The 144,179-nt window shown below is 39.1% G+C and overlaps 2 protein-coding genes and 1 pseudogene across 3 annotated transcripts in view; all 3 read right to left on the reverse strand.

Annotated features, from left to right (window-relative positions):
* Positions 1-930: 930 nt before the first annotated feature.
* On the reverse strand, positions 931-81,149 carry USP3 (ubiquitin specific peptidase 3). 2 transcript variants are annotated; one of them, XM_063090460.1, is made up of 15 exons: positions 80,934-81,149; positions 56,961-57,021; positions 52,745-52,876; positions 34,420-34,503; positions 31,171-31,255; positions 29,854-29,936; positions 28,402-28,515; positions 25,697-25,810; positions 19,043-19,189; positions 11,899-12,005; positions 11,656-11,736; positions 4,159-4,277; positions 3,755-3,868; positions 3,527-3,594; positions 931-1,703 (listed from the first exon to the last, which is right to left on the reverse strand). In XM_063090460.1, the coding sequence occupies exons 1-15, from the start codon at positions 81,022-81,024 to the stop codon at positions 1,538-1,540; spliced, it is 1,566 nt and encodes a 521-aa protein (XP_062946530.1). In that variant the 5' UTR covers positions 81,025-81,149; the 3' UTR covers positions 931-1,537. The 2 variants fall into 2 exon arrangements, with proteins under 2 accessions (XP_062946530.1, XP_062946531.1); XM_063090461.1 differs by lacking the exons at positions 56,961-57,021; positions 80,934-81,149 and adding an exon at positions 55,543-55,607.
* On the reverse strand, positions 7,011-7,275 carry LOC134371649 (protein S100-A10-like; annotated as a pseudogene).
* A 62,845-nt stretch (positions 81,150-143,994) lies between the features above and the next one.
* The window catches only part of LOC134372588 (bcl-2-interacting killer-like), a 492-nt gene continuing 307 nt past the window's right edge, over positions 143,995-144,179 (reverse strand). The window contains exon 1 of the mRNA XM_063090044.1: positions 143,995-144,179. This exon is cut by the window's right edge and continues 307 nt beyond it. Within this exon, the coding sequence (XP_062946114.1) occupies positions 143,995-144,179 (185 nt within the window).

The raw sequence follows: 144,179 nt of genomic DNA on the forward strand, positions 1-144,179 counted from the left end.
CTTCAAATATCTGACCTGGGGGAAAAGCCTTTCAGACTTTTATGTTCACACACTTAAAAGTCTACCTTTTTTTTTTTTTTTTAAATAGAAAAAAGATTATCAAAGAATCTGGTTGGCTGGCTAAACATGAAATACATTGTGTCCCTTGTAAAGAATTGAGAAGAGAGGAAAATGATAATTGGGACAAGAGATGAAATGAAAACAGTGTATGGCCCTATGAATGGCTTCAGGCCTATTTTGGAGTTTCTGTTCTCTCAATAATTTGCAAGTGATGCCACCACCACCCCAAAATCAAAGGACTGGCTAAGAACACTAGTAGAGATCACAACTGTCGTCTTTAAATGGGATTTTGGTTCCAAATTTCAATTTGAGTTAAACTTAAATACTGCATATACCTATTTTTCATAAATAATTTTAGAACATATGACTAATTTCAAGAATAAAACTTCTACTTATTCAAAGTGAGAATATTTTCAACTTGAGCTGCTATCAGGATAGGCCAATAACAGTTGTTAAAACCCAAAACAGCAAAAACTCTACTTTCCTTCCATGGAAGCAGACCTCACAGTGATGCCTGTAGTGTCGGTGGATACAGAACCAACCCTGATAGTCAGAATAAACTCTGGAGGTTTGCATCTCCTCAGACGGGTAACCAAGAAGCAAGTCTAAAGTGCACATGCTGTTCTTCCCAGTGCTCCAACTAAAGAGGGAATTAGATGCTGATTCAAAAAGGCAAGCATAACCCATGGTTTTATCTCTCTAGGTAACACCTTTACCATGTAGCTCAGTCACAGAATTTTTAAAACACTAAATGTATTTGGTCTGTACTCATCCTATCTCCCCCATGAAAACATAAAAAATACCCCAAAAGGCAAAAAAACAACAAATGGAGTAATTCTTGAATCTGCAGTGCAGGTACAACTGAACCAACAAATTTATTTAGTTAGAGCTGCTGAACAGCCTTGAGAGACACCAAGAGCAGCAATTTACCTGGTCTACTTAGTGATGCCTTCTCAGTTATCTTTTACAGGCAAAAAGAATGATTACGAAGCAGTCACTGAAATCCTGTGGGCCACAAATTATGTGCACACACGATCCTTGATTTAAGAGTCAACCTGATCTCCATTACAGCTGTGAAAAGGCAGCAGGCAGTTATGTCGCTCTTCACAATCAGGAACACATCTTGCTTTCAGCATGTGAGAGTAACAAAAGCATTGATGTAAATGTGCCTCAAAGTGAGAACTGAAAACATTAATATAAAAAAGTCAAATAGAACTAAGTTCTTGAAACTACATATAAAAATTGAATTATTACAACTAAAGCAGCAAATCAAAATGTCTGCTGAGGTTTTCTGGTAGAACAACAACAACAAAAAATTAGTTGGTGCCCATGTTCAATAAGTCACTACCATTGACAAAACTAAACCCAAAATAGGAAATTGAAAAGTGCATAATGAAATTAAATCTTGGATCAAGTATTTATGGAAAATTGGAAATGTCTGTCCAGGCAGTTGATTAATAATGATTTAGAAGAGGTATTAAAGTTTATCTGATCCAGCTTTGGCCTGGCGTTCCACATAAAAAAGGATGTAGGCCTTTGCCTTCACAACGGTCTCTTCATCAGTCAGTGTTACAGTACTGTCATTGAAATGGAACCAGCGACCTTCGTGAGTTGCATATGCCGTGTAATGTCCAGAACCGACCCTGTAAAGAAAAGACAAAAGATCAAAGAAAAAGAAAAGACTGCAGAAACCACAAAAGGATCTGTGCAGCCATATATTTGTTAGATGCAGAATAAATACTAGAGACTTTTAAGATGGTTGATTGAGCTCATGTGTTTGCCTTCCTCCAAACCCCTCAAAAGGACAAGGAATGTATTGACACTGGAAGACAAGAAAGAATACAAACACATAAAGCAGATGGCACTGGATTAATGGAGAAAAGAAACAGAGCTGAGGAACTCTCAACAAGCACAGGTCAAGGCCTACAGAAATGTGGAAAACTGAGTTACCAGATTTCCCATCAGAATCTGGGGGAAAAAAACTGAGCTTAAGAAAGTAATCTGCTTTCAGGGGAAGCCCCTTCCCTGATCCTTTGGTCATCAGGCTTTTCTCAGTGTGACCCACCCACTCACACGTGGAACTCTACAGTCAGCCCTCCCAGTCAGGAGAAAGACTTGCAGACAGAACGGAGACCTTCATAATGGCTAGAAAAATCTTTATTTACCAATAATAATCAATCTCATCATTTATTATGACTCTGAATAAACAACCAAAAATCAAATTCTTAAGGGGAAAGAAATAGCATGAAAGAGAAATGCCAGGAAGAACAAGTAATTAACCACTGAGGAACTGAATTCAGAATACCAAAGAGAATAAAAAATTTTAATTAGTACCAGGAGTTTCAAGAGGATACTGCAACCATAAAATAAAAGGAGGCTATCATGAAAAAGCATCCTCAGAAAAATGTGACTGCCACAATAGAAAATTTTATAGAGGTGCTAATCCTCAATTTGGATAAAAATGAAACCCAAATTGGTGATTTGGAAAAATAGGCCATGGTGGTCTTTGGAAACAAAGAAATAGAAATCGTTAAAGGGCTGGCTGGTTAGCTCAGTTGGTTAGAGCACAGCCTTATAACACTAAGATCACGAGTTCAGATCCCTGGACCAGCAAGCCAGGAAAAAAACAAACAAAAAAACGAAAGAATCATTAAGATATGTGGAAGATAGACCCAGGAAATTCACTATACATTTAATAGGCGTTCAAGAAGAGAAAATAGGGTGGAACACAGTAACAACATTTCCATGAGCTGAAGATTCCAAACTAAAAGTGTCCCTACCAACTATCAAACAGGAATACATCTGATGATATTTAAATCCAGAGACGGAGGATCCTATAAATTTCCAAAGAGAAAAAAACAGGTTGCCTATAAAAAAGTGAGGAATCAGACTTGTACTCAACTTGTCACTATAAAGTCAGTGGAGCAATGTCTACAAAGTTAAGAAGAAAAAGGATTTTCAACATGGATATTGTTTTGCCCAAGTTCAAAGGTAAAATAGCCATTCTCAACCAGTCCAGAAATCAGAGGGTATATATACAAACTTTCAGGGGAAGAAGAAAAAAAAAGAAAAATGAATCTTTAAAGTAGATGATATGGAGTAAAGTTATCCCAAATAATTTTTCATTTTTCCTCCTTTTAAATTTCAACTGGCAAAGAAAATTTCAGCAACTTTGGAGTAAAGATAACTCAGGATTCTGTGGACAAATAAATTGCATTCTCAATCTGGGCTCAAATGAACCATTCTCCATTTTGCTTTTATGTGCCTCCTTTTAATGTTTCACATTTTTCTCAGGAATACTCTTCCATAACAAAATTGAAGGAAAGTTCTGTTCACCTACATTAACATATCTGAAGCCATTTTTTTGGAGGTTTGGGGAGAATTATCAAGAGTGTGCAAAAGTGCAGGTCTCCACTGCATTGGCCACCAGGTATTCCCGACCACAAGAAGCCGCTGACATACTCACCCAGAACCATGGTGCACCACCACAGCAGCGAGGTCATACAGGCAGTTCTCTGGGCCACTGTTCTCAGGCTATAGAACAAGGGAGAAGGCATCCCCAGGACTGAGTTAGGAGCAGTAGTCAATGACATTGTCATCTCCTACCTCAATGACCTCTATGCTCTGTGTGTGAAGACTTACTTTTATAGAAGAGCCATCTTTTCAATATGCTAAAAAAGTAATCACACCTTACCTCTAGTAAGTAGCATTTCATGTCTAGGCCTCTCAGTGGAAATTCTACATATGTATCAACTTTGTTTCTTAAATATGCTGTCCAATGAAATCTTTTCAAATGTAAGCACAGCACCTGGATGACAGAGATAAGGACAAAGATTGTGAACAATTTACCTTTCAAAGTTTGATACTAATGTGTCTCAAATAATATTTTAGGTATCTTATCAGTTTTCCTTTTGACCCTTGATATTGCTTTCTCCCACACTTACCTTACGCATTCTCAAAGGGTTTAGCTTTTACTGAAAACCCTAGGGACCAATACAGAACAGGTGTTCACTAGCCTAAAGTTATAAAAATAATTTGTCTTACCAGTCAAACATTTTCCCCTTGAAATTGCATCATAACTTAAAATTTAGTACTTACCTTGGGTAGTTTTTGAATCCAAAACTTTTTTGTGGATTTTTGTTTCTTTTTGCATTTATGGCACATATATAACTCTGTCTCATCAAGTTCTTCTAAGTCAGTAAAACTGCGAAGACAATCTAAAACCAAATTAATTTTGTCAGTGTTAAAACAAGATGCCATTTATAAAGGCCGTAGAAAAAAGACTGAACTTTGAAACTGAATGACCTAAGGTTTTATTCTCAGCTTTATTAGCTATATGACCTTAGAAAAGTCAACTTTCTCAGTTGCAAACTAGAGACAAAAAAAGAATTCCTACTTTGAAGAACTGTTGTGAGATAGAGAAATAACATGTGTAAAACATCTGGCATCATACCTGACATCTGGTGATCAATTAATGACAGGTGATGTTATTGTTGGTTTTACTATTAATGAAAGAATTAGGATAATTGTGGATAATTCTGATAAAAATGGTTTCCTGCTGAAATCAAAATTTCAATAGCAATTTTCTCTCAATATGTTACATTACAAAGGACAAAGCCCCACGCTCATACAAAAGAGTCAAATTTAGATCATTTTCACAATCATAACTTATTTAAAAATAAACAGATTACAGAAGACTATGTTATCAATCTTATCTTCTGTTAAACCTCCAATGAATCCTTTGTCCAGACTCTCGACTCTCTACTCTTAGTCCCCTAGATAAACCACAGCTACATTTTTTTCTTTTAGAGATTAATTGCAATCTGGGGGTTGGTAAACTACAGCCCTAAACCAAATCCAGCTAGCCACCTGGTTTTCTAAATAAAGTTTTGTTGGAACACAGCCATACCTATTTGTTTACATATTGTCTGGCTGCTTTTTATACTACAATAACAGAATGGAGTGGTTGGGGCTGAGACCTTATGTGCTGCAAAGCCTAAAATATTTATAGAAAAAGTTTGCCAACTCCTGAAGCAATCACTCACATATTCATAAATCTATATAAAATGTTATTGTTCTGTAGAAAAGATATGAATGCCTATGTTCCCACTACTCAGGGCAAAAAAATGGCTTCTTTCCAGTACTTGTGTAGCCAGAGCTTCAGTGAATGACATCTCCTAGAGCTGTGTAGTGGACAGCCTGTGCAGCCACATGCAGGAGCCCTGTTAGACACTTCCTGTACGCCTCTTCCAATCACAGTTACCCTTCCATCCCCCAGAAGTAGCCATTATCCTGACTTTTTTGTTAATCATTTCTTTGCTTGTCTTTATAGACCATATAGATACATGTATGTATCTTTAAACAATACATGAGTTTGAAAAGTTGGGTAGCAAGCAGAAACCTAGCTATGTAAGGAAAAGAAACATTGTCTCTGTACTCAGTGTTTCCAGGTCATAGTTAGCCAGGGTTTCCATTAGAGTATCAGAAAGAGCCCCTTCAGTGGAAGTTAGGGGGGACAAGACCAAGCAGGGCTTACAGGTGGGCCAGATACTGGACAGGCGAGCATGGGTCACTGAGGCCATGCGTTCTTCAATATGCCTTTGTTCCCTGATCCCAAAACCTGGAAAGTGCATCCTACCCCTGCCTCCTCTCAACTAAACTCACTTCTTTCTTTGAGCCTTTCCCAACCTCCGGCAGATAGTGACCCTTTTTTCTTCAATTTTATCCTAATAGAGTCCATGAATACATTGCCAACTTGGTATTTTATGTCAAAGATGGTTCCTAGGAAAGGGTATGTTGTTTTATTGTTTTCCTGTAACAAGCCTCAAACGCTAAAACCAAACTTGCAAATATAGTGATCCTGTCTTTAGGGGCTTCCCAAGTTCCATGTCTCTACCTATAAAGAGCACTGACTACACCCAAGACTAGCTGGTAATATGAATCCCTTTAGACTGATCACTATGGTTGCTTGTACGCTCTGAAGCTGAAATCATGGGAGCTTTCATCAGCAAGTGTTTGTTGCATCACGTAAAAAGTTGTGGTCGTGGCAGGGGTATGAGGAGGAAGGAGGAAAGAAAAACAGAATTTTCCACATTTAAAGTCAGTGTCTGAACACTCAAACCAGGAAGAGAGAACTTCAACATAATAAAGGCCATATATGAAGAACCCACAGTGAACATCACACTGAATGGTGAAAGACAAAGCTTTGCCCCTAAAATGAGGAACAAGACAAAGATGCCTGCTTTTGTCATTTCTATTAGAAGTTTTATCCAGAGCGATTAGTCAAGAAAAAGAAATAAAGGGCATTCAAAATGGAAAGGATAAAGTAAAAGTATCTGTTCACAGAAGACATGATCTTATACATAGAAAATCCTAAAGATTAAAAAAAAATAAATGATTTGTACCTGAAAACTACAAAACGTTGAGGAAAGAAATTTAAAAAAACAAATGGAAAGACATCCTGTGTTCATGGACAGGAAGACTAAATATTGTTGAGATGTCAGTTTTTCCCAATCTGATCTGTAGAGTCAGTGCAATCCCAACTAATATCAAAGCAAATTACTTTGTGGATACTGATAAAATGATTCTAAATTTATATGGAAAGGCAAAAGACCCAGAATAGCCAATTCAATATTGAAGAAGAACAATAAAATTGGAGGACTGATACTCCCCAACTTTAAGACTTCTTATAAAGCTCCAACTTGCTATTTATTTATTTATTTAGGAAGTTAAAAAAGAACTTTATTGAGGGCAGGAGGATGCAAACAATATAAGAATCAAAAGCTTACCTGGCATTTATTTACCTTTTCTTTCTTTGCTTCTCAAATGGGAGATGGACTGTATTTGTATGTTTTCTAAGGGTCTTGAACTGCTCATGAAATCCTTATGCAGGGGGAGCTGTAGGACACATTCCTTCAGCAGCCCTTTGGGAAAACTCTCATCAATTCTGCCTACTTTTTTCCCTTTTGCTTTATGTGTACTACAAAATAGTCATTGCACGCAATGGTGAGGCCTGCAATTAGCGAAAAGAAGCTCTGGAAGCTCACTTTGTCCTCTTTGCACTGGTACAGGGCCTTCATTATTTTGTCCACAGCCAGAGGAACTCCTTTTCCATGAGTACTCTCAGCTCCTCCTCTGTTAAGTAGCCTTTATCCCTGGCAAATTGGTGAAACATAAACATCATGGTTCCATGGTGTGTTACATTTGAGAGGACATTTTGGTGAAGTCTTGGCCAGAGGCACGGTGAGGACATGAGGTGAGCTGGATGCCAGGCCATCAGGAAAGTGAGTGTGGCAGGCTGTGCGCCTTAGTATATGAGGTAGGTGGGAGGCTCCAACTGTTTTTATAAGACAACTTTTAAATCACAATTTTTAAATGTAAAACTCTTTTTTTTTTTTTTTTTTTTTGACCAGTAAGGGGATTGGAACCCTCAGCTTGGTGTTGTCTGCACCACACTCAGCCAGTGAGCACACCAGCCATCCCTACATAGGATCTGAACCTGCGGCCTCGACGCTATCAGTACCACACTCTCCTGAGTGAGCTATGGGGCCGGCCCTAAATATAAAATTCTTTATGATATCTGGATGGTGGGCTTATAAGGGATGTTTATGTTACTCTTTGTGTTTTAATTTTCCATGAATTCTGCAATGAGCATATTTAAATCTTGAAACATTGAGTTAATTTCAGAAAAGATATACAGTAGGGATGAAACTGATGTTTTCCCAAACTGATTTTCATTTACACTAACATCGTTTCTTACTTTCCCCACTGATTTTTTTTCTTTGCCATACAATAAATTCCTATACATACATTTTTGCACCAGCATCTGTTTTTTTAGTACTTCTGGGATGTTTTGCACCCCATCTCTATCCTGCTTCCTTATCTTCATTTAAAAAACTTCTTTAGCTTGAGAATTTCTTACAGAGGAACTTTTGAACAAATTAGAATAAATTTCGGGAGTAATTTGGGAGAAAACTGACATCTCTACCATATTGGATCTTCCTATCCAAGAATATGACACAGCTCTGTTTAGGCTTTTATCTGTCCTTTTATGAAGTTTTATTATTTTCTTCATTTAGGTCTTGAATATTTTTTATTAAATATATCCTAAAGAACTTTGAGGTTTTTGTTGTTACTGTGAATAGGATCTTCTATATGTATAGAAAAGCAATATTTTTTTTGCCTATTTATTTTCTATTTGGCCAACTCACTAAACTTTAACTCCACGTTTAGAACTTATTTATCAAAGTAATACCTGTGTTTAATTTTTTTAAAAAAATTCACTCCCACTACTTCACTTGACTTGCCTTAAAAAAAATCATAAATTTTATTAAAAATTGAGGAGTTTTAGAAAACCAGGTCTCTTGCCCAGCCCTGCTCTCGAGAGACAACAACTGTTTAAAAATTCTTTTTGTAATTTTCCAACTGATTCTCTTGAAAGTTTCTAGGTATGTAATCAATTCATGTGCAAATGTTGATAATTTGGTCTTTCCTTTTCCATGATTTATTCTTATTTCTTTTCCGTGTCTATGTCTTGTTCCTCCAGAAGAGGGTTGAGTGATATTGTCAGTAGCAGGACGTGTGCCTTTTTCCTGATTTTAATGGAAAATTGTTAGTGTTTCACCATCAATTATGATGATCATTGACAGCTTTTGATGATCCTCATCCCGTTAACAACATTTCTACTCCTAGCTTAATAAAAGTTTTTTTCTTCTTTTAATCAGTAATGGATTTGGAATTTTATCAGAACATATTTGGGCATTTTGATTTGTTTTCTAATAAATTATTTCTTCTGATATTAAATCAGTCTTGCATTACTGGAATTATAATTATTGAAATTATATTTTCTAATATTAAATCAGTCTTGCACTACTTGATGTCTTTGTGTTACTGTTTTAGTGCACTCCTGGATTCTATTTGCTAGTATTTTACTTAGGACTCTTTGATCTATAATATAAAGGAGATCAAGCTATATTTCTCTCCTTTTTGATGTACTTTTCCTTTTTTTGGAACTGCAGTTATTTTAGCCTTTTGTAAAATATGCATACTTTTAGTTAAATAACTGCAAATCCCAGGGGTCTTTCTCACCATCACCTCTCCTTTTTAAATGAAAACTAAGATAACAATTACAGGTCCAAAAAGCACGCACGTAGTTCTTGCAAAGTGGACTCAAAGCATGTAGAAGACTTATCAGGTAATCACACATCTCCATCTCCAGTTAATAAAGAAACGCGTATTAGTCAACTAAATTTCATTACACTCTGGATGCCCTAGAAAAGAAGTGGCCTTAACTGATAAGAGTGGTAAACAAAAAGAGAATGAGGAATTACCAGGCTCTATCATCTACTTGTTTAAGCCAGCAGTAAGCTCTATAACAATATAAAAATCAAGTCTGAGAATTCAAAGGAAAGCCAGCTGAGAATATCGAAACATGTTTTCAGCCCAAATCTAAGCTCCTTGGGATGGTCTGGGCTCCCTGAGGCTAATACCAATCACATCAGATTTCAATGAGTCTTTGCCAAGAAAAACACTATCTGGGGTGTGAGGCAAATGCCATGTGCCATTGTTCTTGTTTATGGTACCAATCAACCACCTAAGCTATGTCACACACACTCCTGGACGGTCTCGAAAGGAAACTGTTTGGTATTAAAGTCCTCGGGAATAGGTAATTTATGGAAGGCAATAAGAACCATGTATATAACCAACTCAGAATTGAGGGACACAATGCACAAGAAAGGAAGGGAAGAAGCCTGAACAAACTAGTGTCTCTGGGTCTTCTAACCAAAAATCATCTGGATTTACTGGGTTTTATTAAACATCAGAAAGTATTGTTCAGATACATATCCACCATATATTTAAACTGAGGACCAGTTATTTTTTACTATGTCAGTATTACTGTTCTTATTGAAGAATTTACAAATGAAGTCATAATCCAATCTCGATTACATAGTTTGAGGCTATCTAATTCCTTTAATAATTTAATTCTCACTGATTTACCTTTAAATGATCAGATGATGTTTGTTTTAGGATTAAGTTACATGAATTCACATGCCCTAGATATAAAGAGAAAATGATCTGACATATGATTCAAGTATACTGATATTTTTTTAACCTCAAATAGACCAAAAACAGTTTTGGAGAAATGTACTGTAGCCATGTATTTTGGAACAAAGTGGAGTGGATGGGGCTTCCTTAAATTTCTTCTGTACTCCTGTTAAAAGAAGACCATCAACACTGGTTGGGTGGTTAGGTGGGGAACAAACTAAAAGCATCTATAAAATGTTTCCACATACAGAGTTGCTCTCAGTCCAGTATTTATGAGCCATCCCCTAAGGGATTTCCAGAAACTACCTGAGCAACAGTGCCCTAAGCAAGACCTCTGCTGCTGCCTTTTTTTTTTTTGACCGGTAAGGGGATGGCAACCCTCAGCATGGTGTGGTCTGCACCACACTCAGCCAGTGAGCACACCAGCCATCCCTATATATGATCCGAGCCCGCGGCCTAGGCGCTACCAGCGTCGCAATCTCCCAAGTGAGCCACGGGGCCAGCCCTCTGCTGCTGCTTTTAACAAGCCAAAGCCTCACAATGCCTAGAACACCAGTAACACAGGGAAGCCTGTCCATTCCCCAACAGAAATTACATTTCTACTAGGATAATTTGATTCTAGGGCAGTGTTATCTAATACAATAGATACTAGCCACATGTGGTTACTGAGCACTTAGAATGTGGCTAGTGTGACTAAGCAACTGAATTTAAATTTTATTTTAATTTAAATTTTAATAGCCACATGTGACTTGTGGTTATCACAGTGGACAGTGTACTGTTTTTTTAAAAAAAGATGTGTGTGTGTATATATTTACTTTTAATAATTATTTTTTGTTAGCACATAATGACTTTTAGTGAACATACAATTCAGGGTGGAAATTATTAGCTTCAGTATAAAGTCACTTAATGATAGCGTACAGACCAAGTCCTCTTTCTATCCTAGCAAGAACAATTAGTCATTTTAATGGTGATCTGTCTGTACACTTACAGTCAAGGATAAAATCTGAAATAAGGTCTTTTGCCTTGATCAAAGTAGGTAATACTCATCAAGGAAAAATTTTGTTCAAAATCTTCCAAAGTAAATCTGTACTTTAATAGTCTTACAATTAAAAGCAGAGACTTAGGCTTAGACAATAGTTTTATCATTAATAGATTTCTCAAACTATTAGTCATACAAAAGAATAAATAATACCATAATTTATAAAACTTTGCTGAGAATTCCTTCTCCCTATAGATATTAGTGGGATACCCATAGAATAAATTGTTCCATTTGATCAGAAAAATTTTTGTTATAAACCTTCAATTTTAAAGCCAGTATTAAAAATAAGAGAAAGGTGAAAAATATCTTATGCATCGCCTAATATCTTGTGGCAGACATTTCTTAAGTGGAACTTGGGAGAGGAGGAAAAGACATTCAGGTTTGACTTTTGTTAAGTTACACTAAAAATTTATTAATGATATCAACCACATAGCACATATATAGATGGAGTATAAATCCATTCAGCTATTAAAAGAAATAAAGAGAATTTTAGAACATTAAAATATCTTTACCTCTTAATGAACAAACTGGTCCATTTTCTTGATTCTTAGAGCGCTTACCTCTGAACTGACTTGGAATATCTAATGAAAGGTCTGAAAAGGAGATAGGAAAACAGAGTTGTTAAAGAGTTTATACTCAAACAATTTCAAAAACTGACGTATTTCTAAAGATTTCTCTCTTTACTGTCTTATTTTTCAAAGGAAACATTACATTATTTTAATAAAATATATATCCACATGCCAAATATGTCTTACCTAGGAATGGATCAAATTTTCTAGATTCTGTCCCACATATGAGGCAGTTAACCTCATTTTGGAGAATACCTCCAAATATAGCCGTGACAACAGTAGATGCTCCATTTCTAAAGAAAATCACATTAAAAAAAAAAAAAAAGCAGTTAAAAACTGTCTCTGACATCTAAAAAACTAACATACATATCTGTTAAATCCCCTATATATGTGACTCTCTTTGGAGGAATATGTTTATCATTTATATCTACTTAAATTAAAAAATAACACAAAAACAAAGCTATATAGACGTATACTAAATAAAAGGTTTAAGCCTCTGGCCTCCCCCAAATCTCTTCCAATCCCACTACTTTCTCCAGAATTAACACTGGCCATCTGCTATTATAACTGATAAATCACATATATGACTAAACACAGGGCAAGATGGCCCCTTCCACTCCTCTCCTGATATATCCCTCAATTAAGAGAGGACTGCCTTGTATTTGAATCTTTGGTAAGGCATCTCATACTACAGGGGATTCGTGCAATTACTTGACTTTGAACAACGTCCTCAATCTGAGATAGGGGCCGGCCCATGGCTCACTCGGGAGAGTGCGGTGCTGATAACACCAAGGCCCCGGGTTCGGATCCCATATAGGGATGGCCGGTTAGCTCACTGGCTGAGCGTGGGGCTGACAACACCAAGTCAATCTGAGATAGTTTTAGATTTTCAGATAGTCATCTTTCAGATTTGGGGAAAAGGAGGGGCAAAAAATTTCATGCAGATTTAGTAATTACTGCTGGAGCTATGTCTTAACAATTGAAACTACTGGATGTTACTGTCAACAGGTTTTTTAAAAAAAGCTAGCTTAAAAACAATACCATAAATAATTTCCTGTGGAGATCAAGAATATACCACTTTAAGAACAGGAAAAAGACAACTTTCCTAATGTTGCCTAACCTCGCTGTGTTCTGCTCCATCAGATGGAGTAACAGAAGGAGTATCTACCTCAGAGGACTGGTGTGAAGGTGAAATGAGTTATATGTGTAAAGTGCTTTCAGAAGAGTGCTCACCAAAAATAAAGCACTTGAAGTGTTTGCCACTATTTTATTAGCATGAAGTCAGATTACACCTGCTTCTTGCTTTTATTTTCTTAGTATATACCTCGTTCTTTTTGAGAGCAACACATTGTTTTCACAGTGTGGATGTACAGTGGATACAAGAACAACCAAGAAAGAGTACCAGTGAGTGTGAGCAGCAGGTACTTGTGTAGCACGCACTTCATGCAGGCTCCATTCTATGTACTTTCCATTTACTGAATCAACTATTTCTCACGACAGCTCTTTAAGGTAGATACTGCTATCTCCACTTTGCAGACAAGAAAGCTGAGGCCCAGATGTTAAGTAACTTGGCTCAAGGTCACACAGCTGGTCTGGCCTGAGCATCTGTTCTTAACACTATGTTCCCCTCTTAATTTAACCAATATAATATTAATGGATATTCAGTGGTTCCAATTGTTTACTATCATTAATAGCAGTATAATGAACACTTGTGTATTAGCCTTTGTACACTTATGCGGTTACTTGAGCCAGTAAATGTTCTTTTTTGCTAATAGTTATTTGAGGTAGTTTCTGTTACTTGCCATTAATTAGTCCTAATACACTGAACTGTACTTTGAGCCACTCCAAATTAAACCTACTGCAATGATGAAGCAGACAAAACCTACCCAAGCAATTCTTTTATTTGAAAAGTTTGATTCCTTTTCTAGGAAAGGCCTTCCCTTACTGGCAAAATAAATAGACTTTATTATTTTTAAACTGATGTTCGAAGACATACTGGCTTTAGTAAGGGTTTTTTTGCTGTTTTTTTTTAAAAAAAAGAAGATACACTAGGAACTATAGGACATTATGGCCATTTCAGGTTTTAGGTGTTATAAACAAAGGACATGCCATAAAAATATCTATTGAAAATGAAGGGACTATGACTTATCCTTTCATGTGATGTTCACATCCAAGGATGCTTTTAATTAACATGGAAACTACTTCATTAAACAGCAGTACATTGAAACTCAGTGTGGTTCTTCCTTTATAATCGTTTCCTCTGAGAAATGGATACTACTCAAGTTTTGACCATCTGACGTATATGGCATTAAGTTTAGGTGTACCATGACTTAAAACAAGATTCACAAATTTCAAAATCACTATTTCATTTATTATAATTGCACAGCAATGTTTTCTTTAAGAAGTTTTATTGTCTCAGGGTGTATATTTAAATCCTTAATCCATTTTGAGTTGATTTTAGTATACGGTGAGAGGTATGGATCTAGTTTCATTCTCCTGCATATCGATATCCAGTTATCCCAGCACCACTTGCTGAAGAGGCAGTCCCTTCCCCAGTGAATAGGCTTGGTGCCTTTGTCAAAGATCAGATGGCAGTAAGTGTGTGGGTTGATTTCTGGATTCTCTATTCTATTCCATTGGTCAGTGTGTCTGTTTTTATGCCAGTACCATACTGTTTTGGTTATTATAGCTTTGTAGTATAGCTTAAAGTCAGGTAGTGTTATGCCTCCAGCTTTATTTTTTTTGCTGAGCATTGCTTTGGCTATTCGTGGTCTTTTATTGTTCCATATAAATGTCTGAATAGTTTTTTCCATTTCTGAGAAAAATGTCTTTGAATTTTCATGGGGATTGCATTGAATTTGTATATCACTTTGGGTAGTATGGACATTTTCACTATGTTGATTCTTCCAATCCAAGAGCATGGAATATCTTTCCATCTTCTTGTATCCTCTCTAATTTCTCTCAGCAGTGGTTTGTAGTTCTCAATATAGAGATTTTTCACCTCCTTGGTTAACTCAATTCCTAAGTATTTTATTTTTTTGGTGGCTATTGTAAATGGGCAGGCTTTCTTGATTTCTCCTTCTGCATGTTCACTATTGGAGAAAAGAAATGCTACTGATTTTTGTGTGTTGATTTTGTATCCTGCTACTGTGCTGAAATCATTTATCAATTCCAACAGTTTTTTTGTAGAGGTTTTAGGCTGTTCGATATATAGGATCATGTCATCTGCAAACAGGGACAGTTTGACTTCATCTTTTCCAATCTGGATGCCCTTTATTTCCTTCTCTTCTCTGATTGCTCTGGCTAGTACTTCCAACACTATGTTGAATAGGAGTGGTGAGAGTGGGCATCCTTGTCTAGTGCCTGTTCTTAAAGGAAAAGCTTTCAGCTTTTCCCCATTCAGGATGATATTGGCAGTGGGTTTGGCATATATGGCTTTAATTATGTTGAGATACTTTCCCTCTATACCTAACTTATAGAGGGTCTTTGTCATGAATGAGTGCTGAACTTTATCAAATGCTTTTTCAGCATCTATAGAGATGATCATATGGTCCTTGTGTTTGAGTTTATTAATATGGTGTATCACATTTATTGATTTGCGTATGTTGAACCAACCTTGCATCCCTGGGGTGAATCCCACTTGATCGTGATGAATAATTTTTCGTATGTGTTGCTGTATTCTGTTTGCTAGTATTTTAGTGAGGATTTTTGCATCTATATTCATCAAGGATATCGGCCTGTAGTTTTCTTTTTTGGTTATATCTTTACCTGGTTTTGGTATCAGGATGATGTTTGCTTCATAGAATGAGTTTGGGAGATTTGCATCCGTTTCAATCTTTTGGAATAGTTTGTAAAGAATCGGTGTCATTTCCTCTTTGAATGTTTGGTAAAATTCTGCTGTGAATCCATCTGGTCCTGGGCTTTTCTTTGTTGGGAGCCTTCTGATAACAGCTTCAATCTCCTTTATTGTTATTGGTCTGTTCAAATTTTCTACGTCTTCACGGTTCAGTTTTGGGAGCTTGTGTGTGTCCAGAAATTTATCCATTTCCTCCAGATTTTCAAATTTGTTGGCGTATAGTTGTTTATAGTAGTCTCGAATGATTCCTTGTATTTCAGATGAATCAGTTGTAATATCGCCTTTTTCATTTCTAATTTTTGTTATTTGAGTCTTCTCTCTTCTTTTTTTTGTTAGCCATGCTAATGGTTTGTCAATTTTATTTATCTTTTCAAAAAACCAACTTTTTGATTCGTTGATCTTTTGAATTGTTTTTTGGTTTTCAATTTCATTCAGTTCTGCTCTGATCTTAATGATTTCTTTCCGTCTGCTAACTTTAGGATTGGATTGTTCTTGTTTTTCTAGTTCTTTAAGGTGAAGTGTTAGGTTGTTCACTTGCCAGCTTTCCATTCTTCTGAAGTGAGCATTTAATGCAATAAATTTTCCCCTCAATACTGCTTTTGCAGTATCCCACAGGTTTTGGTATGATGTATCATTGTTTTCATTAGTTTCAATAAACTTTTTGATTTCCTGCTTGATTTCTTCTTGGACCCATATGTCATTAAGTAGAATGCTGTTTAATTTCCATGTGTTTGTATAGTTTCCAGAGTTTTGTTTGTTATTAATTTCTAGTTTTAATATAGGAGAAACACTTCAGGAAATAGGACTGGGCACAGACTTCATGAATACGACCCCAAAAGCACGGGCAACCAAAGGAAAAATAAACAAATGGGATTATATCAAACTAAAAAGCTTCTGCACAGCAAAAGAAACAATTAAAAGAGTTAAAAGACAACCAACAGAGTGGGAGAAAATATTTGCAAAATATACATCTGACAAAGGATTAATATCCAGAATATATAAGGAACTCAAACAACTTTACAAGAAGAAAACAAGCAACCCAATTAAAAAATGGGCAAAAGAGCTAAGTAGGCATTTCTCTAAGGAAGATATCCAAATGGCCAACAGACATATGAAAAAATGCTCAACATCACTCAGCATCCGGGAAATGCAAATCAAAACCACATTGAGATACCATCTAACCCCAGTTAGGATGGCTAAAATCCAAAAGACTCTGAACGATAAATGCTGGCGAGGCTGCGGAGAAAAAGGATCTCTCATACATTGTTGGTGGGACTGCAAGATGGTGCAGCCTCTATGGAAAATGGTATGGAGGTTCCTTAAACAATTGCAAATAGATCTACCATACGACCCAGCCATCCCACTGTTGGGAATATACCCAGAGGAATGGAAATCATCAAGTCGAAGGTATACCTGTTCCCCAATGTTCATCGCAGCACTCTTTACAATAGCCAAGAGTTGGAACCAGCCCAAATGCCCATCATCAGATGAGTGGATACGGAAAATGTGGTACATCTACACAATGGAATACTACTCAGCTATAAAAACGAATGAAATACTGCCATTTGCAACAACATGGATGGACCTTGAGAGAATTATATTAAGTGAAACAAGTCAGGCACAGAAAGAGAAATACCACATGTTCTCACTTATTGGTGGGAGCTAAAAATTAATATATAAATTCACACACACACATACACACACACACACACACACACACACACACACAAACGGGGGGGGGAAGAAGATATAACAACCACAATTATTTGAAGTTGATACAACAAACAAACAGAAAGGACATTGTTGGGGGGGAGGGGGGGAGGGAGAAGAAGGGAGGGAGGTTTTGGTGATGGGGAGCATTAATCAGCTACAATGTATATCGACAAAATAAAATTAAAAAAAAAAATACAAAAAAAAAAATAATAATAATAATTGCACAGCAAGAGTGTTTAAATATTGGCTACCTGGACAGGCTCTTCTGCTGCTAGGATCCTTTACATTGGCACTAATGATGCTCTATATAGTCAAAGAACACATCTGCCATTTATTTCTGCCACCCTACCACACCACCCCCATCTCCAGTAGAGGTGGGTGTGTTTGTACTAATAAACACCGATATTGCAAGGAAGACTGTTTTCTAGTTTTAGCAGATATCCTTAGATCCTTCAATGCAATGATGGCAATAAAAGGAAATCTGAATTTTTAATATTTGATAATAAATTTTTTCTTTCTGTTCCTAACTCTCTAATGGAACTTGCAATTACTACTTTTCAAAATGTCATGAAAGGGTATGGATTAATTCTGGAAACTAATTAGGTACTAAAAGGACATTCTATGAATATTATACAATGTAATTCCACAGGAGTGCCCTGGGCATCCTGTAAAATAATAAAGACACATCCCCTCTCACTTTACACAGACTATCCTAGATAAAGCCTAGTTAAATATCATTTGTGTATGCATATACCATGATAAAGTACAAAACAATTTTTCATTCAATACTATTTTTAATTTGGTGATAGCAGGAAGAACAATTCTACCAGGTCACAGGCCCTTCCCTTTCCATATTGGATTCTAATGGGAATCACAGCTACCAGGACCTGGAGGACAGCCATTTCAAGAAGTATGGCAATTTACATTGCCCTTCTCTGACACTGCCAGACTAGATACGAGGCTGCTTTGTCATTAAAAAGACCAAGTTTTACTAAACTAGATTTATGGACTGCCAGGAAATACTGCAGCAACCCCTATATATTACTTACTCTTTTCTTTAGTTTATCTTCTTGTGAATCCCTTTCCTGTATAGATTAATACTGACAAAAACTTTTCAAAGAATTTGAAAAGGTGACTACAACTGACAGAAACCCAGGCAGAAATAACAGTAAATCATCCCTTCCTCAAGCAAAATAAACATTCTGATATCAACGTATATTTTGGGCTATTAGTACATGGGAAAGCAATCCAAAAGGCTTGTTTTGTTCCTATTCAGAGGCAAGAAAAAATTCTGAGAACTTAAAAATGCATCAATTCCATTAAAGAACAGAGAGACTTTAGGAAAATTCAAGTCCAAAATGGAGCTTTAGGAAACTTCACATTCAAAATGTTTTAAGCTTTTGTTTTTAGTGAACAAATATAATTATTTTGGTATATAAAAATTAAGTGTCTTACCATTATTTAATACATTTGGAGGAAAATCTTTTAAATTGAACAAATATTTTCACTATTTTTTCAAGTTTAAAAAAATCTATATCAAATAATAACAGTCAGAACTACACCAAGAAGCAAATACAAGATGCCTCTGGTCTTGATGCAAGAAGCACATGCTAGTCCTCTTGTTCACAAAGTTCAAGTGCACGAAAGTCTCAGCAAACATCCAGGAAACCCTTCCACCTTCCATTATAAACCTAACACACAGTAACACCAAGAGAAGTGTCTGAGGTCCTCATAAAAAAACAAAAAGAAATGAAATCTTACATGCAACATTTGTTACTTGCAGACAAAGTAGAATTCTCCTGCAGAATTGCTGAGCGGGAAACACCATTGAAACCACCCTGGAGTTCCAAGTGTAGGTGGTCCAGAAGGTAGCGCATGAATTCGTGGGCATCCTGCTGCTGATAGCCCCTTGAAGCAAAAAGAAACACTCATCACTGGGGATGCTCTTCCCATTCAGCCATACAAGCAGAGGACAAAGCATTGGGAAGGACTGCAGCCCTGTGGTCATGAGCACAGCCAGGCTTCCTTACCCCTGATCCTCACTAAGCACCACATGTGATACATAAAATTCCTCTTCAAGAAAGAATCCTACTACTTAAAAGTAAGTTTGAAAACCATGAAATCTTAGAGCTAATTGGACTTACAGTGATCTCCTAACTGACCTCCTCAGTTTAGAGATGAGAAAACTGAGGGGCAAAATAGGAGGCGTGTGACTTGCCTAAAGTCCTACAACAAAAGAGTAACAGCTGGGACTAAAACCCACATCTCTTGGATGGACTCTGAATCAATCCCACGTTGCTTCCCTAGAAGATGCTCAAACGTTAAAATTTCACATCTTACCTTCACCAGAAAACTAGGTGTAAACTACCACTATTGTATAAGCAATAAGGAATTTAACTCCTTAGATTGAAAGATACTAATTTTTAAAAACTGGCTGAAAGGAAGAAAAACTTTACCTAAAGAGTTAAAGATGTCTAACATTCTATACTTGCATCCTAATCTCTGATTCAAAAGACATTTTTTAAATAAATATTTTTTACAAATGCACTGACTCATATATAATTATGCTTTATCCTAAAACTTGAATTTATATAACATATTCTTAGGTTACTTCTTATACTATATTCAGGCAGGAAACTATATGGAATTCTTATAATAATAAAGATCAATAAATGAACAGGAATGAAGGTGTACAGAAAATGAAACTGGTACAGTTGGAAGGTCTGGGGAGACTTATTTAGATAAAATAAAGCAAGCAATGATAATATGTAATGTACTTTCATAAAACGATAACAAAAAAGATTTCTATCTACATTTTGCCGGCAGGGAAGGTTCTCTTCAATCTTCTAAATTATTAGGTTTTTCTAGTATGGTCTTATTTTTTTACTTTTATTTATTTTTTATTTATTTTTTGTCCTTTTTTGTGACCGCGCTCAGCCAGTGAGCGAACCAGCCATCCCTATATAGGATCCGAACCCGCGGCGGGAGCCCTGCTGCGCTCCCGCGCCGCACTCTCCCGAGTGAGCCATGGGGTCGGCCCTAGTATGGTCTTAAGAGTCAAAACTTCCACCCTTCTTCCAGGCAGTGGTTCCAGAAACAAAATCTCGTTCAACCAGATTTTATTTGTATTTTCTGCCAAATGTATTTTCTGCCTTTTCCTGAAATTTTTCCTGGAAATTTTAAATTATGAAAACAATCTCCCTAATCAATGGAACTTAAAGTCAGAAGTCACCTTAGCATTTCACCATAGCTTTTTCTAAACTATTCAGCAACCAAACATCAATATATGTTCAAGTATTTCTTCTAAGGCTCATGTGAATATAAATGGAAAAATTCAGTCAGAAGCATTCAAAGTTGGTACCATATACATCTAAGGAGGCGCTCTAAATTTATTCAACAGAACATCCATGTTTTTTCGTGACTCAAAGCTAAGATCAGTTATTTTAGGTTATAACATCTCAAATTCTATCACATACAAAAAAGGTTCATGTTCTCTCCAAAATAATCTAATATCTAAGTCATAATTTTTCTAAAATGTATCACGAAAACCAGTACCTTGAAGTTTATACCAATTTACATTTTCATGAGGTGAACACACACCCATCTCTTCTAAAGAAAACAATCTGACTACTGTACATTAATGAATGTTTCCAACCACATCATGATTCTTTTCTTGTTATCAAAATATATTATTTTCCAGTGTTTCCTATACCAGTACAAACACATTTTCTTTAACCTATGTGAGATCACTGAACACTCAGCTGTTCAACAAAGGTAGGGTATGGGTTTGTTTCAACTTGTGAAATTTACCAGAAAACAGTCTCTGCTTCTTCTAAGACTGGGAATTTTTCTAATTCTGACTAAACAGACATTTACAATTCCATTTTTAAACATTTAGATATATCATTTCATTGACTTATCTGAAAGCCTGAATATTATTTGGTATGTTAAATTCGACAAATTTCAGTTATCTTTTCAATTTTTTCCCAATTATACAATCTGGGCTTCAGAATTTCCTTAGTCAACTTAGGTTTCTCTTGTGTTGTAATCATATCTCACATTCTGGTGTAGTGTTTATGTTTTGCATACATATTCCAGCAATGTCACCAAAACAGTTGTTTGTGAATTAGTCAGAAAATCGATTTATGAAGAACCAACAGGTGTTCTTGTGACAGGCCAGAAGAAAGAAAAGACGACAGAGGGAAACAAAGGTGGCTCCAATTTTAACACTGTTACTTAATCTTCACTTTTATGTGTGACCTCAGATAAAGATTAACCCCTTCTTAATGTCCACAGAAAGAGCAACAAAAAAATCCGTGTCAAAAAGATGTCGTAAGCAATCATCGTTGTAGAGCACACTGCAAAAACAGAAAGCCTAAAAGGGCCTTTCTAAATGGGGGGCTGAGAAAGAAGAACACTGCTGAAGCACAATGTGTAGGGAACATGGGGGCAACTCTGTCTTCACAATTTTTGGCACAATGAAGAAAAACAAAATTTACCCAAATCTTAAAGACAAAGAAATGGTCCAATAAAAAAAGGATCAAAGAAAATGTTACCTTGCACCTGGTTGAGTGTGAAAAGCAGACATTCCAAATAATGAAACAAACATTACAGAATACAGACACACATAAGTACTTTGTGATGCCACAACATGCATAGTTGTGATGTATACCTATGCATTATTCTCAATTCTCTGCATTTTGGCACTGCCAGTACGTAATCTATAAAATGGCAAAGACCAAGTTTTATCATTTACAATAAACTTCCTCTAAAATACCTAGGACACATTAGAATTTTAGGTTCCGTTCATATTTAAAATATCTTTAACATGCACAAAAGAATTTGTTAATGTTTTGGCCAAAATATCTGCAAAACCAAAGTAAATTAAATTTAGCTATTCTGGTCCAATATTTGGCACCAATCAAAGCTAAGTTTCCTCAAGACAAAAATGCCAAAAAGAGAAAATAACAAAAATGAATGTGTTTACAAACACACACAAAAAGATATTCAATAGCAAAATTCCTAGCTAGAAAAACCAAATTGCTTAAATATAAAATATCTATTTGTTATCTACAAAGATCTTTTATATTATCTATAATGTCAAGAAGAATAACAAGTATAAAAATAATGTTTCAGTACTTTATTTATCCATCGTGTTAAAACATTAATTATAATAAAAACTGATTTTGAAAAAACTAAATAAGCTGTTTTGGGAAGTCAAACCAGGCTGTACATGAAAGTAGAAAGAGCATATAAGTGTTATGAAAAGCAAGGGAACACCATGAACTGAAATGAATTATCAAGAGACTTTCCTGGAGAGTGTTAGCATTGAGCTGGATCCTAAAGAAAAAGGGACCACACAGCAAATATTGTAGGCAGAAGCACATGACATACAAAGGGACGGAGGCAAAAAGACAAAATCATGTTAAGAAAAGTAAGGAGTAGTAAAGTCTAGCAGAAAAGACCAACAAATTATAAAAGCACACCCTTTGATCCAGCAATTCCTCTTTTAGATACTCATATATGTATGTATAAGGCTATTCATTGCAGCACAGTTTAGAACAACAAAAGAGGAGAAATAATCTATATACTAGTTGGTAGGAGATATTACATAAATTATTATATAACTCTAAAATGGACATCTCAAAGTAGGGGGAAAAAAGCCCAAAATGTTACCATTTATGTTAAAAATTATATATAAACACACACAAACACTTGCTTGTATATGTACACAGAATATCACTGAAAGGATATCCAAATATCTAGTAACTATGGTTGCTTCCAGAAAACAGAATGACTGGCTAGGGAACAGAGTAAAAGAAAAAACATTCACTGCATATTCTGTTTTTAACCTTCTGAATTTTGAATCATGTCTATTTTGCCTATTTAAAAAACTTTAAAATATTTTTATAAAAAGAAATGATAGGAACAGCTGGGCATAATAAGAAGTCATAAGTGTGGTAAGTAGATATGTATGTTGGAAAATGTCAAAACTTCAGGAAAATTTTCCCTACTAGATAACTGGCTTTTGGTTTGAGTGGAGAAAGAAAGAACAGTCTTGATGATTCTACTTCCAAAGCTGTTAACTACATTTAGAGTATATTTTTTTCTGCATTCATTTAATAAATGAAAGTTGTTCTTACTTCTGCATGCATGTTTGTATTGCAGAGTCCTCATATTTCATTCCAAGGGATCAAGTTCCCTAGACATGGTCATATGTTAATAAACGAAAATGAGCTTTCTAAACTAAAACTAAAAATTTTACTATGGGATTATAAATAAATATAATAGAAACATAATGCAAGATTCATTGTGCTTCCACATAAGCATATAGGAATCCTACCCTGCATGCTTAATAGAAATAGGAGCTATAAGAAGAAAGCCCTACCTCCATCCCTCACACCTGGGCGTTGTACAGTGACCCTGCACCAAAGCTTTATCCAAGATTTAATCTCAAGATCTCAATCTAACCAAGAGAAAAATTATTCTTTGATGACATAAAAATGGGGAACAATCTCAATTATTGCAGAACTAAGAGAAAGCCTAACTAAGAATACAAAAACATTCTATTCTCTTCAGTGATTAAGGAAATGTAAAAATTCTGTGTACTAGAAATCACCCCAGAAATTCCATGCTAAATTCTTCAACCTGATTACCTTTTCTAAAAGTTCTTTCCTTTCATCAGTAGGTATATTAGAATGTATAAATTAAGTGGCTAAAAACTAAATCATGCTCCCAATTGGGCTACAGAAACTAGAAAGGGCAGAGATGTGGGAAGATTTGAAGGAAAAATAGAATTCTACTGTTTAAAATACGATAAAAGTTTCTAAACTTTTATGGAATTCTGGTCACCACAGAGACCAAGAACAATATAAAATTAGTTAGTGGGCCTCACTCAAGGCATGGACAAATTATTGTTAACTCATCTATTATTAATCAACTCCACAAAAACCTGGGTTTGGTCCTAACACCTACTAGATGTATAAGATTGAACAAGTACTTCTCCCCACTCTCAAGTTTTGTCTTCTCTAAATTGGGCTAATGTTTCCTACCTTGGCTGGAATTTCGTAGTTGCCTGTTTTTTAGTGAATATCAGATATAAAATACCTTGTGCTTAGCACATAGTAGGCATTCAATAAATGGAAACTACTATTATATAATAATCAAACACAAAGATTAAATCCCTATAGAGTCTAACTAGGTGATTGTGTTAAAAATTTTTTTTATATTAAGTCCAAACCTGACTAATGGTAACTTAATAGTCATTTCCAACTTTCCTACTCAAGAAATTCTAAAATTCTTACAAAATTGGTCTTTCCCAAGAGGAGATTTATTTATTTATTTTTTGTCGTTTTTTCGTGACCGGCACTCAGCCAGTGAGTACACCGGTCATTCCTATATAGGATCCGAACCCGCGGCGGGAGCGTCGCCGCACTCCCAGTGCAGCACTCTACCGAGTGCGCCACGGGCTCGGCCCCAAGAGGAGATTTAAATGGTATGATAAATTTCCTCCAAAACAAAGACTAGGGTTAACAGGAGATACTCATGTCAGATCCTCAAGGCTAGACTTTCCATCAAGGTAACAAATTATAGTCCTTTGAAGCTGTTACCTTTTAAATGTTTCTCTATGCTAACAATATATCTATTATGCAATAGGGCAAGATATATTGCTAAATTTTACTACTGTGTGCTGTTTTTTTAAAAAAGGAGAGGGATGTACATTAGTTGCCAAAATCATGACTAGTAAGAACCGTGACTTGCTTCAGAAGGATAAAATCAGCAGAAGGTGGCAAAGGCTGTTTTCAAACACTTGTAGTGGCCCAAATCTGCTATTATCTGAATCCCTACAGGGATGATTAGCCTAGGAGAAGAGACAGGACTCCTCTAACAGACTGGTGTTTCCTTCTCAAGCCAGGCTAGAGAGAGAAAGCTCAGGTAACAGTGCCTCTAAGCCCACAAAAGGATGTGGCATGGCTACAGTGCTCTAGAGCTTCAGAATTCAGACCAGAACAGTGACTATCATACCATGGATTTTTCAAGTTGGAATAACAAGACAGTGTATGATGGTAATTATTCTTCATATGATTTTGAAAAGAATCAAGGACATTTTGCTCAGTATGTTTTCCTAACATCACTTTCCTAACAGTAAGTTATTTATAAGGGCATTCTTTTTATAACAACAAAATACCCTTCCCTTTATTTAAGACATTTCTAATGTCTATCATTTAAAAACATATTTGTTTAGTCAGATGTATTCAACTTCTGCTCTTCTAAAAAACAAACAAAACCAGACCAGTCTTTACTATCTAGAATATTTAGAATACCATCACTCACCACTTCATCAAAAACTATTTAAGAAACAGTGTAAAGACTAATATCAATTTTTAAAAATATTCTTCCTTAAATAATACTTACCTAAAATTTGGCATAATCTTCCAAACAACATAAAATAAGGACTCTGGGCTAAATGCAGTCTGGCTGCCTTGCCATAAAGCACACAGTGTCTTTCTAAACTCTTCTACCAAAGACCTGGAAAAGAGAAAGGGACAATACCCTTAGCATTAGTAAGAGGCTACTATTTCAATGTATAATGTTCAATTACCTAAAATGCACAGTAAATAAAAAACAAAAACTTAAAAAGGGCTTGGTCTTTTCTGAAGTCTGACAGCTAAATAAGAGCATCTCAAAAACCTGTATAAACAGCAATAATTACTGACAAAACGTTTTTTAACCATATGGTTAACTCTGAGTGTGCCAAAGTACTGCCATATCTGTACACTCTGAATCAAAAACATACACAAAAACAATAAAGCAATAGGTAAGTTACAAGCCAAATTATTTAAGAGTGTACATTTTAAAAACTTAAAACAAGCAATAGGATCTCTTTCTCCATCTCCTACATTTTTCCTTCTTGCCCCTCACTAGAAGCACTTCCCAGACTTCAGTCTGTGGCCGTCTTTTCTCATCTCTGCCTCTGAGAGTTCACATGCCCACAAAACTTCAATGCTCTATACCAATGACTCTCAAATCCAAATCTAAAAGTCAGATTTTCTTATGACCATTTTTATTCAGATTTCTCCAATTTCCAACATGAATTTTCTGATGGAGGTCCTCTTGTCACTTCAGACTCAATGTGTACTAAACTGTTCAAGTACCTTCTACTCTCTGTACTCTCCCTACTGTCCTGTGATGTCCACTCTCTTCTTCCTCATAAGAATAGAACTTCCATATTTTGCTGGGCATATGAAATCCCAGAATAAAAAACTGAGTGTCTCCAACCTCTGGGAAATTTCTTAAAGAGTATATTCCTCATTAATCCCTTCCTTCTTACCATTAGCTGGAACAAGGGTGTGGAGCTCCAACACTATCTTGGACTACATGGATGAGAGCCCCACCCTGAGGTTGGTGGAACAGAAAGTGCGAAGGAGGCTGATGACTGTGAAACAGACCTAGACAGATACCTGAGACTTTTACATGAGAAAATAAACCATGGGTATTTATGTCACTGTTAACTTTGGTTTTCTATCCATGTAGCTAAACTGATAAACCTCCTCAACTTCAATATCTATATCTGTCAGTATAATCACTGTACCACTGTACTCTTGGATACTTAATTGATATCTCAGAGCATCTTAATATCTTCTTTCTCAATCCCTGTTATCTAGAAGGTCCCTGGGATACAAATCATATTTTTGACTTCCTAGTAGCTGAACTCTCTTCCTGCGTTTGGGGAATTACCTACCTTATTAAGAGTTTTGGTGAGAATCAGAGCCTACTTCTCACTACAGAAGTGAAAAGGCCAGAAACTTGCTTTCTCAGCCTCCCTTGCAGTCAGAGCACAGGTACCTAGTCTGGGTTCTGCCCATCTGAAGCAGGAGTTAGTGACACAAGGAAGCAGGGACAGTACCAAATCCTCTCTGGTTGCAGGGGTGGCAAAGTGCATCATCCAGAGCCCAAGGGCAGCAGTAACAGCAGCTTTCACCAGCACCCCCATCCAACAGTGCTGGCAACAGAAACTCTGGTGTCACACTGCTCAGTGGATGCAGCAGGGTACATACAGGACAGTTCCATGGGGTGACTGTGACTGTGGGGCTGGCTGCCTAGACTCCAGACCTGATTTTCCACCCATCATGTAATGATTAGCTCATCAACAGCCTCTCAAGGAATTCCTTTTCTGCCTAAATCAGCCAGAGGCAATTTCTGCAGTCTACAACTAAACCCTAAACATACTAATTCTTCCCTTAACTTTCGAGCACATGTATTTTTTTTCTCTTCATTTCACTGCTATCCCCTATGACCTGACTACTGTAAAGTGTGACACCTCCTTGAATGCAGGCACCTTCCACTCCTCCTAAATGCTGCTACCAAAGGAAATTCCCTTCAAATACCTCTTGTAGTGATGTCATTCCATCCCTGCTCCTATGGTTGGCTTTAAAGTCCACTAAGGCAGGATAGTGTCAGGTTATATAAGATTGCCTTTCAGAATAAGTGGGGATGGGGGGTGTGGGAGTGAGAATGGGCAGACAGGGAACACACCGAATATGTACAGACTGTAAGTCACAGCCCTATTTGAATAAAGTTTTAAAAATGTGCCCTTTACAATCATAATAATATGATAGATTTTCTGAATCATAACTCAGGGCTGCACTGAATTTGAATACAGGGTTGGTCCTTAATAATCACTTGCCCATTTTTTTCCCTCTCCATATAAGCTAAAAATGGACTGTATTGCCCTACAATTAATTTGTTGACTACAAATTAATTTTATTATCCAAGACAGGATAATAAACATCATCAGACAAATCAATACACATAGAATATTGATATTCATGCTAGTCTACACCTAGAACTTTGTTTTATATAGAGAGGTCAATTCTAGAATGCCCAAATCTGCAAAGACTTAGTAAGGAGAGGCTAAATTTATCCTGCCTGTTATAGTAAATAGAAATAAAAGAATTCCAACCATTATTAAGATTGCCAGATAGATACTTAAACACAATTTTTAGAAGAGTTTTTAAAAACGTATGTGCCTACTAGCTCACATAATACAATGGAAATCACTGGTATGAGTTATTTGTTTTGTAGCTCAAAGCCAGAAAAGACATTTTATTATAACTCACACATTGTTATCCCCTTGGCTCCTGGTGTGGTATGTTCTCCTTCCTGCTGTTTTCCCATTCCTTAACTCCACGGCGGGCAGTTCTTTGAAATAACAGCAAAACTGCTCAATGTTACTATTTTAAAAGGAAGGGAGAAAATTATTTTTTTTTTAAAAAGTAAAGAATAGAACTGTAAAGAAAGTTCTATGAAACCTATACATGGTTTTGAAGGTGTGGTCTTTCAACTCTTTCATTTAAATTGTACTCAATGCAGGGCTGGCCGGTTAGCCCAGTTGGTTAGAGTGCAGTGTTGGTAACACCAAGGTCAAGGGTTTGAATCCCTGTACGAGTAGCCACACACACAAACACAAAAAAACCAAACAAATGCAATCTCTTGCATTGACTTTCTTCAATATGGTTCTTCATTCCAAGAAAACAGGATAGACAGATGACTGTAGAAATGAACAAAGAACTTGAAACAAAATCTCTGTTCAAAAAAATCCAATTTTCCCTTCATCTATAGGTTGTCACCATTTCTTTCTTTTAAGGGGGCTCATTTCCAGGTAATCAATAATTTCCTCAAATAAAAACAAACCATGAAGCCAACCACATTATTCAGATATATGATACAAAAGCATAAGGAAAATTCAGTAGTAACTAGAATTTGTTGTTTCAGCAAGAACAGAGAAGCTCAGCGGCAGTCCCTTTAAGGAGAGATCAAATATGGCTTCTGCTCCTTTTTAGCAGTGTGACCCTGGGAAGATAATTTATTCTGGCCTTTGATGCCTCATTAAAACCTAAAAGTACACAACTTTCAAAATAATTTATTTTATATAACTTAGGTCAGCCTTATTAGCAATTTTACTTTTACCACTTGTTTTACATTTTGAAGACCTTCTAAACATCTGGTCTTATGACTATGCCTAAGACTCAACAAATGACTGAAATAAGCTCTCTGAACAAGGTTCCCCATACCCCTGGAGTCTGCAAACTTTGGCCCACAGGCCATATCTAGCCCTCGACCAGGTAGCTTTTACATTTTTTAAGTGACATTTACTTTTTTAAAGCTTTTACATTTTTTATTTTTAAAGGGTTATTAAAAAAAAAAAGAGGGGGTGTGAATATGTGAGAGAGACTGTAATAGCCTAAAAGACTAGAGATTTTGTCTTTCACAGAAAAAGTTTGCTGGCTCCTGCTCTAGCTTATTCAAGAACTAAGTAATAACAGCAAACAGCTGTTTACTGTCAAGCACTGCTCTAAGTACTAAAGACAAATTATTTAATCTTCCCAAATACTCTATGAGGTAGGGACTATTATCCCCAATTTTACTGATGGGGAAACTAATGCACAGGGAACTGAGGTAACTTGCCCCAAGCCCTATGACTAGAGTAAGTGGCAGAAACAAAATCTGTAGCCAGAGTCTTTGCTCCTAACCTTTAATGTCAGATACTTGAGCTCTGACTATAACGTTACCTGAGTGACTGAAGGATGGCATTCATGAAACACGTGTTCCCCAAATTCCGAAGGCCTGTGGCACAAATGGCAGTGGTGCTTCCCTGTAAAATGGGGCAAGAAGAGGCCATCAGTGACACCAAGGGAAAGTCAACTGTTTTGAACAGCAAAGCTAAGCAAAGGCCTCTATTTGAAACTCTAGCACCAAGCCAATTTGGAATTGGTCCTTTTCTGTCCAATGAATATCTCAAGCAAACTCTTTCTAGTCTCTAAGTGGATATTTTTAGAAAGCTGTTTCTGATCCTGGCATTGTTCTACATAGGACTATCTTACTGGAACATTATGAGCAAATCAGCATTAATAAGTACCATGGTACCCAGTGCAAAAAAAAAAAAGAGCAGGAAAATCCTTAAAAGAAATAAAGTTTAAGACTTAAGCCTTTATAAGATTCTATCAAAACTAATACAAATTGAAAAAAAAAAAATGTATATATTTATAGGCTTCAAGTATTTTTGTCCCCAAACTTTTAACTCTAATCTATGCATAAATGACCAATACATGTTTTCCTAGCAATGGGATATGAATCTTAAAAAACTACCTGAACTAAATAGACTTAAAGTCTAAGGCTTGGCTTTCTGATTAGCTCTACAAATGCACCATGATGTAAGAGGTGAATCTACCAATCCAATCCAAAGCATCTCTGCCCATAATTCAGATGGCCAGGAAAGCACTTTATCTATTTCTTCCACAAAATCATAATACTTTAATTGTGTGCCCAGACATAGCTAGCATAACAGAAGAAGGGTAGATGCAGGGCAAAAATACTGGTTCATTTAAAAACATGTAGTGATATTTAAATTCTATTAATCTACTAATAGCTAATACACCAAATAACAGATGGTTTCCAGAACGAGGAAGCATATTCTTTTTATGGTGAAATAACATTAATGAAGTCCTAAGAAATAAAACTTTACCAAAACATCAGACCCATAGATTTTGCACTAGGGATCTCTAACAGAAGGAAGCAAGGATTTTTGGGATCCCATAGAAATGGAATAATAACGTGCATGAGTGGGCATTAAGAGCAAACTGCTTTTGTCTTTGCAGAAAAGCACAGCAGTAATGCTGATGGAATGAAGGCACTGACAGATGGATTCACTGGGGTCACATCAAGAATCGATAGTACGAGTGGCCAACGTTTTGTAAAATACTCCAAGTCCAAGGCACATGTTTATATAAGTTTATAACAGGGAACATTAAATGTTAGAGTTGTTAAAAAAAAAAACAGTGATTAGAACTCAAGTAACACTTATAGTTGAATAAGTTTTAGTTACTTACATTTACTTTTAATAACTTGCTATTTAGTGATGAATTTTCCAAAAGTTTTCTTTTCCTATGCCTGTCAGCAGTGAAAGCTGAGCTACTGAAACACAGATAATCAAAAAGACATTAATATAAACATGCTACACAGCAGGTTAAAGAATAAACTCAAACTGCCCTTAGCATCTGGGGTCAGGCCCACTGTGACCCACAAGTATTTGAAGTGAACTGAGGAGTTCCACTGCATAGGAAATCTGCACTGCTCCTCCAGCAGGGATGGGGCTGGAAGTAGCTCCCAGCAAAGCTGGCCAGGGAGATGAGTCTGTGAGATACTCCCTCCCCACCACCACTCTATCTGCCCAGTTTCAAAAACAAGAAGATCCATTCCTTACAATAAAAGGAAAAACCTGGTCTGACACAATTATTCTGAAATTTAACAGTAAGTCTCAAATCATATGCTATTTCTTAATTTTGATAAAGGTATCATGTTTTGCTCATTTGTCTTAATAGATTATGATATAATCTGAGTTTGAGGAATCGTAAATAAATTATAGGAATATAGGCACATACAAAGTCATTTGATTCAGCTGTGTTACAAGGCATATTCTAAAACACATCCTAATTAGCACAGAAATTCTGAATTAAACTTGCCTTGTTCAAATTTTTTGACTTTCATCAAGAGATTTTGCTTAAAGTTTATCAGAAAGTTACTCTCAACTTTAAAAGGTCGCTTTAAAATTAGGAGAACTAATCTAAAGGAAGTAAAAATTATGGTTAAACAATAGAGACTTTTAAGTCCACCAATTTTTTCCCACCTTCTAAAAGTATTAAGCCAATCCAAAGTAAATACATAATTATTTTTCTTTCCAAAATTTCCACATGAACTATAATGTCTTTGGAATATCAGATCTAGTGACGGTCAGTTGCTTCAAACCTCAAAATATTCTTCAGAACTGTGTGTCTCTCTCTCAGAGTACTGGTGACTACAAGATGAAGAGACCATTCCCATGTACGGGAATACTTCCAAAAGTTCATGGAAAACAAATGAAAAGATAATATGAATCTTTCCACGAACTTTTTGAAGTATCCTTGTATTAGGGTGTTAAATTATTCCTTCACAAATTGTGAGTGAAGAAGTTAAATCACAAGTACAGTATATGTACTACTTAGTGACAATGCCCAATACTTAATTTCCAGTTTTAACCTGTATAAATAAAGCATTTAGCTTTTTAAAAGAGAAGTTATTACATTTTACCCTCAGTGATTCACAAAATGGCAGAATCCTCTAGATCCACACTAATATGATAGTCACTCATTACACGTGACTATTAAATTTAAATAAATTAAAGTTTAAAATTGTTTCTCAGTTGCATTAGCCACTCTTCAAGTACTTGATAGCCACATATGGCTAGTGGCTACCATATTAGACAGTGTAGATTATAGAAAACTTTCATCACTGCAGAAAGCTCTATTGGCCAATGCTGCTCTAGAAGATATGCAGAACAGTCCAAAGTTAAATAAAACACAAATGTGAGCCTACTTTTCACATTCCTCTATACATTAAACCCCATGTTTGCAAAACATAAAAATGAACTTAAGTAATGTTTTTCAACATAGTAAATGGACTGCAAGGTAGATTTTTCAGTGGAGCCAGGCAGAAGTGTAGCAATGCAGTCTGACATCTTTCACCTGATGAAGTGATCAACGGATAGAAAAGATTTCAAAACTGTATAAACATAAGCAGGTTCTCAAATGCCCTCTTTTCTCTTTTACTTCATTCTGATTAATTTATTTCAGATTGAGATCGTAGTCTTTTCTTAGAGAAAACTATAAGTGGCAGAAAAAAATAGTCTGGAAGCTACCCATTTCTATAACAAAGAATCAAGTTAAGTAAGATCGTTACAATAACATCACCATGCCAAAGAGTGATATTACATAAATTACTGCAGGAATCGCCTACTTTACAGTTCATTGTGAGCAATTTCAGACAAATTAAATATTCTGGATCTGTGTATCTGTACCTGTGTCTTTAATCCTAGAAAGGGCTCATGCTACTCAGTTCAAATTAAAAGGGAAAAAGCACTTTGCGAAAGAAAAGATCCAAAAGATGACAAGCCAAAAAGTACTTAGACTCAAGGTATTTTAATTATTTTAGATTTTTAAAAAATCATTATTCAGGGCTTGCTGGTTAGCTCAGTTGGTTAGAGCACAGTGTTATAACACCAAGGTCAAGGATTCAGATCCCCTTACCGGCCAGCTGCCAAAAAAAAAAAAAAAGATCATTATTCTTCCCTTATCAGCTTTATAATCTATTCAGTCAACGAGACTCTGAATAAAGACTCTGGTTAACAAGTACTATACAGTGTCGCACTTGAAGAAGTTAGGTTATTTCCTCTGTGTGTACAATTATGAAATATTCTATTGGCTTTAAGTTTGCTAAGGGACCCTTGCTTTTGGCTTGTTTCCACAATACCATCTATACATCAGCTGCCAAAATAAATTAGATGGAACCTGATGATTTGGGGTGATTTACACAGATTTCACTTGAGTCAGCAGTCATTCCAGGGCCATGCTTCTATCCACTGTGGCTTCAAAGGCATTGCTAATTGGGTTTCTGTTTATCCCTTCAATTTCGAATGAGTTTTATCTGAATAAGCTATTTGGCTATAGCAAGAAAAGTCTATTCAGATAAATACTTAAATTTTTTCATGAAGATAAAGCATTCACAGCTCCTTGTAATTTCAAGTGATATATACTGCCTCTAACAAAAAAAGAAAAGAAACTAGGATACTTGCTATCATACAGATGCAAAGTGGACAATATAATTACACATAATTTCCCTTTAAAATAATGCATAAATCTTAGTACTTCTAAGCAGACCTCATAATACAGTTGACAGGGATTTTCTAATACCAAAGGTAATCTATGATGACTTAATATCATTTTCTGCCCTTTCCTTGCACCTCCAACATATTCCTTGCAAATTAATTAACTTATAAATTGGTGGGTAAAAACTAAATAAGAGGCTATTGGGCCCTTGAATATGCTTTAAGACAAATATTAAATGAAATAAATACAAAACTATGACCATTAACTATGAGCAAAGTTTCAGATATTCAAACCCAAGGTTTATTTAATCAACATTTCAATCACATTAAAAACATGATATAATTATGAAACTCACAGACAAAAATCCCACTCAGAAATTCTAAAAGACCCCTCAAATCCCATTCTATCCTCTTCTCTTTCCCAACACCTATTACTTACTTTTCCAAGTTCTGCAAGTGTTCTCTGACTTTCTGTACCAGTCCCAGCTTGGTGTCATTAACCACAAAATCATCACAGCGATAACTGCAAGGAAAATATTAATCAATGTGTGTAAAGAGCTTGAGGAAACCACAGTAATGAAATCACTAAAAGCCCTGGCTGCTGCCAAGATGATCACATGGCTCTGCAGGCAGTTACTGTTGGTGGTAAGTTTAAAGAGGACTTGGAATCCACACTGGAATGTTTTTTAAGAGTCTTTTAAAAAAGCCACGTAGGCAATGAACACTAGCTTCTTTTCACGTTTTTATTCAAAAGTTCTTCAATTCCTCCTTTGAAAATGAAATAAGCTGCTACATGTGTTACATTCTTTCTAGAGATGCATAATATATGGAAAATGAAATAAAAAGCACCAATTCTTTTCATGTGGCATTAAGCCTAAAGCTTTAAGGTGACACTTCCAATCCAAATTAATAGGGAATTTGGGGGAGGAGAGATTTAAGTGAAAAGCAGGGAAAAGGTAATTATCCTGTAGGGATATTTGAATAGAAAAACTAATTTAAAGCTATACATCTTAATCATAATTTAATTAAAATAAATTGAATTCAGATGAGTTTGGTAGAATGACTTGTTCATTCTGAAGCACTAGAAAACAAAAGCATAAAACAGTGGCTACATCTTTCAGAAAACTGATAAGGGCTTTGAAGTAAAATGTTTAAGGCTTTTTAAAAAATTAATAATCTGTGCATTTCAGCAAGTCAATAGGCAAGTTAATATAAGGAATCACAAATAATAAACTTCAACTTGTGCATTAGCGTTTAATTTTTTCCTGGGATAAAGGCCAATTTTAACAAAAACAACTTACAAGCTGGCACTAAGATATTCTTCTGAATATGTAGCTTTGTATAAAACCATTTGTTATAACTACCAAAGAATAATAAAAAAAAACCCAAAAACTGCCATTTTGAGCAAGCAAAACTTTGAACTATGAGTTAGTAAACTGTGCAATTAGTAAAAATTAGGTCATCTCTAGCAAAATCCAAAAACATCTCATATATCTGAAGCCAATCTATGCAAAAAATTAGAAAGGGGTGGGAAAAAGTAATAATTATAAAAAGATTATACATGAAAGCATAGCTTGTGTCTTTTATTCAGAGTGAAAATTTTAAGTGAATGCTTTCAAAAACTTTAGAATGTTATATATGTAACACACACCCCATTAAGTGTCCCCCAGACTGTCAATCAAGATTTCTCTGACGTATTCTCTAAGTTCCCAGGGTCAATTCCTAACATTTCCACAAATAGCAAAAGCAACCTTTTACATCCTGGATTGCTTTCTATGATAAAAGTACCACTGGCAGGAGAATAAATTCTTCACTGGTTTTATGACAAATACATAAAGAGATTAAATCAGTGAAAAGGTTTAATTCTTTGCTCCCTCTCAGCATAAATGTTAAGAGGGTAACATCTACTTTGTATATTTGAGCTTAAGGCAGTTAGTATCTCCATGAACCTTAAGCAGTCACTGAAGAATGAAATTGCATTGTTATTTTACTTTTAATTCCTACTTGCATTTTCATTTTGTTTGCATAAATTTATGTATGTCATTTGGATAAAATAGTACTCAGTGTTCAAAACAAAAACAACTCCAAATGCTCGTGTTCATCTTGGAAGTGAAGTCTAAGAGCAAATCCAGATCACTTTATGTATTTCCGGGATGCGATAATACCTCATTGAAAAGTGAGTCGCTAACTGCCACAAAAAAGTCATTGCTTTGTTTAGAGAAACAAATTGTTTTCAAATTCAGTTAAATAAATGATTTTTCATTCTTTTTTGTGTGACATGGACTCAGCCTAAGATATAAAATTACATTACATTTGCTAAAGTAACATTTTCATATATTTAAATATAAACTTATTTATGGCATTGCTCTGTTCTTAACTAATCTGGCTCAATTGGGTCTAGTTGCTTCATTTCTCTAAACTTGCATAACTGAAGTGAATAAGTTGCTCTAGAGTTGCATTAATGTGGCTAGTGCAACTGAGAAAGTATATTTTAATTTTTAAAAATTTTAATTAATGTAAATTTTAAATAACTGAAACAGTATAACATCTTTTTCCACTAAATACTTTATAGTTTGATAGAACTATATCTTGCTTTTTATTACATTGTGTAAGATGTATGGCAGGGCACATGTCGGGTGCAAGTGTGATTTCTAGCATTACACAGAAGCAAATCACCAATCTAGTTTGTGTCAACAGAATGATTCAGTTTAAATGATTTTTCTGTGCAACAATTATAGCATTGTAATACGTTTATTTGAATATTTTATGCAGACAGCATGAGTTACAGTGATACCTATGTAAATCGTAATTGGCATTTAAGTTAAAATACTTTTTAAAATTACAATATAATTATGTTAGTTTACTAGCTTAAAAATTAATGGAAAAATTTTAACTTTCAAATGAAAGCATACTACTGAGAAAGAATCAAGAGGAAATAAAGAAAAAGACTAAGAAGATAATGTCACAAATTTTACAAAAAATGGCAATTGCAATTTGCTGCAGTGGAGCAAAATTAAAAAGCTGTTTGTATTTAAAAAGTTTTAAGATTAAAGTAGACAATAGTAAGAGACATTTTCAGCAAATGCATTTTAACTTAATAATAAGTTGCCTCTCAGTTGAAAAATAATTGATGAAATTAGTCACAACCAATGAAATCAGAATTAAACGTATAACAAAAACAATTTTTTTAAATGATTTTTAAGGGATTTGAGCTTGTAACTTCAATCAGTTATAAAATGGCTTGGATTCTTGCTCAGTAAAGAAAACTATTTTTAAATGAAGAGATGAAATATTAAATTATTATTTCAGTTAAGGAAATTGTGTTTTAAAATTATGAGGAAAAGATTTAAAAGGATTTTTTACAAAAAGCGAAAAATCTTCAATTGAGCCACTAAGCAATAGTCAATGAATAAAAGACCTTTCTAACAATATTAAAGATCAAGTCAACATTTGAAAAATTGCAAGTACTTTTATTTTTAGCTTTAGATGAGTTTTACAAGATAAGAGAAACTGCCCAATTAATACTTTGGGTATGTTTTGTCTAAAATGACTTCCAAATTTACAAAGAAATGTCTTCATCAATTTGCAACCCTAAAAAAAAATTGATCTTATGTTGTAGATATTTTTGAATCTTTTAGATCTGTCACTTTCAGCTAAACATGAAAGTTAGTTTCTATCAAGACAATGTTTGGTTAAAGATCTAGACTTATTGGAATTATTGCCCTTATTACTTTGTTCCACTGTGTGATACATATTGCAAGTATTTATGTTTTGAGGCAGACTGTATCATGAAGGCAGTTATTAAAATTTTTCAGTATATATATCCAAATGCTATGAATCATCATTACCAGTTTATGAAACTGTTGGAAAAAAAATAGAAGACAAATAAATTTAATGACCACATGTTCTTTGCAGATGCTTGAATTGTGGAAGAGTTCTACAAAAATTTACTGCACCATTAACTCTAATTCAAGTTTTATTGAAACATGAGAAACACTGACCAATATTCAACAAAGAGTAAACCAGGAAGAGATTTTTAAAAATCTCAGTGTGATTTACGTTTTTTCACAGATACCACAATTCATAGGAATTAGCTAAATCTGAAGATCCAAGGAGAGAAAAAGCTTATTTGTGACCTAGCTAGACAGGTACAAAAACGTTAAAACCGAACTTTTCATAATACAAATCAATAATGATTTCATATATTTTTCAACATGAATAAATATGCAGATTTTTAATTGTAATAAACAGCATTATGTAAGTTGGCTGCAAAATCTATGAGAAAATTGTGAAGAACACTTTGTTATACGAATAAACTTAGAGTCAATTTTCAGTTTATATAACACCCTTTTGAATTTCATGTTGATAATATTGTTTTCACAAGAATTAGTGGATTTACTTTACTTAGACAGATGTTTTGAAACTGATATGCTTTTGCTTCTAAGTCAAATCAATTGTTCTATAAAGTCAGTTTTATCAATACAAATATTACAAATATTAGAGAAAAACAATTTTTTTTTTTTGGTTTTGGCTGCTGGCTAGTGAGGAGATCCGAACCTTTGATCTTAGTGTTACCAGCACCACACTCTAACCAAGTGAGCTAACTGGCCAGCCCTTAAAGAAAAATAATTTTTTGGTATTCCATTTATTGGAAAACTTTTAATAATGTTTGGAATAGTGTGAATCTACTTTTTTAACTACAATTTTTATAAATCTAAATATAGATCAAATATTTCTCTTGAAAATTTAGCATCTGAATTGGGATGTGTTGTAAATGTAAAAATACATACTGAATTTCAAAGGTTTAACATGAAAAAAAGAATGCAAACTATCTCTAATAATTCTTACACCAGTTACATGTTGACATAATATTTTGGATATACTGGTTTAAAATATACATTTAAAATTAATTTCACCTGTTTCTTTTTTCTTTTTTAATGTGGTTACTAGAAAATTAAAAGTTACATATATGACTTGCATATTTCTCTATTACACAGTATTGCTAATCTAGGGTATCTAAGACACTACCTCTCTAAAATTCTATACTACTACCCCATATCATAAAGTGGTAACGAACAGAACTCAGAGTACAAGAACTCAATTTTATTTTGGCTAGATTTGTTTTCACTGGCTTAAAAAAAATTTTTTTTGAGTTTTTATAACTGTCCTTATTTCTCAAGAGCCAATTGTAGGTGCTTTTACAGTGACTAAAAAGGACACTTACTTTTCAGGATGTAAATTTTATACAGTCCAAATTTACCACACTATACAAGTGTTATTTCATTTATTATTATTATTTAAGGAAAGCACCTGCTTCCACAGGTCAAAACTTCTAAGAGTGTCTGGCATGTGGTAGAGGATCAAGAAATGTTAGTTTCATTCCTTTGTGTAAACACAAGATTCACAGCATACTCCTCCCTAGCTGATAACATTCTTCCATTTTGATTTCTTCTTCCTTCCTGGCCCAGAGGTAAAAAAAAAAAAAAAAAAAAGGAAGTGGCAACAGTGGGAAATAAATAAAAATTTAAATGTTGCCTGGTTGCTTTGTCTTTAGATGAGAAGCTGATTTCAAACTGGAAACTATCCCACTAATACTAGTGTAATAAAGTCCCCAGGCAAACAGAAGGACTTAAACAAATCCTAAAAATCTCTTCCTGCTTTACTACAACTGTATTGAAGCTATTTGATCAGAATTATGCTTCCCTCTAACACCTGAAAAGAAATTTAGCCCATTCTTCTTAATTTCCTCTTTGAGAAGATTATACCAGAATAAGAAGTACAAAAAAAGTACATAACTTATAGGTTGTGTTTCAAAAGCTTGTAGATGGGTCCTCTGAAACATGGAATGCATTTCCCATTTTGAAACAAATATTATAATATGTGGTTAAATGCCCTAAGTGAAAATATACACATTTCCCAAAATGTAGTTGAAACAGTATTATGAAAAGCTCTATTCCTTTCTTCTTTTTTTTTTTTTAAGGCAAGTTAAATGAAGCAGTGAGAGAAGGAACAAAGAAATCTGTAACTGGTTGTGATCAATTAGTTGTAAACACCACTGCACTCAGACCTGCCTTTCCTCTTTATATACTACTGGCACTGAGAAACTGTGACAGGAGAAACCTAGCACGATTCAGTTAACTTGATCAGTCTTCGCTAGGAAAGGAGGTCCAGGTTTCAGCATCTCTTCATAAACGTAAGACTTCACGTATTTTACAAACAGAAGTCTGGAACTGCCTACATTATATGACCAACTTTTAGGCTATTAATTTTATACTAAGGCACATTTCTGTTTAGTGATTTTAGGTGACTCTTCAAGTATAGACGAGCTCTACTTCTAAGAGACTACTTGTCAGATAAGGAAAAAGATTCATTTTTGTATTTAGCGGAAGAAAGAACTACTAAAAAAAATAAGTAAATTGAACATTAAAAACAAAAAATATTATTTAGAAATCTGGAAACATATTAGAGATGTTAGATAAGAAAACAGGACACAAAAAGGAAAAGTAAAAAGAGGATTGATGTCTTTGTTTACTTCTAACATCTGAATCAAGCAACAATATCATCTTGGCTATGTAAACATTAGTCTCAAACCCAAATTCCTTGAGCCAAATATGATCTTAAAGTAGTTTTACATTTCTTTAAGCCAGTAGTTAATAAACTCCTAATTAAATGTACACTATGGTATTATATGCAATCTGCTGATAACAGAATATATACAACTGATTTTACAACTGTGCACTTAAAGAACATACACTAAGTAGCAGGTAAATTTTCATAAGAAATATGTTATTTATTCTATTATATAATTAAGGAAGTAAAAAATTGATAAAATCACAGCTTAAGTTATTCCAAATTCTGCTCACTCTAATAAAAAGAAAAAATGAAACTCCAATTTTTAAATTACATTTACTTCTTATGTGTACATTTCTAGATTTGATTTATTTCTAATTTCTAACATCTAACCATGCTAACCTTGCTACTCTTCTTTCTATAATCTCTCCCAAAGTCATCTTTTTTCTCCTTTATTTCAAACAACATTCTATTCTACACTTTGGTTATTTCCTTTGATGTGATATCTTCCTCTCCTCTCCTTTATACAGTGACTTTCCAAGCCACAGCTATCTGTAGCAAAATTAAGCTATAGTACTTGATGGTCACCATAACGTCAGCCTTGCCTAGATTTTCTTCCTTTATATCCTTCCCTTCCAATCTTTCCTCTTACTTCACTGTTATTGGCTCTAATTTCAGATTTAAGCTTTCATCCCATATACCCCCAACACCCTTAACTCGATATCTTCCATTTCACACCATTCACTTGTTTAATGGCTAAATAATATTCCCATTTGGTGATTTCCACCTTTACTTTCTTTCCCCATTCTCCATAAATGAAAACATGCAGCATGGCTCAATAATTTTCTTGTCCTAAAAAAAATTTTTTTTTTTTTTCGTGACCGGCGCTCAGCCAGGGAGTGCACCGGTCATTCCTATATAGGATCCGAACCCGCGGTGGGAGCGTCACCGCGCTGCTAGCGCAGCACGCTACCGAGTGCGCCACGGGCTCAGCCCTTGTCCTAAAATTTAATGTGGGTTTACTTCCTTAAAAAAATTCTAACTTTAGAAACACTTATTTCCTTCCTAATTTTGCCTGTACTACTTCTAAAAGATAAAACATTACTCTTATAAGAAGTCTTCATACTATTTTCATCAGGTTAAAAATAAACCACAAAACTGAGTATCCACCACCCCATATACATATATATGTATATGTATTTATAATAATAAATTATAATACAAGTAAATCTAAATTATGTGTATATTATAAAAAAAGAGAAATTTCAAAAGCATGAACTAGAGATGAAATAAACTATTTTAAAATATCTTGCTATTCATGATATCCTCATAGCTATTTCATATCTTCATACTATCATTAAACTAATTTCTCAAAATATAATATACACATAGGGTAAAGGTTTGACATTAATGATAGAGGATATAAATTCATACTTTACACAGTCTTACTGATAATTTTTAAATACTTTGTCCAACTTATCAGATCTGATTAATCTGTGTTTTTATTAGAAGGCAATATTTTTACCTTGTAATATGTTTGATGAGCTCAGAAGTAAGAATGTGTGTCCGTTTGCTTTTTTCTTGTTCATCAGTGTTTGATCTTTATCATCTTGCAGAGTTTTGGGTTTTTTTTTTTTAAACAAAAGTACAAAGCATGGAGATTAAACAACATGCTCTTGAATAACCAATGGGTCAAAGAACAAATTAAAAAGAAAATTAAAAAATTTATTGAAACAAATAAAAACAGAAACACAGCATACCAAAACCTATGGGATACAGCCAAAGCAATACTAAGAGGGAAGTTTACAGCAATAAATGCCTACATCAAAAAAATAGAAAGATTTCAAATACATAACAATGCATCTTAAGAAACTAAAAAAGCAAGAACAATCCAAACCCAAAATTAGCAGAAAGAAATAAGTAATACCATGTGCAACATGGAAGAGCCTGTAGAAAATTATCCTAAGTGAAACAACCCAGGTACAGAAAGAGAAATACCGCATGTCCTCACTCATAACTGGGAGCTGAATCCATAAGTAAACAAATGAACAATAAAGAGAGACAGAGAGAAAGAAAGAAAGAAAGAAACTATCACAGTATATGTTGAACTTTAAGAAAACTAGAACTGGAAAAGGGGAGGGGAGGAGAGAGGGAGAGGAATGGAGGGTAATGAATAATTGGTCAATGGACACAAAGAATGATTGCATGTTGTAATGATGAATAAGCTAACTATACTGATCTAACCACCACACATTCTACACAATTATTGAAAATCAACGTTGTACCCCACATGTATGTATAATGAAAAAAAAAAAAGGAAATAAGTAATAAAGATCAGAGTAGAAATAAATGAAAATGAGACCAAAAAACAATACAAAAGAGACAAAACTAAATGTTGATTTTTAAAAAAGATTGACGAGCCATTAGATAGACTAACCAAGAAAAAAAGAGAAAAGACTCAAATAAAATCGTAAATGAAAAAGGAAACATCACAACTGTTACTATGGAAATACAAAGGATCATTACAGATTATTATGAGCAACTACATGCCAACAAACTGGAAAACCTAGAGGAAATGGACAAATTCCTGGACATATACAATCTACCAAGACTGAACCAAGAAGAAATTAAAAACTTGAATGGATCAATTATGAGTAACAAGATTGTATCAGTAATAAAAAGTCTCCCATTAAAGAAGAGCCCAGGAAAAGATAGCTTAACTGCCAAACTCTACCACATTTAAGAAAGGATTAATACCAACTCTCAAACTCTTTCAAAGAACTGAAGAGGAAGGAACTCTTTCAAACTCATTCTATGAGGTCGGTATTACTCTGATACCAGAACCTGACAAGGACACAACAAAAAAAGAAAACCATAGGCCAATATCACTGATGAAAATTGAGACAAAAATCCTCAAACTACATATAAGCAAATCAAATCCAGCAGCATATTAAAAAGATCATTCACCATGATCAAGTGGGATTTATCCCAGGGACGCAAGGTTGGTTCAACACACATTAATCAATAAACGTGATTTATCACATGAACAGAATGAAGGACAAAAACCATATAATCATCTCAATTGACGCAGAAAAAGTATTTGATAAAATCCAACATCTCTTCATGATAAAAGCCTTCAACAAATTAGGCATAGAAGGAACATACCTCAATACAATTATGTCCATATATGACAAACTAACAGCTGATATACTAAATGAGGAAAAGCTGAAAACTCTTCCTCTAAGAACTGGAACAAGAAAAGGATGCCCACTCTCACCACTCTTATTCAACACAGTACGGAACTCCCCCAGCCAGAACAATTAGGCAAGAGAAAGAAAGAAAGTGTATCCAAATTGGAAAAGAGGAAGTTAAATTGTCCCTGTTGGCAAATGATATATACAGAAACACCTGAAAGCTCCACCATAAAACTCTTTAACAGATAAATAAATTCAGTAAAGCTTCAGGGTTACAAAATCAATATATAAAACTCAGTAGCATTTCTATACAACAATAACAAGCAACTTTAAAAAGAAATCAAGAAAGCAATCCCATTTACAATAGCTACCAAAAAAATAAAATACCTAGGAATTAATTTAACCAAAGAGGTAAAAGATCTCTACTATAAACGCTGATGGAAGAAACTGAAGAGGACACAAAGATAAGGAAAGACATTCCATGTTCATAGGTTGGAAGAATTAATATTGCAAAAATGACCATACTACCAAAAGCAATCTGCAGATTTGGTGCAATCTCTATCAAAATACCAATGGCATTCTTCACAGAAGTAGAAAAAATAGGACTTGCAGTCAAAATGGCAGAATAGATGGTCCCCAGTTTCACTCTCTCCCACAAATCAACCAATTTACAACTATAAAAAAGCAACGACAGCCAAGCTGGGGCTGCTAGAGCTCAGGGGAAGAGGAGGAGAGATGTGCAGAGTGCACAAAGGTGGGAGAAGCCACAATGAGAGAAGGAAAAAACCCCTTTGACTGTTTTGAACCCTGGCCATTTCCAGGCTGGAGCTGCTGAGTGCATGGAGCAGGAGCTGGCAAAAAGCCGCAGCTGTGCCCTTCGAATGAAGTTGCTTGGAGGCGGCAGGGGAGAAGACGGCCTTGGTGGCCCCCAGACCAGCAATACCACTAGCAGGGTTCCTGTGGACCCACACAGGAGTGAGGAGCCAGAACAACTGAGAAAAAAAAGGAGACACTCAGAGGCTGGTGAATCATCACAAGGGACTGGAGCACAGCCCATCACATGGGAAGTGTTTGGAGCACGGGTGGTGGGGGAGACCAGCCCACCGGGAGAACACTGGGGCACAGCAAGGACAGCTGATCTGCACCCCAATCAGTGTAGGACCACTCAGAGGAAACTTCAGGAATATAAAATTGCACAGGGTGTGCTTTGATGAAAAGACTCAGGCCCAGACCAGTGTTTCTACACAACCCAGGTGCACTAGATTTCACTAGGACCGGAAGTACCTATAAAGTCAACCATTAAAACCTGAGCTGCACAAAAAGCCTTCCCCAGGGAATCAGCAGCAAAGCAGCAATTTAGCTCAACCACAGAGCTCAAGTACTGGTCCTCACAGGAAGTTCCCCCATTTTAGAAGTAAGCAAAGGATAGCAAATTAGTTCCAGCACAGAGTCTGAGTGGTGGGAATAGCAAATAATGCAACACAGAACTGAAAGAGAAAACAAAGTATCCACAACCGGAGACAAAGTTTGATATTAACTGGTAATGGTCTCATTTCACCAAAGAACACCTGTAACACCTAGAAGGACCAGAAGTCCCCTGGGCTACCAAACCAGAAAAGGAGTAGGGCCAGGGGCCTCAGCCACGCCCCCCAACACCCACAACCAGTCCCAAAGGTGGGGGCCCAAGGGCCTTGGCCACGCCCCACCCCTGCCAACCCAGTGATGACCACTGAGCCACCACAGGAAGCATCCCAGGCTCTTCCGAACTGGGGCAGTGGTGGGCCTCAGGCCTCAGTCACATCCTCCCAACACAATCAACCAGCCCAGTGACGACCACTGAGCTGCCACAGGAAGCATCCGAGGCTCTCCTGAGCCGGGGCAGTGGGGCACCTCAGGCCTCGGCCACACACCCCCCTTGCCCCCACTGCCCTGTCAGCCAGTGACGACCACCAAGCTGCAGCAAGAAAGGCCCCAGGTTCCCAAGCTGGGAAGGTGGGAGGCGAGGGCTTTTGTCACACCCCCCTGACATCTGCACCCAGCCTGGCAACGACCAAGCCACTGCTAGAAGCCCCCCAGGTTTCCCCTGTGGGAATGTGGTGGGTGCCACGGGCCTCAATCCCACCCCTCCTCCTTCCTCCTTCTTCCATCATATTTCCTTCCCCTTTCCTCTCTCCCCCTCTTTCCCAACTGCTCTGCAACAACATCACAGAATGTAAAAAAATAATATTAATAAAATAAAATAAAATTTTAATGCAAAGAAAGAAAAAAGAAATAGAAAAAACAATCCTAAAATTCATATGGAACCACAAAAGACCCTGAATAGCCAAAGCAATCCTGAGCAAAAAGAACAAAGCTGGAGGCATCACACTGCTTGACTTCAAAATATACTACAAAGCAATCGTAACCAAAATAGCATGATACCAGCATTAAAATAGGCATACAAACCAGTGGAACAGAAGAGAGAACCCAGAAATAAAGCCATTTATGTACAGCCAACTGATTTTAAAGATGCCAAGAGTACTCATTAGGAAAAGGACAGTCTCTTCAATAAATGGTGCTGAGAAAACTGGATATTCACATGCAGAAGACTGAAACTAGAACCCTATCTCTCAACATACACAATAATCAACTCAAAATGGATTAAAGACCTAAATTTAAGACCCCAAACTATGCAATTACTAAAAAATAATAGGGAAAACACTATACAAATGGGAGTGGGCAGCATTTTTTTGACAAGACTACAAAGGCACAGGCAGCTAAAGCAAAAATAAGCAAATGAGACTACAGTAAACTAAAAAGCTTCTGCACAGCAAAGGACACAATCAACAAAGTGAAAGGACAACTACAAAATGGGAGAAAGTACTTGAAACTACACATCAGACAAGGAGCTAATATCCAGATATATAAGGAAGAAACAACAGCAAAAAACCCAAATAACCCAATTAAAAAATGGACAAAGGAACTGAACAGACATTTCTCAAAAGACATATAATTGGCCAACAGGCACACAAAAAATGCTCAATGTCACTAATCATCAAGGAAATGCAATTAAAACCAAAATGAGATATTACCTTACTCCAGTTAGAATGGCTATTACCAAAAATATAGAAAATAACAAATGCTGACAAAGATGCAGAGAAAAGAGAACTCTCTTACACTGTTGGTAGGAATGCAAATTAGTACAGCCATCGTGGAAAAGAGTATAGAGGTTCCTAGAGAACTATAACTTGAACTACCTACCTAATGACCCAGCAATCCCACTACTGGGTATATACATACCCTAAGGAAATGAAATCAGTATATTGAGAAGACACCTGCATTCCCATGTTCACTGCAGCACTATTCACAATAGCCAAGAGAGGGAATCAACCTAAATGCCCATCAACCAATGAATGGATAAAAAAAGCAGTGGTATATATGCACAATGGAATACTATACAGCTATGAAAAGAAGGAAGAAATCTTTTTATCTGCAACAACATGGATGGAACTGGAGACCATCATGTTAAGTGAAGTAAGCCAGGCACAGAAAGACAAATACTGCATGATCTCACTCATATGTGGAATCTAAAAAAAAAAAGTGGTTCTCATAGAAGTAGAGAGTAGAACAATGGTTACCAGAGGCCAGGGGAGTGAGGACGGGGGTGGGGTGGGGGGAAGGGGGGACCAGGTCTGGATTAATGAATACAAAGCTATGCTATCCACCCTGAGTGAATCAATGTACACTATATGCATACATTGAAACAACACACTGTATCCCACAAATATGTACAAGTAAATGTTAAAATTAAAAAATTTTTTTAAATGTGTCCATTTGGCAAAATCTTATATAGACTAAGTAAATCCATATAACCAGGCAGATTATATACTGCAAAATGTACTCAATGTTAAATTTTAGTAGTCTGAGGCTGCACTATTCAATAGTAGCTACTAGCCATATGTGACTATTTAAATGTATATTAATTAAAATAAAATGAAACATCAAATTCTTCAGTCACACTAGCCACGTTTGATTGCTCAATTGCTACTGTATTCAATAACAAAGATATCACACCCAAGACAGAGAAAAATCTCTACCGCTTTCTCAGCTTTAAAATTTTAAGTTTTTTTCCATTCTTGTTAGTGCTATTGAGGTTACCCAAGTCATAAGGTTCCACATCATACTCTTGAAGAACTAAGAAAATATTCACTCACCTTAAACAAGAAGAAATCATCACACAAATGCACCTGATTTTTTATGCAACAGTAGAGAAACAAGTCCTTTAGTCTACTGGCTACGAAGCTATCTTTATACAGTAAGTCATGTATAATAATACCAAAAAAAACAAAAAAAACACCTACCTTTTATGTAAAATGTACCCCTCAAAAAGGGGACGGTGGCAGATCATTAAGTTTTAAATTCCTTTTCATTCATTTGTACAACATTTTGATACTTAGAGGCAAATATGACCTCTGGTTTTATTATAAATTACAGGGATACTGGAAAAAAAAAAAAGCAAGCTGATATTCTAGTGACTTCATCTATTTCAAATTGAAAAAAGTTAAAATCCAAAAGAATTCTTTTAGAAAGCAAGAGTATTTTCATTTTTATTTTATTTATTTATTTGTTTATTTTTTAAAAGATGACCGGTAAGGGTATCTTAACCCTTGACTTGGTGTTGTCAGCACCACGCTCTCTCAAGTGAGCTAACCGGCCATCCCTATATATAAAGACCCGAACCCGTGGCCTTGGTGTTATCAGCACCACACTCTCCCAAGTGAACCACAGGTCGGCCCTAGAAAGCAAGAGTATTTTTAAATTCTGTTTATTAAACTCTGATGTATTGCTATCAAATAAGCCAACTGTGGAAAATTAGAAGAATACCTGGAAAGAAAACCCATATCTTTTGTGAAAAGCAGACAAGTACCAGCTTATTAAGGAAGAACCTTTTATATTTTTAGACCTCCGCTATTAGAAAGTTTCTTTCCAAACTTCAAAATACTATTTTTAAATAAACAAAACTTTCCCTGTACTATAATTTACAACCCTGAAAATTTGTGTCCAAATAGTTTATATGGATAGTCCACAAAAGATTTTCCTCTTTATTTTTAATCACAACTGCCTTAGAAAATGATTCTGTATCAATTTAAACCCACAAATAAGAGCTTTATTTCTATTTATTTTAATTAAAATTGCTATTTATTATAAGTGATTAAAATCTGAAATACAATCCTTTTTTCCTAGACAAATAAATTGATTCACATCTCATAATACTTCTTCGTTTGAAAGGATGCTTTAAAACATTATCTCCCAGGAAGAAAACGTTCTAGTAATTTTTTTTTTCAGTATGGGGATCCAAACCCTTGACCTTGGTGTTACAAGGCTGTGCTCTAACCAACTGAGCCAACCGGCCAGCCCCTTATTTTAATATTCCTTTCATAATCCTTCTTTCTTAGAAATTCAGCTACTGTTGATAAGGATCAAAGTTGACAAGACTATGTCAGATATCAAAAAATCATTTGATCAATATTTTAAATCTATTAATTACAAATGTCTACCTACCTAAAAAATCAATGGTCCTAATTCTAATCTTTGTTTCTTTTTAATCACAATGATGTATACCACATACAGTTCCATTTATATTGGTTAGAAAAAGGGAAGTTGGGATGGGAGGGAAGGAAATACTGCTTAATAAAAACTAAACTGAACACTAGCCCTTGTGTGAAAATCTCAGGAAGATTTTCATTTTTATTGACATCTTCATTTACCTTTCAGTATCATGTTAATCTCTTTACCTCCTCAAGGAGTGGGTTTGTGTCAAATAAAAATTATTCTTCTTGCTACTGCTTTCCCTCTTATGAAATAGTGACCTATTTTATGTTGTTCTGCTTGGTTAATGTGTGCTTCCTCTCTGGATGCCCTGTTTATATCAGCCCTGAGGGGAGCTACTCTGCAAGGGTGTCTGTCTTCGGAGAGAAATGAAGCAGCTCACCTATGTCACGATTTAAGTCTTCTTCAGGAAAAATGTTCTATGGCTCTTCAGTCCTCCAAGATAATAGGAGGACACAATATCATAGATTTGGTATAACTTCTCCATTTTCAGAAGACAGTTAAAATTCAATCTTTCAAACACATGCCTACTACTCTGCACAAGACACTGAATACTGGGGAAAATACAAAGATCTGAGATATGGTTTCGGCAGCCCCCAAGAACATTTACAAGTAACTAACATGCAACAGGAAATTACAAGTATCCTAAGCACTGTAAATTCAGGAGAGATTACATCCAATTGGAGGTGGGAGAAGAGGAGAGAGTTCAGCGACAATTTCATAAAGGATATGCAAAGATACAGCAGGGACTCTTGTCAGGAGAAAATAAAGACAGAAAAACTGTAAGCCTCAGAATATGTTACAGCTTCTGTAGAGCACAGAGCACACTGCAAAAGGGGTCTTAACATTAGCTAAAGTCAAAATACCCTAATAATCAAATATGTTTAACCTAATACACCAATGTATACCTCTGAAGTCAATCATTCAGTCTAACCACAAGAAATTTATGTACAAGGAAAATTCATAAACTGAAGTGAAATTACTAAAGTGTATTGGGAAACCACACACACACACTTCCCCTCCCCCACAGAGAAAGAAGAAATCTCTTTCTGTTTGTTTCTTAATCACAGTGAGGTGTGAGGAAAATGTTAATTTGAACTACAGCTTCATCACAGATTCCTTTACATCACGACTATCACAGATTCCTTTTAGGCCATCAATGTAATGCTACGGGTGATTCCCTGGCATTTTGTTCTAAAATCCTCAAATGAGATGATAATGTGACCAGCTGCAGCTCTCTTCCTGCATTTCAGAAGCTCTGGGTGTCCACACACTTGCAGCTCTGTATCACTTCACACAAAAGACTGGCAATTGGCCAAGAAGTCTCCGCCATGGCATATACTCCCCAAGGTTCAAGATTTCCCATTTAATTCTAAATCGGCCATGAAACAACACATACTTTAGTAGACTACACCAATATAAAACAAATTAAATTCCAATTTCTAGTTAATAAAAGTATTTACCTAAAATGCAATATATAAAGACACTGAAATATATATTCTATAGTTTTAAAGAGACCAATGAATATAATTCCACTCCCTTAAGTTAATTCTTAAAATTTCCTTTGAGAGTTACCGTTTCCTCAGAATTTTACCAATAGCAATGAAATCCATTGCAAACTTGTTATATATAGCACACAGAGATTTAACTGTATTTTCAAAGTTTTTCATTAAGCAATTCATGCAAATTGCTAACAAAATTAAAAATAATGAATGTTTACAAGATCTGGTATATACAGGTGAACATGACCTATGACAATGATTGTGAGATAGATACTTCAAGAACGACCTTAATTTCTGCTGTCTAGAGCAGAAATATTTACGAACATACAGAAACACATGGTTCTGTGAATTAGGTAGCTATGTCATTCTAGTATATAAATTTCCTGAAGGAAAAAGGTAAAAACTAATGAAAGCACTTTAGCAGCCTGGCTAACACTTACCTTTGGTAGAAAGGAGCATTTCACAAAAGCAAATAACAATAAATTCAGCACTAGCCCTTGTGTGAAAATGGAAAGATTTTCATTTCTATTGAAATCTTCATCTGCCTCTAGCTTCTCTCTCTTCTAGGTGTAGACACTCTAAACACAGAGTGTCACTGAAATAGTAATGATCTGAATGACTATGCCTTGAAATATTTATTCAATAGCCAAAATTTAGTAATGTTAAACCTGTAAAAATTTAGAAGCATGGAAAACACTGACTTTTTTCCCCTTCCTTTTGATAGGCATCTTTCTACAATACAATTGTCAACTAAGGACAATGAAGAAAGGATTAGCACACCACTTCAGGAGAAAGTGTAACCTGAAAGTGATATTTGGACTTTAAATCCCCATTTCTGCCCAGGATTGCTTTAATGTGACACTCAAAGGCTGTATGGCAAGAAAAAATATCTCCAAAGGGATCCTTTAAATAGCTTTTTTCCCCCTTTCAATGTCAACAACCTTTTGAATTGAGGGCAAACTGGTTAAAAACACGAATTATTCATCATAATTTATTAGTCAAGAAAACATATTTGCTTCACACCAAGTTAAAACTGCAAAACACAATGACATTCTGACCATACCAAACAGATATGGACTGTTAAACGTCACTTGTAACCTAAATAACCTAGTTCTAAGTAGTCACAAAAAAAGACATCTACTTTATTGCCATTTATATGAAAGAGACATGAATATTATATTACAAAGAGAGAAAAGAGCTTCCAACCCCCTTTTAAAGGATGAGATATTTTTTAAAAATAGCTTTAAAGCCTACACACCAAATTCTTGACATTTACCTCTAGGGGAGTAGAAAAGAACAGTAGAACTGTGCTGGGAGACGGGAGACTATCAAAACAATTTTTTAAACAAAGAAGTTAAAATTTGTAAGATTGTAGGACAAAACATGAACTGGATAGTAGGAACATGGGTTTGATGTTGTTTGAACATGGGTTTTTAACTAAAACAACCCAAGAGGCTGGTCCAAAGGCAGTGCGTTATATCTCAATTGATTGTTCACAGTCAGTTACAGATCCAACTCCTTGTTCTACTCTTTTCCCCCTTCTCACCACTGCACTTGACTAGTGTTAAACACACATGCACACGCGCGTGCGTGAAAGAAAAGAAATTATAATGACCAACAACAAAGAAGTAGATACTTTTCATTTCCCTGAAGCTTACGGGGATGGACAAGGAGCAGGGGGTGGGAGAGAAGAAGAGGCCTAGAAGTTGAAAGGAACAATGCAAAGTGAAATCTGAATGAATAAGGACAGGCAGGCAATCCCCAGTGAATCCTAACAGGACTAAAAAGAGGTAATGGCAGTAGTGACTGGCTTAGAGATTGGGGGAGGGGAAGGGAAAGAGCAAGGAAGATGAGAGCACTCTTGCACACACATAGAAAGAAATATCATTTCCAGAAAATATTAACTTACCAGTATGTACTGTAGCTACTGCAATCCATACACACTGTGTGCTGAGCTTTATCTTGCTTTTCTGATTTCTTATGGTTGGTTAAGGGTATTTGAGCATCTTCATAATGTTTTTTTGCATGGCCATTCACATACCTTACATAAACGAAATGAAAATTTACTTTAATCTAAATATTGCTTTGGAATATAAAGTAGTAAATAGAGATGATTAAGTTATATGTTAATCAAATCAAAATGAGAAAGAACTCCTCCTATAAGAGCATGCAATCATTTAGTGATTTATTAACCTGAATACTTAAAAAACAGTTCCTTTTTTGCAATCAAATACTACAGTCAACTTTTAATTATATACAAGACTAGGGCCAGACAAGGAAAGGCATTATGCAAATCAGTTTCAACACCATTGATATTATCACATAAACTCCATTGCTGATGCTTTTGCTGTACCTTTTTTCTTTATATGTTTCTCAGACCGCCAACCCCCAACTCAGGCTATTATCAAAGACAATCTCAGTAAACTAAATTACTCATCCACTTCCCACAGGGCCATATGCCCTGCTCGGATTGCTGCTTAATATAAAACATCAGAGCCAGATATGAAAACAGGATAATTTTCCATCTCTTTATCATCAATATGCCTTCATATCTTTTAGGTAAATTCTGAATAATCAGCTCCACTCATATGGAAACTTATTTGTTTAGAAACAATCCAAACACAACACAGATCATCTTAAGCTTATAAAAAACTGTTATTTCTCACAAAGATAATCAAAGGTTGATTATGTTCATAAAAATTTTGTGACACTTTCCAACTCAGATTAATAAATCATTGTATTACAGCAAGTAAAATGAAATCAAAATGTTTTTTGCATGATGATATATGCATATCATATGCATATGGTGTGCAGTCCAATTCATCTATACCTAAAGACTATACAATGCTGTCACTGACCACTACTGTGAAGACCCTTACAACACAAAACTTCCCAGTTCCTAGAAAGCAGCTAATTTGTAGAAGACAAGGCCTACTTGAAATCTCAGTCAAAACAAATTACTGGTTAAACTGTACCAAAATAAACAGGCTCAGAATTCAGATGGCATTTTCACCATGAGGCACCTAACTGCACCGGGAGCAAAACTTACCTTGTGAAAAGTAGGACTGTTGTGGTAAGTAGGGAGGATCAACTTCAAGCCCAGCCTCTATACCCGAGGAAAACTGGATGCATTCAAAGCAATATTAACCTCAACTCAGAATGTGATCGTGTTCTTTTTCTATTTTTCCACTGTACTTAAATTAAACACAACTAACACTTGGGTATACATGGATCTTCTGTCTACAAAAGTGGACTAAAATGAATTTTAAAGTAAAATAATGATTAAGAGTATAAGTTCAAAAATTAGATTGCCTGGGTTCAAAAGTACGCTTTGTCACATCCTGGCCATGTGAGCTTGAATGAGTTACTTAACCTCTCTGTGCTTGTTTTTTCATCTGTAAAATGGAGATAACAGCACTTGTGTCTCACGGGTTGTTAGGTGATTAAATTAAATAACCCATGGCTCATAATAAACGAACATTAGCAATTATTTTATTATTTTCCTTTCCATGCTTAATTACTGTTTATTCAGAATCCAAACAACATAATTGCTTAGGAAGTGGATAAATTAAGGACATATTTTGAGATAACACATTATTACACAGGTCAAGAAATACTCGCTATTTAAGTAAAAAGGTAAACTCTAAGACATCATATAGGTTCAATATCTAATCATCTTAATTTCCTATTCTTATATTTATAGTACTATACCATGAAAAACAATAGTAATATTTATGATGAAGAGTGCCTTCAGAACCAAAGAAAAAGTAATATTGAATAATAATAATAATAATAATAATAATAATAATAATAATAATAATAATGGGCATTACCACTTTCAGGTCTTTGAAAATTGATCATTTTTACAAAGTAAATATAGTTCATTTAACTAAAACACTGCAGTCTCCAAATATACTAGATGTTTAAATGGTTCCTGCAAATCTCAGTGATGAAGTAAAAAGTGTGATTACTGATGACATTAAGATTAGCAGTGTTTTGGTTAATACCCAAATACGTTAGTCAGAAGTTAACAGTTTTATACAAACTAACATAAAAATAAATATTTTCCCTATCTAGTTTTAGATTATAACTAGACATATTTTTGGTCTACAGCACAAAAGGAAAAGTTTCACTATAAATGTCACAGATTTCTAACAACAATCTCAAAAATTTGAAAAATCATTTAAATGGGATGGTTGCCATAAAGACCAACAGACTATACAACTCAGGCATGCTATTGATAAACTATGTTTCCTAGTAGAAAGAATATTCAATTTAAGACTTCCCTGCAAACAAGTAGCCTAAAATCACTGAAAAATCTGTATACTTGCCAATCGACACCCAAGATTACATAATAAATGAAAATTAACCAATCAACTATGTAAAATGGAGACCCAAATTCAGGCTACTCTATCTGTTTAATCTCTTTAATCATATTTCTCCAAAACTATGTCAAATTTCTAAATTTAAGCTTGCTTGCAGTTGAAAACAGTCTACCTGCAGAGTCTAGAAATTTTTCAATTAATTTTTCCAAAACCTACTTAGAGAATTGTTTGTTGCTTGCTATTAAGAACACTAATCTTTCCAATTTTTGAGAGTTTGTCAGGTTTTCTCGCTCGCATATGACCTTCAAGATTTAGGTTGTAGAGCACTATGAGACAAGTGGAGAACAGAACTACATAAATTTTATTGCATTATAATTCTCACCTCTCAAAATCTAGGAGAGGAATCTGTCTCTTCAAGTGCAGAATTTAAGTGCTTCTACTTTTCTTCTTTTTTTAAAAAAAGTTATCTGTACAAAGTATTTTCAGGTTCCCCAAATCCTAGAGATTTCAAAACCACAACAGCCACAATTAAGATATGCAGTTAACATTTTCCAAAGGTACTCTTAAGTGTACATGGAAAAAATACTCAATTCCACGATTCAAAACGTGAAAAATCAAAAGTTAACTGAACAAAGATGGTCTCTTCATGCAGTGAGGATTTAAAAATAACAATGGGGAAACAGTCCAGATAAATACAATATAGACTTCAACGTGTGTGATTTAGTGTGATTCCCCATCTCCTTGCTGCTAAGCTACTAACTTCTAAAGTAAATTCAAAATAGATTTTCTAAGCTAAAAGAGCAGTAGAAATAAATGTGCTAGTACCAGGCTAAAAGAACATAGAGGCTGATATTTATTTGAGTTTGTGTTAGAAGAGTTACTGCAAAGAAGAATCATTTTGAAACCAAGAACTGGGAGGCAATGCTCAGGCTTGAACTGAAGTAGGGTGGGGTAGGGGATTGAGTCCACAGAAAGCAAAATGTTTTAATGGAATAACGAAACTTTGGTACATGTTAGATAGGAATTAATAATGAACTCCACAGTGAGGTCATTTTCAAAGGGAATTCCTTTATCTGTAAATATTTTAGTTTTTTTTCCCCAGAAGATTGATATGATGTCTGGGATTTGATTCAAAAGTCAGTAAAGGGATGGTGTAGGTAATAGGTGAAACAAGATTGGCCATGTGTCAATAATTGTTAAAGCTGGGTGATGAGAACACAGGGTTCATTTATACTCTCTACTTTTGTGTGTGCTTAAATTTTACCCTAATAAAAGGTTTAAAAAAACATCTACTGGATAAACTTTTATTTCGAGACTTCAAAGTTCCCCTATTTCACCTTTCCAATCAAATATTACTAGTAGATTGTCTTCATCATCAAACTAATTTGTCTGACTATCAACATGAGGGGCTTTTTTCCCCGTAGATTTTTTCCCAGTTGTATCACAGAACAAAGGGAATCAACTGGAGAGTGAAGCTCTACAGAGAATCATACACTATTATTATTTATTTTTTTTTTTTTAAAGATGACCGGTAAGGGGATCTTAACCCTTGACTTGGTGTGGTCAGCACCACGCTCACCCAGTGAGCGAACCGGCCATCCATATATGGGATCCGAACCCGGGGCCTTGGTGTTATCAGCACTGCACTCTCCCGAGTGAGCCACGGGCCGGCCCATCATACACTATTATTAACAATGGTACTAAATAAATCCAAATCAATAAAAACTTTAACATAAAGCTTAAAGGCAAATTTTAAAAAGCAAATAAGGTAGTCAAGTAATAAGTATGTATGTCACCTACCTTCCACAGTGGACACTTGAACAAGTCAAACAGACCCAGGGACTTTTGTTGGACCGGCACACTAATAAAAAGAAAAATACACAATATACCAATTGTATCATGTTATTTCACAATTTCTCCCCTAATCTGTAACACATATCCTGTGATTAAATTATAAATTCCATGGCTGCTTAGGTTTACTGAAACCACAGATCCGAGCTTGTGAATGCATTTTACACAAAATGGCTGCTCATTTTAATTGCTGACTTAATTCAAATAGCTTAACCACAAGTTAAACACATATATACTTTTCTCCTTTATTACTTATTCCTTTTTACTGCAGTCTTTGACAAGTTAATAATAGTCTCTTTTCCCATTAAAAACGTTTTTTTTAAAGTCTAGTCTTTTAATCACATGTCTTTGCCACGCAGCTCATATAACACTCTAAATGACAACTCTAACAGTTTATCTAGTAAGAAGCATAACCTAAGGATACAATTAGAAACACTAAGCCTAATTTTCCCCAAGTAATTCTCACTTGCATAAAAGATATGACACTGCACATAATTCTTGCTGACGTTGTAGTCAGGACATTAATTATTTTAGTTTAAGTATTACAGGGTGAGGTAGGCAAAAGGGGTATGGAAACTTTAAAAATATTGATTAAAATTTTGCTTGCTGATTACTCATTCAATTAAAAAACAAGACCAGTATATTTAACAGTAACTTTCTGTTAAAGGAGTGGAACATAAAAATCGCCTGGAAAGCTTTTTCAAAACACCTATGTTCTACTCAGGCAGATATCTATATATTGGGGTGGGGAAAGAACTACAAAGAACATGTATATTTTGAGAAAAGGAGCTTCCCAGGATGACTCCTTAATACAAACCCTTGAAAACCACTAGTCAGCCTCCTAGGGACATGGGAGGGGTACCACACCACAACCACACACAGGATCATAATAAATCCACTGCCTAGCACATAGCAGGTGCTCAACAAACATTTGTTGAAAAGAAAGCTTAAATTTCCTAGTTTAGGATACCAAGCTCTTTGAAGATTTGGTCCCTACCTACATCTCTATTATCTTATCACACGACAAGTCTTTCTCACTGTTAAGAAAAATTAACCAAAACTGGAAACAAGGTGAATTGAGAACTGTAAGCCCTTTCAATATGTACCAAAACATTGTTTAATAGGTCCTCCCAAAGATATTTAGAGTACCATTGTTTGACCTGCTGTTTACTACTGATAAGGATCCAAATTCTATGAAGTTACAGGTACACTTGTAGATTTTTGTTTCACAGAGATAACTTCTGTTCAGCAGACACCAAAGGTTATGGATTTACTACCCTGTAGGGTATTAACCAATTTTGACCTAGTCTAGCAATCTTATGTCAATGCTCTTTCTTCTGTGTCTCTCTCTATATATATACATTCAGCTCCCAAATGCTCTTGGAACCAGCTTTACCATCCTACTGATTCCCTCATTAATAAGTTAAATAAATCTTTGACTATGTTCATTCTGTATTTGTATGAGAGAGGTGGGTAGGGGGGAATAAAAGAGCTCTCCTGTCTGGTCAGCACAGGGATTTAACTACTTCTGAATAAGAAAGCTCTGAGTGGCAAAATCCCCTTCCAGTCAGCCAAAGGCCCTGGGCTTCCTTAAGTGCATTCACACATTTACATTAACTGCCATGGCCATCCTTTAAGATATTTGAGATTCTGACTCAACTGGGTCCAATTCTGTTATTTGTGCATGTAACCTGCATAACAGAAAGGCCTAGAAAAATACCTGTTAACTATTTTAGTCAGGTACGTGGGAAGACTATTGTGAGGTGAGATCATTGGCTTTTTACTTGCCCATCCCTGTGGTGTTTATCTTGTAGCAACAAAAATATGATGTTTTTATAGTCTGAAGAGCAAGTCCAATGAAATAAACTTTAAAAAATAAAAAGTACATTAGAACACAGCTTACTTGAGCAGGTATTCATGATTTGAGGTATAATTGGAGGATTGAAAAATTATGAATATTTTAATTTTGTTCCTCTAACAAACCTCTTTTTCTTGGTAAATGTTAAACATTGTAACTCAATTTGGGGGAAAAAACTGTTGACATTTAATATTATCCTGAAATAAATAATTATGTTTCAATAAGTTTAGGCTCAAATTTTTAACTATCCAGAGATTTTTTTTTAATTATGAAGAATTTTTTTCCTCCTTTATAATATAGAGGAAAAGGAAATCTAGAGAAAAATCACTTACTTTGCTTTGATGCATTTCCTACCAATTGTTCTTTTATTTCCCCATTTATAGTTGTAAACATACACAAAGTACACATAACTTTGTGATTTCATTTTCCCAATATCAGTATATGAATGCATTTCTTCACATTATTTCATTTACAACAGTGTATCTTATAATATCTCAATTATGTCAGAAAGTTTTATTTTTTTTTAATTTCTCAATTTCAGATTTTAAAAAAGATACACTAAGGCTGAGAGAAGGAAACAATGGGATATAACTGCTTAATGGTTATAGAATTTATTTTGGGGTGATGAAAATGTTTTGGAACTAGACAGAGGTGGTGGTTGTACAACTATGGATGCACTAAATGTCACTGAATTGTTCACTTTAAAACGGTTAATTTTATGCTATGCAAATTGCACCTCAAAATAAATACAGAAACTCCTTGATTTACGATGGGGTTACATCCTAATAAACCCACTGTGAAGGTAAAAAAATTGTAAGTCGTGGGCTGACCCTGTGGCTCACTCAGGAGAGTGCGCGCTGGGAGCGCTGAGGCCGTGGGTTCGAATCCTATATAGGGATGGCCGAGTGAGCGCGGTGCGGACGACACCACGCCAAGGGTTGTGATCCCCTTACGGGTCCCCCTGCCCCCCGCAAAAAACTGTAAGTCGTAAGTCAGGAATCATAGATAGTAAGTAGATGCATACATACTGAAGACAAGGAGAAGGAGAGAAAATAAAAGGAAATAAAGTAATGACTTCCCAAAACATTGGAAACAAGTGACTACCTTTTAATAAATCTCAAAAAAAAAAAACTTTCACTTTCTGAGTCAAGAAATCCAATTTATTTTGTCATAAACATTTACAGTAAGGAAGTTATGACAATGTGTGATAGGACAGTCATCTTGGCTATCTAAATGACAGTACTCTGTGAGGGCATAACACATTCACACCAGAAAAACATTTGAAATCTAGAAAGCTATAGAGAATAGGGTACAATGGGGATTCCGAAGCCAATAAATGGCATTGCTTTGGGGAACAGTCACTTTGTTTATGCATACCTTATCCAAATTAAGAACTCTTAATGTACCCCATGACAAATATAGTAAAATGAAAAATACAGTAGAATGAACAATTATTGGCTTTAACTTTAACTCTCAATTATTGTTAAGAATAGAACAGCTCATTGCATGAATAAAAGAATGCTACAGATAATCTTAAAACCATTTATTTTAATCACTTTTAGGGGAAATACCTTATATAAAAGATAGATTCAATTTACGGACACACGTGTTTCAAAAGTTTGTGTATAGGATGGAAACAGTATTAAAGGTTTCCACGCCTTCTATAAAACTACATGAAACATAATACAAGGGTACGTCAAAAAGTTTGCAGAAAAATAGAACTTAGGGCTGGCCCATGGCTCACTTGGGAGAGCATGGTGCTGACAACACCAAGTCAAGGGTTAAGATCCCCTTACCGGTCATCTTTTGAAAAAAAAAGAAAAGAAAAGAAAAGAAAAATAGAACTAAAAGATAATATAAATCTTTTCAAGAACTTTTTGAAGATCTCTCATATAGCTAAAATAGTCATTATATACAAACACATACATACACTCATGTATACATACACAATAAAACCACAGTCAATAAAAATATTTTTAAGCTCTGAATATAGTATCTATTCAGCAAAACAAAAAAATATTAAACCAAAGTTTTTTATGTTTATTTATTTTTTTATCTTAAATGTCGGTACTTAAGAGAAAGAGAATGATAAAGAGGGCAACTTGTGGAAGTTCCTTAATACACCTAATCACACCTCAAGGTAATGACAAGGAAAAGGAAGCCATGCAATGTATTTCTCACACTGCTACACATGGCCATAGCAGGGTCATGTGGAATCTCACAAGCGGAGTCTCATTTTTCACTCAGATTATAAAATTTCCTCAAACTAAGATCCTCTCTCCTCCAGCAAATCTCTCCCATTAGCTTGGGTTCTTCCAACTCTGACCTCAGTGTCTCATCTCTTAGCCCTTGGGCAACTCAGACCAGAGGCTGGCACTAACTAGGCTCTGTTCACTCCCCTCCTCCTCACCAATGGCTTCAGGACCTTCCTCTGTCCCTCTGCATACCTCACCCTCAAGTTCTTTAAGTTGGCAGGAGGGCCCCTTTGTGTAGAGGGAATGGAGAATCTTGATCCGCTGAGCTAGGCCAACTGTCCCAGAGGTAGAAGCTACAACATAGGGTGGTCAGTGAAGAGGAGTGAAGGGCCTCAGCCTCTAAAACAGGCCTCAGGCTCATGTCTTCTTCCTAAAGTCCCCAAAAGCTTTACCTCGTCTGGACCAGGTAGTGAGAATGGAAGGCAGAGGGAAGAGGGAAGGCATCTAAACAATCCAATCTGCAGACTCAAAGTGGTTTTCCCCCTGCTATTCTTGTGAAGGGAACAGTAGTCTGCTCCTTTATCAAGAGAAATAAAGAAGGGCAGAAAACTAGGCAATTCTGTGCTTAAAGAGGCCTATTTATACATGAATGACTTCAGGTTTTGTTCCTAAGACAAGGAATTCTTAAGACAAAATGGCATCCACACAGAATATATCATTCTTTGTACATAACCACTGATCTTCAATATCCTCTTAGTATTCACTACATAGAACCTAGTAATAGAGTATATTTGATATTCAAGGTCTGTCAACAATTCTCCTGGGGTTCTAAATTTTTTGATAAAATATCATGCATTACTGCTTATGACACAACTTTGTCACTGTCTCTACACACAAAATAGTTCAAGCACACAGCACCGACAGGTAAGCTATTTATTGTGCATCCATTATTCAGTAGTTGCTTCAACTGGGAGAAAATGTTCTTTATCGTCTCAAGAATTCAGAAAGGTGAGGATCAGATAACCATGATTCTAGTCCTGGCTCTACCATTAACTAGCTATAGAAGTGAGAACATCTGGGTCTATTTCTTAATTGCAAATGAAGAGTAGGTGATGATCATGTCCCCTCTAATTATAAAATTATTCAAAGAACATGATAAGGACTGGCAAAACCTAGATGAAACAAACATGTCATCCTTCCCTATAAATGAAATTCTTCCAACTCTACTTTCCATCTAATTTTCTTTAAAAGCTTAACAAAAAGATTAGTTGCCAGGCTGGCCAGTTAGCTCAGTTGGTTAGAGTGCAGCCTTGTAACACCAAGGTCAAGGATTTTGGATCCCTATACCAGCCAGCCACCAAAAAAAAAAAAAAAAAAAAGATTAATTGCTAATGTAGTATAATTTTGTAAACCAATGGTTTTCAGGTTTTTTTCCTGCCTCCCATCACCCCTACGAGGCAAACACATTCCCACCACACTGCCCATCAATAAAAGCAACTCACTGCAACAGGGGGATTAGGAAGTATGTGGAATCACTGTTCAAAACCACTGTAGACAAACATACTACTACAACAGTAAGACGCAGAACCCTCTTCACATACACAATTTTTAAAGTACACACTCTAAAAATATTAGCAACCCATAAAAAAATTCATAATGCCAGGCACTACTGCAACCACTTTATGAATATTATTTCATTTAATCCTCTACAATCTAATGAGGTGCATACTATTATTTGGCCTGTTTTACAGGTCAGGAAACCGAGCTATAACTTGCTAAGTTAGTAAGTGACACAGCTGGAACTCAAACTCACAGTGTTTGAAGGCACACACTGTTGTAAAGCAGTAAGTCCAGAAGACTGTTACTTTCATCTTAAATAGATACCATATTATGTGTTTCTGTGTCTATGCATACATTATATACCTATATATAAATTTTTTAAAGGATGGAAAGATATATAGTAACTGTTAACAGTTATGTAAAAGGAATGGGATGGGAATTGGAGCCCCATGGACCTACTTTCACTTTCAACCATACCTTTTGAAGTTTTTCAGAAAACATTACAGTAGTCTCCCTTATCTGTGGTTTCAGTTACCTGTGGTCAGTTGCAGTCCAAAAACATTAAATGGAAAACTCCAAAAATAAACAATTCATAAGTTTTAAAATGTGCACCATTCTGAGTGGCGTGATGAAATCTGATACCGTCCTGCTCCGTCCAGCCTGGTCCCACCTGGGATGTGAATCATCCCTTTGTCCAGCGGTATGTATGTGTAGGAAAAAACATAGTACACATAGGGTTCAGTACCATCCACTGTTTCAGGCATCTACTGGGGGTCTTGGAACGTATCCCCAACAAATGATGAGAGACTACTGTACATCTTTTATAGTAAAAATTAAATTTAGAATATTTTAAATTTAGATACTGTTATTACAAAGTTGTCCTAATGAAATAGACTTATTACAAATTTTTAAGCATGAGTGATAAGTTAAACCAAAATCCAAGATTACAATTCTATGGCTGTGTAAAAATATAATCAATGGAAATTTAAAAATTTTGCAGCTGTTATTAAAACACACACACACACACACACACACACACACACACACACACACACACACACACACACACACACACACCCGTGAAAATACCAATAGTAAAAGTGTTATTCCTCTTGAAACAGGATAGGGCAGTATCATCACACAAGTTCTATAGGGCTGGCTGGTTGGCTCAGTTGGTTAGAGTGCAGTCTTGTAACACCAAGGTCAAGGGTTTGGATCCCCATATTGGACAGCTGCCAAAAAATACATATTTTTTCCTACAGATATTCCAGTACATATAAGTAGAAATATATTCCAGACTGACCAAACTTACCCTCCAAATGACATTTTTAGGTTTTTAAGAGCAAAGTATGTAATCTTCTATATACCATACTCTTTGAACTGCACACTCACAGCCTAGTCTATGTGAAAAGTTCTTCAGTCTCTTCTATCTTTAACTTGAGTCCCCTGAAATTATTGGGGGAAGGAGTTGGTAAAGTCACAAAAAGAGAGCAAGAACCAAGCCATAATGTAGTACAGAAAAGAAGAAATCAAGCTATACTAAGCAACTGCCAAAGGTGCCAAAGTGGCCTGAGTGAATCCCAAATCATTGTCTGATGTCTCTCCTCCCTCACAATGCTGCTCATTCTAGGAGTGAGTATCAGGTTCCCAGGGAACAAGGTAACAGGAGAGTTCTCATAAAAAGCCAAAGGAGGTACCCAGGGACAAAGGAGTGAGCCCAGGAAGAGCTTGAGAGACTCAGCAGAGGTCCAAATACTGAGGAAGGAGACCAAGCATGAGCACCAAATCCAAAGTGGTCAGCAGTGGCAAGTTGGGACACAAGGCCAAGATCACAGAACCAAGAGTTCAGGGCCAAGGCAGAATTCACCTCTCCTGAATCATTAGACAAGTAAATTGTTCACTGGTAAAGTCATAGCTCAGCATTTCTCATAACAATTCTCTTTCTGCTGAACGGTCCTGTGGTAGATTAAAGATGGTCACAAATTCTTTCCCACTCTTCCCATGAAGAGGCAAGGTCTATGTCTCCTTTCCTGAATCTGGGCAGGTTCTGTGACTGTTCTGACCAACTGAATATGACAGAAGTCATTCTGTGCCAATTTGCAAGTCCAAGTCTTGTGAAATTCCGGCTTCCTCTTACTATCTCTTAGAAACCAGCCACCATGTAAGAACTCTGATTACCTCGAGACCAACATACTATAAGAAGCCCAAACTATGTGTGGACAGATTCTGGAAAATATGACACCATGGGGGGACAGAGAGACACGAAGGAGAACAGAGGCACCAGACATGTGAATTAAGAAGCCACCTAATAGGAAGATGCTCCATCCCCAGGTACTCCACCTGATACAATCCCAGCCAAGTTCTTCCTGAATTTCTGACCCACAAAATTATAAGCAAAATAAAATGGTTGTTTCAAACTACCAGGATGTAGCATAGTTTGTTATTCAGCAATAGATAACCAGAACACCACCTACAGGGGGAAGGGTATCAATGATATAGCATCATCCACACCTGCTAAACAATTCACTGGAATGACTGACACTCTTATTTAGTAGAAGTCAGGATGAGAACTTCAGGAGGTTCTACCTAATATGAATCAGAACTATCCAAAAACTAGACTATTCCTTCTATAACAGAGGTAGTAAGAGTAAAGACATGACTGTCTATCCTCAATTAAGCTAACATTATCTCTTGGACTGGATCTTTCAGTATTACATCAATATTTTAATAACTCAAATCCAGATGTGCTACCACTACCACAGGACAACCTAATTCCTTCTTGAGCTAAAACATCACTCCTAATGTTGCCCTGTATCATAAAAACAGTGACTCAGTAACAAACAGCAGGTTTAAAACCTTCAAAATTTCAAAAGCATTATTTCCACAGAAACCCCAATTTCTGGGCAAAGATCTTTAAGAAAGTGCCATAGGCACTTGCAGGAATTCCTTTCCTCTTCGTTAAAAGTTACAAAGCCTTATCCTTCATTCCTTTTGCTTCTCTGGATTATGTTACTTAATAAGCATTTTGGGAAACCTCAGATTTTACTGAAGGTTGAACTTGAAAAACCGTCTCTGAACAATTTTAAGAGTTGAGAACATCCTACTCCATCTCTGTTTCCAATTCTGTCTTTACCCCAAGAGTTCTGACATTTTCCTCAGCCAGCCTGACTTGGTTTCCATCACACCAGTAATGCCTGATCCCAGGTTTTTGTAGCTGGGATCAAGAGCCACATCAGAATCCCAAGATTTCTGAGGAAATACTCACAATTTTCTCTTAAAGTTCCTAGCAAATTGTTCCATGGCAGGCCCAGCATCAGGGAAGGGGCGCAGTGACCAGAACTTTGCTCCATATTGTTTTGGTTGAACTAGGCAAAGGATCTGATCACCTGCCCTTGACCCCCAACCCTGCCAAAAGAACTCCTTTCTTCTCTTATGCAAAAATATACCTAATGAAATGGGTTGCCTTCATTGGAATTTAACTGTTACTCTGTAGACTCAAAATAAACATGTTAGAGATCATGTGATATAATGAACCAAGCAGGGACTTCAGAACCAACAGTCTTAAGTTTACATTCTAGCTCTACCATTCTTTTATTAAGCTTACAGTTGGTTCCAGAGCCTGCTTCTTCACTGTGAAACGGGACAAATACCATCATTACCTCATATGGCTATGGTAAGGATTTCATGAGACAAACTATATAAAGTGTATAGCACAGGCCTAACAAACAAAGCACTCAGGGGAATGTCAGTTCCTTTCCCTAAAAAATATATCTAAAAGAATAAAATAGCTATCAAGAATTAATGCTGGTGGCTGTTATATACACTGCAGTTAACAGATGTTCACATATACCATGATTAATAATTTTTAATTTTTTCTTTAGTTTACACTCTTTAAAAGAATTGCAGCTGACAATTTCTTTTCACACAAAAATTCCAAATACATAAGTCCCATTAAAGTCAGCAAAAATCCCTCAGAAACTCTTCCTATACCTGACCTAAAACTAAATTATACTCAAAACATCAAGTGAATAAAATAAAATGACCAATTTTAATAAGCTTATTTCAAAACTGATATAACTATTATAACCACCTTAATGTCAGAATCATTAAAATGTACATATCTAATGTAAAATACATACTTCAGGAAATAAAGTGCATTTTAAAAGCACATGTTGAGAGATGTGTGAGGGGATTTAGACAATTTAAAATTCTACTCGAATAAAACATTCAAGTATAGAAGCAACTCAAGTGTCAAAACCATACTAAAATACATTGAAATCAGAGGTATTCAGGACAGATATTAAATCCTGGTTCACCAATCTAATCAACCAAAATATACCTTGGGTATCTGCTCCACTTATTACGCTGTCAGTAATTTACCTGTATAGCAATGAAAGAAAATGTCAAAATTCAGACTCAGAAAGACACTAAGCTCTTAATGTGAACTGTTCTATATTCCAATATCCAATACAATGGGGTTACTGGCCATGCAATTTTAATAAACATTTTAATTTCTAACTTGTTTTAGCAAAGAAGTGAATAGGAATGATTTTAAATTACATTGGATTTAAGATATGGTTATCAGCTTGTTTTATGGACCAGTAGGTTTTAATTTCTACCCTAAACAATTCAATTCTTCTTTATCCATCTTATTTATTACCTAGTTCTCTTTAAGTAGCAATGTCCTTGGCTCTCAGAGGTTAATTTTAAGACTGTGCTCTAGCTTACCTTCCCAACCTTTTCCATGTCAGGGCATGCACAGAAGATAACATCTGTATAGCACACGCACAAAATCTGAAGAGGCTTCTCAGGGTCAGACATGATCTGCCTGAGGCTCAGGTCACCCCTAGGCTGAGGGGATCATTTACCTCAACATATATGTAATCAATTCATGGCCCCTCTAATGGGAAGCTATGCTATCTGATCTTTTACAAGGTTATCTGGCAATGCAGGAGGTCGTCTCCCTTCTACTCCAATGCCCACTTGTTGGAACAGAAGACTAGAAGTCATCAATCACCTGAGAGAACCAGCAGCATTTTCTGGAAACCGAAGATGTCAGTCCTCTCAGGATGTGCAATTCATAATCATCATTTCTCTAAGACCTAGCAGAGAAAATGAATGCTGAAATCCTTATTTCTACCTTACATATAATTGTCTTGTCCTACTGCCATTCTACAACCTCAGGGAGTGGCCAGTCAGCAGTTCAACATGAAGGAAACTAATGTGAATTAAAAGTAAGGGAAAAGTACCAGAAACAGCTGGGGTTGAGCACTCAGGTGGTAAAAAAGCATGAGTATGTACAAGGAACAGTCAATTGCTTAAAATGAACCTTGACCCAGAGCATATGACTAGCCACTACTTGACTAAAATATTTCCAAGGCCACTTCCAGCTCTCTGATTTCAAGAATTCCCAGAGTGGAAAAAAAAAAAAAAAATTACAATAAAGTATTTCATTTCAACATCCTTGAATACATCTGTAAGAACAGTAAGACCACAGTAGATGGGAAGACAGGAACAGGCAGACAAATATACATATTACTGCTCGCACTAGTAAAAAGTCATATTTTTATTCTTCCCTGAAGATGCCCAATAGTACGAAAATATATTTGTACAGGGATATTAACTGCAGCATTATTTGTGACTGCAAAATATGAGAAACAACCTAAATGCCAGACATAGAAAGCTGGCTGAATTCACTGTGGCACATCCACACACAAAAAAATAAATAAGGAAAATTCCTACAAACATGGAATGATATCCAGAATACACTGTTAAATAAAAAAAGCAAAGTCCAAAACAGACAAAAGATTTCAACACATATTTGGAAGTAAGGAAGAAGGTAGAGGAGCATTAACAATCTTAGTAGTGCACATGAAGATACAGTGTAAGTGCCAGCAGAGAGGAATGCAGATGGGATGGGGTTCTGGGCACAAGGACACAGCAGACAGCAAGGGGAATGATGGGACAGGAACCCAAGGGCTGTACGGAACACGGAACTTCCTGCATGCTGATGTCAGAACCCCAGTAGCCAGATGTGCAGCCCCCAGAAAGAAGAATGAAAAAATAAATAGCGCTAGGAAAAATTCTTCACATAGACATCTGTGTCTTCCTCCAATAGAGAAGGTGGCTTGCTCCCCCACCTCAAAGTGAAGCACACTGTAGACAAGCCCCACCTATTTACAGAACTTTTTAGTGCTTCACTCTCATATGCAAAGACAGACAAGACAACAGACTGTTAAAGAAAACCTCCATTCTGAGAGAATCATTTTAAAAAGAAAAGAGGAACCTGGAGCACAGAACTTCAAAACAAACTCTCAACTGCTGGAGTGATAAGAGACTGCAAAACAATAACAACCGGATGTATAAGAAAGGAATGGTTAGAAAATGAGAAAGAGAGGGCCCAGCCCGTGGCACACTCGGGAGAGTGCGGTGCTGGGAGCGCAGTGACACTCCCGCCGCGGGTTCGGATCCTATATAGGAATGGCCGGTGCACTCCCTGGCTGAGTGCTGGTCACGAAAAAGACCAAAAAAAAAAAAAAAAAAGAAAAGAAAGAAAATGAGAAAGAGGTCTTGAAAATTAAAAATATGACGATCAAAAAATTCAGTAGAAGGAGTGGGGAAAAAAAAAAATCAAGGAAATAGCCCAGAAACCAGAATCAAAAGGCAAATAAATAAAAAGATGAGAAAAGTAGAAGTTCCACTCAGGACACCCAACATTCAATTAATAGCAATTCCAGAAAGAAAAAAGAACAAATTAGAGGACATAAGTATGAGAGGAGGAGCATACTATCAAATTTATAATACAAAAAAGTTTATTTTAGCTTGAGGATGTGAATCTCTGGATTGAAAAGCCCCCTGAGTACCTATAATAATAAAAGAAAAACCATCCATGCCAAGACACATCATTTTGAAATTTCAGAACACCAATGATAAAGGAATACCATAAAAGCTTCCAGGAAAAAGAACAAAAGGACATATATAAAGGAGGTAATCAGAAAGGCATCAAGTTTCTCAACAACACTGGAAGCCTAAGAACAAAGAATGGATGCCTTTATAACTCTAAGAAAAAATTCTTTTATAACTATTATTCTATATTCGGCCAAGCAATCAAGTATAAAGGCAGAATAAAAATGTCAGACTAAAAAGGGGTCAAAAATTTGCCTCCCATGAGAAGAGAGCTAAATGATGTACTCTAGCAAGACAATGTAATAAATCAAGAAAGAGAAAGACATGGGATCCAGAAAAGGGGAAATCGAATACTCATTCAAGAGAACAGCAAAGGAAATCACAGGATAAAGCTGTCCAGTAGGCATAGAGAGAATTATTTCAAATGGGAGCAGAAGACAGAGGGCTCTGGGAAGGCGGTCTTCAGAAAAAAGTAATACTATAAGATTACCTAATCTGTTGAAGTGCTTGAAAACAATATTCATAGACATTTTACCGATTTATGGAAACATTCAGGAGAAAATGTGTAGAAGATAAACCAAACAATTTTAATGAGGGATTTTTTTTTTTTTTGGCAGCTAGTTGGTACAGGGATCTGAATCCTTGAACTTGGTGTTATAACACTGCGCTCTAACCAACTGAGCTAACCAGCCAGCCCCAATGAGACAATTATGAACTCAAGGAAAAATAAGATGTTGGACAAGAAAGAAAAACTAATCACCATAGGAACCAAAATTTGTGATCTAACTATATTGGGAAATGGAAAGAAGGACAGAGAGAACAGTGGTACTAAAGGCCTCATTTACCATAGCAAGCTATCAAGGGATAATGCCTGAAGTCGGTATATTAAGAAATAATAGTGTATTACTTAGAAGTATGTAAGTTAATACGAGCGCAAAAGCTAAAGAGAGTTTAAAGAGGTCACCTGTGGACAGCAGGATGGAGGGTGAAGGGGAAGGAAGACAGAGCTGTTCTATTTTAAGCCCTTTGATACTGTGACTTACTTTTATATATGTATTACTTTTTTCTGAAAACATGAATTTGTCTTTAAAAGGTAAATTGATTTAATAGTCATATCAATTCATAAAATCGCCCAAACCATTTTTTTATCTTAAAAAATATGTCTAAAATCTACTACATGGCATAAAAATTAGAATAGCAGTTTATCATTCGGGGCCAGGCACCTACTGAATTCCCTGTATTGCAAGGCTAATTTGAAGAGCTAATGATATGTGTCCTCTACTAGCAAATGTAATTTCGAAGCTGGCCAAAATTTGTCATCTATATGTTAACAGATTCAGACACCTACAGAGCCAGAAAAGAAAGCGCATCTGGTCCTGCTGACTTCCCATACAGAGGCAAATTCAGATCCCTAAGACTGGTCCTCCCACTGGCTCGAGCATTTTACTCTATTTTTAAATGGATTTCTGAAATTAGTTTTCAACATCAAATGGAAACAACATATTTTCTGTAATGCACTAAACAAATTTGTTATTATTCCTTCTATCACAAACTGAGATTTGTTCAGACCAACTTTGCTGAAAAACCCCTGATAAGGCTATTATGCTATAATCTATTCGATCAGTCTTCAGCTTAAATACTGGAACTGTGCCCCCTGCCTCCAAATGAGGGAAAAGGATAGTGGTGAGAAGAATCAAAACTACTAAAGCCAAAGCAGATCACTAAATCAGGGCCAAAATGGGCCACTTTTGCCTTTGGAAGACCAGATGCAAATACCTACAGAAAAACTATTAGGAGTTTATATTGTTTTAAAAATAACTTCTCCTCTGAAGCTGATTATATGAAGAATGAAAACAAAAGCCATGAATCACTTAGGAAAATTGTGACATCTAATATTACCATTTATTTAATATAACAAGATCTGACGCAATTCCATGCTTTTGCCAACAACCTGAATAAGCAAATCCATGGTTAACGATTGGCACTTCAAAAGAAATGAATCAAGTCATAAATGTAAACACCACACAACTATTATTACAAAACAACAGCAAGTATATGCAATATAAGAAAAGATTCTTATATATATTTTAAGGAAGCACTCCCTCTCATAAGTAAATAAAATAATAAAGAGGTTTAGGAACCTCTCAATATCAAAGACTTTCCTCAGAAAACAACACGTTTAATACCTGCATTGTATAATTCTCCTCCTAGTTTTTTGTGGTTATGTAATAAAGGTTAGCACTAAAGTACAAAGTGGAAAAAAACTCACCACATTTGTTTTTACTGGTGGGCTGGGAAACTATTCTGTTAAAAATCAATGGAACTATTTATGAAGAAATATAGAAAGGAAAAAATACAAACTGGGCATATACTTATAGTCTGCCTAAAGGGTTAGATAACCAATATTCTAGAAATTAGTAATAAACGAATAAGAACACTATGAAAACTCCAAAAGCATTAACTACTTTAATAGTTTTTTTTTTTTAATAGCCATTCTAATTTAACAAAAACCAAGAGTTGGATTTTTTTTTTTTTTTTTTTTTTTTTTACAACCAATAGACATGATTTTCAAATCTGACCCACATTTTCCAAAAAATCTCTACTAAATATTCAAAGAAAAAACTGAAAATATTTTTAAATGAATCTCTAAAAAGACTCTACACAAACAAAACACTCAAAATGAGTAAATGAAACATATGCAGTTTAGCTTTCAGAATTAAAATCTCATGGCATTAGTGTTCAGTTCTGGCAGCTACTTCAGACACCTAAGGTAAAGCTCGATCCTCTAGTTATAGAGTAATTTCTCTAATGCTAAAGTATCTCACTATTAACATCCAAAATAATTCACATGGAAATGAGAGCTAATCTCAAAGGACATTTTATACTATATGAAACTAAAACGTAAAATTGCTCAATCAGTAAGTGTTGGCTCTGTGGTCTCTAAGTTACAGAGTTCTTTTTAAAAACGTCTAATATCATATTAGAATATTTTTCTAACATGCTATCTATAAATTATCATTTATACATTCTATCACAGAAATCTGTTTCTTAGAAATTTCAACTTCATCTTCAAAAACTTTGATCACAATATTAATATCCCAATACTGTGCAAAAATATTCCAAAACAAAGGAATAGATGATAATCTATTATTTAAAAAAGAAAACCTGAGCTTGGTTAGTAAAGACAAAGATTTAAAGAAGCTAAAACAGGGCTGGCCCATTAGCACAGTTGGTCAGAGTGTGGTATTATAACACCAAAGTCAAGGGTTCGGATCCCCATTACTGGCCAGCCACCTAAATAAATAAATAAAAATTAAGAAGCTAAAACAATAAGTGTACTATCTTATAATCAATTAAATTAAACCTGCAGGAATATAATAGTTAATTGCTAGCTTGTTCTTCTCTGGTGATGAGACAATACAAAAACAGTCCATAAGATCACGTCTTCAGGGCAGGTTAAACAGGCAATCAGGTTTCCACAAGGAAGGTTTTCTTAAACCCAGCTAGAACAAAGAAAAAATCACAGGACAGAACATTCTACTCAAGAATGGAAAACAGCTCACTGATAGAGGTGCTCAATTCTAAAGCAGAGTACAAAGTCTCCAGATAAAATCCAGTGGTTATAATATCTTTTAAAAGATACAAGCGGGTTTATCTTAAAAATAAACATTCAATTCCCTCCTCAAAAGGTCTCATAAAATTAAGTTAGCTAGCATTTATTAATTGCGAAGCATCTAGCTAACACAAACAGTTCTAATTACAAGCTTCATTTTTCAATGTCCAAGTTTAATTTCAATAGTAGTTTTCAAAACCTGAAATTACCTTCCTAATCTCATCAGAATTTTATACATCTGTAAACAGCACACATATATACTTTTCAGTGTATCTTAAGAAGAGGGGAAATCTGTTTTAAGCTCTGCGGTTTAAAGACTACAATTAACGTTTACAGGAGATACAATTGGAAAATCTTAGAATATAACTAATTGGAATCAACAAAGTACGTTGCCTAAAAGCAAAGATTCCAAATAACCTCTGAGTTTCAAAGGCAAAAGCAAAATTCCATACCTTAAAAATCCTCTCCTTTCTCCATGCAACAACAAACCACTTCCAAGAAGAATCTCCTCCACCAGAAATAAAATGAAAAAATGGGGTTGGGGGTTGGGGGAGGGGGCTGTTCAACAACTAAAACACGTTTTAAAAATAACTAAAAGCTAACAGCATTTTATCAATAGCTATATTGAGAAGGTTTATTATGTCCCAACTAAAGTAATAAGGATTTCAGCCTACGAAAAAAATTAAGTGTAAGGAAGTGCATAAGTGTAACAAAGTTGACATTCAAAGCAGCTGTTTTCTTCCAATTATATTGCCAATTCCTTGCTCCAACCTGCCAGCACTTTAATCAATAAACTAGGTCAGAGTAGTAATTAATGCCAGTGGAATTTAAAATGTATTTTCACATCAAAAATCTTCAAAGGAATTATTTCAAGCATATTTACAAAAATTTAAGTCCTTTAACTTATCGAGTAAGTTACTAGATGACAGGGCTGGCCAGTTAGCTCAGCTGGTTAGAGCACAGCCTTGTAATACCAAGGTCACGGGTTTGGATCACCATACCGGCCAGCTGCCGGAAAAACAAAAACAGAACACAAAACAAAAAAAAGTTACCGGATGACAAATTAAAGTCCCTGCTTTTAAAAAGTCAAGCAAAAAGTTTGAATGGCATCTTGAGTTTAAGGTTTGGGCTATCTTTAACATCCCAGAGCATCTTAAGCAATTCTTAACCTTTGTCTCAGTTTCATAATCTATGAAACAGGAAAAACTACAAGGATAGGTAGTTAATTAAATTAGTCAGAATTAAATGCTAGCAACTGCTTTGAAGTTACTTTATTTTGTTCTCAGTTCTCCTCCTACTCAGTAAAACTAACAGATGAGAAAACATCTGGAATTACTACAGATAATAACATCTGCAGACCCACAGCAGTTAAAAGATGATCTCTATTTACAAGTTTCAAAGCCACAGTTCATTCAACAACTCCAAAAGACTGGTAAGATATGATTGCAATGAACAATTTTTAGGTGAATTTCCTTTCAGTCTCAAAGATATCTAACACTCACCTACATTCTCAAAACAGACTTTTACAATACAGAAATCTCAGAGCATCTTGAGCAGTCTTGGCACAAGGCAATTCTAGGTAAGATGAACACACTGTTACTACTGTTAATACTGTTCTCAGCATTCTAAACTGTCAATAAAGGTAAGCTTCATCACAAACACACCCTCCAAAAAGGACTAGCCCCTACTGGGAACCTATCAAAGTACTTCCTTCTAAGCCATCTGTTCAGGAAAGCTCCACTAAAACACCTAAAAGTGCAGTTGCTCTCCTAAAGAGGCTCTGAATAAACATAAAACACTAAAATATATTAAAAAGTATTCATTATCCACTTCAAACACTGATAAACTACCTGCTAAATCTATTCCAATGCCTAGTTTGAACAGAAAACCTGCATGTAGGTAGGTAGGAAACTGCAGCTTAATCAAAGGAGACCTTTTCTTTCCAAAGAGAGAAAAATATACAAAACAGGCTCAAGAAGGGGGGAAAAGCTCAAAAAGAAAAAACAAAGCAGATTAGGGGGAAATGTACATGTAAATTATTCTGATGGAAGAGGGACTCAATTAAATTTTAAAACAGGAATTTGCTCACTGAGCTACAAATTAAATTACTACTGGTCTGCTTAGTAAGCTACAAACACTATAAAAACGTAAGTATTTCTAAACATAGTTTGAAGAATCCAAATGTAATCTTTTATATTCCAGTAGAAAAGGAAATTGCATCAATTTCAACAAGGAAAAAGTAGGATATTATAAGAACCTAAGGCTAATGGTGTAAAAGCAAACAATGATGAGAAGGAATTATTTTAAGGACAAATGAATAATAGGAAACCAAACCAAAGAGTCTGAATTCTTCCCCACAACCCCATTCTTTTTTTTTTTTTTTCTTTTTTTTTGGCAGCTGGCCAGTAGAGGGACCCGAACTCTTGACCTTGGTTACACCACCACGCTCTAATCAACTAAGACAGCTGGCCAGCCCCCATCCTTTCTTCTGCTTAGGCCATGAGGGATGTTCTTTATATACAAACGTATTTCAAAAAGTTCATGGAAAGATATGTATTGTCTTTCAATTATATTTTTCCATGAACTTTTTGGAGTACCCATGTACTATTAAGTGTGTGATTTGGGAAATAATTTTTGATCAGTATGTCAAAACTTTTTCACAAAAGCAAAATGTTAGGCTCAATCCCTAGACTGCAGCCTCTTCAAACAACACACGAAGCACATTCTAAATTTCTGGTTTTTCATATCCATCACCAATTATTTAGAGACTCTGGAAATAGGCTGATGCTGCTTTAAGGTTCTAGGGGATGGAGTGGAGGTGGAATACTGACAGAAAATCCAGAAAGAAAACCCCATTTGACTTAAGCTTTACAAATATTACCCCCCCAAAAGTATATTCTTCAGAAAGGCATATAAAATTCAAATACTAATGTTCAGAATTAACGTGAAAAAGTATCACCTGTCCACTGATTTTAACTGCCCCATTCACATTTACAACTAAAATGTCCACCTGCCCGTCTATAAACACCGAATGTCAAAAGAATACAAATTCGTTGTGGTAACAACATTGCAGATGGTCATTTGCTCACAATCCCGCCAAAGCTCACTGACTAAAAAAATACTGGGAGTGAGGGCTGGTGAAGCATTCTGGAGGGAAACTCACTTACTTTGCAACAAAAGTTAAAGATCATTTATTTTCAGCGTAAAGTTAAAGACCATTCCAGCCATGATCTAAGTGGAAGGAAGTTCCTTCATTCATTAAGCAATCTTTACACAGTGTCCTATTAAGTGCTAAGCACTTAATACATCATAGAATGTTATTAAAAAGCAGTAAATACATTTGATCTAATGATGAACAAAGACTGGTCCTATCTAGAAAATTCAGTCCAGTGAGCAAACAAAGGAAACAAAAGTCTTCTTTAAAGGCAGGTTTGTGAGAGAAATATGATACAAAATAACCCACCACTCCATCAAGGTGATTTCTTACCTATATCAGAAGCTGATCAGTCCACTACAAATTTATTACTACAAATTTATTACTACTGACAGCCAACAATCAGCACCTCATCATATTATCGTACTGAATGGCTCTTTTAAAAAATGGGTATATCTCCAATCACCCAAAATTGCAGAACACTTACTTGATCTACACTTATTTTTCTGGGGTAGAGTAATATGAGGGCAAGTATGTACTACTGAAAACTTAAAGAGGCACTCTCAACTCTTTAAAGAATTAGTCAGGGAAAAATTCTCATATCTATGCTATTAAAATATCTCCAATTTAACTGGCTATTTAACCCAAACTCCTGAAGTCCAAATGCAACTCCGGCTTTCCTTAGTTATTAAAACAGTTGTATTCAGGGCATCTTTTAAAATAATTTGTGTTTTTTCCCTGTGTTTTGCCACTGGTTAAACTCTTTTACCCACAAAAATAAGGAAAGCCCAAGCCTCTAGCTTCTGAAAATAACATCTGGTATGTGCACATAACAAAACGCTTGAGAGAATGTCCTAGTTTTTATTTAAAATTTTTTCATTTAAAACTAGAATGCCTTTAGCAAAGATCAGACATAAATCAACTTTTACCTTATTAGGAGATTGCTGTTTTCAACATTTACCTTAAACCACAACATGGATTTATCTTCTAACCAGTTAGCTTCCTGTCTCTCCCCAACTAGATTAAACCGTAAGTTTGTTCAGAGCAAGGGAACTACTGGACCCCAGGATGTTTCCAAGTTAATACATTTCAAAAATTCCAAGTCTCTATAAGACAAATGTTGCTAGCCTTAAAGCTGTAAGGATTTCTCTAATTTTTTAAAAGCTGTTTTGACAAGAGCAGGTGTCCTTAGCTGTTACTTCAGCTGTACACCAATGGGTTCTCAAAGTATGGTCCTGGACTCCTGAGAGTTTACAAGACCTTTTCAGGGGGTCTAGAGGTCAAAACTATTTTCTGATGTTACTTTTACTGTTTACTCTCATTCTCTCACCAGCATGCAATGGAGTTTTCCAGAAGCTATACGATGTGTGATATCTCGAGACTGAATGCGGAAGAGATATGACAATCCAGCTGTCTTCACTAAGCTAAAAAGAGTTGCAAAAATGTAAAACATTGACAGTCTTCTCACTAAATATTTGTTTTGAAAAACATTTTACATAAGCTATCATTTATGCTAACAGTAATGGATTTATTGTTATTTGTAAGTAAATTAATAAATACATATTTTAAATTTTTTCAGTTTTAATTTCTCACAAGGCATATATCAATAGATATAAGCCACATAAAAAATGCTCCCTGGGTTTTCAATCCCAAGAGTGTAAAGGAGTCCTGAAAACAAAAAGTGTGAGAACCACTGTAGTACACAATTACATAACCTAACACATAGTGTGTTCCATGGATAAGAAGTTCAAGTTAATTTTGAAGTATAATTACTTCTTACTCCCCCCACATCTTGTTGAGTTCTGTATCTCCTTGCAAAGCATAATTTAGCATAAAGCCAGTCTGTTCTAGGCCCCATTTAATGGGCTTTAGATATTTAATTATTCAGAGTCCTCTTTATAAAGATGTTCTCACCTGTTACCACCACCTATTACTTGAATAGCGTATAGGAGTTTCTCAAAATATTCGCAAAGAATTGCCTTGTTCATCCCAACAGCAACTTATGAAGTAAATGTGAAATATTATTTTTTTTAACAGATGACATAATGAAACTGATACTCAAAGAAAGAGAACTACTTGTCAAGGATGTATTGCTAGCTAGTAGAGCCTAGGATATTGGTCTTTTGCAATTTGTTTGGCTGTCTCACTGTGGTGTAATTGCAAGCTCCCAAAGAAAATAAGGCAAGGGCATTATTTTTATTGTCCCGGTGCCAAAACAGGGATTTTCCTCTCCTTAACAAGAATGTAATCAGACTCAATACCCAGTCACGGCATTATCCAACACATTGGTTTCCCCTTTAGTCCCATACCAAAAAAAAAGAAAGAAAAGAAAAGAAATATATTCAAGGTTGTTGGAGAAAAATACCAGAATACATAACAACACTCCAAGATGATGACTTTGTTAAGTACTCACAGATTTACTAATCATTTAATCACTGAAACATCAGGCAGGCAAGAACAAGATTGAGCTTAATACAATAACACTAGATTATATCAAGGAATGGATGCCATCAGGTTAAAATGGGAGGCCCGCACTACTGGGTTTGATTCACAGACTGTGGACAAAAGAAAACCGAACACAAAGTTGCAAAACTAACTTCATTGGTTCTACAAATCCAAGCAAGTGACTAGAACCAAGCTTGCAAAGTAATGTCAGAGGCAAACTTTGTTGCAAGATGCAAAGATGCCATCCTACCCCCTGACAGAAATCACCCCTCTCTTAGGGCTAAACATAGTAGTTTGTTCTTGTTATCAGCACAAGTCTCTCAATTATGCTCCATTTTAACTTAAGTTCCCCAGAGATGATCAATTTTCTGCATCTCTTCTACAGTCAAGTGGACTCCCTGAAAGAGACAAGACTGACTCACAACAGGATATCTGCCACTTGCATAACTCTTTTCTTTTCTTTTCTTTTAGATGCATGTGCCCAGTGAAGCCATTTTTAAGTTTGATGTGATTTTTATCTAGAAAAAGCCAGAAGTGTGCTAATTCACTTTGTATTCCTATAGTTTACTACACATGAACGAGAGTAATTTCACCATTCTTCCTGAGGTAGGCTTTTCCTAGTGTTTACTTTGATTTCCCCCCCGCCTCAATCTCTTTTGGGGAAAGAATTAAGTTACTGTTATAGCACCATATCTATAGCTACCGTTATAGCTAATGTACCACCAACCACTTCATAAAGCAATGCATACACCTTATTTGTTGTTCCATACTCTACATTCACTGTTGAAGATATATCTATAGGTAAGATCTAATTTATACAAGTTTCTGCATCCTCACAAAAGAAATGCATCACTGCACTGTGAAACTAATTAACCGGTTAATTTTTAAAAGCTTCATACAGAAAAAGATATCCGACTTCACAAAGGCAAAGCAAAGCATCAAACGTCTGAGAGCTCCAGAAAACCGCAGTTATTTCTGCTCGTATTCCTTAGCCTAACGTGTATTTTTCCTCGTGGTGTTACCTATGTTTTTCTCCAAGGAAATAATCACCACTTAAGTAACCTGTCAGAAGTGTTAAGGACTTCTCTACACTATCTTCCCAACTCTGGCCGACAATGAGAAATGTCACACAGCTAAATCGTACCATAGCCGTTTTTCTATACTTCTTCAAATGAACTTAAGATTTTTGAAGTGCACAATTCAAATTTTACATCACAACCCAAGCTCCCAGTGATCATCTGAAAGCTAATAAACAAAGGCTCTAGCTGCGGCACTAGGGCCCTACCAGGAAGTAATCAAAAGCGTGTGGCCAGTGCGATCCTAAGAAGTCGCTAGAGGAGACAATGAGAGGGCACTGGGGCTTCCAAGGGGCCGGGAGAAGGAGTTAAAGTGCTTAAGCTACTAAAGCCTTACAGAACATAACAACTGTTTTACAGTACATGAACTCAGGAATCCCAACGCAATTGCAGACAACCAAAAAATCTGAAAGGCAAACTCGAACCGCCCCTCCAAAGCAGCTGTTGGCTCAGTCTCCGGAGCTTTTTAGCCCGCAGCTTGTTTTCAAACTTCACCCTCCCTGGCTGATGAAAGACTCCGACCTCAGCCGCCCGAGCTTCCGAGCGCCCCTCGGGGCTTCGGGTTGCCCGAGCCTGCGGGGAAGAGAGAGGAAGCGGGGCCGGAGCAGGCGGCGGAGAGGGGCCCCGCGCTCCCCGCAGCCCAGACAAAGCTGCGCCCGGAGCGCAGAGCTTCTCCTGTCCGGTCCGTGAACGAACGCAACTCCGACCCCGCCACACGTGCAGCCGCCCTGTGGGGCCTGACACCCGCCCCCACAGCCCCCGACCCGCGACGCGGGCGAGCACAGCCCCCAGGCACAGCAGGGCGGGGCAAGTGGCGCGAGCCACCGGCCAGGGTCCGTCCCCGCCCGCCGCTTCCCCCACGCGCTCGAGGCCCCCGCGGACTCCCGCCCAGCGCGGGCCTCTGCTTCGCCGGCAGGGCCGTCGGGCCGCGGGAAACAAAGGAGCTGCCGCCGCTCCCGCCCGCCTCACCGCGTACCCCTCCTCAGCCCGCCCGGCCGGCTCGCTCTCACCCCTCCCAGAGTCCGCGCGCCGGCCGCCCGCGGCCCCTAGACGGCAGGCCCCGGCAGAGCCGGGGCCTCAGGTGCGCGGCCGGGCCGGCCCGGGGCCGCACTCACCGCTGCAGCACCAGGACGACGGGGAGCCGTTGGGGAACTTGGCTGAGTCTGGAGCAATGCAGACGCTGGAGCTGAGGTGCGGACACTCCATGGCCACGAGGAGAGAGGCGGGGAGGACCGAGGCTCCGGGACCGGGCGAGGTGGAGGCGGACGGACGCCGGAGGCTCCGTCTGGGATCGCTCCTCGCCGGGCGCTCGGCCGACGGCGGCTGCGTCCCGAGCCCTTGCGTCAAAGAAAGCCAGAGCTTCCGGGCGCCGGGTTTTCCCACCCGCTGTCTCCCAGCGCCCCGCTCCGGAGAACGTGGAATTCCGAGATCCGGGTTCTGCCGCCAGCCCTAGACTGGAGGCTTCCGCCTTCCCTGACCGGCCCCGCCCCGCCTCCGGGCCGGCCACGCCCCCAACCACACCCCCGCTCACGTCCACTCGGGCGGGTGGTCCCGGCGCCCGAAGGCTGGTGGAGCAGAAGTGACTTCCCCAGATCCGCCGCCCCGGGCTGCCGTGGTTTCCCCGGGCTCCGGGAAGGATGGCGGAGGGGCCCACACCAGGGCACGCCGAGCCGGTCTGCTGCGTTTACTGCGGTCGGGTGGAGGAGCCTGATCCTGCATGGTGTGTGGAGGTCTGACTGCACCGCGGCTTCGTAGTGGAAAATCTGGCCACGTCGCAAAGTGTGAAGAAAATAAAAATCACTCGGATAGAAAGGCACTATAGCCCCCATTTTACACACGAAGAAACAAGCTCGGAGAGGTTAAGGGCCTGGCCCCTGCGGCCCAGCGGGCTGCGTGAGTCCCGGAGCAGTCTGCTTAGCTCCCTGCGGCAGGTGCGATCCCGAGCCTGTGCTACGTTCTGAGCACGTGGCCTTAGCCAGCCACCTCGGTGCCGCGTTTCTGGGCCCGCGGGGGCGCCCACGAACCTGGGTTCAGACTGTCACTGTGAATCGCCATCTGCGTTACCTCGAGCACGTCGTCAGACTTTCATACTTCACCCACCGCTGGACGTTTAAGTGAGATAAACGTAACCTGCTTGGCTGAGCGAGGACCCCGTTGCCAGGGGACGACGACGGAAGGGATCTAACTTTTGTTAGAGGCCCAGTACTGTCTCCCAGCCAGGCACTTTACATACGATTCCTTATTTAAGCCTCGCAACACCCTATCAGCTGCTGTGTCGTCCCCTTTTTACCGTGAGGGAAACCGAGTCTGTAATTTGCTACTCCTTGTCGAGATTGGTTCCCCGGCACTCTGACCTCTTTTTAGACAGGGGTGAGGCAGAGAGGGCAAACCTCAACCGGCCGCTTGAGCCGGCGTCACACCCGAGCGAGCCTGCGATCTCACGGGGGCATGGCCTTGAGAACGTCCGGGGCTACCCCATGGCCGTAAAGTTGGGGTTCCTTGTAAAACCCGGTGAAAGAGCCGCGAGGCCAGGAGACGAGCAGAGGGGGAGGGGGAAGACTGATGTGGCAATCCTGCGGGCAGGGCGAGAGCAGGAAGGAAGGTCAGGAAATGATGGGCCGGGCCGGGTCGTGGTTAGAGCAGGCACCTCCCCGCAGTGTACTCTCTTTGGTCACTTCTCTCTCCTCCCTAAACCTCAGGCCACTAGTGGGCTTCTTCAGCGCAGTCGTCTACCTAATGGTGTCCTCCCACCTGGAGCACCTCTGCCCACCCTTTCCCCAGTTCCTTGATCAAAGCTCTTTTGTTCTTTCCAAGTTTTATTCGACTGCTCTTAGAGTAAGACTCGGTCCTGGGGTTTTATGGTAGTGACGAGCTGTGGAGAAGGGCCGCTGCCTAGGAAGCCAGGCGAGCGAGCATGCTTTCAGACCTTAGCTCTGCCGCTGCTGTGATGGCCAGCCTTAGCAAGTGTCTCCAGTCCTCCAATCCTTTTCCTTCATCTGTGAAACTGGAAAAATAGTACTTATCTCACAAGGAAAATGGGAGAATTCATGAGAACTGCCACCACGTGGTAGGTAGCCAATAAATTATAGCTTTCTTTCTTTTTTTTTTTTTTGATGACAGCAGGTGAGGGCTTTAAGAAGAGGCAGGAGGTTAAATAATAATACCTGACCTTTGCTCAAGCTTTTTCACCCGTCTCCTATTTGTTTTTAAGGTCAGAATCAACCAACCTTCTGTTTTTCCCTCTGGACACCTACCCCTATTTAGTATCCATAACCCCTCATTTAGCTGTGGAGCATGATCTGACTCTTAACCTCTTTCATACTGGTACGTAATGTTTCTTTTTCACCCTCTCAGAGACTCAGTTTCCTAATCCCCTAGACCTCAGCTCAAACACTGCTTTCTCAGGAAGGTCTTTTCTGACCCTACTCCACCCCCAGCTTACCTCCCAGTGTGTGATACCCTTGTCTGCCTCACACCTGCCTTTTTAAAACACTCTTCATGCATGCAATTATTTGTTTAATATCTGTCTTCCCCTTAGAGGTCCATAAGGGTAGCAAACAAGTCTGTCTGGTTTTCTGCTTTTTTTCTAACATAATGTGTAGAACATGGGGGTCCAATGAACAAGTGTTCAATAAATGAGTGAGCGAGTGACGGGTTAGCAATGTCTACCATGAACAGGAGCTTGGGAAGTGACCCAGTATCTGCCAGGTATTTCTGCCCCTGGAGGTGATCTCTGAAGATTTTTTTTCAGTTCTGAGTTTGTGATTTTAACAGGATCAGGAATGTGAAAGTACCTTGTAAGGTATAAGCTGCTAAGAAAAAAGTCTTTATGCATATCTTCTCTCCCCAACTAGAATAAAAACCCCTCGGAGCAGAAATTAGTCATTCCTGATTTCTATGGTCCCAGAGAGAGCAAACTCTGACTATGAGACAGTCCAGAGAAGTTGGGCAAAATCAGAGAGGCCTTCCTGGGGCTTTTGCTAGATTTCCCCAAAACAGCAAACTTTCCTGTGTCTTTGAGAGTTTTCATAATAAGAAAAAATGGGAAGAAAAAACAAAAAAAAACACTGTGAGTAAATGTGTCACATGGGGGAACATCATGGGGCACACTGGGAAATCTGCCTTTTCAGTCCCTGGTTTCTTCAGCTGCATTTAATACAACATTTGCTTTCTTGTTCTTGGCCCACATCCCTTTGGCACTGAAGAGTTCTGACATATATATACTAGTGCCATCATCTAGTTCCTGCGCTCTTGAACATGGAGATGCCGGGATTCCCCACCAGGCCCTTTGGAAATCTAGGGGCAGGGCCCTCCTGTGTGAAACCTGCCAGAAGTGGTGGGCCTGTTTTAAAACTTTGCATTTTTCAGAGGGGAGGAATACATAATTTCAACTATACTACCAAATGTTTCTCTTCTAAAGGATATATATATGGAGGGGGAAGTGGGGAGAGGGGAAAGTCATACGTTGCATGGGAACCATGATTAGGGAAAGTCTCAAGGTTACTGTGACTTTTCTAAAACCTTAGACTTGTGATTCTGCCTTAAGAAAGAATTACAAGGCTGACCAGGCCCTGGGGAAAACTAGCCCTGACTATCCCCACTCAGGTAAGGCTCAATGGAAACTCTCAGAGAGCTGGTTTAATTTTTACTGTAGCGATATTTCTAGGAGCAAAGCTTCTTTGGGAAACCAAAGTTAGATCAAGAGGAGGCTTGACAAGCAGAAGTATTTGGCTGCAAGTGGGGGGTGGGGAGCGGGGAGAGCAGCTGCTCAGGGACCCTTCGATCACCTGGTTTAATTTTCCTAGTGGCACCTATCTGATATTTCCTTGCTTATTTACTTATGTTTTGCCAGTCTCCTTCATGAGAGCAGAAACCTTACCAGTTCTGTTCTTGTTCGATTTCCAACTTCTGGAATACAGCCTGGTACATGGCAGGCCCTCAGGACTATTTGTTGAATGACTAAATAAATGAAGGGTGATGGATGAGGGCTCTAGCCGGCCAGCCAGTCCTCACCTCCCCATTCAGGAATACAAGTGGTCTCCTCCTCATTTCTTCCCATTGACCCCTTTAGCATTATCTCCCTGCTGGAAATTCTTCAGTGGCTCCCCATCTCTGGTAGGATAAAATCCAAAACCCACTGCTGTCATGGTCACCTGTCCCCTCACTTTTGCTAAAGTTTTTTTTTTTTTTCTCCTCTTTTTGCTGTTTCAGCAGCACCTAAAATAGTTCCCTCATTATAGAAGTTGTGCTTCCTCACGCCTCTGTGTCCTCCCCCATCTCTTGCCCTTCTACCTGGCCAGCTCCTGCTCCTTCCCCATGAAGCACACAGCCTCCTCAGGGAAGCCCTCCATCACTCACCCAAGCAGACTTCCAAGTCTTCCGCCGACTACCACCACCACCCATTCTGTCCCTGCAGCTCGTCACATTGGGCTGTTATTTTTTATTCATGTTTCAGTCTCCCTTGGGAACAGGTGTTGTTCTTTTCATCTGTGGTTCTCAGCAGCAATCGCAGTTATTAAAAAATGATTATATTTGTTGACTGAATGTTGTTGTAAGTGCCCCTTTTTAAGTGATTACATCAATAATTAATGTAATGGTCCCCTAGATATATTTAGAGAAAGGACCTCAACTATTTAAGAACAGAAACTTAAATTTATTGGAACCCAACTAGGTGCCAGATACTATGTCAAGTGGTTTTCATTTCATCTTTAATAATCACAAGAAGGTAGATGTTATCATCTTCATTTTACTGATGAGAGAACAAAAGCTCAAAGAAGGTTAAATAATTGCACAAATGTACACAATTAGTAATGGGTCTTTTATCAAAGGAGATGAAGTTTCACTCCTCCTCCTACACATGGTCATCTAAATGATTTTGCAGTATTTTATTAGGGAAGCTGGAGTTCCAATAATGAAGACCTTTAGGGACCACAGGACACAGAAGAGCCTTCTGAGTAATTAAAGAATCGTTTATGTTCAGTGCCATTGTAATAATTATAATATCATCTACATCTTAATTTGTATTGCTTTTTACACTTTCCTCTTTATCATTGAAATCTCCTTTTATAAAGGAGTTGAAAGGGTTTTCTTGTTTAAAGACCCACTTTGCAGATAAAGCACTGACAGATTAAGCAAAACAATGTGGCTCCAGCACCAGACAATTCTTTGGCAGTGAATGAGTCACTGCTCTCTCTGGGTCCCTGTCTTTCCATCTGTAAAATCAGGAGGTTGAACTAAATGATCACCAGGGCCTTTCCAGAGTGAGCGCCCAGTGATCCTGTGATAGCTCACGGCCATGCAGCGACACTGGCAGAGGCAAGACTGCTAACCGTTCACCCCAAATCTCCTGGTTTCACAACTAGAAATTTCTCAGCTGCCCTTGTAGTTAGGTGTGGCCATTTTTAGTTGAGTCTAAGCATAATCGCCTTGGCTAGCTCTGTGGACAGCTGCCCGTGACAAAAATACTTCAGTGTCCAGTTTTATTTATCAACACACATGGGGGAAATGGGAGAAATATATTTGGCCAGGTCCAGAAAGAAAGATGGGTCTTCTGGCCTTCGAGTCCCCCTTTCTGTGTTCCCTCTTTAAACATTCATTCAACAGATCTTGTCTGTTCTCCTACCATGTACCAGGCACTGAAGATACAGGGACTCAGAGCTCAGTGCTACATGAGGTCTTCTTCTATTGACTTCTCTTCCCCACTTGTCAAAGTGGAAAGCATTGTGTTATCACTCATTTCCCCTTGCTTGTTAGCTGTCTGATTGGACACCAGAACCTCTGAGTTTCAGTCAAAGTTCTGTCTAGACTAGGAGCTTTAAGCCTTTTAATTGTGAAAATGACATCACATGTGAAAGAGCCTAGCTTGGGGCTTGGCATATGGTAGACCTTCAGATAAGTGTCTGTTTACTTGAAACCTTGGCAAATAAGAGGACTGATGTGGGAAGTGGGAGACGATGGCCTGAAATCATTGAGTTTAGTATAGTTGGCACAGAAGATTAGATTTTTGTCCTCAGAGGGATCTGAGCCAGATCATTCATTCAACAAGTATCACTGTTGCATTAGTCTTTGGAATATAAAAGTGAGCAACACTTAGCCAAAGCCTCAAAGGGGTGAAGGAAGATACAAGAGAAACAGACCAGCAAACAGGCAATTGCAACACAGTGTGATAAGTGCTAGGAGGGGAAGTACAGGATGTCACTTAGCCACAAACAAGGGGCAACTAACCCAGCCTAGTGAGTGGGGTGGGGGAAGCGTCAAACAAGGCTTCCTGTAGGAAGTGGCATATGACCTAAGACTTGATTGACCGCAAGGAGTTAGCCAGGTAAATGCGGTTGGGGGTGGGGGAAGAAGGGGGCATAGTGTCCCAGGGAGAGGGAACAGTATTTGCAAAAGCTCAGAGGCTCAGAGAGGATTTGAGACTGCCAGTCTGGTTGGAGAGTCATGTACCAGGGAATAGAAGGCTGGGAGGTGTAACTGGTGACATAGGCAGAAGGGCTAAACAGTGAAGGGCTGCTGAAGGTCCTTAACAGAGAACTGCCAACCCAGAGAAACCTGGGGCCCCAGGACTCTGGCATCTTTCAGGTTTGCACTTTGCCAGGTTCTGGGAGAGGGGATAAGGGGGCAAAGAAGCAGAAAGAAAGAAGAGACAGTATAGAAAGGAACTAACAATTATTAAACATCTGTAAGATGTTTGACTACATTAATCATCTGGGAAATGTAAATTAAAACCACAATGCATACCTCACTAGAAATAAATAGGCAAGTGTTAGATTGCAGATATGACTCCCCCGACAAACTCTATCATGAACCCTTATAAGATCCCTTAGCGACTGTGTCCTTGAGGAGCTTACAACCCACTGAAAAGGAGAGGCTCATACACTGTAAGTAGAATTTTGATGGGGAAAATCATCCTAAGCTCCATCTTTGCCTTCCCCTCTTTTTTCCTTACCTTAATCTGACCTGACAATTCAGCCATCTAGACTACTCAGCTAACCAGAAAATTAATTTCTCAAACATCCAGAACATCGATTTTCATAGTTCCCGACCTTTTTGAGAGATGCCTGATACACTGGAAAAAAAACGGGCTTTGTGTCCAACCAGGCCGAGGTCCTGCCTCCACCACTGATCTGCCGTGTGACCTTAGGCCAGCAGCCTGACCTCTCCTGAGCCTCTGTCTGTGAAATGGGAATAATAACAGCTGCTTCCAAAATGATGTCTCTCTTGCTCTGTCTCCCTTAGTCAGATAATGGGGCTTCATGTATTATGATCAGAACCATTTTCTAAAGTTGCCAATACCCATAATTTATGCATTTATGTAATTATAAGCATAAAAAAGTTATAAGCATACACTTTACACCTAAGTCATTGAGAAAGTTCTGCTGTGGCTAACCCAGTTGTAAATATTTTCTGCTAACAGCAGCAAGAAAATAAAGGTATTTAACATTATTACCATCCAAAGAACAATGGTAGCAAAGTAAGGAAAGGGACTTAGGGCTGATTTGGTCTTTCTTAGTTACCTGTGGAGCAGCTGGAGTTTCCAGGCTGGAAATGGAGACCAAAGCAGCAAGGCTTCGTGGAAAATTACACTTCCTAAGAGCACTTAGGGCAGAGCCATTAGACAGCTGGAAGGGTCAGGAGTTTCAACAGGGGAAACTGGTCCCAGAGAGCTGATACTTTTGTCCAGCATCACAGTCCTCTGGTGGCTCCTGACACTATAGTGGCTCTTCTCTTGCCGATTCTGTGCAAAGCCAGCCTGGAGAAGAGTTTTTTTGTGCTTCTCATTTGGCCTTTTCCTGTGTGCAGAATGTGCAAGCTGGTTCTGCTGGGCAAAGAGATGGCTGTAGAGGAAAGAGGACAGGATACAGCAGTCAGTATAGCAGGTCTCTTCCATAAATAACCTCCAGATTCAAGCCAGCATGCCCTCTGAAGGCGGTGGGAACCCCGGGTAGAGTGCCTCACACACAGGAGGCACTCAGAGAATTACATGAATTTGGTAAATGGGTATTCGCAGTGAAAAGCTTACTATAAAGCTGACTCTGGAAAGACATAACAAGAAACTGTTAATAGATGTTGGCTCTCGGGAGGGAGACTGGGTGGGAAGAGAGAAGGGAGGAAGGGAAATTACTTTTCACTGAACACCCTTTTATTCCATTTGAGTTTTGTGTCACTGGTCATCAAAAAAGTGAATAATATGTCAGGGAGGGAGGGAGGAGGAAAAAAAAGTAAGTCATATTTTTAAAAAAGTTTAATGTCTAACGTGATTTCCCACTCAGAGAAATTTGCACTGCAATGGGAAGGAGGAGGAGAAAGCAGGTATTTGGAGTCAAGTCAACCCGACTCCCAGCTACTTCTTAGCTGTATGTTCTAAAACAAATTACCGACCTCTGAGCCTCATACTATCCAACTTCGTTGGGGATAATGATCCTCCGTTGCACTGTGATGAAGGTAAAATGTGATAAGAGGAGGCTACTTCAAAAAATTCATGGAAAGAATCATATTATCTTTCAATTCTATTTATCCATGAACTTGTTGAAGTGCCCTCATATAGCAACAATTACGGAGACTCACTACGTGCCAGGCACCCTCCTAAATGTTTTGTGTCTGCGTATTGATTCATTTCACCCTCAGCACAAGCCTGCTTGCCTCCCCATTTTACATATGAGGAAACAGCCTCAGAGAGACTAAGGAACTCACTTAGGGTCTCACAGCCAGGCAGGCGACCTCCCTCCCAAGCCCAGCTCCTCCCACCTCCACTCTGCTGCCTTGAAATATTAGCATCCTCTCCTTTTCAATAGGGAATTCTTAAAAATGCAAACATTTTCAAGATCCAGAGCAATGTCTTTTTAATGGTGGGATGTTGGATATGGTGACAGACTAGTGAGGGCAGTGCTGGCTAGGGAAGCAGCAGAGCAGAAAAAAAAAGGCAGAGAGAAGTTCATTTTAATGAAGTTAAGAATTCTGCAATCAGAATATAGTTTAATTATAGCATATGTGAGGGTTTTCTGCTCTACACTTTATTTTTATTATTTTAAAAATTTTCAATTACATATTGGAGGAGGATGCCATGAATTCTTTAGGACATAGAGCCTCTAAAAACATTAACAGGGTAAAGCAAACTTTTAGGCATGGTTGCTTCCCTCACACCCCTCGGTCCTAGACTGAGTCACCTCTTGCTTACCTTGCTGATTCCGCGGTCATTCATAGTAGGTCTTTTTGTGGTTGACATCCCGATATTAACTTGTCTGAGGTCATTCACCTCTTTTTATTATGACTGAATCAAAAAACAATTCCAGTGAATTGAATGTCCCAGGCAATTGATTCTCAGTTTCATTGAGTTTTTACTGCACTTGGAAAAAAATTTATCTGCATTTCCTTAAAAAAGTTTTGAAGTCAGAAATGAGCCTAAATTTATAAGGGGTGAGGGAATTTATTTTCCTTTGCCTAAGTTGTAAGACTCTTCTTCACCATGTCCCAGAATGGTGTATTTCCTTTCCATTTTCCCTGTCCATGCCCACCACCCCATCCTACCCCAGCACCTTCGATGTTTCTTAGAGGCTCCTCCCCCTTGCAAAAATCAGGCCACTCCCTCCTCTGAGCCCCTCTGCAGGCCTTGAAGGGGACTCATGCTCAGCCTGTGCTCAGATAGGGAGCTCCCAGTGCTAGAACCAGCCCTTCTCTTCCCTCCCTTAAATGTCCAGCCTAGCAGTGGGCCCTGGCCAAAGAAGGGAGGAACCACACGAAGGCCTCATCCCTACCTCTCACAGCCAGTTTTCACCACAAACTCGCATCATCTCTTCCTGCCCGTGCTCTATCAGAAGCTTTCTGCAGCTCCCCGCTGCTCCCAGAAGCAAGCCCAGACCCTTCCCTGGCATCTAGGATCCCCTGTATTTGATCCTGGCCAACTTGTCGGCCTTGCTTCTCTCCACACTCCACACGGGCCTGATTGCTCGTGCTCTATCAGAAGCTTTCTGCAGCTCCCCGCTGCTCCCAGAAGCAAGCCCAGACCCTTCCCTGACATCTAGGATCCCCTGTATTTGATCCTGGCCAACTTGTCGGCCTTGCTTCTCTCCACACTCCACACGGGCCTGATTGCTGAGCAGATCCTGAATGGTGTCACTCTGGCTCCCTGATCAAGCTGTTTCATCTGCCTGTTTCACTCCAGCCTGTGGAAGTTGTCCTCTCTACCAAGGCCCAGCACAAAGCTCATCTTCTAGAACAATTCTTCCCAGCTCCCATCTCATTCATGTTCTTTCTATTTCCCTCCTTCCTTCCCTTCTCTCTTCCTCCCTTTTTTCCTCCTCCTCTCTCTCTAAGTGTGGATCAATCTCCCTCCTTCATTCACATTCCCATGGGACTCTGCTTGTACCTCTGAGGTAGCACTTATTTCAGTCTGCTTTGGAGTGGAGTTTGTGTTCACACCACCTCCCAGGTTAGAAACTGTGCCGCTGGAATGTAAGAGCTACCCATTCCTCATTCATCTACGTATATATCATAGTGCTTGCCCCAGGGTTTTGCACCTGGAATAGGTTCTTAATAAATATTTGGCACTTGAGCACAGTGACTTGATGGACAGAGCCTTGGCTTTGGCAATGGACAGAAGTGAGCTTGAGCGTCCCTCCACCTCCTAATAACTGTGTGACCTGGGACAAGTGACTTACCCTCTCTGAACCTCTTAGGCCCCAAAATCTATAAAATGGGGGTTATAATAATACTTATCCCATACGGTGGTGAGGAATGAATGAGATAACATGTGTAGAATGTGTAATGTAACATTTGCCATTCATAAAGTAGTTTCCTGATAAACATGAGTCACCAGCTTCATCCCACTCACACTTTTGGAGATTTTACTTTTGCCTGGGATCTCCTGGAGTGGGTATCTGGGGAGGAAGCTCCTAGAATATTCACACTGGAAGACAAAGATGACCTTCATGTAACCTAGGCCTGGTTACAGAGCGGGTGGCAAAGACTGAAAGGATTTTGAAGAAGGTTTGGGGGGAGGAGTCACAAAGCTTGTTGCCCTGGGCCTTGTAGGAGGCAGAACCACTCCCTTCCCAACTAAAGAGGTCAGACACTACCCAGGAAATCAGCTCCTCCAATCTCCTTATGCTAGAGATTAGCACCTATTAGAGGCGCTCCCCAAAGCCATCTCCATACTTTAATGTGAGCCTGGGTCACTGGAGAACAGGAAAGGCAGTTTGGATCATGGAGAAAGGGAATTTTCAAAGAGACTTGGCCAATGTGGCTCTGGCAGTTGGGGGTGAGGAGAACAGAGGTCAGGAGGGCAAGACTCTAGAGGGCCAGGGAGCCCCCTTCTATCATGGAGACATACACTTGGCTTCCAGGAGCATCTATCTTGGAAAGGGGTGGTGATTGGGTGGGATATAGTGTGGAGTGGAGAAGGGTGGGGTGAGAACAGAGGTTATCCTCTGTTTGGCAGCTGTGGTTCTCAGTGTATGCTATTAAATGGCTGTTCTGATACATATTAGTATCCTGAGAATTTCGACAGACCACCAGCTTTTCTTGGAGCTGAGCTCCCTTGAATAAGTTGATCTACTTACTTCTGCACACCATCCCCACCAGCCTGTCCAAACTCTACGTCCTTGTGATGGAGCAGTTTTGTGGGACTGTGGGGATGGAGGAGGGATTGATACTGGGGGCAGAGTGGTCACCACGGGAAGATATGAATGCCACATGGAAGCCTTTCCTTGGAGATAGGATCCTGGACTAGGATCTCGGCACTTGAATGACTTTTGGAAATCATCTTGTCCAATCTCATCTAGTCCAATCTGCTCTTTTGCAGAACAGGAAACAGACCTAAAGAGCCCAAGCCAGAAGGAAAACCCAAGTCTCCTCATCCCCGGTGCAGGGTTTTTATCCTGTTTCTCTATGGCAGTCCCATAAAGACATTTCGCTGTGGTGTGATGCAGGCATCACCACATGGTTGAAAAGGATAAATCTGGATTTAACTACTAAGTGTGGATCCTACTCACTCTAATCTCAAAATGGAGCCCCAAATCAGTCCTTGCCTGCCTTGTAGCTTTTCATTCCTGGGGCAGGGGGGTGGGGGAGTTGTGCAAATGGTGTCTAGATTCACACTCTAATAGAATCTTGGGGTGGAGTTGGAGAAGGTCCAAGGTGTGAGGATTTTGACTTCATCAACCTGCTATTTTGAATGCTGGGCAGGTAGGCTGGTATTGTCTTCCTCCTTCCCTAAAAGATTTTCAGGCTCTTCAAGACCAAAGGAGGTTGGTGTACAGTGAGAACATCCTTGAGAGGTAGCATCTAGCAACTGTTCTGAGAAAAAGAACAGCCTGGATGAAAAACTAGCAGTAGGGCCAGTCTGTGGCTCACTTGGGAGAGTATGGTGCTGATAACAACAAGGCCATGGGTTTGGATCCCTATATAGGGATGGCCGGTTAACTCACTTGGGAGAGCATGGTGCTGACGACACCAAGTCAAGGATTAAGATCCCCTTACCAGTCATCTTTTAAAACAAAACAAAACAAAAACTGGCGGTAACTCATGTGGGTTCAAAAAAAACAGAAGTAAATAAAGCTAGCACAGGTATGACCAAGGGGAAGGCAAAAGGAAGGGACTTGTAGAAAAAAACTGATGAAATTCATAAGGGGAAATTCAGTCAGTCAATCAGTCAAGAGATCTTTAATTGAACACTTACTCTGTACCAGGTACAGTTCTAGGCACTGGAGAAATCACACCAAGAAGGGTACAGAGACCCATACAAGTGACCCAAGAAGAGAAAACTCAGTCATGGACAGATTCTCAGTGAAATGGAAAGTGAAGTTAAAGGAGGACAGTGGGAGAAATGAGATCTTGAAAAACTGGTCAGAGATTTCAAGAGGATAACATCTGCATAGATAACATTTTTTAAAACCTGGGAGAAAGTAGGTAGAGGGAGATGCAGTTTGAGAGCTACTTTGGCTTTCTCTGCATGCTGGGTAATTCATTCACTCAGCAAGCATAGCCCGAGCACCTCCTGTTTCTCCAGCCACACCACGCTCTTTGCCCTCACCAGGCGTACTCCTTCGCCCTGTCTTTAATCTATCAGGTCAGTTCCTTCCTTTTGAGGGCTTCCTCCCAATGAGTGGCACCATTTAGCAGGTGCATAAACAAGCTGAAAATGCTGTGATGGGAGAAGGCACAATACCCTAGAGAGGACCCTGTCTAATTCATCTTTGTACCCCAGTGCTAGGCACATAGTAAGCACTTAGGAAATGATTGATGAATGAATGAATATCATTGTTAGGCACTGAAGTGGCTTATTTTTTAAAAATAATAAATGTTGTGATCATAACTTTATAAAAATACATTTAAAAGTTTTTAAAAATTCACTAAGAAACACTAACAGTGATTGAATAATGGCATTATGGGAGATTTTTCTTTCTTTTCTCCATTTTTCCCATTTTGTGCACTGTAGCATTTTTTTTTTGTAGTGAGAAAAGTATATTTTACTCTCATCCCTATCCTGCTTCCTCCCCAAAAAAGAATTGTGAGAATTACAACTTACAACCTAATTTCTTTGATGCCTTGTGCCACATAAGGTATAAATTATGAAGACTGAGAAAACATGAGCTGAGTTTCATAATGCAATGAAATAAAACTTATCACCACATCACTGATGTGTTTGACAATATGCATACTCATTGTGTGGCTAGACATAAACAACAGTTCTCATAAAACTCTTTGATCAGTGTTACTTGAAACAGCCAAACTAGCCTTCCTCAGAACTCTGGGGGAAGGGAGGTGAGAACAGGATCAGGGGTGTGTGGCTCTTTTGGCCTTGGAAGACCAAGAATCCATATCCCAGCATCCCCACTTTGCCTCATCCCCAAGAGTTCTGAGGACCTCTGGCTGACACATGTGCAGGCCTCCAAGTGGTGGCAGCGAGCAGTCACTGAGGCTGCTCAGGCTTCACAAAGGAGCTTTTCACCTGAACAGGAGTGGTACTAACACACAGAACTCTCCTTTCCTTCCCCTCCCAGGTCAGTCTTCTAGATTTGAGAAAGCTCAGGAGGGTACTGCCTAAAATGTCACCAATAAAGATTTATTTGGGCAGCAGAACCGTTGCCTTTGTGAGGGCTAGAGGAAGGAATATTCATTCACACAACAAATATTTATTGAGAATCTATTATGTGCCAAGCATAAAGGAGGTCCTGTACATACGTGATATCATTTCTTCCTTGCATCAGCCTTAAGTAGATATTATTAGATCCATTATACAGATAATGAAACAGGCTCAGAAAGGTTAAGCTACTGGCCCTGGGACACATATTTAAGTAAAGGGTGGGAATGGGGAGGGGGGTGTGAAGAGAGAGGGAGGGGGGATCCAAATTCCTCTCCATAAGGTATGGAAAGCCTCTTTCCCCACACTTTGCATTGCAACATGGCAGAGGTTTCCAGACGTCACGCTTATAGCCTTTGTGACCATCAGCTACTCTGGGTCTCGGTCTCCTTATTTCTAAAAATAAAGTGCGTAAGAAATATGTTTCCCAAGGGTCCTTTTAGCTCTGGGTTCTTTGTCACAGCGTTTCCTCTTCTCGTCTTTGTAAGGGTTCTGCTGGACCGATTCTACCTCACCCCCTGTGCGGAGCTCCACTGCAGGCTCCGTCGCTCCTGCGCTCGCCCCCTAGAGGAAGATATCGGTGGTGCAGCGGGAGCCAGGTCTCCCCGTGAGAATCCACGCGACTGTCCGACCACGTCAACATAATCACGTGTTTGAAGCCAACTTTAATTACCCTTTACCTTTTTAAAAAACATGGGCCTAGAAAACATTCTCACAGCCCTTCCTACGTTCACCAGAGCAATGCTGCTGGAACATTTAATGATGGGGAGCATTTGTAGCCTGAAGACCTACTGGATCTATGAGTCACATTTTAAAATCGAATTATATTTTTACTTCTCACACCTCAGTTTCTTTTAGGTCCTGTGAGATCACTTATTGATTCAGTGCATATTTTGCAGGGCTGCTGACCTGTGATTATAAAACAATGTATTTGTCTCTACTTAGTTATTTTTATTAAAATAACCAATTTTTGGTTAGGTAATATGTGCCCATGGTACAACATTCAAAAATCACTAAAAGGTTTTTAGTAATTATCATATGACCCAGCATTTCCACTCCTGGGTGTATATCTAAAAGAATTGAAAACAGGTGTTCAAGCAAAAACTTGTACACAAATGTTCATAGCAGTACTATTCACAATAGCCAAAAGATGGAAACAACCCAAATGTCATCAACTGATGAAAAGATAAACCAAATGTGGTGTTTCCATACAATGGAATATTATTCAGTCATAAAAAAGAGTGAAATACTGATAATATGCTACGGAGTGGATGAACCCTGAAAACAAGCTAACTGAAAGAAGCCAGACATAAAAGGCCACATATTATAACATTTTATTTATATGAAATATCCAGAAGAGGCAAATCCATAAACAGAAATCCGGGGGCTGGAGGTAGGAAGGAAATAGGAAGTGACTGCTGATGAGTATGGGGTATCCTTTTGGGGTGATGAAAGTGTTCTAAAATCAGATAGTGGTGATGGTTGGACAACATTGTTAATGTGCTAAATGTCACTGAATTGTTCACTTTAAAATAGTTAAAATGAAAAACCTTATGTAGTATTTTACCACAATAAAACAAATAAATAAAGGTTATTCAGTAAAGAGAAAGTTCCCCTTTCTCCAGGTGCTCTCCCTGAAGGCAAAAACAAATATCAGCACTCTTCTCTATCTTTCCAGAAATTATTCTTGTGTGTATGTATGTGTATGTGCATATGTGTGTATATAGTGTTTACATTATTATGTTTGTATATTACATATATTGTATGCATTACATACATTGTATAAATATATTATATATTCTTTTTTTCTCTCTTTTTGGACACAAATGGTCACATCATTCTGCAACTCGCTTAACAAAATATTCTGGATGGTTCCAAGTCATTACTTATTCTTTTTAATGGCTTTCAATATTTTCTTTTTTTTTTTTTTTTGGTCTTTTTCGTGACCGGCACTCAGCCAGTGAGTGCACCGGCCATTCTTATATAGGATCCGAACCCGCGGTGGGAGCGTCGCTGCGCTCCCAGCGCAGCACTCTCCCGAGTGCGCCACAGGCTTGGCCCAATATTTTCAAAGTAAGTAAAAATAATATCTCATTATATATATATATATATATATTTTTTTTTTGGCATCTAGCCAGTATGGGGATCTGAACCCTTGACCTCGGTGTTAGAACACCATGCTCTAACCAACTGAGCTAACCAGCCAGCCTCTCATTATAGTTTTAATATTTGTCTTCTTATGAATGAGATTGAGCATCTTTTCATGTTTTTAAGGGCCATTTTTTATTTTCTTATCTGTGAATTTTCTTTTTATTTAGTTTGTCCCATTTTTATGTGCTATTATTGGTCTTTTTCTTTTTGGTTTGTAGGTGCTTTTTATAAATTAAATAAATTAGATATTATTCTGTCTATGATATGAATTCCAAACATTTCCCCCAATTGTCTTTTGACTTTATACTGTTTTTCTAGGTAGCTATTCATTATTTTATATAGCTGAGTTTATTAATATTTTGATTTATGGCTTCTGGGTTCACTGGGTATTTAAACATAATTCCCTACTCCAAAATACTAAAAATTAATCCTGTTTTCTTGTACTTTTATGGTTCATGTTTTACATTTATTTTATCCATTTGGAATTTATTCCAGCACATGAGGAAAAATTTAATTTTTTTCATTTATTGAATAATCCATTTTCCCTACCATATTGAAAAGTGATCACTATCATATATTAAATTATCATATGCTTGGGATTATTTCTGGTCTTTTATTTTTGTTCTATTTGAAAGACAATCCGTTTGTCTTTCCCATGCCAGTACCATATTATTTTAATTATTGTAGCTTTATAATATGTTTTAATATATGGTACTGTTAGTTGCCCCACACCCCATTACTTTTTTTTCAGAATTGACCTGGCTAAACTGGCTATTGTTGCTTATTTATTTTTTTCACAACTTTAAAATCTGTTTATCTTTTTCCAAAAATAAATCCTGTTGGTCTTTTTTTATTGGGATTTAGGTAAGAACAATTCTATTGTAGGTATTAGAATTCCATCTAATCCAAATTAAAACTTCATTCTCTCATCCAGTCTAAAGTTTCTGACATCTCTTTATCTTAGCTCTGGGCTGTGGCTGGGAAAGAGAACCAGGGTCTCTACTACTTTTTCTGTATTCTCTATGCAGGGCTGGGGAGATGGGAGCACAAATGAAGGGAAAAGGGGCTAAAGTCTTGCTATGTTATTGGTGCTGTTTGTGGTTCTCCCCTATTGTGGCTGGCTAGACTAGAAGGTGGACTAATGTGGGTTCTTTGTTGAAAAGTGTCCCCACAAATGCCCTCTCCTTTCCTTGACACCACCTAGGCTGCTCCAACAGACTTCTGCTCTCCCAGTTCTCCAGGCAAGAAGCAGGCCCCAGGTGCCAGGTTCACATGTGACCCCGAACTCCAGACTCATGTATACACTTCCCCCAAGGACTCTCTTGGGGCTCTCTGCCTCAGTGCATGGAGCTCTGCAGTGCAGCAGGCCTCCAGCTGGGCTCTCTCTCTCCTTGCAGAAGCTCCCAGTATCCATGAGGGGCTCTCTGGGAGGGTCCCCCCTAGTTCTGTGTGTAGGTAGAAACATTCCCAAAGACAGGAGAAAAGCCAGAGCACTCTCCTCTATGACCAGAACTCACGATCTCAATGGCTCTCTCTGACTTCTAGTTTCCTGCTTATTAAGTCTTGGTGGAGTAGGGAGGGAGAGGGTGTAAGGACCTTCACACCATCTCTTGCTAAGTCCTTCCTGGATATGTCTAGTGCCTCTCATTAGAATGTTGATAATATTGGGAGTATTTATTACCTACCAGCTGTAGCTAAAATTCCTAGACAACTGGCAAGCATCTATTCAGCACCCTGTTTTCCATAATCATACATATATGTAAGAGAATGAAATAAAATGGGATTGTTTTGTAAAGGAAGTTTCCCAACAGGCTTCTCTTAATGTTTTATTGTGAGCATTTTCCTGTGTCATTAAATGTTCTTGAAAAAAATGGTTTTTAGAGCTGTCCAGTTAGCTTAGCTGGTTAGAGCGCAGTGCTGACAACATCAATGTCAAGGGTTTGGATCCCCACACCCACCAGCCACCAAAAAAAAAAAAAAAAAAAAAAAAAGATGGTTTTTAATGACTGCTTAGGATTTCGTTTTATAAATATACTATACTTAATTTGATATTTACCAGTTGGACATGTAACTTATTTCCATGTTTTTAAGTGAGGTGGTTCTGAAAGTTCTTAATTATAAAATTATTAGGAATTTCTGATTGTTTTCTTGGGTTAATTTCCTAGAATTGGAATTTCTTTGTTGAAAAGTGTGAATTCTCTTAGGGCCCTTCAGGTGCACTGTAATCATTTCCCAAGAAAACAGCCCCTGATGCTTCCACCAGCAGTGCTCAAAAGTGCACACCTCAATGCCTCCTCGCCAGTGTGAGTAGGTTATTTCATTTAAAATGTTTTAGATGTTTGCCAATTTAATAAGTGAAAATTTGTGTCTCCTTGTTTTAAGTTTTTATGATTTCTAGGACGGTTGAGCATTACATTTTCCCCCTCATATTTATTGACTATATGTATTTCTTTTATTGTGCAGTATTTGTTTTTGTGCATTTTTTGGACTAGATCTTGACATTTAAGTTGAGTGGTTTGAATGGTGGGCATCAGCCAGTATGGAGGTAATAGAAAGTTCTGGTGATATGTTGCAGAAGACTGCATTTCTGCCCTGCAAAAGAGCAGGAGAGCATTGGGTCCTCCTGGTTGGTGAAGAGTGTGTGCAAGAATTGGGTAAACAGCATCTTCTTGGTGTGACTATGTTACCTGCTGTGGAAGGCAGAATAATGGCTCCTAAAGATATCCGTGTGCTAATCTGGAACCTGTGCATACATTAGGTTAGATGGCAAAGGAGAATTTGGATTTCAGGTGGAATTAAGTTTGCTAATCAACTGACCTCGAGATGGGAGATTACCAGGGTAATCGCCCCATGTCAAGGTGTGACTGTGGAAGAACGGTCAGAGAGATGCAACATTGCTGGCTTTGAAGATAGAAGGGGCTACAAGCCAAGGAATGCAAGCAGCCTCTAGAAGCTGGAAAAGGCGAGGAAACAGATTCTCTCCTAGAGCTTCCTGAGAGGAACACAGCCTTGCCAGCACCTTGATTTTAGTCTGTGAAGACCAGTGTTGGACTTTTGACATATAGATCTGCAAAATAATGAATTTGTGTTGCTTCAAGTTTATATTAATTTGTTACAGCAGCAACAGAAAACCAGCACACATACAGAACATGCCTAAGCATATCTCTGCAGAGTCCTAGAGTCCCATGATTTACAGGAAAATAAAAGGAAAAATTGGAGTTTCCCCATTGCTTTTCATGCTCTTCTATTCACAATATCAAGCTATGTGAGTAGAGGGACATTTTGAGGCCAATTGGCCTCCCTCCAAAAAGAGATAATAAGGGGCCTTTGGACGAGGAACGGGCAGATGCAGGAACCACTGCCAGCTTACCCAGCGCCCTCATTTTGGCCTTCAGAGATGCTTTCATTTTTATGCCATTACCATGCCAGAGGAAATGCACATTTCCAATTTGTTTAATGGTGCCTGATTCTTCTACAGTCACAGACATAGGATTGCTATGGCCACTTTAGAGTAAATCAGCACCTAGCATGGAGGGATATTGCAGGATGTAGAAGAATTCAGTAAATTATGAAAAAGGGGAACTGGTTTCTCTGTTTTGCTCTGTCCATAACTCAAGTGAGTTTTGCATAAGTGACATCCTGTCTGGAAGTCAGCTTGCTTATCTAGAAATCAAGATGTTGTGTTAATTGTTTTCTCATTTTCTTTCAGCCCTAAGCCCATCCTTTTATATTTTCCTTTGTGATGTTAGGGCTCCTGTTAGGTTCTGTGAATGGGAGGCTACTGGCAGGGAATGGAAAGTGGGAGAAGGGGAGAAGGTATTTTCTTCCTGTTACCTACACCTTTCAAAGTCCCTTTAACAGCAGAGTATAGCCTCTGCTTCTGCCTCCAGCTTCTGTAGGCACTCCCAACACCAGCCCCTCAATACACTTTCGCAGAGGCTGGAAGCCACGCACTAGCCTCCTGGGGCACCACTTCTGCACTCCTAGCTTCTTGTAATCCCACCCCTAACACTGCTCCACCAGCACAAGGGTGGTAGCTACTCCCAGCAGCCACTAATGTCTGGGTTACCTCAGTGTTCCCTTTTGCCCCCTTAGCCCTCCAACACCTGCATAAACATTTATCTGCATTAATTTCCCCTGTTTGTATTATCTGGCATGGTTTCTATTTTCCTGACTGGATCTTGACTGATATAATTGGCTGGGTCTTTTCTTATTGATTTATAAGAACTCTTTGTATATTAAGGAAATCAATTATCTATCACATATGTTGCAATTATTTTTATTAGTTTGTTTTTGCCTTTGTTTATATGTTTATTCTTGTTCAGAAAATTTTAAAGTCTTATCTACTCAAATTTTTCAATGTTTGCCTTTGCAGTTTCCTATATCATGCTTAGACAGACCTTCTTCTTTCCAAGATTATAAACATATTCAACTATATTTTCTTTCTATAATTTTATAGTTTCGTGCTTGACATTTAAGTTTTTATTCATCTGGAATTAATTTTGGATTAAAGAGTGAGGTAGCAATATAATTTAAATGGTTTTCTCAAATGGGGAATGATGTTTAGCCAGTTTTCTCAATACCATTTACTGAATAGCCATTCCTTTCTCCTTTGATTTTATTACCTATTACATTCACATATATACTTGGATCTATTTCTGGATGTTATTTTTTCTATTGGTTTATCTGTTTCTCAATCAGTAATACTTTACTTGTCAACCAGAAGTCAGCATTCAATTTTATGGGCTCATCCATATAAATACTTCTAAATTTGAAGTAAATGACTTGTGGAAGTCAAAACCAGGAAAGGAGGGTAGAATCCCTTCATGTCTGAGAAACTAGATGTTGATTCAGGACGAAATATCAAAAAAATTAATTTCTAAACAAAGGCTTCTTGAATAATTTTTCATTGATTAAGCAAATGAATATAAAATGTCTGATTTCAACCATAAGTTACGTTCTGTTGATTTTTGAAATGAACACAGGAAAGTTTGAAGACAAGAAAGTTGAATGAGTTTGTGTTCAGCTTATTTATTTTCCATGTTTCTCACAGATCATATATTTATGAAAATATCCAAACCAGGAACTTGTAACACTGAGTAACTCTCTCTAGGTGTGCAGTGTATTCTTCCCATAAGGTTAGCAGCTATTTGGATATTAGTGTCCTGGGATTTTAGTGCTATCAGTGATTATCTCAGTAGGAACTTGAGTATATTTTGCTCTTTTTGTTGTTTTTTTAAGGAAATGCCCATGATAGTGAAATGAAGGGCACACATAAAGGGCCAGAAGTCAGTTCTCATAGCTCTTTGGAATAGTGCCACCACCTCCATCTCCTCCTCGAATTAATATTATTTGCTCTCATTTTCTGAAGTCACAACCTACAGCAATTTCAGATATCACTGTTTCTGCTCTGTTTGGCTGGTATAATCTTTAGGAAATGGGAAGCATATAGAAGTTATCTTTTGGGAAATAAAGTTTGTTCCTTCAAGCACTAACACACACAACACACACGCGCGCGCGCGCACACACGCACGCACACGCACACAAATGCACGCGCGCACACACAGACGCACACGCACACACGCACACACACTCTAGATGGCAGAGTTACAAGTTGGAGGAGACCCCCCTCCAAACTTGCAGTAGCTATTGTGAGTGAGAAATAGACCTCGACCGAATTCTGCCACTGGAATTTCAGGCTTTACTAACTAGCACGGCAGAGCCTATTCTGTTCTGCTAATACAGGATACATCATACATAATACATTGATGTACATAGGAGCGCTTAGGAAGTGGGATTATTTGCCTCGCCCTATATGGCCTCTGACTTCTGTGTTTTCTTTAAATTTTTTAAAAATTAAAGTATTCCATCTGTATCATTCTGAAAGTCTCCTATCTCACTATTTTTTCCTCTCAAGTTCTCCTCCCTAACAGTCACTTTGATTAGCTGTTTCTTACAGTGTTGATCGCCATGTTACTAAACACATGCTTCACTTTTGCTGCTGCTTCTCCTTCTCCTCCGCCTTCTTTCTCTTCCTCCTCTTTCCTCCTCCCTTCTCCTTCTTGCTTACTTTCTGGGACATTTCCTAAACTTTATCTTACAACCCTTTTACTGAGCTGTCATTCTGCTATCATCTTACATTTTTCATTCCAAGAGCACTTCGTTGTCTTCCAAATACTCCTTTTTTATAGCATCCTGTTCTTATTTCATGGATACATTGTTTTCTCTCCTGTTCCTGAGGATTAACTATAGAATATTTCTTTTCTCTCCTCTTCTCTGTTGTCTCTGTTCTCTCTGAGCTTATTGTTTTGTTTGTTTTCATTGCTATATGTTAAATTAAAAACTTTCCTCAATTATATTTTTTTGGTTATTTTTTCTTAATTAAGAAGGAAGCATCAAAAAATCTGATTGAAAAAAATCTGTGTGTGTGTGCCAGAGAGAGAGAAAGAGAAATAATGAAGGGTTATTGATTAAAAGGCTTCAAAGTGGGATAAGTAGGTAGAGATACCACTATTTATTTGAGTGACCTTCAACTGTCACTCTCTCAAGTCTTTTCCCCTGGGCAAGTTTCTCCTGAAAGAAACCTCCAGTGTCCCACTTAGAGGGTACCTATCTGGTTACCTGCACCTTAGGAGTTAAAGCTAGGGAAGGAAGTAGGGTGGAGCCCAGGGGTGACCCTGGCAACACAGGGACACCACAAAATGGAAAAATCTTTTGGGAAAAAATTTGATATTTGATATCACAAAAAACCATTAAGTACTATGATGTGGAAAATCTATGCTCAAGATCAGTAAGTTTGCTGGGTAAATCAACTACTAATAACCATTAATTAATAACTATTATAATTATTAATTAATAACCACTAACTTGGGTGCATGTTTATAGTACAGATACAACATGTGTCCTTTAATACACCCTTCTCGGCTCAGCTGTCTTTGGCTGCTGTAATGCTGCCACTTATCCATACGTTGAAAGAGGACGCTGTACAGAACTCATGTGAGAGAGAGAGAGAGAGAGTGTGTGTGTGTGTGTGTGTGTGTGTGTGTATAGGGGGAGGTGGGTGGGAGGGTGGAGGGTAAAGCCCTTTATAAAACAATTCCATTCACAGGAATCATGCGTCAACTTCCCTACAACCTACAAGATTATGTGCTGATGAGGATAGTTTCAGTGGCTTATTTGGCCTCTATAAAGCTGTCCATTGTTCCTTCTTCCCTTCTAACCAGGGATCAGAGGTGCGGAAAAATTTGCCTTGAAATGTTTTCATTCCAGCAAGAAGGCTCAGTTTTAAACACAAAATATACTTGTTTTAGCTCTGTGCTCCCAAACTTCCAAAGGAAAGATCTTTTGTAAATTTGCTGAATTCTGAGTGGGTTTGTGTTTATTAAGTCTCACTGTTTGCAGCTGGCCAGTTAGCTCAATTGGTGAGAGCATAGCCTTATAACCTCATAGGTCATGGGTTTGCCTCCCTGTATTGACCAGCCACCAAAAAAAAAAAGTCTCACTGTAAAGTATTTTATGGTGGCATAAACATAATTTTAAGACAGGAAGTTAGCTTTTAATCATGAGTCTGAAATCAAGTACTTCAGAAAATGAAAAGGCTTCATCCATGGGGGTGGGGGGGGAGAATTTAACATGACAAAAGTCACAACAGGAAGTTAGGTGACTGTGGCTTTGCTTCTCCATTCACAGCTTTTGGGTATGTTCATTCATTTTTCCATTTCTTAAAAACCTACTTTGTCCATGGCCTCATTTAACACACTACTGTAAACCAGTCAAATAAGCTACTTAGCTAAAGTGCAAGGACTCCAAATGTAGACTTCTCATGTCCACAGAAGGGGGAAAGAGGCTTTATTTTCACTGCTGTAAAATGAATGAACCACAATTCATTTATTTTTTCTAATGATAGACAACATTTGGGTTGTTTCCAGTCTTTTTTCTTTTACGAACAATGCTGCAGTGAACAATCTTGCCCACCCCTCTGGTGCACTGTGCAAGAGTTTCACTAAGTCAACAGTTCTCAAAGTGTGGTCCAGGGACCCACAGGGGTCACTGAGGCCCCTTCAGGGGGTCCCTGAGCTCAAAACTATTTCACAATAATTTTCACTGTCATTCTGTTAGGCGTAGGCTGTGGAGTTTTCCAGAGGCTACGTGACACATCCACAATTATCTGAAAAGGCTATTAAAATACCCCTACCTCTCCGAATTATATATCTGTGTGAGGCTGGATTTTCCTCACATGCTTCAACCAAAACAACACATCGCAACATTTGATTACAAATAGTGATTCCAGCTGTCTTCTACTAAGCCAGACAAAGATTATTTTCCATAAAATATGTTGTGTTAACATGTAATGAGCTTATTTTTATTTTAAAGTTGGTTAATAAATATTTAAATTTTTTTTCAGTTTTGATTTCGAATACAGTAAATATTGCTAGATATAACCCACCTAAACAAAAGCTCTTTTGATCTTTGTTAATTTTTAAGAGCATAAAAGAGGGACCGGCTGGGTAGCTCAGTTGGTTAGAGAACGGTGTTGTAACACCAAGGTCAAGGGTTCAGATCCCCACTGAAACCAAAATATTTGAGAACTACTGCCCTACGGTATATACCCAGGAGTGGAATTGCTGAGTTGTGGGATAGGTGCATGTTTATATTTAAATGGTAAATCTAAAAACCGCCAAAGATTAAGTTCAGTCCGACATTATTTATATAGAACCACCCCAAGCCAGCACAACTAAACTATATATAGCTCAGAAATGCATAAATATTTGCTAAAACTGAAAAAAAAAGAGAAGGCAAGGTTAAGCTCAAAATACAGGATAGTGGTTACCGTTGGTGGGGAGGCAGGGGGATGAATGGGAAGGAAACAGATTGGACTATTTTTCAGGTAGGGTGTTTAATATTGTGCTTTACAACTTATGGATATGCCACATTTTTCTTTGATGTGTAAATACATAGTTTTTTTTATTTACTAAATATGAGAGAGAAACAGTTTCTGCCCTCAAGAGGCTCACAGTCTGCTGAATGAGTGGAAATTACACTCTTCTTCCCTTTGAGTTTTAACCAATTGAGAAATTGAGCCAGGAGTCAGACCAGCTAAAAGTGCAGGCTTTATTACTTGCAAAGCTTGATTAGGGAATGTAGAAGCCAAATGGTCTTCTCCTCCTTTCTCTCCTGATACAGGTGGTCTTATGCAAACCAGGGAGTCCCCTGCTGACCTCTTCTCAAGTGGCAGGACCTACCTGGTAGAGGAGGGGGCAGGAGAGAAACCATTGAAAGGAAAAGGAGAGACAGGACTTTCCTTCCTGGGGAATGGAGTGGAAGTCCCCTGGATGAGTCACACCCAGCCCACTGGGACGCAGAGCCAGGAGGTCAAGATCAAGTGAGCAGTGCAAGGCAAAGTTACTTGCAGCTAACAGTGTGATGGAAGGCATCTCAGAGAAGTCCTGAAACATTTTGTCTCTGCATGAAAGATGGAAAGATCTGGGCCAGAAGGGAGAAAATGCTGAGTATTAACATAGAGGCTGAGTGGCTAGACTGGTAAGTGGGCTGAGGTCTTGCTACAGAACAGAACTGGACTTCTATGGATCTTAGGGTTGTGTCACCAAAAACCAAGCTCATTGGAGGCATCTCCAGGCTGGGAGCGCGAGGCAGTGTTGGGGGTGGGGAGTGTGCAAGGGGTGGGGCTGGCTAGGATCCTGGAGAATCCCCTGCCTGTTGCCTCCCTAGGTGTCAGAGAAGCTGTTCCAGCTGCTGGCACAGGGCAACACAAACAGGCAGCAGGATCCTGTCCACCTCACCCCCCTAGGAGGACAAGGCTGAGCTGTATGATCATCAGGTGACCTGGGTTTGTGACCTGTTGGTGCTGCCCAGATGCTTGACTTTGGGCAAGGATCAAGAGGAGTCGTATTCAGTGAACACTTGCATCTGGTATGTCAGGATCTTTCTTTCTATGCATTATTTTCTTTGGTTGTATTTAATCCTCACAACAACCCTGTGACGTAGGCATTAATATCTCCAATTCACACATGAGGAGTTTGAGGGTCAGGAAGGGTAAGTGGTTACCCAAAGTTATGTAAGCATTAGGGGACGGCAGCTGTGATGTCAGAACCCTGATCTGTCTCCCTCCAAAGGTGATATCTTTTGCAGTACGCTGCCTAATGCTTCTGGGCCTCTGTTTCCCCTTCTGTAAAATGGGAGTAATATTTACATTACAGACTTTTCATGAAAACCAACTGCATAGCCTAGCACAGCGGTTGACTTTCCTCCTTCCCTTCCCTTGTGGTCCCAAGTGCAGGGTCAGTCTGCACCACTAGGCTACCCATGCTCATATGCTCCTCTCTGGGTTTGGCTGTCCTCAGCTACTTTTAGGGCAGGGACCTATCCAAAGAGGGCAAGACTATGACTCATGTGTCACGAGTTACACAGATCATTTCACACCATTAATTCTCTCATATTTCTGATACTTACTTTCTCCCCCACTTCACTGAGAAACTGTAGGGGAGCCTACCTCTTTCTCTCCTCCATTTCTATGCAGTCTCACTCAGGCTGGGCTCCTGCCCAGGCTCTCCTTAGACACTCACACTCTTGACGTGATTCAAAGCTAGTCATTTACCACAGGCAGTGACTGTGAGAAACCAGAGTGAAGCCACAGAGCAAAGGGTTAAGAGGACTACCAGAATGGACCCTGTCACTGTGCCCTCCTCTCAGACGCAGGCAAAGCGTGGGTTCAGCTGGGCAGCATTTAAGGGGCCCTGGCCCTTATCTGCCAGGCTGCTTTATAGCTGGCCTGTTCAGTTTGGTTTTGATTCTATTCGATTAGATTTAATTTTTTTTAACAATTAAGTGTCAGGTGCTAGGCAAGGCAAGTGTGTTTAAACTGCTGAGGCTCAACTCCCTAGAAAACAGTTTTGTAAATGACAAAATTTCAGAAATGGTGTCTAATTAGGTATTTTAACTGGGACAAGAGATGGAATGAGAGGGAACTGCAGGCTATGGGACTTGTTTTCATGGAGGAATCGAGTTCTCTGCCCCTCATGCTGAGCTAGACGTCTGAGCTTCACCAGGAAGAGAGTGGACTCATGTCTCACCCCAAACGGGCCAGGCCACAAAGAGCTGCTCCCCCAGTGTCGTTCAGAAACATGTGTTTGTGCTGCTATGGAACTGGAACGTGAAAACCAAGGGAAAAAAAGCTAATCAAGGGGGACAAGGCAAACATAGTAAAGTTGTCCCCTTCAGCATTCTCTTAAGTGGAAATTTCCAATTCTGACATTCCAGTTAGTTTCTAATACATCGAAAAAATATATTTATTTTGAATGAGCAATTTCGATCACAAGACAGTAAGGAGGAGAAAAAGGTATCAAGGTGAGCTGGTAAAAAGTAAAGCAAGTTATGCTAGTAAATTGTAGGAGAAACTATACATGTCAGCCAGACCTTTTAAAGAGAAACAAAACAAGATGAAGAAGAAACCCCAGCAGAATTGAAGAATGTTTACATTCTTGCAACCGCAAATGTGAAGCGAGCTCAGAACCCAGTGGGAGTTTAACAAAATAGAGTTAAGTTCAAAGTGGAGGCTGCTCTGTGCCTGTTCTCCTCCTGGTTACCCCAGCAATGAAACATCTGCCTTATAATGAAATCATATCAAGAGGAAACCCACAAGCACAGAGAGTTTCTGGGCCTGCTCTTGCTCTTCCTCCCTCCAACTTTGGCCCAGTGAACGTAGGAAACAGATTAGGTGGTTGCATATGCCTGCGGCTGCCCGGTCTTACTCATCAACACCACTGCCGGGCAGGAAATCTCAAGGACCCGGGACTGGGAAGTCTCGGGAGCTTAACCTCCTAGAGGCCTGCGCAGGGGGGATTAGTATTAGGGTCTTGCACTTGAGGGGAAGGGTTAGAGAGAGCAGAACCTGGAGTGAGCTCACTTGCTCTTTAGCTAGCTAATTAGTTCTTGAGCATGTCATGGAAAAGCCAAAATGAGTAAGACTTGGTCCATGTCCTCAGGGTGAGGAGAAAGTTAGAGATGCACATACGCAATTAGGCATGATATAAGGTCCTGTTGTGGGGGTAAACCAAGTACTACAGGAACTCTTTCCTCTTCGTTATTCTTTTTCTTATATATGCTATGTTTTTATAGAAAGAAACTTGGCAAATATGAAAATAAGCAAAAGGAAAAAATTAAAATCACTCTAAATCACACCAGCTGGAGAGAACCATCATTACCACATTGACATTAACATTAAAAGTATATCTTTTCAAAAATTTTCTTATACAGATATATGCATTTGTTAAAAACCTATATATGCTCTCTCTCTATATATATATTTTTTTCTCTGAAATAGAATTATACTATTTATAGGATTTTACCTTTTTGGCACCTAACAATACACCATGAGCATCTTTTCCACTAATGCATATATGTGAGTGTACTTCAAAAAGTTGGTAGAAAAAATAGAATTAAAAGATAAGAGGAATCTTTCCATGAGCTTTTTGAAGACCCCTTATATGCTGGCTTTGCACCTGTTATTTAGCCAACCAAGGTGGAGAGATAGGAGGGTGCTGTCCTTCCCTTCAGGTCAAGGGGTAACACTCATTGCAGTTTGCAGGGCAGCGTTGGTGCTGGATCCTGCTGGAGAAATCTAAAGGGCAAGTGCAGGCAGCTGATGGAAAAGATAAAGGAGAGAGGTATGCTGGGATCAGCCTCCACTCCCCGGTTGTCAGAGCCCAAGATGCATTTCCCGTGGATCACAGGCTCAGAGAAACAAGTTGCTTGAAGATTACATCAACATAAGGTTACAGCAGGTAAGGGAGCTCAGACTTTCTTTCGCTGCTCATGAGGACCCGTTGGGAGACTGAGGAAAGGAATGATGGTGTCAGACCCTTGCTGAGGGGAATGACTCTAATTGTGTGTTAGACAGCTGGAGGGAGGAGAGACAGAGACCAGGAAACCAGTTCAGAGGCTTATCAAAGTCTGAAGACAAACATTTCCTCCTTCCATAGGAGTTAGAGGATCTGGGTTCAAGTCCGACCTCTACCACTGATGAGCTTGAATCAGTCACTTCAACTTCCTGAGCCTTAACACGGGCATAAAAATAAGCCCAAGGAGTGATGAAAATGCTTTGGGACCTGACAGAGGTGGTGGTTGTACAACATTGTGAATATACTAAATGCCACTGAATTTGACACTTTAAAATGGTTAATTTTATGTTATATGAATTTCACCCCATTAAAAAACAAGCCAACCCCAAGGGTTGTTGTGAGGATTAAGTGAATCTGGTAGGTTTGTTTGAATAGTCACTCTTATGTGGGCAAACATGAAACTAGCTTTGTTCCCATAATTGCATTAACCCTTCTTGGCCTGGACAACTCCATAGTCTTAGAACAAACAACTCATTTGGGTCGCTTTAAGGTTTTCCCGGCTTGCAGTTCAATTTGGTTATTAAAATCTCAATCCCCATGCAGTTTATAATTTCGTTATCCTTCCTCCTCCCAGTCCTGCTGCTTCCCTAAAGAGTGGGCCTGTGCCTGAGTGCACGGGGGAGGTGGCTTGTGCAGGGCAGGTAGTGTTACTGGTCCACAGTAACCTTTTTTGGGGTTTCTGCCTGTGTCGTCACCACCTGGCTGCTGGCCACAGCCTCATCAGTGTTGCTGGAGAGAGGGAGGGCCAGGCCTCTACCTGCTTCAGCCAGGGGTCCACTGAAGAGGCAGTCTCCATGTGGGTGCTGTACAAGGGTTCCTCGGGCAGCATTCAACCTGGCCCTGCCATGGAGGACCCCAGGGGGCAGCCGCACTTGTGATGGTGTTGGGGACAGAAGGGCCGACTGTCCTCTCTTCCAGAGCTCCTTTCGGTGCTAGCTCAGCTGAGTTACTACCCAGGCAGCCTGAAGATTCTCGCCTCCCCCGTTCCCCCCCATCCAGCTAAAGTCTATGCTCCTTTCCCATATCTTTCCTGTTCCTGGTCCCCGAGCTGCTTAGAGTGAAGCCATTCTGCTGAGTTACAATCCAGGACTTGTTCTCTCACTTGCCAGTAGTGAAGAGACACATTTGAATCTCCTCCTCATCTGGCTTCATGCCCAATTTTTCATTGATTCCAGCCTAACATTTTCCTTCACTGACTCAATGAGGATGGATGACATATGTGGTCTGTGGATGCTCCCTCATGTGTCCCTGGTCTGTCATGGTCATTACATGAGGGACTCTAGAAAAATAGTTATTGAGGAAAATGGGTGGGAGAGAGAGAGAGGAAAAAGAGATCTTAACATTTGTCCCCAAGCCCACCCTTGCCAGCTGAAAGCACACCCACCAGCCCCTGAGATGCTTCTTGCCAGTGCTTTAGATATTCTGGCTCTTCTGGAAGGAGCTGTCACAGAAGACAGACGTAAAAAAGTTGGGGCTTTTCTGACTGGAATGGATAAGGCCAAGGAGTCAGTCTCATGTCCCCTGACCTCTTTCTAGCTAAAGCTAAAAGTCCCTATGACACCACAATCACAGTGTGAGAAATGGCAGTTCCCTCCACCTGCAGTGACCTCCCCTTCCTCTTTTCTGCATGAAGGACCATCCCTTAAGGAGAAAGTAGGACTCCCTCCTTTGTGCTCCTTGTGGGCTTGTGCCAAGGGTCCTTGAAATGACAGGTGTAGAAGGGCAGAATGCTTAAATATCCCTGTGAGGGTCACTGGACGTCATGTGTGTATATGAACTGGCACTCTAAGCTACAAATCACCATATGAAGAATAATACTTCTCTGGCTGTGTTTAGTTAGTTGCTTGTACCTGTGCCTGAGCTGTGAGCTCTTCGCAGACAAGAATGCTTTATATAAAAAAAAAAAAAGAAAAGAAAAAACGGTAGTGTCAACACCTAGCACAATATTGGGCACAAAGTGGTCACTTGACAGATGTGGAGGGCAGGGGAACTGCCTTTACACAGGCCCAGCCTGAATGGGAAGGTGGCACCTGGCTCTATGGAGCAGCCCAGTGGCTAGCTGTGCCTGTGTTGGGGCCCCTGGCTGGCTGCTACATCTTCCCTCTGAGACGCCTGTGGTCCTGCTTGCCTTGGCCAACTCCTGGAATTCTTGCTACCCACTCTACAGACCCCTGCCCCCCCACCAGCTCACCCAGCACTTGACCATCACCTCTTTCCTCAGTTCCTTCTACTACCCCCCGACCAGCTTCTCCAGCTGGGCCCGGCCTTTCTTCCCCAGCACTGACCACTGCAGGACTGCTCCAGCTTGTTGTCTTAGTAAGCCATCTTTTGGGCCTAATGGGTGGCCCAAAGCTCAATAAATAGATGGCTGATTTAGGGAGGACATCAGTGCTGTGAACTGATGGGCCAGCAGTAGAGGCAAGAATATGAACAGACCTGGATTCAAATCCTGACTCAGCCACAAACTAGCTGTGCAAACCTGACCAGTTGCTGAACTTCGAAACTCAGTTTTCTTCTCTGTACATAGGGATGAAGAACAACAAATAAGCCCTGTCTTGTAGGGTTACTGTGAAGAGTAAATGCTGTGACACATATTAAGCTCTGGCCTTGTGCCTGACACACGGCAGATTCTTAGCATTGGTTTCCTTTCCTTCCTCTTTGCCGCAAACATCTCTTCCAAGTCTAAAAGTTCATGATGCTTTAAAACATGTTTCCTTGTCAAATTATAACTTGGAAAGGTCACCGCGCTGCTAGAAAGTTTATCTTTCCAAGAGGAACGAAAATCCCAGGCAGCAGAGACAACCTCTGTGTCCCACATTACCCTGGAAAAGATTTCTCATTCCCAGTGCAAAGTCCAGCAGATAAGGAGAGGGTGTCCTCAGTAATCAGAGTACAAACCACACTTGACAAAGTAGATGAAAGCAGGTTCTGTCCACAGAGAGGCTGTGAGTGAACAAAAGCCCAGAGAGGCCTGGGCATGACCCGTGGGGCTCTGAGGGAGAGCAGTGACCTTAGAGCAGAGGAGTCTGTAAATAACCAGGAACAAATGGCTCAGATAGGAATCCTTGGGCTCGGGCGGGTTGGAGCCTGCAGTCTCTAACAGACTCCAGGGAGAACAGAGGGGAGGACTCAGGGCAGCAATGCCCTGGCCCTCTTCTTCAGGCATGTGAAATGGGTAGATTTTGGAGATGCCAAACTGAACAGAAAGAGCAGGGTGAAGCATAGAGTCACCTTGCTGTTAACCTTGAGAGCCGTGCTTCTCAGAGAGAGGTCCCAGGACCAGCAGCATGAGCAATAAATCTGGGTTTGCCAAAAAATGCAGGTTAGCAGGCCCCATCTTAGACCTAATGTGTCAGAAACTCTGGGGCTGGGACCCAGCGATCTGTATTCTAATAAGCCCTCTAGGTGATTCTGATGCATGCTAAAGCTTGAGATCCCCTGACTTGGCAGAGACTTTTATTCATTTACCTGAAACTTCCTTCCCGTTTTGCAGAGGAGGGAGCTGGCATGACCGTGGAATGATTATAAGCTGTATAGATAAGAAGATCTGAATTCAGATCCTGGCTGTTCCCCTAAGTGGTAGTGTGGCTTCAGATAAATCCATCTTCTCTGAACTCCGATTTCCTCAAGTGCAAGACATCTACCTTACAGGGTTGTGGTTAGTTTAGAGAGACCACAAGGGAAGCATTTTGCAGAGTCTGGCACATGTGCGTGCTCATCATCACCATCACCACCATGACTGTGAAAGAGCCCCTGGATGAGGAAGAACTGTAGACGCATTTAGGAAAATCATCAGGCCACACAGGACTCATTTTTTTAAGGACTTTATTTTTTAATTAAAACATATTGATTGTACAGATTTACAGGGTACAAAGTTATATTTCAATACATGTACACCATGTGTGATGATCAAATCAGTGTAGTTAGCATATTCATCATTGCAAATATTTGTCATTTCTTTGTGATGAGAACATTTGAGCTCCTCTGTTCTAGCCATTTGAGAACATACAACAAATTATTGTTAATTAAAGATGCCTAGAACTACTGTAAACCATTATAACTTATTTTTCCTATTTGATGTAACTTTGTGCACATGGGATTCATCTTGTTTTATGAGTGTTTAATACGCTGCTCAGAATGCTGCTTTATGCCACTTATCACCTGGCTACATCCTCATTAACTAGGAACAACTTAAAGATAACATTTCCTTTTCAAATTTGATGAGAAAGAAATCCCTATCTAATTTGGATATACCAAATGAAACTCTAGTGAGAAAAACCACTTTCGTTATAATAGAACTTCAGTGTTTTCCCACCCTACCCCCTTTCCCATTTCCTTTCAGATAAGTCTCTTAAGCACACAGTAGCTGGGCAAATATTTGTTTAGTGTCCAATGAATGAATTGGCTCAATTTGACTTTAAAATGCACTACTGCTGTGCAATACAAAGAACCAAATTTGTGACCAGGCCTTTAGCCTCCTGAGGTGGAAATATGGTAAGACATGTCACAGCGCCCACATGAGTAACACATTGAAATTTTGGGAAACCAGGCACTGAGGGGATGACTATAGGAGACCAAGTTGGTTGAGACAGGTAATGTAGGTGGTTTTCTGAGTTTACCATGAGATGGCTAGTGGTCCTTCAATCCCTGGCTGTACATGTCTACTTCTTCACCTTCTAAGCCAGCTGGGGGCTTGCCCTAGCCAGTCAGGCAGTTGTCTCATGGCCTGTGCAATGCAGAGCAAATTGGAATCAGAGCACCAAAAATAGCCTGCCAGTTTGCCTCCTGGGGATGTAAATGTGAATATCATCCTTTTAATTCTGGCCAAAAGGCATTAGTTAATTCAAGCCCTCAGCATCTTCTTTACCCCCAGATGCCATGGCAGTCACTCGTGGGCCTCCCTGACTCCTAGCCTGTTCTCCATTCTTCCTTCCCACTTTCTACAACATATATCTCATCAGGTCACTGCCCGCCCCCTACCTACAGGACAAGGTCCCAACACCTTGGCAGGGCATTCAGGGTCCTTTGCAATTGGCACCAACTTACATGTCTATCTTTACTGCCCATAGCCAGTGACTCAGTGACAGCTGCTAGTGCCCTGCCCATTCACTTCCCAGCCTCTGCCTGAAAGGCCCTTCCTCCTGTTGTCTGCCTGGAGGACTGTGACAGCTCTTTCCAGAACCTGCTCAAATTAGCGGTTAGCTCTCTCTGAAATGGGCCCACCAGCACCCAGTAGCTTCCTGAATGCTTTCTTAAGTTTTTCCTTGGCCTGGAATTAATTACCTTTTTCTCCTTTCCCACTGAGAAATTTCTAGTCTTCTTTAGGACTTGGCTCTATTATCATGCTTAAATCGAAAAAAAAAAAAAAAAGATTTTTGACATAATTTCAGACTTGAAAGAAAGTTGCAAGAATAGCACAAAGAATTCTTATATATCTTCCACTCGGACCTACTAAATGTTAATGTTTTGCCACATTTGCCTTAAACTTCCATCTGTTTAGGTCTGTATCTACATATATAATTTTATTTTTTTTCTGAACTGCTTGTGAGTTATTTACAGACATTTTCCCCTTCACTCCTTCAGTGTGTGTGTTTTCTGAAACCAAGGACATTCTCTTTTGTAATTATAAACAATTATCAAAATTAAAAAATTAACTTTGATACCAACCATTATCTAACCTACAGATCTTATTCAAATTTCACAAATTGTCCCAGTAAAGTCCTTTATAGCAAAAGAAATTCCCAGATCATGCCTCACATTTAGTTGTCATGTCTCTTTAGTGTCCTTTAACCTAGAACAGTTCCTTAATCTTTCTTTTTTGTTTTTCATGACAGTTGACAGTTCTGAAGCATCTAGGCCAGTTATTCTGCAGAAAGTACTTCATTTTGGGTGTGTTTGATGTTTCCTTGTGTTGAGTTCCTGTTGTACCATTTGGCAGGTATTTCCCAGAGGTGATGCAGTGTTTGTCTTAATGTGTCATATCAGGAGGTATATGAGGTCAGTTTATTCTGTCTCTGGTGATGTTAACATTGGTCATGGGGTTGATTGTTGATCTGTCTGTCCTCCCTTGGCCCAGGAGGTCCTCCTCAAAGTCAAAAAGGGACTCAGCCTGATTCAACCTGGCATCCCAGTACCTGAATACTCAGGGATGCAGGGAGGTAAGGAACAAACACCTACTGAACTCCTCCCATGTGCCTGGCTCTGTGGCTGCTTCTCATTTAAGACTCACAGCAACCCTATAATTTAGTGGCTGTTATGCTCATTTTACAGGTGTGCTCGGTGAAGATGAGTAATTTGCTTAAGGGCACTTGACTGGTAAGTAGCAGATCCAGATTCAAATCTAGGTCTGTCTGCCACTTCCCACAACACTAATGCCCTGGAGCCAACTGACCTAGTCCACAACATTCGTTGCTTTGAATGGATGTTTAAAAAAAAAAAAATTAAACAGAAATCTAACATCAAGACCACCAAAAAAAATTAACACCCTCCTGTGTCCGTTAGGATGCTTTTATTCATCTATCTCTTCAAGAAATACTTATGGCGGGCCTACTATGTAGCAGACAGTGTTAAAGATAATAGGGATATAATAGCGAACAAACAGCTTACATTCTAATGGGACTCTGCAAATACCAGAAAATCCGACTACACTGGCTTAAACAATAACAAGAAAGCTAGTGGTAGAGCAGCCAAAGGTTGTTTAATTTAGCAGCTCAAAAGTATCATGGCCAAGGTTTGGCTTCTCTAAGATTCACTTAGCTTTTTCTTTGGGGCTGCAAGATGTTTGCTTTACCTTTAAGCAAGATATCCTCAAAGGAAACAAAGGGGACATTCCTGTCATTGTTCCTTTATAGAAGCAAAGAAAGTCTTGCTAGAATCCTCCCAGCTGACTTCCCTTCCATCTCATTGGCCAGAACTATGTCACCAGCCCATGCCTAAATTCACCAGTTGGCAAGAGGAATGGGCCGCCATGCCTGGCTTAGGTGATCTAGGAGTCTAGATCACAGCCCACCACATAGACCACGTCCAGGCTCGGCCTTCCCCAAAGCATATGGTCATCAGAAGGGTAGGACAGTGGTCAAGTTTGCAGGGAAGAGGCTGCTGAGTAGGCCACAAACACTATTTGTCAAATCTCCCATCCACTAGTTTTCCAAATATTTAGACTCTGTGGCTTCTCAGAAACTCTTGTTTATACAAACATAAATTTGAATTTGTCTCATTGCTATTCTTTATATTCGTTACATCAGGTTCTGCTTCTTCTTACTTACTAAGTCACATAATGTCTCTCTCTTTGTCCCTCTATCTTTTGTCTCGTCACAAAATAAGGTCTCCTTTCCATGAGCACACAGAATCGTAGCCAGGGGAAGTTTAAAAAATATTTACTAGGGCCGGCCCGTGGCTCACTCGGGAGAGTGTGGTGCTGATAACACCAAGGCCACGGGTTCGGATCCTATATAGGGATGGCCGGTTCGCTCACTGTCTGAGTGTGGTGCTGACACCACCAAGTCAAGGGTTAAGATCCCCTTACTGGTCATCTTTAAAAAAAAAAAAAAAAAAAAAAAAAAAATTACTAATGGTTACTAGGATGTTCACTGAGCACTGCACCAGGTAGGGTCCTGCAGGCTGCTGGGCCAGGCATTTACCATTTAGTTGCTGGATTGGGGAGGTCCAAGAGAATCCTAGTAGAGGGGCCAGGTAGGCTGGGGGGACACTCAGGCCCTACTATTTACCAGCTGCTATAGAAGTATCTATTTTAACAACCAGTATAACAGTACCCATGTGACAGGCTGGATATTCACGATGACCTGATCTTCATAAAGCCCATTCCCGGTGTCAATATAATGATCACAGCACAATCTTCCCAGCTTCTGCCCACGGTCAGGCATTTGGGCTTCTTCCAGTTTTAACTGCAATATTAAGCTCAGTTCTCAGAACCTCTGTATGCATCCTTATTTCATTTTTTTATATTTTATAAACATTGTAAATATATATATTTCACATTTATTTATTTCCTTGGAACATAGTCCCCAAAGTGATATTCCAGGGTCAAAGGGTATGATAAATTTTATAATTTGACATGGTGATTTAAAAAGCATTTAACCATGGCTTCAGAAACATCCTTTCCAACCTTTCACAGATTACTGTTGCAGGGGAGCTGGGAGGCAGTGTTGTATAGTGGAAAGAGCGTGGGCATTGCAGTAAGGAGATCTGGGCTCAGGTCTGCGCAGTGCTGCTCTTCTAGGAGTGGGGGTCTCAGCAGTCAGTCTCTGTGAAGCATGGTTTCTCCAACTGTAAAATGAGTGAGATGCCATCTCTCACAGCACCAGGCACAGCAGGCATCAGTTGCCTACATCTGTTCCTGATCTCGGCCTGAGGCCCTGGCCACCCTTGTCACACCTTCACCCCAGCCCACCTTTGCAGAGGGTGGGTTTGGTAACAGGACTTGAACTGTGGAAGGTGCTGCTTCTGCCCTGCAAGGAAGTGTGTAGACTGCCACCTTCTGGTGTAAAGAGTTGGAGTCCAGATGATTTGGGGATCAAGCTGCTCCCCCTTGTGTCCCTGTGAGGATCTGCACCAAGGTTGAAGCTGCAAGAGAAGGATGGGGAGGTTCTCCCAACCTAGGCTGGCCCTAGTGTCCAGCAGCTTGAAGGTGATGTCCTCTTTCTGAATGAAACTCTGGGAGAGAGGAAGATGCTGGGTTTTGAAAACCTGCTTGTATATGAAGGTGTTCTGAAGACTGTGGAGGTGCTGGGAATAGGCATCTTTGCAAAAGCAGGTCTTTATTGGTGATTTATTGAACCTGTTTAGAGAGGCTGACAGCAGTGGTCAATCAGGCCACAGATATTTACGGAGCACCTATGTGTGCCAGACACATGCTTTGGAAAACACTGGTGAACAAGACAGGCAAGGTTCCTGCTCTAACTGTCCAGTGGGGAAATTTGATGGTAAGATTAATTTTGTTTTAACTGATATACTTTCTTTTATTTATTTAATTGAAGACAAAAAGGCATCTAAATAAAAAATTAAAGAGAACTTAAAACAATATTTCACCTCCCAAACACTATAGCTATTTTTACTTCAATACCTTCTAGCCCTTGTACACTTGTAGGCAGATTTTTACAGAGCTATAATCATAATGCATATGTTATCCTGAAGTTTATTATATTTTACTCATAGTAAACATTTCTTTATGTTGCTACTTAATCTTCATAATTATCCTTATAGATATATAAGAGGCAGATGTGTTGCTATATCAAAATCTATGTAGCAATTCCTTTAAGCTTAGACATATAGTTTTTTTTCTTTTTTGCTATAACAGATATTGCTGATGTTAACTTCTTTATGCAGATTTTTATTGCATTACTTCTCAATAATTGTGAATACAGTTCTTCTCATGTGTTGCCATATTGCTTCCCCTGAAAGCTATTACCAATTTACAGTGCCACCAATATTATACCAGTGAGTCAATTTTGCTGCAGCATAGGGTGCATTGATATTGTTGCTTTAACACATTTTTTGAGAATTAATATTTTTAAATGAGGTCTCGAATTTGCTTTAATCTGCATTTCTTTGGATACCAATAGGCAGATTCTTTTTTGCACATGTGCTATTTATAATTGCTCTTGTGTGAGATGTCTCTATATTGTTGTTATAAATTTGAGTGAGTCCCTTGTTTGATGTATTTCTGTATAAAAGAGAAAAGCAATAGAAGATTGCAATTCTGTAGCCCAGAGGGTCAGAATGGTACTTATTGTGTTACACATTGGGTTAATAACTCCTTCTGGAATCTTCCCAAGAAAGCTTAGCTGTTCCAGGATCTAGAGTGCAGTTTCTCCTGTTGCCCAGAACTACTAAGTGAGAAAAGTGATTTTATAACACTCTTGGTGTGCTTGACTCATTAGTGGAAATAACATTATTTCCCAGTATTTGTGAAAAAAGTGTTGGACACCAGCCTAGGTTACAATAATGCAAATGAAAAATATGTGATTCGAGAGTGAATTTGTTTCTTGGTGACTCTGCAGAATACAGAGTGTCCTTGAGTGTCTCAGTTGGAAGGTCCCTTCTGATATAGTCCAAGCCAGAAAAGTGAAGTGACTTGGTGAAGCTCACACAGCAAGCTAGAGGAAGGCTGGAACCCCGAGTTCCCAATTCCCCTCCCATCTTTCATCTGTCCTGAATGTGAATGTGCATGAACCTGTGATTCTCTCCTTTGGGGCTTCCTTTTTCCCCTATCCCTCCTATTGTCACCCCCCGTCCCCTCTCCCCATCTGCCTCCTCCCAGCCTCAATGATTCCTAGAAGGCAGTTCTGGGGAGGCTTTCCGTGCTGGGAGTCCATGTCCTCTGCCTACATACGCTTCAACAAGACTTCTGGGCCTCTCTGGGAACTCAGAGTGCTGTACCGCGTAGTATTCTGTGCAGTACCTCAAATATTTTGCCAGTGCACAAGTCCTTCTGAGAGAAGACTGTAAATGTTATAAACTGGGCCTGGTGAGGAGAGAGATCTTGACTCTGTCAGTAAGCCTTTTTGGTTTAATACCTCACCACTATTTTCTGGGATAATTAGATGAAGAAGGGAACTAACATTTGATTAAAACATACGATAAGCATCACTTCATGTAATTTCTTAAAAACACCCGTGGAAATTTTGAAAGGGAGGCTCAGAGAGATTAAGTAACTTGATCAGCTCCCTCAGCTATGATGTCACATTGGCTCTGGAATGGCCAATCCGAATCACCTGGGAGCTTTTTCACATTATTCATGTATGTTTCCCATTGAGAACAGCTGCAGCCCACGGTGCCCTCTGTAGGATTTGAGTGCTAGGGTGCTACCCCACAGCTGTTCTAGTCTGGACAAGTGTCCACAAATTGATGAGGTGTCGTAGAAGGAGAAATCCATACAGAGGAGCTGTGGCAAAGCCAAGGAAAATAGGCATTTGGAAAAATTCCTTAGGGGAAGAAGAAATAGAAGAATCCTAAAGATTGGGACAAGAGGAGCATAACTCAAGACCAGTGTAGAGTGCAAGGGGCAGGGCTCAGGGCAGGGTGACCCATTCTCAGGAATGATGGGGAAGGGAAGTTGCAGGGTTTGGAGTGGCGGGTGGGGAGGGCACACTTGTGGCAGAATCTCTGTCTGCCACACTCAGAATAGACAGGCAGCAGCGGTGGTAGGAGGGGCACTTGACCAGGAGTTCTAAGACCTCATCCTGGCTGTGTGGCTTCAGACAAGTCACATCAGCCCTCTGACTTGGTTTCTTTCTCATTAAAATAGTCATAAAAATAGTCTGCTCTGGTTATCTCTCAGTAGGATTATGGAAACTGAGTTAACTCATGTGAAAGTGTTGTATCAACTGTGAAACACTATGCAAATGTCACAGAAGGACTATCAGATAAGCAATAAATTCTAATTCATTACCATTCAGAATTTCAGCCACTCAGTTTGTTCTTGGCTGTGTTTTATTGACAAGGCAATATTTGATGCCCATTGAGATTCTGCTCATTAAAGCCTGGCACAGAGTAAGCCCTCTGTGTTAGTGCCCCTCCCCACCCCAGCTCCTTCTGCTCCTTTTTGTACTCTCAGTCCAACTGGTATGGATTTAAGCTATGTAGAAAAAAAACCCTCTGATAGTGGCCTGACTGTCCTTTAAAAACCCAGCTCTCATTTTCAAAATAAAGTTTTTGGTGCAAAGTTCATCCATACAAGAATATATATAACATGTAAGTACAATTTAAAGAATAACAAACCACATACTAAACTTCAGAAAAAAATTCTGCCAGATCCCTCAAAGCCCCCTATTTGTCCTCCCCTGGTGCAGTGCCTTCACTCTCCTAGCCTCAATTTTGTATTAGTCTTTCTCTTGCTTTTTGAAAAGAGCTTTACCACATATAGTATCCCTAACCAACATATTGTTTGGTTTTTCCTGTCTCTAACTTTTACAAATGAGATCATGCTTTAAGTGTTCTTCTATTACTTGCTTTTTTGCATCTGCAATGTCCTTATGTTGATGGGTGCAGCTGTAGTTCATCATTTTCACAGCTGAATGGTATTCCTCTGTGGGAATGGACCATAATTTAGTTACTCATCCTACAGAGAATGGACATTTGGGTTGTTTCCAGTTTGGGACTATTAGACAATGCTTGTTCATGTCTCCTGTTGCACATGTGTTAGATTTAATACTTATCTAGAAGTTGAATTGCTAGGTCATAAGGTATGCATATCTTAAATTTTATCAGGTAAGGCCAAACTGTTCCAAGGGGTTATACCAATTAATACTCCCACCAACAGTGTATAAGAACTCTCATTGTTCCACATTCCTACCGCTGCTTGGTATTGTCTGTGTTTTAAATTTCTGCCAACATGTAGCTGTGGAATTGTATCTCATTTTGATTTTAGTTTGCATTTTTCTTATTACTAACAAGTTTGAGCATCTTTGCGTGTTTGTGGTCCTCTAGTATTTCTGTCTCTGAAATGCCTGTTCATGTCTTTTTCCTATTAAAAAAATTTAAGTTGTCCATTCTTGCCTTATGGATTTGTAGTAATACTTTATAGATTCTGGACACTGATTCATTACCAGTTTTATGTGGTACAATTATATTCTCCCAGTCTCTGGCTTGTCTTCTCACTCTGCGTGTAATGTTTTTTGATGAACAGCAGTTCTTAATTTTAGTGCAGTCGATCTCAATCGTCTCCTTTCACTTTTCGTGTTTTGTTTAAGAAATGATTTTTTTTTTTTACCTGAGGTCCTAAAGATAATCTCCTGGATTTTCTTTTAAAAGTTAAAAAATTCCAAACATCTTTCTTAGGACTGTTCTGTCGGCTGAACTCCTGAATCTTTCCACAAAATGGTTCTGGAAGCCGAGGTTATTTCTATTCCAGTGGGCTTCCTCTCGGCACACAGGGCTTTGAGTTTTGCCAAGAGCCCAGAGAAAGGCTCCATTCAGGAGAGGCCCGCGGGCGCTGCGCTCTGCCACACTGCACCGCCGCCTCAGGCCTGTAGGGGGCGCCCTCGCACCAGACGTGGAGCTCCCTGCAGCAGTGGCGGCATCGGGGCTCCTCTGCGCCCAGCTCCTGCCGGGACGCCCTCCCCCACCTGCAGGCTCCAGGGGCAACACCTCTGCTTCGGGGGCCAGTGCCTTTCAGCCCCCCCACTGGCCTCATCCTGCCCCTGAGCAGCTGGGGCCCGGCCTCTCTTCCTGTTCCTGTTCTTTCAAATCTGCCCTCTCCCCTCTTGCCCTGTCTCCTTTCTTGGAATCCTCCTGATTCCTTCTTGTCATTGGGGGGACCTCCCGGCAACATTCTTGTGCAAGTCAGAAGCTGCTGCTGCTGCTGCTAAGGTTTGAGCCTACACCAGACCATTGCAGCATGTAACTGAGGTAACCACAGGCTCCCGGAGAGATGAAACCACTAGGGGATCACACAAGGTATAAAACGGAAGGTCATATGTGGAATATACTAAAAAGCATATGTACTTCACAGGGCCTGGTTTTCCAAAGCCTTGCAGTTTCAAATATTGACCTTGCAAGGACAGGAAATTTTCCTCAGGCTATAAGTCTCTGGTGTGAGATAAAGATTTGTGGCACAGCAGGGTTGCTGGCTCAAGGACAGACTAGTTACTGATTGTTATGTAAAGATACTGAGAAATTGCTATAAGAAGGAATGTTTGCTAAGATCAAGCTCGTGTTGCTAAGACCACTTAATTGCCTTACTGGAATGTCATCTGGCTTGTTTCACTGGAAGTTACCAGCCTATATTGTTAAGCTATAACCCCACCTATGTTCTCTTCATGTAACTTCCTGGTCTGGAAAATAAATGCAGGAAGAGAACCCCAATTTGGCATTAATTTTCCCAAAGAAGGGATCCCTCTTGCTGGAGGGTCCCGGGAAAGTTAAGCACTTCGGGGCTTCTCACTGCTCAGTAGAGATGGGCTTTGAGTAATCCTTTGCGTCTCCGTCACCCAGGGGAAGTGGGGTGACAAATCCGTGGGGGGCAAAGCAACACAAAGCAACAGGCATAATGCCCTTTGCCATAGGCAAAACATAAAAAATCAAAATGGATTTTGCCTTACCTTTTCAGCTCCACCAGTTAATAGTTGGCTTGATTGTTTCCTCTTACTTCAGTTTTCTTCTGAGACTGAGTTAATGAGCACTGTCTTACAGTTTTTGTAAGGATGAAATGAGATAACATAGGTAAGGGTCACGCTGCCTGGCACATCATAGGGATCCACAAGCATTAGTTTTCATTTGTCTTCGCTTGAGTTCCCGGGAAGACAGTGAGTGGGAGGCCAGGCCTACGCACTAATGCCTTTTTGGCTGGCTTCATCTCAGGGAGGCAGGAGTGAAGGAAGAAGAGAAGTGAGGCAGGGAGGGAGGAAGAGCAGGCCCTGGCAGGTTACGAGGCCTGCAGGGGTCTCTCTGGAGAGGCTGTCTGGAACCCCTGGAGGCCAGGAGAGACTCACCTGCCAGTGCCTTCCCACCTCTTATCTCTCTTTAGTCAAAGTTTGCCCTGTGAGGTGTTGAATCCCCTGCATTCTGAGCTGTTACCCAAGCCTTCTGGGGAGCCTCTGGGGCAAGCCAAGGCCTCTGTCTTAGAGCCGGGTGTCTAAGCTGCTACGGCTCCTGCTACAGTGAGAGGAATGCCACACTCTGGCCCTTGTCCTTGGGGGAGGCCAAGGCAACCAGTGGCATTAGCAGATGGGGTGGTGGGGGTGGCTGCTAGGGCCCTATGACCTCAGGAACAGTGTGAGCTCTTGCTAGGACCTCTTTGGCCAAGAAGCAGGATGAGGGGCCTGTGACAGGGAAGGCAGGTGGGCCAAGTGGATCTGTGGAGGTGTATGGATCTGGTACCCTTTCACTTTTCACCTGTTCATGTGAGCTCTGCTTCCCAGGGCCTTCAGCACTGGGCAAATTCACATTCACTAAATACCAGTAAGGTGCAGAGATGAAGGTAGCATGCATAAAGTCTATGATTTCATGCACTAAATAAATATTATATTTCAGAAGGATGGGGTGTTATTTGATTTTGTACTGTGTTGGATGCTGTGGAAAGGTATTTTAGTCAGGGTAGTTTAGGCCTGGGTGTCAGCAAAAATTTTTCAAAGGGCCCTTTACAAAGGGCCAGGGAGTATTTTAGGCTCTGCAGGCCACATACAACTCTGTAAAAAAAAGAAACTTAGCTTGTAGGCCAAACAAACGCAAGTTAGGGGCCTACGGGTTAGACTTTGCTGCACTAACAAAATCCCAGTCCAAGTGGTTCAACATGTTAAAGGTTTATTCTTACTCACATCATTGTTCAATGCAGTCAGTGACTCTCCTGAGCAGTTCTCCTCTGTGCAGTGACTCAGGGACCCAGGCTACCTTCATCTTCTGGGGCCACCATCTATGCCATCTGGGTTACTATGAATGAAGACGGGCTTGAAGGCTTGCATGAGATCTTTTAAGGGCCATACCACTTCTGCCTACATTTTCTTGGTTAGAATTCAAATGGCCTCAATCCCACAGCAAAGGAATCAGGGGAAAGTAGTTTTCCTGGGTGTCTAGGAAGAGGAAACAGCATAGTAATGCATAGCGTTGTCTTTCCCACAGTGTGAAGAGAAGTTAAGACATGGTCCCTGTCTCAGAGGACCTTAGGATCTAGCTGGGGAGAAATATGGATGCGAATGAAAAGTTGAACAACAAAGCACAATTGCAAATGTTGTGTCAACAGTATTCTGTAAATAACCAACAAATAACCAACAAAAGACTGTGAGAGATCACAGGACCAAGAAATTTGATTGAGCCAGAGTAGTTGGATAACGCTTCATGGGGAAGATAGGATTCAAATTAGGTTTTGAAGAACTGGCTTGATTTAGCCAGAGACAGAGGCATGAGAACTATTTTCCAGGAGGACGAAGCAGCATAAACAAATGGTCACACTGGAGAAAGCGTGAAAGTCCACAGAGTTAACACTGGTCAAGTACAGACACTCACCAGTCCTAATGATTGCTGGCCGGATGAGAACCTCTCAGTTGTTAGGCTTGGAGAGGTTCCTATGGAGGGATGAGGGTGGAGGAAGGACATTGAGGTTGGGTGGGGAGGGCTCAGGACAGCAGTCAGAGATGGCTCCCTAGCAGTTTACTACCCCTCACCACATGCTGAAGTATTTCAGCATTTTAACAACCAGAACGACTCTATCCATGGATGTAGGCTGAACATCTGGCCTACATTGGAGACTTTTGGTGGCTGAGGATGGAAAGACAGGTTGGAATTAAATTGTGAAGGGCTTTGAGTGCCAGGATGTCTGGAATTTCCAAAACAGAGATGAACATTTATTTTCAGAGGCAAAGCTTAGAGACTTAGAGACACCACCCCTCAAGTTAAATGGCTAAATATAAATAAATAGTGTACCCATAAGATGGAAGAGTCTGTAATCATTAAAATCAAGTTTCTGAAGACGTTTAACAACATGCAATGGTAAGTGAAAAAAATAGAAAACTATATAGAGAGTATAATACCAATTTAGTTAGAAAATACAAAAATATTAAGACTAGAAGAACAAACATCAAACTGTGAATAGTGGTTCTTTAAAAAAGTAATTTATTTCTAATTGACAAATAAAAATTGAATATATTTGTCATGTACAACATGTTTTGAAATATGTATAATTCGTAGTTATTTTTGGGTGGTAGTAGTATCATTGATTTTTCTTTTCATCATTAAGTATTTCTATGTTCTGACTTTCTCTATAATGCACACATATTACTTTTATAATTAATAAAATATAATAAATGTTATTCTTCAAAAGCAAAGCTTAAAGATGCAGAGTTTGGTATGGTGGTTGCCATTACTACTGTTTTATTCTTTCTCTACAGGTGAATTCCATTCTTGTTTGTGCAGTATCCAAGAACTGGGTGCTTATGTGGTTCAGTCCACGGTGGCTGACCACCACCTGTCTCTGGGATATGAGACTCTGACTGCCACCAAGCAGATGACTGGAAAGCCCTCAGGAATGATGACATTCCTGAAAGGTCTTCAGGCGTACCTGTAATTCCAGCAATTCCCTGAGTCAATTCCGGCAGTTCCCAGAGTGACTATCTATACCAGAAAAGCACATGACCCCCATGAGCGTGAGCCACAGAGGTGTGAGAATGCCACAGATTGACCATAGACCCATGAACAGTGAAAACACGTCCAAATGTAACTTCTCATTTTACAGATGAAAAACCTGATGAGAAAGAAGAAGGTACTTTCCAAGGCCACACAGTGAGTGAATGGCAAATAGGGATGTGGGCTCAGGTCTCCAGGGTCCTGTCTTGTGTTGTCACCAGTCACAGGTCCTTAGACAGTGGGTCCTGGGTTCTGATCAAATTTGGTTTTTTGCCTACTCTTCAGCATCTACACAGTCAGATGAGTTTGGGTTAAAGTTCACTGAATGACATCTATTTCTTGTCTATTCAGTTTCGTTGCTCTCTCAGTCTCTTTAACTAAATTTTCCATTCTTGTTTAAATCCAATATGGTATCAAAACATTGGTGAAAATATTCTCCAAAAACTGCCTGGCACTTCCTCAAAATGTTAAATGCAGAGTTTCCATACAACCCAGCAATTCTACTCCTAGGCAAATACCCTAGAGAGTTGAAAATGTTATGTCCACATGAAAACTTGTACTCAAATGTTCAGCAGCATTGTCCATAAAAGCCAAAAAAGTGGAAACACTCTAGATGTCCATCAACCGATGAATGGATAAACAAATATGTTATATTCATACAATGAGATATTACTTGGCAATAAAAAGGAATGAAGTACTGCCACATACTGCCACATGGACAAACCTTGAAAACATTATGCTAAGTGAAGGAAGCCCATCACCAAGGACCACGTAACGTATATTTCATTTATATGAGATGTCCAGAATAGACAAATTCATAGAAGCAAAAAGTAGATGAACGGATCCCAGAGACTTGGGGTGGGGGGGAATAGAAGTAATTCATATAGGGTTTCTTTATTAGGTGATGAAAATGTTCTGGAATTAGATAGTGGTGATCATTGAACAACTCTGTGAATATACTGAAAAATACTGAATTCTACACTTTAAAAGGGTGACTTTGATGGTATGTAAATTATATCTAAAAAAATGGTCTCTGATTAAAACCCAAGAAAAATGAAATTGGAGAAATTCACAATGAGGAAAGTGTTGTAATATGAAGACCTGTACTTCAGCTAGATGCTTGAAGCAAAAAGCATTTACAAGCATGTCTTCTACTCTGGAAAGTAGACTGAAGTGGTGGAGTGTGTCCTGCTTTATAAAGTAGCTACTCAGGTACTAATTAGAATTCCAGCTCCTCTACTAACCAGATGCATGACCTTCATCAAGTTACTTACCCTTTATCAACCTCAGTTTCTTCATCAGTAAAATGGGATAATGGTGTGTACAGGGTCTTGCACTCACCATTTCGCTGCCTTTGGCTTCCCCTTCTCTTCTCTAATCTCAGGAGTCACCCATGCAATATCAGGGGTGTTTGAGTTCCCAGACAGCGTCTGGAAGCTTTTCTAAGCGAGTGCTTCTCAAACTATAACATGCATAGGAATCATTTCTGTCCCTTTACCTTTTCACAAACTCTGTAGGTTTAGTGATTAGGACATGGCTTCTCAGACTAAAATGTTCTTAGAACCACTTGGGGATCTTGTTAAGTGCAGATTCTCATTTGTAGGTCTGGGGTAGAGCCTGAGATTCTGCATTTCTAAAAATCTCCCAGATGATGCTGTTGTTTCTGGTCCTTGAATACACCTGAATAGCATGGTTGTATGTCACTGGAAATGTTGAACTAGAATGATTGATAAAACTTTCCTCAAGTAGCAAGCTTTTGATAGCTATGTAAGGAAGGCAGTGATACAATAAATTAATATGGGTTTCATAACTAAAATGCTTAGAAAGATAGGGTCTGAAACATTATAAAAGAGTTAAGTCCTTTCAGGTATTCACAGAAACATCTCTAGCCTTCCATGAGGGTCCAGAGTTGACATATGAAATTCTAATTTGAACCATAAAAATTAATAGCAACATGTATACTTATGTGGAGTGTCAATATCTTCCAAGCATGGATTGCACCTATTATCTCCTTTAGTCTGCTTAGACCAAGTCTAGGAGGTAACCAGAGTGAAAATGATTATCCTCATTTTGTAGATGACAAAATTGAGGCTCAGGCAGGTTAAGAGATCTGTTAAGGGCACTTGGATAGTCCCTGGCTGAGCCTGGGCACATGGGAGATCATTTCCCCCAACACTTGGGTCCCCCCTTATCATGACATGACACAAGATTCAGTACAACTTCAGATCTTTCCTCTGGTCCTGGGTATACAAACAAGGCAACTTTGGGGAGAAGGAGGTGAGAGAGAGAACCCCTAGCAAAGGGTATCCCCAGATGTGCAAAATGATAGAGCCAGTAATACCTCTACCTTTCCTCTCCTTGGCCCTACACTACAGTGCAGGATTAAAAAATGTCACAGTCTCGCCTACACTAAAACAAGCATGTTTAGGATCTAAACATCCATCTCGTTATCTCCTTGCCCTCACTGTTTACAGGAAAGCAGGAGGTCTGAAGATGGTCACAGCCTATCTGATTTGGGCCCCTGAAAACTCTCAGGCCTTGGGGGAAGGGGAAGGGGTAGAAACAAACTGTCTTCGGAGTTGGAGTTCATGTCCACTAAGTCAATCAGTTAGGCATTCAAGAGTCTAAGAGTGTGATTTTCAGCTTTGGAGGTTTCAGCCTGGGGAGGTTTAAAAATATTGATGTCTGGGTCCTACCCCCAGAGATCTGCTGTGGGGCTGAGATTTTTAAAAGCTTCCCAGGTATTCTAATATATAGCCAGGGTTGCAAACTGCTGGACAAAGGTTCAGGATTTCAGTAGACCCCATCTCCTGCCCCACCCCCACAGGCAGGTTACAGGATGCCCAGAAAGGGGAAAGAAGTCCACTTCAAGGGAAAGGGTTGGCCAAAGCCCCCTCCAAAATGCAGTGCACACTCTCCTGGCAGCTGGGTTGGGAGAAATAGCTCTGGATTTGTGTTCAGGAGGCCCAGGTGTGAACTCTGGCCCTTCCACTCACTTGAATTTTAGTTAATTGTTGAGCAATTATTTTCATATAAATATGTCCCATGCTATAGTTAAATTTAAATTTGAATTATTTTAAAATAAAGATTCAAATTTAAGCAAAATGTATTTTATCTGGCAACACTACCCTAATGTCATTGCTCAGGAAGAGTTGGCTCCGTGCAAAAATTACTCCTTCCTTTGTGCTTAACACTTTGTATTTTCAATACTAAACATGTCCAATGTTTTAATGTTTACAGATGATTTGCACATATATTATCTTATTTAACCTTTGTATCAAGACTTAGGGGTAGGTTTTACTTTTAACCCAATTAATGGACACAGTTGTTTGCCTACCCACCGATCGTTTGCCATTCGCCCCTGTTTCCTTGTGAATATTAAATCCCTATTTTGTTCCTATCCACCGTTCCTGTGCCTCAGAGAGGGCAGGTCCCACTCTCAGCTCCAGGAGTGGATCTTGGTTGGTCTAAGCCAGTCACGTGGGACCACTCCCTTTGCTAGTGACCAGTTTAGGCTCCTGGCCTGATTCTAACCCATGAAATGCAGGAGCTAGGCTGTTGAGGAGTTCTTTTTTTTTTTTAATTGGAACGTAATTGAGTATACATATTTGTGGGGTACCGAGTTGACTATCAGTATTTGTGTACAATATGTGATGATCAAATCACGATAGTTGGCGTCTTCGTCGTTACAAAGTATACTCATTCTTTGTGTCCATTAACCAATTTCTCCCTAACCCCTCTCCCCTTTTCCCCCTTCTAATAACCACAGTTCTGTTCTTTCCTTCTGAGAGTTCAATATATCATTATCTGTCGTTTCTTTCTTTGCTGTTTTCCTTTTGTTAGTTTCTTTGTTTCTTTCCTTTTAAAATTTATTGAAACATAATTGATGGTACATATCTGTGGAGTCCAGCACTGAATATCACTACCTGTGTGCAATACGTGATGCTCAAATTGGGATAATTAGTATATTCAACATTACACAATGTAATCATTTTTTGTGGCCCTTTACCAATTTCTCCCTCACTCTTCCTCCCTCTCCCCCCCTCTCCCCGTTTCCTGCCTCTGGTGGCCTCAGTTTTGTTCTCTCCTTTTGAAAGTTCAGTGAATTATTGTGATTGCTGTATCTTTCTTTCTTTTTTTTTGTTTACTTTTTAAGCTCCCACTTATGAGTGAACACATGTGATATTTCTCTTTCTGTGTTTGGGTTGTTTCACTTAATATAATTTTCTCTAAATTCATCCATGTTGCTGCAAATGGCAGAATTTCATTCTTTTTTATGTCAGAGTAGTGTTCCATTGTGTATATATACCACATTTTCCTTATCCAGTCGTCCATCAATGGACATTAGGTTGGTTCCATGGTTTGGCTATTGTAAAGAGAGGTGTGATAAACATGGGAGTGCAGGTCTCCCTTTGACATGATGATTTCCGTTCCTTTGGGTATATACCCAGCAGTGGGATTGCTCAGTCGTATGGTAGTTCTGTCTATAGTTGTTTGAGGAACCTCCATACTGTTTTCCATAACGGCTGCACTAATTTACAGTATCCCCAATAGTGTAGAAGGGTTCCCCTACTCCGCATGCTCACCAGCATTTGTTATTCTCTGTCCTTTTGATAATGTCCAGTCTAACTGGGGTGAGATGATACCTCAGTGTGGTTTTAATTTGCATTTCCCTGATGCTTAGACATTTCGAGGATTTTTTCACGTGTCTGTTGGCTATTTGTATATCTTCCATTGAGAAATGCCTATTCAGCTCCTTTGCCCATTTTTTAATTGGGTTACTTTTTTTTTTATTGTTAAGTTGTTTGAGTTCCTTGTATATTCTGGATATTAATTCCTTGTTGGATGCATTGTTTGCAAACATTTTCTCTCATTCTGTAGGTTGTCTTTTTGCTCTATTAACTGTTTCTTTTGCTTTGCATAAGGTTTTTAGTCTGATATAATCTCATTTGTTTATTTTTTTCTTTTCTTGCCTGTGCTTCTGGGGTCTTATTCATAAAGTCTTTGCCCAGTCCTACTTCCCAGGGTGTTTCTTGTATGTTTTCTTTTAGTAGTTTTATAGTTTTGGATTTAAGTCATTAATCCATTTTGAGTTGATTTTGATATATGGTGAGAGGTATGGGTCTAGTTTTATTCTTCTACATATGGATGACCGGTTTTCCCAGCGCCATTTATTGAAGAGGTAGTCCTTTTTCCAATGTATGTTCTTGCTGCCTTTGTCAAAGTCCAGTTGGCTGTAAGTTTGTGGGTTGATTTCTGGGTTCTCTATTCTGTTCCATTGATCTGAGTGTCTATTTTTGTGCCAGTACAATGCTGTTTTGGTTACTATAGCTTTGAAGTATAATTTGAAGTCAGATAGTGTAATGCCTCTGGCTTCATTTTTTTGCTCATGATTGCTTTGTTTACTCAGGGAGTTCCATATGAATGATAGGATTGTTTTTCTATTTCTGTGAGGAATGTCTGGTATTTTGATGAGGGTTTCATTGAATCTGTAGACCACTTTGGGTAGTATAGACACTTTCACAATGTTAATTCTTCCCATTGTAGAGCATGGAATGTCTTTCCATCTTTTTGTGTGCTCTTTAATTTCTTTCAGTTGTGATTTGTGGTTCTCATTGAAGAGATCTTTCACCTCCTTGGTTAAATCGATTCCTAGGTATTTTATTTTTTTTGGTGACTATTGTAAATGGGCTTGCTTTCTTGATTCTTTTTCTGCTAGTGTATTATGGGAGTATAAAAAAGCTATTGTATTTTGTGTGTTGGTTTTGTATCTTGCACCTTTACTGAAATTGTCTTTGTTTCTTTCTTTCCTTTCTTCATTCATTCGTTTCTTCCTTCCTTTCTTAGCCTCCACTCATGAGTGAGGACATGTGGTATTTCTATTTCTGTGCCTGGCTTATTTCATTTAATATAATTTTCTCTAAGTTCATCCATGCTGATGCAAATGGCAGAATTTCTTTTTCCTTTTTTTTTTTTTTGTGGCTGAGTAGTATTCCATTGTGTATATACGCAACATTTTCTTTATCCAGTCATCCATTGATGGACATTAGGTTGGTTCTATATCTTGGCAATTGTACATGAGAGTGCAGGTTTCCCTTTGACATGATGATTTCCATTCTCTTGGGTACATACCCAGTAGTGGGATTGCTGGATTATATGGTGGTTCTATCTGTGGGTGTTTGATAAACCATTTTTTGTTTTTGTTTTTGTTTTTGGGCAGCTGGCCAGTACAGAGATCTGCACCCTTGACATTGGTGTTACAACACCTCACTCTAACCAGTTGAGCTAACCAGCCAGCCCCTTGTTGAGGGAATTTGAAGAATCGGTTTCCTTATTCTTTATAAAGATGTTTTTCTGCTCTTTTGCAGCTGAACTGTGTTGCGTGTGAGTATGAGGTCTGGAGGTGGAACAGTGATCCCAAGCAGAGACCAGCAGAGCAGAAAGATGGAAGGAACCTGAGTCTTTGATAACAACACTGAGCCAGAAAGCCAACCCTAACCTCCTCCTTCCTCCTTCATTGCTTAAGCTGTTTTGAGTTGGGTTTTCTGTTCCTTGAAACTGAAAGCCTCCTGACTGACACACCTCCTCTTCTAGGTAAGAACAAACTGACTTGCCCTGGGTTGCACAGCTGGTAAATTACAGAGAAGGGTCCCAGTGCCAGTTGTGTCTGAGTTCAGGTTCCAGGTTGTCTTTGCTATGCCTCCTGCCACCTTGCTAACTAACCACAGTCTTCCTTTGGGCCTGACACCGTAACTCACATTCCCACTGCTAAGCTGTCTCTTTGGGTTAAGATATGAAGGGCCTTTATAAAAATGCAACTGCATTTGTATTTTACTTCTGAATGTATACAAGGTTCTTCAAAATGTTTGTGGAAAGATTCATATTATCTTTTAATTTGATTTTTCCACGAATGTTTTGGAGTACTCTTATATGTGTATGCCATGTGTGGACTGATCTTTTTTTTCCCCTGAGAGGTAAAAATGTATCCACTTCTATTATATAAGCATGTTACTATATGGATACACCTGCTTACACAGCTTTTTCTTATAGTCAAAAGAGGGATTTTTCTCCTTTAAAAAATATTTTTCCCTAGAAGGATAAAACATTTTATAAGCACATATTTTCATATTGAGTAGGAATTATAAACAATTGATATATATTTTTTAAGTCACAAGACATAGAACTAGTTAGCAAGAGGTTTAGTACTTTAAATTTGCTTTCAGACCTCTCCTTTTTATTTGTTCTTCATCTTTCACATAAACTATTCTCTTTCAAAACACAAAGGTTTCATCCTTTTGCTGAAAATTACAATTTCAAGGAAATTGAAAAATCAATTTTTTTCTGATAAAAAATAAAGTGATGTTAGGGATTGTGAATGTGATTAATGTCACCCCACACTTAAAATGGATAAGATGGCAAATTTTATGTTATATTTTACCACAATTAAAAAAATTAATAATAAATCAAAACCCTTGAATTATACACTTTAAGTGGGTGAATTATATGGTATGTGAATTGTGTATCAATAAAGCTGTTAAAAAAATAGAAGTGGCTATTAGTTTCCATATCTTTTTCCATTTACATTTAAGTTTCTGAAAAGATGATCTGATTGCTAAATAATTTCAAAAGTATTGATAAAAGGGACCTGTATTAATCTGGTTTCTGTTGCTTATAACAGAATACCTGAAACTGGGTAATTTATAGTAAAAACAAAATTTATTTCTTACAGTTTCAGAGGCTGGGAAATCCAAGGTCCAGGGAACACATCTGGTGAGGGCCATCTTCTGGGAGAGAACTCTCTACAGGGTCCCATGGCAATGCAGGTAATCACATGGTGAGGAGGACCTGAGCAAGAGAGAGAACCTTCTCACTTGCTCTCCTTATGAAGCCATCAGAGTCATGCCCATGACAACCCATTAAACCATCCACCTATTACTCCATAAATGGGTCAATCCATTCATAAGGACACTGTCCTCGTGATTTAATCACATCTTAAATACCCCACCTTTCACCACCATATTGGGGGTTAAGTTCCAGCATGAGCTTGTGGGGACATTCAAACCATAGCAGGACCTGTGTGTGATATCCTGTTTACAAACATTAATGATAGTTACCACAGCCTTTATAATTAATTTTGGGGGGTAATATTTTATTTTGATATAATTTCAAGTTCACAGGAAAGAGGTGAGCATTTGACATGTTTTCAATCATAAATAACAACACAGAGACACACAAAGAGGGGAAATTCAGAGTATAAAGTAAGTATTATGGCATTTGGAGAAAATCCATTATGTAAAATAAACACAACTTTGAAATAACTAAAGAAATGTAACCACTTTAATATAATCGCAATTCAACTTATTGCTGTTTCATTACCCAGTCATAATAGAGAAGCTCCTATAAAATGAATGGCACCTTACAGGTAAAGAATTAGTGCATTACAGACATGTGTTCATGGTTTTTTGTTTTTGTTTTTTTTGGCAGCTAGCTGGTATAGGGACCTGAACCCTTGATCTTGCTGTTATCAACACTATGCTCTAACCAACTGAGCTAACTGAACAGCCTGTGCTCAGCATTTTTATACAATAAAGCCATTCAAAATATATGTGTGCGTATTTTACAACTAGAATACACTTAAAATATGTGGGCTTTAAACTGTTCTAAAAATATGCAATGTAAACATCCACAAATATGCAATTTTGCACATTTGCAAAACTCATGTTTTCTCTAAGATTTCAGTCACCCTCCACCAACTCTGCAGCACCTGCAGTTTATTCCCAGGAATATGCTCTTTTCCAAGCCCTCTTTTCTTCCCTGTTCTTGCTCTTCTGGTGGAGAAGTGAAAGGAAATGGTTTTCTCCCACGACTGACTGTGGCAGGTGGGAAGTCTTCTTGGTTGCTCTGTTTGTTGATCTCCCAGGTAGCTAGGGGCCAGTCTACCCTGAACAACCTCATTGTCAGGAGATTCTGTATGGGTGGGTGGAGGTCCCATTCGGCCCAGTGGGGCAGGACTCAAGCTCAAGCAGCTCCCCTTAACACTTGTTGGCACATGTGGGATAAGACCCTATCTTTCAGCTGCCCCATCCCCCCACCCCCAACTGGCAGCCCCACCCACATCCTGCTATTGCAGTCTACCTTCTTTCCAGACCCCCAGGCCAGGAGCCCCCAGTTGTACCCTTCAAGAACTGAAAACAGAAGGGGTGGCCTTGGCCCTCCCTCTGTCTCACCCTAATGCCCAACTCTCTCCTCCACCTGCCCCCCCGCTCTGGTCAGGTCAGCAAGCTCTGTGGCCCTGTGAAAGATTGTCTTGGGGCAATTATCTTGGTACTCTCCCTGTTGGCTTTAATGCATGGTATCAATCAAGTGACACCCCCCCCCAAAGGGAGGAGATAGCAAAGGATGGTCTCACTTTATGTAAACCATACTCCCTGAAACGTTAATCATCAACCCCACCCCAGTGCATCTTGCAAAGTTTAGGGGTGGGGTGGTGGGGTTCAGGTGGGAGAAATGAAGGTTCTGTGGAAATGACACTGTGCCTCTCAGAAAGTTTTTATGGAGGTAGTTGGCCCCACAGCTGGTGGTGCTCTAAAAATGTTGATTCAGGGCTAGCTGGTTGGCTCAGTAGGTTAGAACACAGCCTTGTAACACCAGGGTCAAGAATTTGGATACCCTTAATGGCCAGCCACCAAAAAAAAAAAAAAAGTTGTTTCCAGCTCTGGGCTCTCTCAGGCAATTCTGGAAGAGAGGGAAGATTGCCCTATCACGTTATGTCCTTCAAACACAAGGAGGCAGGTGCTATACCAGGGACATTTATGAATAGGAGGGGGCAGGCCCACCTCTGCTTGGCAGGGATGGGGTGAGGTGGGGTGGGGCTGACACTGGGCTGGGACTTGAAGAAGGAAGTCATCTGCCAAAGAGAGGGAAGGAGGTTTCTAGCTAGAGAATAATGTTTGCAAAGAACCTGGGCATGGAAGGGAAGAGTCAGGAGTTCTGAATTCTGGCCTGGCTGGCCTGTACAGTGTCTGGGGGAAGGGGAGGGAAATGATTCTGGAAAGTGGGTTACAGCCAGTTGTGAGGGAATATGGGGTTCGGTTGACTTAATGGGCACTCTGAGAACCTTTAATTAGGAGAATAACAATAGGATGTGTTTTATTTTATTTTAATTTTTTTACATACTGTCTCTTTTTGATAAAGACTATTATAATGACCTGTATATTTAAAAAGTTTCCACTTCTAATACTTGTTTGTAAAATTATAGGGTGTACAACATCCCAGAACAAAAATTCCCATGAGAATTTTATATAACCAACAATTAAAAATAGATACATTCTATGTGTAGCTATTTTAATATAGTAATATAGTGTATACATATCTCTTCATTTCTATTAAATTGTAAGGCCTGCTAAATGATTGTGAAGTCTTAGTAAATCTGCTAAGTCTATAAAAGAACATTGCCCAGGTCAACATAAGTTGCTATTTTTATTTGTATTTTCAATGAAAAGAATACATTTCTTTGAACAGCTTCATCCAATGACCACGGACATGCACCTGTGCTTCCTGGCGATGGAGTATTTTCCCACTTTTGCAGTAAGTATCACAGGCAAATTATTCAGTAACTTTTGTGCTTTTAGAAACAATAGCTGAGTTTCAGAATAAAAGTGTTTTCCCTGGTTCTTCACAGCCCACCTTGACTATTTGGCTATTTTAAAAACTACTTGTACTTTGTCCCCTGTTTCTTTTTGCTCTTTGCAAGGATACTTCAAAAAGTTCATTAAAAGATTCATATGATCTTTTAATTCTATTTTTCTTTTTGAAGTACCCTCCTGTAATAGTTACAAAATAGTAATTTTCTTATCTATCATTTCTTCCGCATTTACTGTTCGACATGAAGAAGAGGTCTCCCTTCTCTCACCGTTCTTCTGTATGTACACGTGTTTGTATTTATATTTATAAGTATCGGTATGGGCTAATAGATTCTTTTGATGATAATATGTTATAATCTTTTACTATTACTTATTTTGATGCCCAAATTGTCCCTGATTTGTCCAGTATTAACCTCTTCATGGTGGCTCCTGTGTTTTTTTGACATGTCCTGTATTAGTCCATTTTGTGTTGCTACAACAGAATACCTGAGACTAGGTAATTTATGTAGAAAACAAAATTTATTGCTTCCAGTTCTGAGGCTGGGAAGTCCAAAGTCCATCTGGTGGTGGCAACAGTGGCCCAGGGGTCTCATATTGCAAGATGGTGGAAGCAGAGAGAGGAAAGAGAGAGAAAAAGACAGACTCTCCTCTTCTTTTAAAGCCCTCAGAACCACACCCCGGACCACCAGTTTTAATCCATTCACTACTGCGCGGTCATACAACCCAATCACTTCTTCGAGGCTCCACCTTTCAATTACCATAATAGGATTTCCCACCCTCTTAACAGTCACAGTGGGGGCTAAGTGTCTAATACATCAAACTTGGGATACACAATTCAAGCTTCAGGGAGTTTGGGGGGGACATAATTCAATCCATTGCATGTCCCCATCAGTTTTTTTTAAATCAATTGCAGTGGATTGAATTATGTCCCCCTCAAACTTCCTTAAGCTTGAACTGTGTCCCCCAAGTTTTATGTATTAGAAACTGTGACTGTTAAGAGGGTGGGAAATCCTATTGTTGTAATGAAAGGTGGAGCCTTGCAGAGGTGATTGGATTGTAGGTCCATGCCATAGTGAATAGATTAAAAATGTGGTCAGGGGTGTGGTTTTGAGAGCTTTAAAAGCAGAGGAGAGTCTGCCTTTTGCTCTCTCTGCTTCCACCATCTTGCAGTGTGAGACCCCTGGGTCACTGTCACCAACACCAGATGGACTTTGGACTTCCCAGCCTTAGAAACTGTAAGCAATAAATTTTGTTTTTCTTATAAATCACTCAGTCTGAGGTATTTCTGTTATAGCAACACAAAATGGACTAATACATCAATTGATGTATTTTCCATGAGTTTTTGAGCACTTATTTTCTGGCTCCATAAGATGTTCCAGGCTCCCCCTGCATTTCCCCACCCTAGTGATCAATCATTCCTTCAAGGAGCCCTAGTTCCTTTTAGTGGAGAATGATTTTTATTATTTTTTTGATTTTGGTGGCTGGCCAGTATGGGGATCCGAACCCTTGACCTTGGTGTCACAACACCATAGGCTAACTGGCCAGCCTAGCAGAGAACGATTTTTAGAAATCAAGATTTGGATGCTGGCTGTGCCAGAGAATGTGTTTTAGAAAAATAAAGTCAAACTCAGTAGGTCATGTGGGGGAAGTTGGACAAGGGTCAAGCAAAAGCCCTTTTCCTTTCCTTGTCATTACTGGATAGTGCACTCAGGGGCATTGGTGGCCATGTGCTCACCCACACTTGTTCCCTGTGCTGGGCTCACTGAAAGAGGCCAGCCAGCAGAAATGATAGAGCGCCCTTTTCAGCCTCCTGCCCTCTTTAGCTTCCACCTGGGTGTGGAGTCCCTTGGATTCTTGCCTTTGGTGAACCTGAGCTCTTACCCTGCTCTGAAACTTTCTAATCTTCCCTATATTAAAAAACTCATTCCCCCTCCTGCCCCCTGCCCCCTAGTTTTTCAGTGTGTTTCTTTGGAATTAGAAGATTTGAGCTCAAACTCTGATTTCTCTACCATGAGGAAGTTAATGTTTCTGGGCCTCAGTTTCCTCATCTTTAAAATAGAGGAATAATCTTTAATATCATAAAATAAATTAATTTATTCGTTAATAGTGCTTTGTGAACCCTAACATCTCCATAAAAATGTAAGGGGCCATTATTACCATAAACTAAATCCTCTGATGGATTAATAGTTTAATGAATTAGTGCTCCCAAATTATCAAGGCAGCCTGATGAACTTTGAAGCCAGAGAGATAGTCCACCATTAATTACCTATGCGACCTTGGGCAGTCTCTTACCCTCTCTCTGGGTCATAGTTTTTTCATCTGTAAAATGGGGATGACAATACCTATCTTGCAATTGTGTTGTGTCTGCTGAGCCACGGGGCTTGCTGGACTGACCAAGGCTGGAGGGGAGGAGCAAGGTAGGGGTGGGTTGAGTGTTGGGGTGAAAGGGCATGGGGCAGTGATTCTCAACCCTGGCTGCACATTAGAGTATGTGGGAGCTTTTAAAATATCCCAATGCCCAGGCTGCACCCCAGGCCAGTAATATCAGAATCTCTGGGGGGTGAGAACAGGCATCAATATTTTTTAAAGCTCCCAGTTGATTCCAATGTCAAGTGAGCTAACAGACCTAACTTCTGCTGTCCCTTCTCTTCTCTCCCTTTGGGACTATGACCCCAAATAATAACTAATGGTGGCAGCCCTAGGCAGGGGCAGGTGGTGAAGAAGGTACTTCAAGATAGGCAAGACTTTCAGATCCTCTCAAACATGTGCAGCTGTGTATTGGGGTTGCCTGTTTCCTAAGTGTATTTAGGTCCAAGTCATTAAGTGACATTATTTGATAGCTAATAAGGTCAGTTATAGCATCATGTTGACACCCCTCTCCCTTATCATCACTCTCCAACCAAGTGCAAAGGGTCTTATTTTTTAAACCCTCCTTAATGATAGCTATGTACTGAAATGTTGTTGAAGGTGCCCATTCAAAACATCAACATATACTTAAATGTATAATAAGCACATTATGAATTTAACCTGGGGTTAGAATTGTCATCCTGCCGACATGCTGCATTGTCAGCGAGAGGCTTCCAGAAGACCACATGGGCACCCTCCAGCCAGGCCCTTCCCCAATGGGCTGTTTCCTAGCCCACATTTGAATAATTTGGGCTTGAGACTTATAATGAAGCTTTGGGTCTATATTATGTTCTTGCTAGCATGTTTTTGGAGTGTCTATAATTTAGTGCCTCTGCTCCCAAAGATGGGGAGCAGTGTCCCCCTGCTTTGTCAAAAGGGTGGCAGGAAAAGCAGGAGCTAGATCCCGGAGTCTTGGCTCCTCGGATCCCTCTCTCCTTCCTTCAGCAGTTGTTTGCTTTCTGGGGAGCTTTCCTTTTCCAGGTAAATGCTGGTTCCACCTGCAAGGAGGCATGCTGGATAGACCATGCAACAAATAATGCAGGTTCTTCTCAAATTGTTTAGGTAGCAGAACACCTGGAGGCTGTGGTGCTTTTTCAGCTACTGTGCATTGATCACCTATTATGTGCCAGGTGCTTTATGTGCATCATTGTATCTAATCTGCCCTACACTCTGCAAGGTGGATATTATCCCCAGTTATTTTTCAATGATAAAACAAAGGCTCAGAGAAGTGAAATAAGTTGCCCAAAGTTACACAGCTAGTAAGTGATGAACTGGAGGTTGACTGACTCTACTCTCAACACAGCTACTCTGTTTCATGAGGCCCAGGTTATCAGCTCCAGCACTTCCTCTGGCTTACAGAAATAGAGGATTCAAGAGCAAGTCTTACCTCTGTCCCAAGCAATCAGGCTGAGAGTTAGTACCTGCAAAAGTCCTGCTGTCCTCCCAGAACGATTTCCTCTTACCTTCACAACCACCAGCACACAGACATGACAATAATTATGTGACAGGCGGCAAGGAAAGGCATTTCTCCTCTCTCTGGCATCCAAGAAATGTTCCCAGCCTTTTCTGGGAAGCTCAACATGTGGACATATCTAGAACACACCACAGGCCATCAAGACTCGCCTCTGGCTTTCACACTCAATGTAGCCACTCCGCTCTATATCCATCTGTTGCTGGGCAGCAGAAGCCAGAGTTGTAATGAATTTATCTTAAAATACAGTCATTTAATATTTAGATCTACAGCATTTTACAATCATAGCATTTTTAAGCTGGAAGGGTCTTGAAGTTCACCCATTTTAATCTCCTTTATTTACAGTTGGGGAAACTGAGGTCTAGAGCTGTTAAGACACTTGCTAAGGTTATGCCATGAGTTAGTGGTCAGAGCACAGTATTCCTAAAAAGGCCCGAGTCACGGGCTCCTTTTCTCTTTGTGTGTTCCAGAACTTCATTCTTCTCTCACACTTTGACTTTTTTTCTAGAACCTACTTCTGGGAACCCTCCATCAAGAGATGAAGTAAGGTGGGCAGGACCTATGGCACCTGTGGGCGGGCATGGAGGAGGGGACAGGTGGTCACTCACCCTCAACTCCAGGTGCAATTGGGATCAAATACAGCCTGACAAGCTGCTGGCCCTGGAGCATCTTTGCCTCAGAAACAGGAGCCTTTGGAAGCCACAACTCCATGTGGAAGTAGAGAGACAGAGCATTTGGCAAAGTCCCTCAAATGGATGCCAAGGAAGCCCAGTGCAGGGGAATTCAAGGACACCTGTGTCCTGGAACCAGTGGTAAGCTCCTGAAGAGCTCCAGCCCCTGGAGTACATCAGGGGCTCAGCGAATTCCTGCCACTGAAACCAGCCTGGATCCACACAAGGAACGCAGGCGTGTGTTTTCAGGCACCTCACCTTGTTTTGGACAAAGATTAGTATCTCACTCTTACTCAACAGATTCAGTTCTGAATGACTTTTAGCTGCTTTTCAAAAATCCAATCTATCTTTAAAGGAAGGTTCCTTACCCTTGAAGAGATTCAAAGGAAAGCGCCACAGACATTGAAGGCATTTCTACAAGAAGAGCTCCCAAAAGACTCGGAGCAGTGATTCTCAACCCTCTGCATGGGCCTGTTGAGATGTGAAAAATGACCATGCCCTGGATCCACCGGCTTAATTCAGTTCGAACTTCTCGGGGGTAGGACCAGATATCTATATCAATATAGATAGATAGATAGGTGGCTGGCTGATATGGGAATCCGAACCCTTGACCTTGGTGTTAAACATAAGCATTTTTAAGCTCCCCAGGTGATTCCAATGTGCCAAGGTTGAGACCCACTTATGGAATAAGTGGAGTCTCCCAGGGTGGTACTTTGAAAAGGATAGCAATGGTTTGGAGAGCTAAGTTCCCGTGTGACAGCTCAAAACTATCCATTTAACCCCCTTGTTATCTCTACTTTACCCCCCACAGTGGAGCACACCTAGGTTCATTACACTGATCTGATTTGATGCAGGTGCAGCCAGACCCTGCACCACGATTGAGCAGTTCTGGATGGGAACTTCCTAGATGGCTCCAGCCTGTTACACACCTTGAGGTGCAAAGGAGGAAAGAAACAGTCTGACAAAACATGCTCTTTCTGTCATTCTGCTGGTTGGCCCCAGCATTAACTTTCTTTGCCCCTTCATCTTTGCTGCTGGAGAAACCCAGGTGTCTGCTGGTGATCTTGCATAAGTTACTTAGTGTCTCTGGGCTTCAGTTTTTTCGTCTGTAAAATGGGAATAATACCTCATAGCACTGAAGAAAGGAGCAAATGAAAAACTATGTTGATCAAACACCTGGCCCAGTGCCTGCCCATAGGAGAGGCAGTCACTGAACAGCAGCCACGGTCTGTATTCACCGATTTGCCAGGCACTTCATTATAATACAAAAGACTCAATGAGTTTATTTTATTTGGCTGGAGACCAACATTTATTGATCTCTTCCCCACCCCTTCGAACTCTATTCCAGTAGATTCTCTTTGCTCCACAGGCATCAGACATAGGGGTGTGACCAGCACTGTCCCCCACTGCCGACCATGTGACCAACATGCAGGAGGCTCCTTCTTGGGAACAGGCTGCCTCACAGAGTAGGCTGGGGTCAGGAGGAGAGCAGGCATCAGAACGGGCAGTTAACCAGTAATGACTCCAGAGGTATAATGAATTCATTTGTCTTACAAAAAACAAAACTCAAAAACCAAGAACAACAAAAACTAAGTATGAAAACTCAGCAGAGTCCCAGCACTATCTCAAAGTTTAAATATAAAAGGGATCGTCAGAAAACACCACAGTTGAAAAGACAACAAAACCACCAAGGCTGCCTGCCACCTCCAGGGCAGTGCTCGAAGGGATGGGGGCCAGCCCTGTCCCAGCAGCCAGCAGGGCCTCACTTGAGCAGCAGATACAGCAGCAGCACCAGCAGCAGCACCCCGGGCAGCAGCACCCAGGTCCTGGGGGACAGGGATCTCCAGAACCTTATTTTGATCTTCCTGAGGTTGCTGAGACTATTGACAAAACTTCTAAGAAGACCCCTGATGCCTGTCTGGTCGCAGGTGAGAGCCAGAGCCAAGC

Source organism: Cynocephalus volans, chromosome 3 (assembly GCF_027409185.1).
Source record: "Cynocephalus volans isolate mCynVol1 chromosome 3, mCynVol1.pri, whole genome shotgun sequence".
Taxonomy (NCBI): domain Eukaryota; kingdom Metazoa; phylum Chordata; class Mammalia; order Dermoptera; family Cynocephalidae; genus Cynocephalus; species Cynocephalus volans.

Excerpts from the sequence above, each read along its gene's own strand:
- USP3 (XM_063090460.1), bottom strand. The coding sequence starts at position 81,024 with ATGGAGTGTCCGCACCTCAGCTCCAGCGTCTGCATTGCTCCAGACTCA. Across the intron at positions 57,022-80,933 it reads GTCGTCCTGGTGCTGCAGCG|TGTGCCGGTCCAACAAAAGT; the intron begins GTGAGTGCGGCC and ends TCTTTTTATTAG. Across the intron at positions 25,811-28,401 it reads AGCCAAGGGGATAACAATGT|GTCTTTGGTAGAAGAGTTTA; the intron begins GTGAGTTATAAT and ends TCTCTTTTCCAG.